The following is a 131490-nucleotide window of genomic DNA, read 5'->3' as shown; positions in this document are numbered from 1 at the left end:
TTGATGTGCTTCGTTCAGTTACGTATTGCTAGTCAAAGAAAAAAAATTATTTTCTTTAAAAAGCAGTGGTGTACGATTTATTTAAACAAAGTATCGATTTTTTAAATTTTTAACACCCTGTAGATCAGAAAGGGGAAGTACCAATGGTTATATAAAAATTGTTTAAGAACACATGAGGAATCACACCACAATTTTTAGACTAGTTAGGAAACACCCTGTATATTGTCAACTTGACAATGATTGTTGATAAATCAAAATACCTTTTCTGTGAAAAAAGACCGATTTTCGCAGGAAAAGGGTACCAGTTTCCCAGTGAAGATTTAAGACCTGCGTCTGCAAATTCCGGTATGTTTTTAATAATCCTATCTTTCTAAATTTTAAATATCATGGTCAGAAATAGTTTTATTATTTATTAACTGTAAAAATGTAGGTATACTTATAAGTTTTATCAAATATTGGCGATTTTACTTTTCTACCTTGTAGTCAAAATTTATATTTAATAAACTGTAAAATATATATATATATTCTTATGTTTTATTAAAGTTACTCCCTGATATACTAATATATCAGTGTAACTTTAAAACTAAATCCTTGAAATCAAATGTAAACATAAAAATATTTACAACCAGAAAGGCGAAGGCCTTTAGGTTAAGCAATAGTCTACTAAGAACACGGAGGGGCGCTTTGACCCAAAATTTACTATTAAGTTTCATATCTATGTTAATAGAAAGTTAATCTTTATCTATATTGATTTATATCCGCGAAATCCGAAATCCAAAAATCTTATTACTTTAAACAAATCTGTCTCCAACAACAATTTTTACTGTATAAAAATACTACCTTAAATTTTAATTACTTTAGGAATTTATCTCGATTTTTTTTCTAGTCATTTTTAAAATACTGCTGGAAAGTTGTTCAGATAATGTGTTGGCTCACTACCTTTTCCTGTTATTCTTCTGGAGTCTGTAACTTGTAGAGGTGATATGACGCTTCTTTTCAGCACTGCTTTTTTTTTTCGCTAATATTTTCGAACACTAGAGCTAGCAGAATGATCCCTCCGGTTTTCTTTTCGCGCTTCACCGATCCGACGACAGTATCCGAAATCCGACAGGTACCCGTATCTGAGACAACCGAAAAGATCCTCGAAACCGACGCACTTACGAAACGATATGGTCAAAGGTCAAAGTCAAGTCAATAGTAGTCAGTAAGTCAGAAATACGCCTGTACGGCCTAAGAACGCTGGATTAAACTCATCGCAACTTCTGATGTAATCGGGAGATTAATATATTTAACAGAAATTGATATTTAAAATGTAATTCTAACTAGCTTGACAAAACAATGTTCTCTCCGGGCCGACATCAACAAACCCTGACATTCAACTGTTTCCAAAGCCTACTACTCCGCTACTCGCCAACATCAGCGGTCACGGGGTGCAGGCACGGCGTGAAAATGACTGCCTATCATAAGGATCATAACACATGTTTTTAATGCAAAACTCTTATTTATAACTTTTAGTTTATTTTCGATTCTGCCTAAAATTCTATAACTTTTTTTTATAAATAACGTTAGTATTTGCAAAAAAAAATTATTCCTATGTTACATAATTGTCAGTTGTTTCCGAAGTTGGGCTACACAAATTTGGTAGGAGTGTTTTACAGAGGTGAAGAAAAAGATATATGTAAAAATACTTGGAGTTAGATGCTACACTGTGTTCAAACAGTTTTTTTTTACTGATCCTATATATTATCATTTTTTCTAGTGATTTTACAAAACCTTTCAACATTTGTTAAGAAAGTATATTAAGTACATCTATACTCTATACAGCTTGCAATCTGCCTCATTTACACTATAACAAGTTTTGCCATGACAAAACAAAAATTATTTATTATTGTTGCGAGCCGGTGTGGACTCGACCTAACCTCACAATATGGCCCGCCCTCGGATGACCTTAACATCGCATAGACACCGCAATGATTCATTCGTTCGAGAAGAATCGAGACCCACTAGAATGGACTCGTACATACGAGAACATTCGAAAACCTTCTCTATGCGCCTAACGATCTTTGGACTATTCTAGATTTCTTTTACCTGTCGGTATAAAAGCCGGCGGCAGTGGCCTAGAGAGGGCAGTTATAAATATACAGTTGACGCGCTAAAATTCAAAATAAATTCTTAGTTATAAATCGTTTGTAAATAGTTCTATAAGTCTTTTATCGTTATTATTTTTTGCTAATTAGTGTTAAATAAATAGTGTTTAAATAAATTGTGACTTTCTATCCACACGGAACCGACGAAAACGTAACAATTGGTGTCAAGTGTGGCGTGTGATAGACAAGAAAATAAAAGACTGACCATGGCTCTGAAAAAATTGTTGAAAGACTTGAAAGTGTCGGAATTAAAATGCATACTGGAAGAGAGAGAGTGCGAGACAGATGGAAAGAAAAGCATTTTGCAAGCCAGACTGAGAGACGTTTTGGTGGAGGAAGGTGAGGATCCTGAAACATTTTGCTTTGAGTTGGAAGGTGACCTTGACTCGTCCTTACAAAAATTAGAAGATAAAATTACGAAAAATTCCCGGGAATTGCAAGACAATTTAAACAACAATTTGAATAGTAAAATAATTGACTTGGAAGTTAATTTAGAAGATAAAATCAGTGATAAAATCACAGAGAATTCTCAAAAATTAGAAGACAGTTTGAAAGATAAAATTATGGAAAATTCCCAGGATTTAATTAATATTTTAGAGGATAAAATCATAGAAAATTCTAAAGATCTACAAGCCAGTTTCAATGACAAAATACTTAATTTAGAAGAAAGTTTAAAACAATAAGATTATAGAGAATTCTACGGAACTACAAGACAAAATAACGGAGATTGAGGAAGATGTAAATAGAAAAATCGAAATTTTAAAACAAGAAATAGAAAAGGCCAATTCACCAAAATGTCAAGAAACATCGGAGGCACCGAAACTAGTCGAAAATAAGTATATCTCAAAGTCAGTTATTAAGCTTCCACAGTTTGACGGAAAACCGCTTGGGCCAATTATTTTGCCAGTTTGAGGCCGCTGAGAGCGAACGGATGGACAATCGCTGAAAAGGCTACCGCTTTGACTGTCGCACTGCGAGGAGATGAGACTGATATCCTGCAGACATTGTCACCATCGGAACAGGGAGATTATCAGCAATTGGTACGACATTTAGAAATGAGGTACGGCCAAGCTCATTTGGAACATGTCTATCATTCCCAGCTAAAAAATCGCATTCAAAAGTCAAATGAATCTCTGCAGGAGTTTGAAGCCGACGTAGCCCGCCTCCGTTCGCCTTGCGTACCCTGCTACGCCAGAGAATGTTATGGAGCGGTTGGCAGTACAGGCATTCTCCGACGGCTTACGTGATAACGAGACAAGACAAGCACTTCTCCTAGCCCACCCAACGCACTTGGTGGATGCTTTAGCACGTGCCCTAGAATTTGAGGCCGCGAAACAAAGTTCTAGGTCTTTAGGAAGAGTACGGGCCATCGACGAATGTTCCGACGAATCCGTGGAAGGATTGTTCGGAAGGTAATGGACCAGTACATGGGCAAGAAGGGACCGATTCGTTGCTGGAACTGCGGACAGGTGGGACACGTGCGAAGCCGTTGTAAGGGAGAAGAACGAAGAACCGGCTTCGTCGAGGTCGGAAAACTACTAAGGGTCGAAATGAAGGGGCACACGTCGACCTGTACCCAACATGCCCCAACGAAAACTGCTCAAGTCGCCTCGCTACAACACAAATTCAACAGCATTTTGTGGATGGTTTTGTTGATGGAGAGTTCCGGACTATGCTGTTGGATACAGGTGCGACGAAAACTATCATCAGACCGGACATTCTTAAAACATCGAAGAAGGTTAAAACAACACAATGGCGACTACGTACTGCTACGGGGGGCTCCGCTGCTGTCCATGGAGAAGTAAATCTTAATTTTGTTATTGGGAGCACCAGTTTTGAACATCCAGTGTTAGTAGCAGATATCGAAGATGAACTTATTCTCGGAATGAACATCATGACCACTAAAGGTTTTGACCTAAACTTCAAAGAGGGAATTTTGAAAATAAATGAGGAATAAGTGGTTCTACATCGAAAATGTGAGGAGACGCTTCGCGTGGTAGTAGCAGAAGATGTTTCGATCCCTGAGCGCTGTGAGGTATTTTTGGATGGTTGCCTGGAAGGTAAAATGAATAATGGGAGTATTATTCTGTTGGAGCCAAGGAACCATGACAGCGAAATAGGACGAGGGATCGCTGTTGGAAAAGCCCTGCTACGAGCGAAGAAAACTGTACCGGTGAGAGTAATGAATACGAATTATTATTCTGTATCCTTGAAGAAGGGAACCCTGTTAGGGTACTGTTGTTCGGTCTCCTCAGTCATTCGAAGCGTGGAAGCCTCCAAAGTTTCGACTTCAAAAATTCCGGACAAAATGGTGAAGGAGTTAGTAAACGTTAAGGGATTATCTCCCGAAAATAGTAGAAAATTGGGAAACCTGATAATCAAGTATCAAGATGTGTTTGATAAAGGAGAAGCAGGACACAGAGGTCGTACCAATTTAGTACAACATAAAATTGATACCGGAGAAGCACGACCAATCAAACAAAATCCGAGAAGACTTCCGCTCGCCAAACGTGAAGAAGCTGACAAAATCCTTCGAGAAATGAAAGAAGAGGGTGTCATCGAACCATCTAACAGCCCGTGGACATCGCCGGTAGTACTAGTAAAGAAGAAAGACGGTACCACCACGTTCTGTGTTGATTATCGGCAGCTCAATAATGTTACAAAGAAGGATAGCTATCCCCTGCCGAGGATAGACGATACTCTAGACACGCTGGCGGGGTCGACGATATTCTCTACTTTGGATCTGAAGATATTGGCAAGTCGACATGGCGCCAAGACAGAGAGGAAACAGCGTTCTCGGTGGGCTCCGGACTGTGGCAATTTACTGTCATGCCTTTTGGATTGTGCAACGCGCCAGCTACCTTTAAGAGACTAATGGAGTCTGTGTTAAAGGGACTATCCTGGACTACCTGTTTCGTGTACCTGGATGACATCATAGTGGTTGGGAAATCCTTTGACGATCATCTGAAGAATTTGGAAGAAGTTTTCAAGCGACTAGGGAGCTCTGGTTTGAAACTTAGCCCCAAGAAATGTCATCTGTGTCAAGAAAAGGTACACACTACTTGGGCCATGTAGTCTCCTCCCAGGGAGTTGCGGTAGATCCACAGAAGACCAAGACAGTGGAAGAGTGGCCGATACCCAAAGACAAACATGAACTACGAAGCTTTTTGGGACTATGCACATACTATCGCCGCTATGTACAAGGTTACGCCACCATCGCAAAACCATTGACCAGACTTACCGAAGACGAAAGGCGTTTCTCTTGGGACTCAGATTCTGACGAGGCATTCCGAAGATTGAAGGCCCTGACTAGTGCGCCCATACTTAGCTATCCTCTTGGCAACGGAAACTTTATATTGGATACCGACGCTAGCAATGTTGGGTTAGGCGCTGTTCTGTCTCAGATCCAGGATGGTCAAGAAAAAGTCATTGGTTATTTTAGTAAGACCTTGTCAAAACCGGAAAGGAACTACTGTGTAACCAGACGAGAATTACTAGCAGTAGTTAAAGCAGTGGAACACTTCTACAAGTATCTCTATGGAAGAAAGTTCTTGTTAAGAACAGACCATGCTGCTTTGAAATGGCTGTTGCAGTTTAAGAATCCTGAAGGGCAGGTAGCTAGATGGATTGAACGATTACAAGAATTTGACTTCGACACAGAACATCGAGCTGGGGCAATCCATCGAAATGCCGACGCACTTTCCAGAAGACCTTGCGCTAAGGACTGTAAGCATTGTTCCCGAGCAGAAGAGAAAGAAGTGAAACTCCTAAGAACAACTGTGGTTAATGATAGTTGGCAACCCGAAGATCTTGCAAATGACCAAACCAGTGACCCAGAATTAGGTTTAGTAATTAACTGGAAAAACACAGGCCAAAGACCAACGTGGGAAGAAGTTTGCAGATATTCGCCGAACGTAAAGTCGTACTGGGCCAGTGGAATTCCTTGGTAATAGATAATGGACTACTTCGCCGTGTGATCGAGAGACCGGAGGGACAAGAAGAGAGAAGGCAGATCGTCATTCCAAAGAAGAGGGTCCCAGAAGTCTTGGAGGAAGTTCACAATGGAACCAGCGGAGGACATCTTGGTGTTACCAAGACACTTGGCAAGCTGCGTGAACGGTTCTACTGGGTGAACTGCAAAGAAGATGTGAGGGCCTGGTGTAAGAAATGTGACATTTGCGCAGCCATTAATGGGCCACAAAAGCGTGGTAAAGCCCCTATGCGCCAGTACAATGTTGGTAGTCCCTTCGAACGAATAGCGATCGACGTGGCTGGTCCTTTCCCGGAGACGAACGATGGCAACAAATACATTGTGGTAGTAATGGATTACTTCAGCAAATGGGTCGAGGCCTACGCGTTGCCAAATCAAGAAGCGTCCACGATTGCTGATGCCCTTGTTAAAGAATGGATCTGCAGGTTTGGTGTTCCCATGGAGCTTCATTCAGATCAGGGAAGAAACTTTGAGTCCAATCTGTTCCAAGGCGTCTGTGAAGTCCTGAACATCCGCAAGACCAGGACGACTGCTCTACATCCACAATCCGATGGGATGGTTGAACGCATGAACAGAACTATCAACCGTTATCTGGCCAAAGTAGTCTCTGACCACCAAAGAGACTGGGACAAATTTCTTCACCTGTTCCTGTTGGCCTACCGTTCATCCGTCCAAGAATCTACAGGGCAAACTCCAGCCAGCATCGTTATGGGACGGGAAGTGCGCCTACCCTGTGATCTGAAATTTGGTTGCCGACCGGGAGAAGAAGTCGCCGGAGAAGATTATGTCCACACACTACGTCAAAGGATGGACGACATTCATCAGAGAGTCCGCCTAAATATTCAAAGTGCTAGTGACCGAATGAAGGAACACTACGACATTCAAGCTGAGCATGGAGGATACCAACCAGGGAAGTTGGTGTGGCTATATAACCCGCAGAGACGTCGTGGGTTATCTCCGAAGCTACAATCCTCGTGGGAAGGGCCATACGAAGTCATGGATAGAATTAATGACGTCGTATACCGTATCAGAAAATTGCCAAAAGGAAAACCGAGGGTAGTCCATTTCAACCGTTTGAGCCCCTACCAAGGCGAAATAGAAGATCGTGCTGGGACCGTGAGAACCTGCAGCTTTGATCCCCCTGATTCGGAGATGTCCTTTGACGATTTCATGGCCCGATACAACAGCAGTGAGAAGGCTCGCTATGGTGTAACCAAAGAAGATCAACGAGACCTCTTTTCCGTGCCTCCTGATTATTCGCTCGCTCATTGTGTGGCTCGAGATTTGCGGATGTCCAGAGGAATCGCTGCGACGTTCAATGAGAAGTTTGGGCGTGTCGGAGAACTACGCCGACAGGATCCAGAGGTTGGAAGCGTCTTGAGGCTAACCGACAATGCACATGGTCAAGCAAGGCACATCTTCTACCTGGTCACCAAGGAATGGTCCCCGAGTAAGCCGACTTATCTCAATCTATGGAAGACCCTGATTGAACTGAGAGAAGCCCTGCTAAACAACAACATTGCACGATTAGCCATTCCGAAGCTGGCGTGTGGACTCGATGGTTTGAGTTGGCGTACAATCCGGAACATGATTGAAGTCTTGTTCAGATTTACGGGAATCGAGATCCTCGTTTGCTGCTACAACCCAAAGCTGAGATCGGGAGAGAAAACTGTAGACTGCTATTTCTACCAGACTTCGCAATGTACCAGGGGCCAGCTTTGCAAATACCTTCATTCACCGTATAATCTCGGGACGAGCATGTGCCTAAGAAGGGGCAGTGTTGCGAGCCGGTGTGGACTCGACCTAACCTCACAATATGGCCCGCCCTCGGATGACCTTAACATCGCATAGACACCACAATGATTCATTCGTTCGAGAAGAATCGAGACCCACTAGAATGGACTAGTACATACGAGAACATTCGAAAGCCTTCTCTATGCGCCTAACGATCTATGGACTATTCTAGATTTCTTTTGCTGTAGGTATAAAAGCCGGCGGCAGTGGCCTAGAGAGGGCAGTTATAAATATACCAGTGCAGTTGACGCGCTAAAATTCAAAATAAATTCTTAGTTATAAATCGTTTGTAAATAGTTCTATAAGTCTTTTATCGTTATTATTTTTGTTAATTAGTGTTAAATAAATAGTGTTTAAATAAATTGTGACTTTCTATCCACACGGAACCGACGAAAAACGTAACATTATTAAGCATTAAAGTAATTTATATAGTTATATGACATTATTAATAGAAATTGAAGAATTTTGTAAAATCTATCAGAAAAAAATATAATATACCGGGTGTTTTTCAAAAGTGGCTTGATTGACGTATTCAATTAGTTTCGGTTATTTCTTGTTTCACCGGAAATGACTACAACTTGGTTTTTAAATGGTACCGTCGGTATTTTTTTACTTTATTTGACAGAATATGGCATTGTGAATAGAATAATTTAATGTCAACTTTTGACATATTTACTTAAAAAATTGTATTTTAAATTACAATCTAGAGTGCCATGATAAAAAACAACATGTAACCGGTCGTAAAGGTAACGACAGTTTGACTCGATATACGAAGTGTGTGGTACCAAATTACCTATTTACCAGGTACCAAAAAGGAAAAGACACAAAAAATATTAGACGATCAAATCAATTTTTCCGAAGCTCCTTGATTAAAAATTAATGGTTTTAACACAGCCATGACACTAGATTGAATTTTAAAATGCTATTTTTTTTAATTGAAAATGTCAAAAGTTGACATATGATATATGTCATTCTATTCAGAATGTCATTTTCTATCAAATAAAGTATAAAAAATACCGAGGGTACCATTTAAAAATCAAATGTTGTACTCGTATACATTTCCGGTGAAACAGGAAGTGACCGAAACTAACGGAATACGAATCAATCTCGATTTATGTCATATACTTACCTACTAACATTCCGAATTTGGTAAACCCTGAATTTAATTTTTTTATCTGAAAAAATAAAAAGTTATAGGAGGTGAATCGCTTTTGAAAAAACACTCAGTATAGGCTGCGTCATTGAAAGAATCTGCAGATATTTTTCTATTTTAAATACGTAGTCGAATTTCAAAAACATATATTAAACACCCTGTAGCTCTACCTTAAATATCTACATATAAATATCTAATATTTTTTCTTCATCAACAAATTGAAATATTACAAAACTAGTTTTAGGTTACACCATTATACAAGATATATACGTAAAAAAAGTAATAGAATTTTACGCAGAATCTAAAATAAAATAGGATGTTACATTTAAAAAAAAAACATTATGTTAAATCCGTCACACTTTTTACAAAGTTACAGACGTAGGTAGGTATAGTTTCATATTATATTCTTTAATTATCCATCTAAAAATAAAATATTTTTATACCTAATATCATACTTTAGTATCCAACAAGTGGCCATGAAAATCAAAATAAATATAAATCCATGTCCAAAAATAAAAAATGTAAATAACGCTTTGAGGTATAGTCTGTGAAACGAATAACTTTGAATTTGACAGTTCCCGCGGGCTTTTATAGTGTTAATTTTATTAGGTTAGCAACTTGCGGCCATTCCAAATACATTTTAATTAAAATATACTGCGGCCTCCCCATAAGAGCAATGAGAGAATTCATGTCCCAGGATTGAAGGACAGAAGATCGAGTTTGACATAAGTCCATCCTTGTTCAGTAGATGGATGTAATGCACATGCGCCGAAATGCTACTTTTCTATTGGCCGAATGGTGTCGAGATGGGTTATCGATTTATTTTTGGACGCGTCGTCGGCGTTTTGTTTTCAGTTTGGACTTGGGGAGTCGCCAGTCGCCATTAGTGTTTTCTCTAACTTTCTGTGTTTTCCACGTGTACTGTGTTTTCGTTTGTATTTTAATCTTTGTGCGTTTATTGACAATTTTGTGATTTAGTTTTAAAGACTTTTGCTGTAGTTTAATTAATAGAACAATGGGAATGGGCTACTGCTTTTTGTGTGGTAGAAGCCAACTAACCAAATTAATAATAGAAATTTTTCTCGATGTTCGTTTGTATTATGAAAGCAAAATCAGAAATGAAAGGGATGTTAATATGAGACAAAAATATACGAAACTAATTTTATTCAAAAATCAATAATTGTTAAAAGCATTATATTTAGTCTTACTATTTTAAAATAAAAAAGACATTGTAATGTAAAGACTAAAAATAGAGACTACATAAGGCTAATTATAATGCTACACAGTTACACACAAACTGTCTTATTGTAAATTATTATTGTTTTTTTTTCATAATATAAAAGAGTATTTACAATGCAACAATGTAAATAATTATATTTTTTGTATCTAGCTTGATTTATGTATAAACTTAATATGTACATACTTTTAGTTATATTTGTTTAATAAAAAATATGTTAATAATAAAGAATTACTTTTGTTTCATTTTAAACCAGGACTGATGTTGATATTGATCATAAATACATGGGCAGTAAAAGAAACAATAGACAGTAAAAAATGTACTGTTATACTTTGTTTTGCTGCAATTTTTAAGTCGAGTGAAATAGATATGCAATTTGTAATACTAAGTTCTTAAGACAGTTCCTTAATTGAGGTTTTACTAAATTATTTTTTGAATTTTAAAAAAAGTGAAATAGATATGCAATTTGTACTACGAAGTTTTTAAGACAATTTCTTAATAATTGTGGTTTTACTAAATTATTTTTTGAATTTAAAAAAAAAATATCGTACCTGTCACTTTTTTTCATTCGTTTTATTTAATAATAATTGTCTAACACAACAAAGTCTACTTAGAACGATATGATATAAATATAAATGAGTTCATTAAAAAATGGTCTGATTAAAATTAGTACCTAAATAAGCAAAAATTATCCCCTCATAAAACAAGAAATTAAGGAGTTCAGTAAAAGGATTGCAACTATATATTTTATTCAGTAAATTTTCATAATAGTAAGTATAAAAGCACAATCTCTAAAACGACAATATGAATAATGTATATTAAGATTTAACTCGAGTTTCAGTGAAAAAACTATATTGATATTAAAATATTTTAATACCTTCAGAATACTAATTACATACCATAAAATAGGAGTTTTTACGATGCGGGAAGCCTATCTAGAAAAAGAATTTTAGAAATCAGCAATGGGATTCTGTAAGCTCTGTAGCAAGAAATTTCCTATCGAGCCTATGCTATTTGTATACGATTGATGAGTCACTAGACAGGGAAATGTTTACAGAATCGCACTGCAGATACCTATTACGCTACTAGGAGCCCCCCATTGTGAGACAGATATAAAATAATTTTTATATACCTATTCCATAGCCTATTCTTTTAAATGTCTGTAATATTTATAATAAACTTATTTTACGAGTAGAAGTATTGCACCAGCATCAAAATTAATACTACTTGTAAAAAACTGTTGCTCCTTGAGTTTGTAATAGATATAAACAAAATAAACATTCGAAAATAACTAAATCGAAGATATCTGAAAACTTTTGGTCGAAAAAGTGTTTTGCCATAACATGTTGGATACGATTAAAATATCTCGTTTGATAAATATGCGCATAATGTTACATTATCAAACTTATTTGATTTCAGAATATTTAACAAAAAGCTTCCAATTTTTCGAAAGATTTTAGAGAACGTCTTTAACCTCAACTTAAAATAAATAAAACCAAAACAAAACATATCATATGATTTGGAACTGTCCAATCAAAGTGCTTACAGATCGAGCAAGCGCAGAAAACCTCCTCCCGAACAAGGATAGACTTATGTAGGAAATGCATGGACACTCTATAGCCATCCTTCAACATCGGGACAGGAATTTAAGCGGTATGGAGGGCTTACGTTTAGACTCCATATTAAGCGGTACTCTCCGTATATTTTATTAAAACGTATTTGGGCCATTCTGACGCAATGCCGTCTCTAATAGAACAGCCTCGAAGCGAGATTTATGACGTCACGCTAGTTAAATACTACGGATTAATAAATATGTTGTAGAATACATGGAAAACATAATAATTCCTCGTATTTTTGGTTTGTATTTTAAAAATGATATAGTTTACATGAAATATACATAAAATACAGTTAATAAATACCATATATATATATATACCTATTTATAGTAATAAATAACTTTCGCAAATAAACCAAATAAACTATGAACCATACAAATGTAGCAAATGCTTTACAATATACAAATAATAAATAGGTACATAAGATAATGGGTAAAATGTAAAATATATTTTAAATTTTGGGGTTTGAAAATCGATCTAATTTAACAAACAACATTCAATATCTACTACTTACTATGGCTGAAATCGTACTCCATAGTCAATGTAGATAGTTTTAGTGTTAAGAATAATAATTTAAAAAAATACGTGGTCATCTTTTGACAAGTTTATATTAGTTTATTAATTGCAGTAAACATTATGTGGCGTGAATATTTTATATGTAATTTTTTGGATTATATTGGACACTATTTTTTTCATATGACACAACACTGAGAAGGCTATGATGTTAGCCGAAACGTTTTTTTAACCAAAAAATAATGAAAAACAAATGAAAACTTAATCAGCTGTTTTTCCTGAACCTAAATCCCAAGAAAATAAAAAATTTTAGAATAATTTTACATATAAAATGACAGCGATCTTTATTTCATAGCCATCGCTGCAGCCTTTTTTCTATGATATTGTATTATTTGCAAATATAATTTTTCGAACATTGATACTTGCAAAATATACATATACATTTTGTGAACGCAAATAATAATAATTACTATTAGTAGATATTGAATGTTTTTTGTTAAATTAGATCGATTTTCAAACCCCAAAATTTAAAATATATTTTACATTTTACCCATTATCTGATGTATCAATTCATTATTTGTATATTGTAAAACATTTGCTGCATTTGTATGGTTCATAATTTATTTGCCAAAGTTATTTATTACTATAAATAGGTATATATATTGTATTTATTAACTGTATATTATGTATATTTCATGTAAACTATATCATTTTTTAAAATACAAAACCAAAAATACGAGGAATTATTATGGTTTCCATGTATTCTACAACATATTTATTAATCCGTAGTATCTAACTAGCGTGACGTCATAAATCTCGCCTGAGGCTGTTCTATTAGAGACGGCATTGGTCTGATATTTAGAAATGTCAAAAGCTGATGACATTTTACTTTTGACAATTGTGTTGATTTTTGTAAGAAGAGGAAGAACTGTCACTTGTTTTATTATTTTCCTTTTCTATTTCACGAAAGTAAAAAGAGTTACCTATCTGATTCGTTCAGGCACTCAATTTAAAGAATATCAGTAACTTTTTTGACAGAGGAATTTTATATTTACCATGTTGGTAAAAAATAACGGTCAAAATTCAAAGTTATTCATTTTATAGACTATATAAATTCGGTTCGAATCAGATAAGATATTTTATTCTTTACCGAGAATTAAATTCGAAGAATTCCTAGTCCCTACTTCTTTGCCAAATTCAATAGTCTCCGCCCAGAGATATGGAAGTGGGAGAATGAGCTTCGACGAGTGCGCATCCAAATTTTTGTCGACGGCAAGATGGCAGACATCTTCCAGGTCTCGCTGTCACTTCCCCTCTTTAATTGACATCTGTTTGTTTTGTTTTGTTTTTCGTTTGTGTTGTTATCTAGTTAAAATTTATTATTATCTCAATTATTCTAAACACTAATTCAAAAAGGCCTGTTGTATATTCATAGTCATTCTAGAAAGCTAATACGCCGGGAATAATGATTAGTTTTCATGTGTAAGTTTATACAACATAATCGTGTTTACAGATGATTCAAAACTGTTTATTTTTAACTTTCCTAAAGGCGATTTGTAAAAATCGTGATTGTAATTGGGAATGGTCAAAAATAAGTGTATGATGTGGCCATTTAAAGAGGATGTTTTTATTACGTGTGGAGGAAGAAGATACTTGGAATCAATGTTCGTGGTTCTGTAAAACAGTGCACTCTTATAGTGTCCATGAAAGCACAAGTTCAAGTGACCAGAAATATATCAAATAAGATTGGTCCTTACTTGACAAGAAGATTATTTGGAGGAAAAGAAAACATAAGATAGGGTATTTTAATCGAACAGCGAAAATTTAACATTTTTATTGTAAAGTTTGTTGTAGGTAGTTGTAGTTTTGTGCTAAATATTTCTAACATTAGCAGCGGCTGTGTTCAGAGTGTCAAGAGGAGGAGAATTCAGTTAATTAGATTTATGCACAGTTACAGGTATGAAGGCTTTTTCAAACATAGTATCGAGTTCTATAGTCAACATTTTTAGTATTCCTACAACTGTAAAAACAAGGAACATTGGACTGGAAAAATGGCAAGATTTATATAGAAAGAAAGGGTATTATGCCAATAAGAAAATTAAATCTGTAGGCAGAAGTTTCTTATTTAAAAACTGTTATGGGGCATATATTAATTTGTATCTCTGCCACAAATCACTGAGAAAAATCATATAATATTCATAATTGTTAACGAGATGATATTTAAAGAGTGTTAAAAATGAGATTATTAGTCATGAAGCTTACAATGTTACTTTGTTTCAATATTACACTTTTATTCTTGTAAAATCTATGATGAAGTTCAAAAGCATTTTGCAATGGCCTTAAATTGTGAGCCAGGATTTATAGCAAAGGTATTTGATGCAATGAAACTTAATCAGGGGATTGTCAATCCCACGTTTTTAAATAGATAAAATACAGGCCAAAGTTGACAATATTACAGTTGAGAAGAAACTATTTTATCTTAAAAAAAAAATCTTAAAATTCTGAGATCATATAATCTAATTTTCTTAATAATAAATTAGGTATATGTATGTTGTACATACAGAATTTTGGTATGGACAAATAAGGATCAACAAGCTTCTTTTGTGCAAAAAATAAATTATTTTTTGTAGTATTAAGACAAACGATAATATGTTTTACAAACTTACCGGTAACAGTTTTTTTATAATAAAATATTTAGGAATAATTTGGGTTGTTTATCAATATATTAATGACTTGAATTTTGACAAATTGAATTTCTATCAAAATAATTTTACGAAATATAAAATTGAAGTTGTATTACAAGACTGAGTTTTTTTTGTCGACAAAAACCACGATAAATACTAATAATAATACCCATAATAAAATCAATGATGTTTATGTATTATGAAAATATTTGTTAGAGGACATGTTATGTAACAGTTTTTGTAACACAATTTGAAGGGACGAATAAAAAAAATAAAACAAAAACATATTTTTTCTAGGTTTATATTAAAAATACAAAGTAAGTAACCATCAAAAATAATTATGGACCAAATGTTTTTTATGAATATACAACTTGAACAAAAAGTTGTTTAGAACAATTTTTACCAAATTTGCAAAAATTTTAAATTGAAACCCGTAATTCTGTACAAGTAAACATGAAATAATTGTAAATACTTATTTAATGGCATTCGAGTGTTTAACGACGAAAAGGTCATCTGTCCGTAGCGTCTTTTGTCAGAATATTCGTATATTTAGTGTATTATATACCAATATTGTACGCAGTTTTGAAACTGATAATTAAATAAATCATATTAATGTTAACTAACCATAATAAATGATAGAATTTCACTAAATTTAAATTGCCCCCCGTATGGTTGAAAACAGCAAATTGGTATTTGATTACTTATAGATTACCACCTATATACAAAATGACACGGAGACCTGGAATATGGCGCCCAACTTGATTAGACCTTCTGCGCATGTTGAAGTTCATTCTCTATCCCTTCTATTTCTCTGTCTCCGCCCCTTTTTACGTTTTAATTTCTGCCACCAGTTGGCAGCATCGACTTATACAGGCACATTGACTAACTATTAATATATAAACAAGGGTAAAACTATGATGTAGGGTAGACGTGGGGTAGACTCAATAATTTGTTGTTTTATTTTACGTTGTGAGTAAATGTTGGTAGTTATTAAAATTGTTATAAAAATATATAATTCTAATAAAAATAGATAAGTTATAATAAGTATTTATTAACACAAACATCCGATACGCTACTGAAGCAGGTAAGTCAAATTAATGTATCTAAATTCTTTGACATCTAATCTTTGACAAGTAATAAATAAAAGCTAAAATGCAAGAAAAATATATAATTTAGTAAGTGAATTTCATAAATGATCGGTTTATATGTATATTATATAGTCACTTACTAGCGAAAAGTTGTTCCATTATTTCACTCAATTTTTGCCGAGATTTACCGCACGCTACACAACCAACTATTTTAGAGTCTTTTTCGATAAATCGCCATAGTGTCACTGTTAATTTAAGTTCTGCCACAATTTCCATCTAGATTTACTACCTTTATACAACTATCAGTAGTAGAATAAATAATAAATAACATAAAATAAGCTCCGTAAAGACTGACAAATCCACAAAATTTCAAATCAAATTCAAATGTGTCAAATGAATCGTCAAACAGAACTGTGAGGGTGCAGCCACACTATCCTAAAAACGGCGTATCGGCGTAACGGCGTAATGACCTTGAATACATTTCCAGTAATTCTATTGGCTGAAACATTCATCTGTCAGAAATTTTATCTGTCAAATTCATCTGTCAAAAATTTCAGCCAATAGAATTACTGGAAATCTATTCAAGGTCATTACGCCGATACGCCGTTTTTAGGATAGTGTGGCTGCACTGGGCTGCACCCTCAAGGATCCCCAAGGAGGATAGTTTACTCCCGTAACAACAACGTTGGCATGTTGAGCACTCAAGGTCGAACGGTCGTGACGTAGTCATCAGTGCAGAATTAGCAGCATTCAGCGTGTTTACGTGTAATTTTATGACTTTTTCTTCGGTGTTAGTGACGCTTTTTTTATTTTTATAGTGTTTTAACGTTTTGGATGTGATAATAAACTTCGAAAGACCTTATACAAACAGTATTTCTGTTTCTTAAACTGTATTTTGTGTGTGTTTATCGTCTATTATCCAGACTCAGCGTTTGTGATATTTATTTGACATTTGAACATTGTATATTGTACATCGTTTTTTAATTAGTTTTAAAAGTTATTGGTAGGTTTCACAATAAAACGCAGAAGAAATATGTTCTGTAATATGTATTAATTTGTGGTTTTAGATTTTATTATGCCTGGTCAGATTTGTGCTGTTGCTGTATGCAAAAGCAATAGGTTAACACTCAAGAAAGAAGGTGTTAGCTTGATATTTCATTCATTTCCTAAGGCAAAGGATTTAGTTTCGTCCACAATTAGAAAGGAATGGATAAATCGGTGTAAACGAGAAGATAAATTTAACCCGAATACTTCTACAATTTGCTCATTACATTTTACACCAAATGATTATGAAAGAGACCTACAAAATGAACTATTAGGTAGATAATAACAAATTGACTTCTATGAAAAACAAATTCTAAAAATAAAATTGATATATTATTTTAGGTTTACCCTTGCGCAGAGTTTTAAAGAAAACTGCAGTTCCCACTTTGAATCTAAATGTTGGCAATACATCCTTGAAAACAGCAAATGAGAATACGCCCCGTGCTAAAAGAGTGGAGAAAAAAAGCAGAAAGGATGTGGTGCACCATTTAGTCACAACTACAAGCAATCCTGAATCTTCCCAGATTTTAAACATTCTGAGTACATCCACAGCAGATCCAGAGGTAGTGCCTTCTTACATGGAAGTATCAAACAAGCCAAGTACTTCATCTATCCAAGGCAATTATAAACAAAAGTATGAAGATTTATTGCTGAAATATAACCAGCTTAAGTGTAATTCTAATAAAGAAATAAAAGGATTGAAAAGCATGCTCAAATACTATAAAGTAAAATGCTATAATCAGTCAATTAATAAAAATACCAAATCAGTTATGGCCGAGAAACTGTTAAATATGGTAAGTACCATATTTAAGTCACTAGTAAGTACTAAAAATCAAATTTCTTTACTTTCAAAGAAGAAAAAAGTTGTACATTGGACCCAAGAAGATATTTCAGTAGCATTTTGTTTGCGGTACTACAGTAAAAAATGTTACCTGTATCTTCGTAACACGCTAAATTACCCATTGCCTGCTCTGTCTAGCTTAAGACGATGGGCATCTCACTTGGACATAAGTCAAGGGATTTTAAAGGATGTCCTATTAATGATGAAGTTAGCTGCTGAAGACTTTACCTCCCTTGAAAAGGCTGTTGTTCTACAATTTGATGAAGTCAAAGTAAAATCAGTGGAAGAATATGATGTAGCCAAAGACCAAGTTTTAGGACCACACACTCAAATGCAAGTAGTTCAAGCCCGTGGACTTTTTTTCAAATGGAAGCAACCAGTGTACATAGCGTTTGATCAAAAAATAACCAAAGATATAGTATGCAACATTATTAGTGAACTACACAGTATTTCATACAATGTTGTGGCATGTGTTAGTGAGGGTGCAGCCACACTATCCTAAAAACAGCGTATCGGCGTAACGGCGTAATGACCTTGAATAGATTTTCTGTAATTCTATTGGCTAAAACATTCATCTGTCAGAAATTTTATCTGTCAAATTCATCTGTCAAAAATTTCAGCCAATAGAATTACTGGAAATCGATTCAAGGTCGTTACGCCGTTACGCCGATACGCCGTTTTTAGGATAGTGTGGCTGCACCCTGACTGTGGAGGTGGTAATATTGGGTTATGGAAGGAGCTCAATGTTGATATTGAAAACCCATTTTTTAAACATCCAAAAACTGACTCTAATGTATATATGTTTGCCGATGCCCCTCATCTGCTAAAACTAGTTAGAAATTGGTTGTTAGATACAGGATTTGTCTTAAAAGAAGGTACCACTATAACAAAAGAGCCCATTGAAGCATTAATAAATCTAAGTTCAGAAGTCAATCCTTGTTGGAAAATTAACCAAAACCACATTAATTGTGAAAAAAGCCAAAGACAAAATGTGAAAATGGCAGCTCAACTTTTATCACATAGTGTGTCTACAGCACTTATTCGCTATACTCCAGGATGTAACAAAAAAATGGCTACAGATTTGGGTCATTTTATTGAAGATATTAATATATGGTTTGACATATTCAACTCCTATATGAAGAAAGCAAGGATATATAGAAGAAGGATATTCAACTCCCTATAGCGGGCTATGTAGGAAAATATGCCGTATTTTGTCGAGGAAGACGATTACGTCACGACCAATGAGCGTCGAGTATTTGAAATTGAAAACATATAAATTGACGGTAACCTATGTTTTTTTGACTCATTTCACTGACAGATGTGATGAGATTATTATTGTAATTTATAGATCCAAACGTTTTTTGAAAAAATAATGTATTTTAAAGTTATTTCCTAGAGTTTGGTTTGGCCTTCTATATTTTGGTATTTGTCTACTAATAAATAATATCTTATTTTGTATTTCGATGTATGGAAATCCGCAAGTTTTGTATCTGAAGCCGCAAAAGAAATTTCGCTCTATAGTGAGAAAAATGTTATTATATCTTTTTAGACGTGTAGAATTACAAAATTTCTTATTTCAGATGTTCTAAATGTGAGTACATGTCAAAAATTTAAATATATACTTGATATATTATTTCAAGTTATATGCTTTGACATTTTTTGGAAGTAAACAAATATTGAAGAAAGTGTTGTGCCTTCACAGAATTTAAATTGGCATTAGGAATAGATTTCCTTGATTTAGTAATGATATTGCTCATAGAAATTGTTAATGTGAAGAATAACAATACAGGAACATAGAATAACAAGAAAGAAATTCTAGCAGCAAGTTAGGTTATGAGATAAATTTTATTTATATAGTTTGTTTAAAGAGTTTAGTTTGAAAAAAAGTTAAAACAATTATTATTGTCCAGGTCATATTTGATAACTGTTGTTAATTGATAACATATTACAGGGACACAGTAAAAAGACAAAACATTTAGACCCTTTGAAAGAGAAATGTTTGCAATGGATATTAATAAATTCTAGCCAATTTGTACGATGTACAATGCAGGCAATATTTCTGCCTCCTAACGCACTATTCGCTTAAAAGAAGATGTGGGTATTGTATTTATACCTAGGTAGTTAATGATACATGGAATATATTTCTATATTATTGCAATAACGATGTCTTTATGTTGTATTTTTAGAACAGATTTATTATTAGTTGGCTAGTGTGTTAGTAGGATAGCCATTGGTAGTTATAAAGTATGAAGTCGTCAGGTATTAATAATAGGAATTGATCAAAGCTTATACATTTATTGTGATATTTATATTGTGAATTTAAGTAGTTAGAGTTTTGGTTGTTTAATAAACGAATTAATGTGCTTATTGTGTATCTAATTAAAAGAACAATGAAAAGTTGAATACCATAGGGGTACGTATGTTATACAAAGAATTTGCATCAACATTTTTTTGGTTATATACTTGTACTGATATTTGTTTCTTGAACTAAAGAATTATACAGTACCTACTACACAATATAATAATCTGCAGCTACATAGGTAGGTAGCTGTTGGTAATTAAATTTTTTATCTAATATAATATCTAACATCAGAAATATTGTTAATTATCAACTATAAACAACTAAGAACTAGAATTATCAACTATAAACACAATATAATATACTGTATCTTAAGCAATATGTAATTATTTAACAATTATTTTTTTTGGGAAATAAAAACTGGTACTAAATTCTTTTTGACTATTTAATTTCTAAGTCACAAATAATGGTGGACAAATAGCAAGAAAATTATACAAGTAAAACATAATTTTAACTTATTTCTCTAATGGAATTTTGGTATTGATCTACTTAGTAGGATATGCAGTTTATCATATTTTTGAATATTTATATTCAATATTGTTCAGGAACAGCCCAATTACTCTGAAAAAAAGATATATGGTCAAATTCTTTGAAAAGAAACTTTTAAAATCAGTAATGATAAAAAAATATATAATTGTTGTATAGCAGAACCAGGGGACACAGAATTAGGGGAATTAACAATAGATTATTAAAAACTGCCTTCTCTTAAAAAAGTAGTATTATATGCACTTAGAAAGACTATAAAGGATATAAGTACACATAGAAAGAAAGTATATATATATATATATATATAACTATATATGAATACAATACCTACAGTATACAATATTACTAGTATAAAAATAACAGCACAGTCGGCACACTTTAAAATAAAAAAGCAGCATAATATTCAGGTATGTATCTAAGTAAAATTTTCTCAAAAATATTAGAATATGAAATAAATTGCAACTAAATTTTAATTAATAAACATAAACAAATAAAATTGTCAGTGTTATTAAAACTTTATGCAAATATATGTTACCTTAATACTTTGTCTTTAATCCTACTCTTCTGACATGGCTTTTCAAACTAATATTTATGAACTTTTGTTTCCATATTAATTTCAATATATTTGAATAAAACTGGAAAAATAATCAATATTGGCACTTGAAATTTTAATTTCTTATGTCCTTAAATTATTTATATCGTGTTATACATAATACTTACATAAATATTCAATTTAAAAATAGATCAGCACTTGAACGAGTGAATATAAAATAGTATATTATCAATTTCTATGAGCAATATCATTACTAAATCAAGGAAATCTATTCCTAATGCCAATTTAAATTCTGTGAAGGCACAACACTTTCTTCAATATTTGTTTACTTCCAAAGGGCAAAGGATATAACTTGAAATATTTCAAGTATATATTTTAATTTTTGACATTAAGCACTCACATTTAGAACATCTGAAATAAGAAATTTTGTTACTCTACGCGTCTAAAAAGATATAACATTTTTCTCACTATAGAGCGAAATTTCTTTGCGGCTTCAGATACAAAACTTGCGGATTTCCATACATCGAAATACAAAATAAGATATTATTTATTAGTAGACAAATACCAGAATATAGAAGGCCAAACCAAACCTCTAGGAAATAACTTTAAAATAAATTATTTATTCAAAAAACGTTTGGATTTTGGATCTATAAATTACAATATGCATCTCATCACATTTGTCAGCGAAATGAGTCAAAAAACATAGGTTACCGTCAATTTATATGTTTTCAATTTCAAATACTCGACGGCCATTGGTCGTGACGAAATCGTCTTCCTCGACAAAATACGGCACGTTTTTTTTGGGCCAGTCGAATATCCTTATTCTATATATCCTTGGAAGAAAGGTTCCGTCAATGACTAAAGAATCCAAGGACAAATAACACCCGACAGCAAATTGTGACGCTGGCATCAAACAGTGCCGTGGCACATATTTTTCTTAACCTAGCTGTTTGAAGCAATATTTATATTTTTTGATAATTGTTTTGACTACGCCTATGGTGTATCATCCTAACTAATTACGAAAAAAACGTACTAAAATGTTAACAAAAGGTACAAAACTAGTATCGACGTATAGCACATATCAAGTACATATAGATGTTAATTGAAATTGAAGAATAATTATCGAATTCAATAAGAAAACGCTAAAAAGTTGGAGTGGACTGTTTATTTACCTATGAACGTAACTCCTGGCTCTTCTTGTCGCTGTGACTTTTTACACTTGAAAGCTACACAATTCACCATTGTAACAAAGTTTATACAAAGTTCACTACACACAACAAACTATTAAAAATCGCTAAAATTGTCGCTGGTGACTGGATGATGACTCACTGTTTGGCATCAAACGAATGGCGTCTAACGTCACAAATTCTACTACAGCCCGTACAGGGGCGTTACATGTCCTTATATTCTTTAGTCATTGGGTTCCGTTCCAACCAAAGATGCTTATGGTGTAAATTTAGGGATGCAAGAAGAGCATTTGCAAAAAATGATCGGCATAATTACTTCCATGCGGGCAAGTGGTAAACAAGCTTTGCAGATATTTCAAAAAGGTATGATTATATCAACAAAAGCGCTTCAAATGTTATTTAGAGATATGAAAATTGCTTATGATATACAATATATCTGTACGCATAAACTTAATCAAGATGGACTTGAAAATTTTTTTGCTCAAATTCGCTGTCGAGGACCAAATGAACATCCCAGCCCATTAGAAGCAATATACCGGATACGCATGATAATTCTAGGGAAAAATGCAGGAATACTAGAGGCAAAAGTAAATACCGAAGAATTAACCAATGAAGAATATATAACACCCACAGTTTTGGAAAAAGTGAACCTCCAGTTAAAAAATACATCAACATTATTGGAAGAAACCATTAGTTCAAATTCTAGCAGTTCATTCTCTTCAACAGGCTCCGCTAATGTATCTGCACATCCATCAAATTCAAGCACACACCAAGAAAAAAGCTTACCAGAAACCATCGATGATGCACTGGAGTATATTGCAGGATATTTAGCTAAAAAGCATAAGGAAAATCAACCTGAATTAGGAGATTTCACATATAAAGTAAAAAGTGATCATTCTTATAATATTCCGTCTTGGGTACAGCAATTGTCATTTGGTGGGCTTATTAAACCTTCCTTAGAGTGGCTCAATAAAGTAAAAAAATGGAATTTTTATTTTGAAAAATATGCAAATGATATAATAAAACTGGGACCTGGAGTAGTGAAAAAGTTAGCGAACAAGATAAAGAGAAAGGAAGATAATATTCCATTTAAAATTATTTACCGCTTTTGTAAATTAAGAATTATAATTCGAATTAATTATAATAACTTTCAGGCCCAATCCAAGAAAAATTTAAAGAGAAAACTTATTATGACCGACAGTAACCGAAGTAAAATTCGCAAGTTAAAAAAAATAGTTAATTAATAAAACTTATGTATAATCGATTTCTTGTGATATATAAATATATAAATAAAAAATGTTTGTTTTAATCATTACCCAAAACCCACTAATAAAAGGGAATTTGTTATTCAATGAATGACACTCAGGACTCAGGAAAAGATAAATAATTATTATGTATATAATGTACATGACATTTATAATGTATGTATAATATGTACCTATTATTATGTAAACTACTTAGCACACCAAAATTCTCAGATACAGATCTAATTTTTTACAGAAATATGTAATATTAAAATCAAATCAATATAAATAATTATGACTAAACTGGAATCTCTTATTACAGCTACACTCTACTATTAAGCAGACTTTTAGGTATGGTTAACCATTAATTTTAAACATCCAAACACTTTTGGTTTATAGATGTCCTATGCTGATGCCTTGCACCGTTAGAATTTAAAAAAGGCCAGTATATTCATTGCTTAGATTAAAAAATCCTTCATATGGCCCTACATTTCAAATGGGCGGTGTTTGAAAGTGCACTGATGGTGACGTCAACGCTGTGGAACGCTTCGGCAAAAATTTCGTGGGAACTCGGCTATCCCCACCTCATAAAATAATTAACTAGAAAGAAGTGTCAACTCTGTGTTAAATCGTGGAAACACGATACGCCACCGAAAGCCTTCGTTGTTGTCTGGAGAACTAATTTTCCAATTGACAGGTTGACATGATAAGGACATGATGGCTTAATTTTCATTTCCGTTTCCGGTTATTCAATGGCGGGCCCTCTTTCAGTTCAAATGTATTTTGTATTTTTTCTTTTCATAAATAAAACGAAAAAATAATTTATTCACATATATTTATTTGAAATATGGAACAACGTGACTAAATAAATATAAAAATATAGAGGATTGTATTGTTTTAATTGGTAAAAGTAGGAAATACATAAAATTGTAGGTACTTTCAAGAAATATAGTTAACTGTAAGTGCTGTATTTTAATAATCTATCAAAAATCAAAATCATCAGGATAATATTAGGTATTGATTTTCAGACAAGAATTAGATTACAGTGATGGTCAAAAGCATTTAGATATTGCTTTGAAATCTACAGATAAGGTATGGCAGTTTCATTTTAAAGAACAAGAAATATGTAATATTAAAATCAAATCAATATAAATAATTATGACTAAACTGGAATCTCTTATTACAGCTACACTCTACTATTAAGCAGACTTTTAGGTATGGTTAACCATTAATTTTAAACATCCAAACACTTTTGGTTTATAGATGTCCTATGCTGATGCCTTGCACCGTTAGAATTTAAAAAAGGCCAGTATATTCATTGCTTAGATTAAAAAATCCTTCATATGGCCCCTACATTTCAAATGGGCGGTGTTTGAAAGTGCACTGATGGTGACGTCAACGCTGTGGAACGCTTCGGCAAAAATTTCGTGGGAACTCGGCTATCCCCACCTCATAAAATAATTAACTAGAAAGAAGTGTCAACTCTGTGTTAAATCATTGGAACACGATACGCCACCGAAAGCCTTCGTTGTCGTCTGGAGAACTAATTTTCCAATTGATAGGTTGACATGATAAGGACATGATGGCTTAATTTTCATAAAATTGTAGGTACTTTCAAGAAATATAGTTAACTGTAAGTGCTGTATTTTAATAATCTATCAAAAAATCAAAATCATCAGGATAATATTAGGTATTGATTTTCAGACAAGAATTAGATTACAGTGATGGTCAAAAGCATTTAGATATTGCTTTGAAATCTACAGATAAGGTATGGCAGTTTCATTTTAAAGAACAAGATGTTAAAGTTTGTGATAAAATTGTCATCAGAAATACTGTCCACTTCAGTATTTACATAGGAAAATATTGGAGGATGAAGCTCTACCTACTGCCTCAGGTTAATTTAAATTCTGAATTGCAACAACAGCAACAAGCAAGAAGGGCACCATTAAATGATGTTAATGTGTTAATGGAGACCCAATTCTCTATCAACATTTATTTTGATTTTTTGGACACCAATATTATACACATAAGTACCGTATGATTGAATAAAAACGGCGTCCAGTTGGCTTGGAAATGACGATCGATGGCATTTCCTATATAAATTTACATATAAAATGACAGCGATCTTCATTTCATAGCCATCGCTGACGCCGTTTTTATTCGATCATACGGTATTATTATAAACAGAAAGAGTAATGTTATACACATAAATATTAACATTTTGTAGAGCAACAACACAATAAAAAACCAAAATATGAACACCAGCAACTAAAACAGGAACCATTAAATGAATATTATACACGTAAGTACAATTTGATCGAATAAAAAACGGCGTCAGCGATGCCTATGAAATGAAGATTGCTGTCATTTTATTTGTAAATGGATATGGAGAATGTCATCGAGATGTTCATTTCCAAGCCAACTGGACGCCGTGTTTTTTCGATCATACAGTATTATTATACACATAAATAATAATATTATACACATAAACATCCCTTGATAAAGATCAACATTTTGTAGAGCAATAACAGCATCAAATAATGGAAATAATGGACCCTACTGTTCAAATCAAAAACAAAATTTCAGCATTACCACTTTATTGGTTATATCAATAAAAGAAATTTTTGAGTTTATGAGTCTAGATCCTACAAGCAAGCAGATCTATCACATAATTTAAAATGAAGATTTATCTATTATAGTATGTATAAACACTTTGCATCTTTTATTCAATGTTGTAATGAATTAACAAATTGCAGGTAATTTATTCTAATAACGAAAAGAAACTTTGGATCAAAAAATATTTTCTTCTGATGAGGTTTATGAATATTAAAGTCTGTTGAAGTTTGGCCATTATGTGTTGGTATACAATTTATTTATGATGTTACAGTAGTTAAACCATCCGAGTACAAAACATGTTTAAAATCCACTATTCTTAATGAATGGCAACTACCAACTTGAGAGGAAGCTAAGAGAGAATATACATGAGGATCTGGAAGGGCTATAACATTACGTCTCAAGCCATGGAACAATAGGAAACGAAATTCAAAGGAAAATATTACAATACGTGGGATGCAAATTATAGTGCAAAGAATTGAGAAAAAGAATTATTAAAAGTAGTTATAGTTACGATAGTTAAACCATCCGACTACCAAATATATTTAAAATCCACTATTCTGAATGAATAGCAACTATCAACTTGGGAGGAAGCTGCGAGAACGATTCTATTGGGTGAACTACAAGGAAGACATGAGCATCTGGAAGGGCTATAAAATTATATTATTATTTCACGTCCCAAGCCATGTTGGAATAGCTGGTAGTGAAAAAGAAGATAATACTGCACACGATTCTTGTCTAGAAGTAGTTGATATTAAGGTAGTTAAGCCATCCGACTATCGAACATTTAAAATCCACTGTTCTGAATGAATGTCAACTACGATGGCAAAACGTAAATAAATACTTGTACAGTATAAAATTATATTATATTGGCTTAATTTTTATACCAAATAAACGTGTTACGTTATTTTTGACCTGCATTATATTTATTTAAATCCCATATCATCAATTAAACTTTTAATAAAGTTTTCCTAATTATAATTAACATTAATTTTAAACTAAAGCTTTTTCATCTTGAATGAGATTTACGAAATAACTTATGAGAAACAATAAAAAGAGGCTCTGATATCTGAATAATCCATAATAAAACCACATATTGGCTTACTTTTATACTAAATTAATGTAGGTATGAAGTTATTTTAAAGCTGTATTATATTTATTTTAAACCCATCACCAATTATTACTTTAAATAAAATTTGTCTTAATTATAATTACCATTAATTTTAAGCTAAAACGATAAGAATATTTTTTCGTCGTCTTGAATGACATTTGCGAAATAACTTATGAGAAACAATAAAAAAAGGGCCTAGTCTATTGCTGCTGAATAAAAATCTGTAATTTATTTCATGCAACATGAAAATAAAATTATATTTTTTTTTAAACCCGCGGCTTCGCGTTTGCTTCACGTCAAATATTTATGTCTATACGGAGAGTACCGCTTAAATTCCTGTCCCGATGTTGAAGGATGGCTATAGAATGTCAATGCATTTCCTACATAAGTCTATCCTTGTTCGGGAGGAGGTTTTCTGCGCTTGCTCGATCTGTAAGCACTTTGATTGGACAGTTCCAAATCATATGATATGTTTTGTTTTGGTCTTGGTTTTGGTTTTATTTATTTTAAGTTGAGGTTAAAGACGTTCTAATAATTGAATTAAATCTTTCGAAAAATTGGAAGTTTTTTGTTAAATATTCTGAAATCAAATAAGTTTGATAATGTAACATTATGCGCATATTTATCAATTGAGATATTTTAATCGTATCCAACATGTTATGGCAAAACACTTTTTCAACCAAAAGTTTTCAGATATCTTCGATTTAGTTATTTTCGAATGTTTATTTTGTTTATATCTATTACAAACTCAAGGAGCAACAGTTTTTACAAGTAGTGTTAATTTTGATGCTGGTGCAATACTTCTACTCGTTAAAATAAGTTTATTATAAATATTACAGACATTTAAAAAATAGGCTATGGAATAGGTATATAAAATTATTTTATATCTGTCTCACAATGGGGGCTCCTAGTAGCGTAATAGGTATCTGCAGTGCGATTCTGTAAACATTTCCCTGTCTAGTGACTCATCAATCGTATACAAATAGCATAGGCTCGATAGGAAATTTCTTGCTACAGAGCTTACAGAATCCCATTGCTGATTTCTAAAATTCTTTTTCTAGATAGGCTTCCCGCATCGTAAAAACTCCTATTTTATGGTATGTAATTAGTATTCTGAAGGTATTAAAATATTTTAATATCAATATAGTTTTTTCACTGAAACTCGAGTTAAATCTTAATATACATTATTCATATTGTCGTTTTAGAGATTGTGCTTTTATACTTACTATTATGAAAATTTACTGAATAAAATATATAGTTGCAATCCTTTTACTGAACTCCTTAATTTCTTGTTTTATGAGGGGATAATTTTTGCTTATTTAGGTACTAATTTTAATCAGACCATTTTTTAATGAACTCATTTATATTTATATCATATCGTTCTAAGTAGACTTTGTTGTGTTAGACAATTATTATTAAATAAAACGAATGAAAAAAAGTGACAGGTACGATATTTTTTTTTTAAATTCAAAAAATAATTTAGTAAAACCACAATTATTAAGAAATTGTCTTAAAAACTTCGTAGTACAAATTGCATATCTATTTCACTTTTTTTAAAATTCAAAAAATAATTTAGTAAAACCTCAATTAAGGAACTGTCTTAAGAACTTAGTATTACAAATTGCATATCTATTTCACTCGACTTAAAAATTGCAGCAAAACAAAGTATAACAGTACATTTTTTACTGTCTATTGTTTCTTTTACTGCCCATGTATTTATGATCAATAATCAACATCAGTCCTGGTTTAAAATGAAACAAAAGTAATTCTTTATTATTAACATATTTTTTATTAAACAAATATAACTAAAAGTATGTACATATTAAGTTTATACATAAATCAAGCTAGATACAAAAAATATAATTATTTACATTGTTGCATTGTAAATACTCTTTTATATTATGAAAAATAAACAATAATAATTTACAATAAGACAGTTTGTGTGTAACTGTGTAAGCATTAGAATTAGCCTTATGTAGTCTCTATTTTTAGTCTTTACATTATAATGTCTTTTTTATTTTAAAATAGTAAGACTAAATATAATGCTTTTAACAATTATTGATTTTTGAATTAAATTAGTTTCGTATATTTTTGTCTTATATTAACATCCCTTTCATTTCTGATTTTGCTTTCATGATACAAACGAACATCGAGAAAAATTTCTATTATTAATTTGGTTAGTTGGCTTCTACCACACAAGAAGCAGTAGCCCATTCCCATTGTTCTATTAATTAAACTACAGCAAAAGTCTTTAAAACTAAATCACAAAATTGTCAATAAACGACAAAGATTAAAATACAAACGAAAACACAGTACACGTGGAAAACAGAAAGTTAGAGTAAACTCTAATGGCGACTGCCCAAGTCCAAACTGAAAACAAAATCCACGCCGACGACGCGTCCAAAAATAAATCGATAACCCATCTCGACACCATTCGGCCAATAGAAAAGTAGCATTTCGGCGCATGTGCATTACATCCATCTACTGAACAAGGATGGACTTATGTCAAACTCGATCTTCTGTCCTTCAATCCTGGGACATAAATTCTCTCATTGCTCTTATGGAGAGGCCGCAGTATATTTTATTTATGTTGATTTATGTCTTGAATCATCTGTTCCAAAATGTTCGGCGCATGTCTTAAATTTTAGAATCTTGCTACAGCAGCGCCATCCTAATTCTTCCCTTTTTTTGACCATTTTTTAATGCTCGGAGTTATTTCTCCTTACCTCTACACACCATACTTTGTATATTACCAAGAAAAAGTATCACTGGTTGCATAATCGGCTCCTTTGGGCTACTTTTGTTTATCCGATCGGCTATTTCTGGTTCTGAAGTTTTCTGGTGAAAAAGATCTGGCAACCCTGTCCATGTTCCATGTTTATCTTATGTGTTTATCATCTAGAAAACAATTTATATTTATCATCACCTAATCACCTGTGATTGCGATCATCACTTTTTAATTATCATGTAATTTTCTCGAAATTGTTCGTGGATAAAAATAATCTTATATATACTCATATTGACATGACGTTCGATCATGATAGGCAAAATATCCTTTGAATGAATGTGTCCAGTTATTACTGTTCATTATTATGAAAACTTAGTTCAGTGTGGTTCAGTTTATCAGTTTTAATGAAAATGAGCGAAAATTGTAACAAAAGGGGCTGGTGGACGAAATATTCTGAAGATCGGTTAATTGAAGTCGAATCGAAGATACTAACAGGTAAAATGAGTGTTGACAAGTATTAATAACAATAATTTAAATCACAAACTATGGCGCAATTTGTCTTAATATGAATTCTATATAAAATTATTTATTTATAGTATTAAAATCTGCCTACAAAACATGGTTTGTGTCTATCGGATCTACAATAGGCAAAGATGACCAAATATGGACGATAGCTTTAAATGATCAGGCTCAAAACACTCCTCTTGTTATGCTTCATGGTTTTGCTGCCGGATTAGGATTTTGGTGCTTAAATCTAGATGATATCGCTAAAGATAGACCTGTATATGCTATTGATTTAATAGGTAATTATTACAAGTATTTGGTGCTTGTCAGATATATAACACCCTTTGTAAAGTAAGATCCCAGAGCGATCTGACATAACTTACTTTCACAAGGATGAAACCTTAGGATCTCAGTAGTGCTCTCATGTGCTTTGAATACTGGCGTGTTTGGGGAGTTCGCCCTGTGACACCTTGGCAGATACAGGGTGAGAAAGGTAACTAAAATTAAGAGTTATTTAACTTAAATTTGTGTGGCTGATTTTTGTATAAATATTGTAGAATATTACTCTGAAGTAGTATCAAAAGTATCAGACACTTTCCATTTACCTCAACTTTTATCAGACGACAGCAAAACAAAAAGTGGATCTTTGATAAAGATAGACTTTATCAAAGCTCCACAAAAAATATATGAACTTTACTTATTTTTACATGTCTGATTTTTACATGTGTTATTAAGACAGCATTAAAGTTCTATATAATCAGTCAGACAGATTGTAATGACCAAACATCCTCTAAACACAAGAATTATTCAGCCGTGACTATGAGCCTGGGAGAACTATCTGCATGCGTTTCAGAGTAAAGTATTTAAACATTTTAAAAATACTTACTGCTTTCGATTATTTTTGCATCTCTGTTTAAATAAGATAAGCTTTTTTATTAAAATAATAATAATTATTGTTACGTTTTTCGTCGGTGGATAGAAAGTCTAATTTATTTAAATACAATTTATTGTACACTAAGTAACAAAACAATAACAATAAAACTACTTAAAGAACTATTTATAACTTATTTACAATTTATCTAACTATTTATCTAAAAGGAATTTATTTTGAACTTAGCGCGGCAATTGTACACGTCGAACGATCGGTTGTTTCTTTTTTTCTCGTTTGCACAGGCCTCGGGTTATATACCCACAGCTAAACAGTTCTCGAATAGTCCATTAGATCATTAGATGCATAGAGAAGTTATATTCTCCTATGTACGCCTCCATTCCAGTGGAACTCGATTATTCTCGAACGTTCGATGGATCATTACGGTGTCCCTTATTTAATGCGATTCCAGGTCATATGGGGACGGGACATATTAGTTAGGTTAGGCCGTGTCCACACGGGTCCGCAACATTATTAAAGTAAATTAATTTATTGCATATAAATTACTCAAAACAATTATCGCATATTTTATAAAAAAATATTAATTTGAAAAACAAGACACCTTGAATTCTCTGACTTACGTTTTTAAATAGTTTGGATACTGTAAAGGAAAATATTCGAAAATAAGTTTAGGGGTGACAGGCAATTCTTAATCGGCCGATTATTTAGTTGCAGATTTGTAACCAATAGAGTTCTTATGCAGCCGCGCTCACATGCAATCAAATAATATTCGGCCGATCGGTTCCAGTATGTATTGTTTTCACTTTTACAACTAAATAATTGGTCAACTAAAATTTGCATGTCATCCCTAGACTTATTTTCGAATATTTCCCTTTACAGTATCCAAACTATTTAAAAACGTAAGTCAGAGAATTCAAGTTGTCTTGTTTTTCAAATTAATATTTTTTTAGAAAATATGCGATTATTGTTCTGAGTAGTTTATATGCAATAAGTTAATTTAATTTAATAATTATTAATTATTACTTTAATAAAAAAGTACATCTTATTTAAATAGAGTTGCAAAAATAATCGAAAGCAGCAGAAATATTGTAAACGTGTATGTGGCGCTAAACTGTATTGCTGGTTGCCTACATTGCCGCAACGTGTCAAAAAACATGGCGAATTCACCAAAAAGTAAAAAACATTTTTAGGCACCATCTCTTAATCAAGTCGACAAGTAAGCGAATCAGACAATAGAATTTACTGGTAGATGGCGGAAAAGTATCGAAAATTACAGAAGGTTCGAGAAACAGTCAGTAGGGGTATATAAAGGCCCGCGCTTGGCTGTTGGACAGTTTATGAAGTTTGGCAATACCGCGTTTTAAATCGTGAATTAATTGGCGAAGGTGCCAGAACCGTTAGAGTAATAGTATTTGCATAAATTGTTATTGTAAATAGTATAAGTTGTGTGTACAGAGTGGGAAAAATTAATTCGTTAGAGTTTAAATTAGTGGACCCACGGAATATTATAACAGTATTTGTATAATAAAAATTTTAATAACAGTATTTTTATAATACTTAAATACTTTATTCGGAAACGCATGCGCATTGTTCTCCCGCGCTCATAGTCACTTCTGAATAATTTTTGTGTTTAGAGGATGTTTGGTCATTACAATTTGTCTGACTGATTAAATATAATTTTATAATAGCTGTCTTAATAACATATGTAAAAATCAGACATGTAAAAATCAGTAAAGTTCATTTATTTTTTGTGAAGCTTTGATAAAGTCTATCTTTATCAAAGATCCACTTTTTGATTTGCTATCGTCTTATAAAGGTTCAGGTCCATGGAAAGTGTCTGATACTTTTGATACTACTTCAGAGTAATATTCCTACAATATTTATACAAAAATCAGCCATACAAATTTAAGTTAAGTAACTCTTATTTTTAGTTATCTTTCTTATCCTGTATCTGCCAAGGTGTCACAGGGCGAACTCCCCAAACACGCCGATATTCAAAGCACATGAGAGCACTACTGAGAGCCTAAGGTTTCATCCTTGTGAAAATAAGTTGTCAGATCGCTCTGGGATCTCGGACTATTGAATTTTTACTACTTTTTTAAATCAGTTGAAAGCATACTCTAAAACAAAGATTTTAAGCTAAAAATAATTTTTAGAAAAAAGATTTTACTTCTAAAATAAAGATTTTAAGCAATAAAAAATTTGCAGATGGACCACCATTTATTGAAAAATAAATATATTAAAAGTACATTTTTACATTATGGCAAAGTTTTATAAGCATGTGATTATTGTAAAATATGAATGTACAGCAAAAACTAACAATATAAATTAAATCAACGAATTTATACCTGATGTAAACTCAAAAGTACATACATACTGCCATTACTCGCTGACGAGTATTTGACACGCATCAGAAGATGGTCATGCAAGGCGTTTTCTTTCATGAGCTTTTCTGTGACTGAAAAGCCCGATACGTGATGTTATCTGTCTTCCGCACTCCGAACATTCAAAAATCTCATTGCTTTGTAGCATCTTTACTTTTTGGTTGTCGCTGTTAACTGACTTTACAATTCTTCTCCATTCCGTTCTATTGTGAGCTGCTTCTTCCCACTCATTCTGCTTGTTAATTCCCTTTAAGTTTTCCTGGAAAATATCATTGTACCTTTTGAGTTGTCCACCCGGCCTCCTCTTACCGTCTACAAGCTCACCGTAAAGCAGAGATTTTGGTATGCGATTTTCTTGCATTCTGCATATGTGACCAGCCCAACTTAAGCGGGACTTTGTAATCATGACTTCAATACTTTTCTTTTGACTTGAATTCGTTCGCAGTTAGCTTTTTCAAGGACCGATACGTTTGAGACATGATGGAACCATTTTATTCTTAAGAGTTGTCTAAGATGTCTCTGTTGCAACTTGTTTAATACGTTCGTGTGTCGGCGGTACGGCACCCAGGTTTCGCTTCCATATAACATGGTGGGAATTATTATTGCTCGGTACACAGCAAGTTTCGTTTTTGTGCTCAAGTCATGATTGTAGAAAACCCTGTCTTTTAATTTCCAGAATGCTCTTGAGGCGCTGCTAATCCTGTGCTGAATTTCAGGGTCGATATTGGCCTTTTCTGAATCTTCCGGGGGAGTGCACATGATTTTAGTTTTATCGATGTTCAGCTTAAGTCCCAAAGCCTCATATGCCCATGTATATGTGTTCAACATTTCTTGCAATTACTGTACCGTATTTGCAACTAGAGCACAGTCATAAGCGTATTGAAGTTCTTTGATGAACTTTGTACGTGTTTTTGCCCTGAGTCTTTTTATGTTGAACAGACCGCCGTCGTATCTGTACCTAATGCCTAAACCTCTCTCCTGCAGTTTGCTGTCTACTATAATGGAGAGCGCTGCCATGAATATATTGAATAGGAGAGGCGCTAAGACACATCCTTGCCTAACGCCTGTGTTTGTTAGGAAGGGATCGCTCAGTGAACCATGATATGACACTCTTGATTTGTTGTTATTATGGAGGCTTTTACACACTGTAAGAAATTTGTTGGGTACTCCGAACTTTTTCATAATTGTCCAAAGTGCAACTCTGTTCACAGAGTCGACGGCTTTTGTTAGATCGATGAATGCAACGTAAAGTTTAGACTGCTGCTCTTTTACTTTTTCCTGTAGTTGGCGGATGGAGAATATGGAATCGACGGTACCGCGGTTGGTGCGAAAACCCGTTTGCGATTCTGGGAGGATTTTTTCTATATGTGGGTGCAGGTGGTTTGACATAATTTTTGCAAGAATTTTTCCTCCGATAGCCAGTAGTGAAATTCCTCGGTAGTTTCCGCAGTCTGATGCACTTCCTTTGTTCTTAAATATATTCACTATATTCGCGTTGCAAAAGTCCTGAGGTACCTCTCCGCGTTCCCATATGACATCGAAGAGAGCCTTAAGATGACCAATAAGTTCTTTACTTGCACACTTATAGATTTCCGCCGGAATCGCGTCACAGCCAGCTGATTTGTTGTTTTTAAGCTGTTTTGTGGAGTCCTTTATTTCCTGTTCTGTTATTGGAATGTCTAATACATCGAGGCTGTTATACTGAGGTATTATGTTGAGTGCTTCCATATTGGGGTTGTTTTCTTGGTTAAGGATATGGCTGTAATGCTCTTTCCAGCGGTTTCTGATTTGCTCTTCCTCTTTTAGAAGTTCGCCATCTTGTGCCATGATTGGGCATCTTGCCTTCTTAGTTGGACCGTATACTTCTTTTACAGTCTCGAAAAATTTACGATAGTCGTGGTGCGTGGCATACTCCTGAATCTGTCTAGCTTTCTGCGACCACCATTTGTGATCACCACCATTGATCTTTAGTTGGCGCAGGTTTCTTCGGAGCGTGTTGTTGGCTGCCTTAAAGTTGTCTGCTAGTCTTGGATTGTGTGGGTTTGCAGTGACGGCTTGATGTGCTCTATGCTTTTGTTCCAACAAAGCCTATGTGGTTGATTTTCGTTAAACCAGTCTGGTTATTTCTTTTTGTTGGATTTTCCCAGTACTGCTTCGCCGGTTTTATGAATCGCATCTCTTAGTTGTGTCCACCCTTGTTCAGCATCCACGATTTAGATTGAAGTTATCGGTGGAAGTGATTCTTTGATGGCTTCTCGGTGGGCGTTAGCGGTATCGTTGTTCTCTAGACCCCGTACGTTCAATCTGGTCATGTAGCTTTGCTTTTAACTGGATTGTCATTTTTGAGATTAAGAGTCGGTGGTCAGTGCCACATTTGGCATCTACTCTGGCTTTTGTGAGACTGACATCTTTTAGGTGCGTCCTTCGAACGATTACGTGGTCCAATTGGTGCCAGTGGCCTGATCTGGGATGTTTCCAGGTACCTTTAAACTTGTCCTTCAGCATGAACTACGTATTGGTGATGCAAAGATTATACTCTGTGCATGTTGTTAATAAGCGTTCACCATTGCTGTTTACGTTTCCCATTCCATGTTTTCCCAATACGTCAGGCCATATTTCCTGTTGTTTGCCGACACGGGAATTAAAGTCACCTAGCAAAATGATTCGTTCGTGCTTTGGAATTTGTTGGAGTGTATTTTGCAGAGACTGGTAAAATTTATCCTTATCCTCAATTTTAGCGTCTAGTAGGAGCGTAGGCACTTATGATGTTGACGTAAGTTTTGTCTGATATGGGGTACCTTAGGGTCATAAGACGTTTGGAGACACCAATAGGTACTTCTGTTAATTTGGTGGCGATTTCGTTTTTGATTGCTCTGCCTATGCCATGAATTCTCCTATGTGTTGCGGGGTGACCCTTCTAAAAGAAGGTATAATGCTTTTCAGTGAGACTACCCTCATCCGCAAAGCGGGTTTCGCTAAGAGCGGCAACATCTATATTCAGTAGCTGGAGTTCCTGTGAGACCAGTGCTGTTCTTCTCTCTGGTCGATTGGAGTTTGTCCTGTCCAATAGAGTGCGGACGTTCCACGCCGCAAACGTAAAACATTGACGATGTTTAGTTCTCCGATGATACGCTCGAGTAGGCACCCCCTCCCGGGGATCCGATCGAGGGGGTATTTTACCTCCGGACGATGATTTTTTCCTACTCGAATGTTCCATCTTTGATGAGCGTTAGTTGTGTAAAGAAGGTTAAACTGTGACGGTTATGCTGCCGCACAGTTTGGCTGGAACTGTAGCACGGGATGGCCATGGCACAGTGAGGACTGCGACGATAGTTCCCTTGTGCTACGTTCTCGGCCGGCTAGGAGTAGTTTACTACTCCTCTTCCCCAGAAAGGTGGTAGGTATGAGGGTTGTATTTGTATAAGGATATACCGCCTATACTCGGTCGTCAGAGCCTCGTTTCTTTAAACAGGGTGCACCACGTGAAGGTGAGGTTGACTTTTGGGTAAGCTAGGCTATATGTATCCCTTCAATACCCCTCGCACCCCAAACTCAAAAGTAAAAACCTCGGTAAAAACATTAATACTAAGGGAAACTAATATAAGTACACTTATAAGTAATATTAACACGACACCTGGGATATGGGAGGAGTGCTCAAGAGTGTGCATTTAATTTTGGATACAATGCTGTGGTACTAAATGCCTTTTGACAAATCTGGTTAGTTGTAACTTTGGAATAGGTTGCATAAAATAGATTAAACATTCCTCTGAGAGTTACTGGTTTACCTGGATTTTGTTAAGTTCCTGGTGGACAATTATGAAACAGATCATCTGTCATCCGTTTGCGTAGGAAAATAAGATCTGGAGGTACCCAAATTCTTGAAGAGCTACCAAAAACCATGAAGCGCCCATACAACATACAGCTGTAACCAACTGCCCCCTTTCTGCGGCAACTACTTTAGAAACGGTTTTTTTACCTTTAGATGCAAAAACTTTGGCACTTTATTAGGTACCGTCGACATTCCAGTTTCATCCATATTAAATATGCGATGAGGTGTTTTTTTCATATTATTATCTCAAATTATCAAAAAACCTGTGGCACTAAACTGACTTTCTCGGGCGCCTAAGAGACTATACGTTTGGCCTAGCAAAATCTCTAACCCAGTGTGTACCCGCCATTTTTTTTATTTAATTCTGCGTACTGAAATGCAAGCGATTTTACATGTTTCATGCACAATTCATAAAAATCGGTGGTCAAAGTCTTTCATATGATCCGCCAATTTCTTTTCCTGGTTAGGGGTAAAAGTAGGTTTAAAACGTCCCAGAGACTGGAGCAGTTCTTAATTCTAATCTTTTTCTTAGAGACCACTCGTTGACACTCAACGTCGTAGCAATTGAATACTCGCTTTCCCCCTCGCCTCTGGCCCATTCTACGTCTCGCTTCTTCTATGATAAATCTCAGTGTACAGGGTGGTCGAAATTGGTCTGTTTTAACAGAGAAAACCTATTTCCTGACTAGATAGAGCAAAACCGACATAGATGTCATGGGCTCGATTTCTGAGATACGTTTAATGGCGTAAACCGCCTCTTGATATTTTCACTGCCAATTGAGGTACGGGGTCTTTTTGAATTTTTTACCATTTGGAAAATTGCCCATAACTTTTGTATTTCGCGAAATAATAAAATTCTGTAAAAACGTTCTTAAGGCACTTTTTTAAGCACAATCCAGTGGCTTAGTCAGTTTTTTTCTATACTTGCTCTTTTTGTCAGAAATAATAAAAAATATAATTTTTTAAATAAAAATCATAGTTGGCTATGAACTTAAAAAAATGCTGACGTTTAACCTTTTCCAACGATATAAAGTTATGTGTATTTATTTCTAAGAATGAGAGAAATATTAGGTTTTTTATCTTTGTATCAAAGCGGGCCTTGATTTTGTGTTGACCTAGTTGTCTAATTATTTTTTATCACAATTTAATATTCTATATTATTATTTATCTGCATAATTAAAAACTTTTGAAAAGGTAAATCATCATTCTATATTAGTATTACCAATTACATTTAAAACACCAGGGTTACAACTGAACTATTAAATGGAGAATTTAGAGAGAAATGGATTGGAACAAGGGGCACATATCTTAGCCTGCTAGGTTCTGTGATTTAAGTACTTTCGACTTTTTTATGGGGGAAATTAAAAGACCTTATATATAAGGGAAGAACCATTGGGACGATAGAAGAATTACAGAAGGCTACTAGGCAAGCTTTTGGACTTATTAAACCAGTTCTCCTAATAAATCGTTGTAACTTTGTGCGCAAAAGATGTTTATTGTGTATTCAACCGAGGTGCTCAATTTGAACATCTTTGATTTTTTTAGAAAACTATATTCGTCACTCAAAAAATACGTTTTTTTAGTTTTGTTTGTTCATTGTATCGATTTCAGTTGTAATTACTAATACTAATAATTACAATTACTAATAATAATAGAATATTAATTTACCTTTTCAAAAGTCTTTAATTATGCAGATAAATAATAATATAGAATATTAAATTGTGATAAAAAATAATTAGGCAGATAGGTCAACTCAAAATCAAAGCCCGCTTCGATATAAAGATAAAACCTTAATATTTCTCTCATTCTTTGAAATAGATATCCATAACTTTATATCGTTGTAAAGGGTTAAACGCCAGCATTTTTTTAAGTTCATAACCAACTACGATTTTCGTTTAAAAAATTATATTTTTTATTATTTCTGAAAAAAAGGGCAAGCATAGAAAAAAACTGACTACACCACTGGATTGTGCTTAAAAAGGGCATTAAGAATGTTTTTACAGAATTTTATTATTCCGCAAAATAAAAAAGTTATAGGCAATTTTCAAAATGGTAAAAAATTCAAAAAGGCCCCGTCTCTCTGTTGGCAGTGAAAATATCAACAGGCGGTTTACGCCATTAAACGTATCTCAGAAATCGAGCCCATGACATTTATGTCGGTTTTGGTCTATCTAGTCAAGAAATAGGTTTTCTCTGTTAAAACAGTCTAATTCGACCACCCTGTACATTTGAATTTGTGAATTTTTAACAAATTTTTATGCAACATTTCATCCCTAATTTCACCACCTTAGCGGTCGAATTTCCAAAAATCCTTTTTTTGTGCTCATTTACATTACTCAAGGAACCTGTATGTGCCAACTATCGTACTTTTATGCTAAGCGGTTTCGGTTGTTCGTTGAGACCCAAGTCAGTCAGCATTGAGTTTTATACCGTGTGATCGAAAAAAAATGGCGACAGTTGACTTGGAAATGACGATCGATGACATCCCATATAATTTTACATATAAAATGACAGCGATCTTCATTTCATAGCCATCGCTGACACCGTTTTTATTCGATCATACGGTACATGTTACAGTGGCGGCTCGTGGGTATAAAAATAGGTGAAGAGTTTGTTTTTAAATTGCGCCGCAGGTGAAAATTTTTTGGCGCATTCACCATTTTGTCAACATTTTTTAAATTATTATTTGAAATTTTTTTGGTGTATTCACCATTTTGTCAATTTTTTTTTTGTTATTATTTATACACTAATACCTATAATATTTTCTTTTTAGTTTGGGCTAAAACGCATTAAGTAAAAACGGATACAACCAGTTTTCGATAAACACATTATTTTGCATTCCAGTGAAAATATAATTAAATTTAAATTAAATATAATAAACATTATATACAGTGTGCATCATAAAGTTGGATCAATATGGACGTTTTTTATATCAGAGTTTTAAAAAATGTTTTTGTGGCAATCACTTCTGCTTTGAAAACCACTTAAAATGCACGTCAAAGTTGGCAGGTAACATCTGGGAGCTGTGTCAAAAAATACAAAATATTATTTAAAAGAAATTTTTAAAAATTGGTTAAATTATTATTATTTTAAAAAAGGTGTCAAACAAAATTATGTTTTAACTTTGACTTGGTGCATTTTAAGTTGTTTTTAAAGCAGAATTGATTTCCACAAAAAGTTTTTTTTTAAACTCTAATACCAAAAAAAACGTCCATAGGTATGGATCCAACTTTATGGCGGACACTGTAAAACTGTTTCAAAATGGTGATTTCAGTGAAATAAGGTTGTAATTTTCATATAACGTTTTTTTCTCGGTTTTTTCACTGAAATTTCGATATTGAAAAAATTGTTGGTTACAACCGAGGAGCTATTCAATTATTATTCAATTATTACATTAATTATTATTACATTGTTTACTAAGCAATATTAACCAAAATAAATTTGACTTATTTATATTACTAACCTTATTAATTTTTGTAAATCAGCTCATTTCTTCTGTTCTTATTGATGCAAACTTATCAGTAATATCGTCATAAAACGGATTTTCACTCATAAGTTCATTTAAAAGTTCTTTGTGAAGAAAATTATCAAGGTAAATCAACAAAAACCATTAACAAACAACAATAAATAATCAACAACAACTTTAAAGTATTTACACGGTTAATTACTCGCCGAAGAAGCCGAATATATATTTATATATATTAGCATAAAGGAAGACGAAGTGAACTGCCCAAAAACTCATTCTCATCGGTCGCCGATAAAAAATTTCTGGACGTCACGTTACCATGGAAACCGTGCAGCCGCTTGGCTCACAAATATTTTCACTTCACTTGTGGCTTCGTCGAAACATAGGCGCGTGCGGGCCAATAATGCTACTTTTTCGGCCGGAATTAACGATGCGGTGGACCTATTATGCAGAGGTCCGCCCGGAAAAAAATATAAAAAATTACCATTTTATTATTTAGATACATGTAAATATATTAAACTAAATTAAGATTTTAAGCAGTAAAGTTTTTTCTTTAATTTGAGTATTTTTTTTCGGTGAAGTGCCCCTACACCTACTGCACCTGACGAGCCGCCACTGATATGTTACAGCTAAAATGGATACTTGGCTAGTTTTAAAACTAGCCAGCTATTTTGCAAACTAACTAAAAGCGCTGTTATTTTGAAAGAATCCGCCTCTTCTTGCAAAATAGCAGACAACCGCAGCTAGTTTATATTTTAACTGGTTAGTATGCAAACTATAAAATCTGGTTAGGATGGGGATTTTACTACAGTTTACTAAAATAGCTGCTAGTTTACATACTTACCAGATAGTTTACAAAATTTATTTTAATTGTTCTTGTTTGTTACTTACAGTGTTAGGATGGATAGGATAATATAATAAAATAATAAATTTAATTTTCATTTAAAAAATTTATTTATAAAAAACAAATTTTAAAGACAAACTGTATAGTCCATAACGAAATATACAGGGTTGTTCACCACATACGACACGGAGTATTGTAGCTAAACGATAAGATTTTTACAAATTGTAAGTTTGGGGTTCGTTGAAGGACTATTAGAGCTACAATTTAAAAATATTTTTACAAGATACAGAGTGTCCCAAATAAATAAAAAATATCAAAGTTGTATTTTTTTAAATGGAACACCCTGTATATTATTACATTTTTAGTTTCTACGATTAAAATAAAGGTAAATTTGATTAAGGTTTATTATACTTAAACCTTACCGTTTTTGAAATATTTTCAATTTTGTGAAATTGCAGTAAAATTTTAAAGCTTCATTTCTCCAAGGGTATCAATGTTTTTAATACTAAATATTTAATGAAGTTTATTTATTGATCAGTTATTGTGTTGCAATAATAAAAATAATACTACCTTATACAGAGTGTCTAAAAGTTTATTTTAAATAATTATTAGCTTCAAACGGCAATAACTTCTTTAATTTAAATGGAATGCCCTGTATATTTTAGGAGAATCAGATGCACAATTAAATTGTCTATCAAATTGTATTATACCATTTTTTACCTATCCCTTCAAGTTTTCGTAGAAAATGCATTTTCTTATAATTTAGACCTCATTTATCAATATATCCATGGAATACTGACATTTTAGATTGTTTTTAAAGCAACAAATGTACAAAATGTACAGACTAGTAATATTATCGTTTTTGGCAAAACGATAATATTACTAGCCCATTTGTATGCAAAAAGAAAACTAATTAAATCTTGATAAAAGAGTATACCATTAATTAAATATAACACCATTATTTTCGCCCATATACTAATTAATGACATACTTAATTGTGTTCGTTAATAAATTATTATAAATAAATGTGGATTTTTGAGTCAGAAATCAATATAATAATAAGTTATCAAATTAAAGTCTTTGTTGTTATAAATAAGCATTTATTAAAAAATGAAATATCTTTTTTAAGGTGTTACTTTTTATCACACTGTCTAATGCCCATACAAAATTCAGTTTTTTAGTATTTGGAGCAATTATTATTAATCAACACAAACAGTCAGTTAATGTAGTTTGAATACTGGAATCATATTAATTGGTCCTCTTTAACAAATATTTAAACAGTTTTTTTTATTTTTTAATGAAATAAATGAATTATATCGACAATATTAGTATCTGTACTCTTTAAAAATTTGGTACATCTTTAAAAATAATCTAAAATGTCAATAGTCCATGGGTATATTGATAAATAAGTTCTAAATTACAAGAAAATGCATTTTCTACGGAAACTTAAAGAGATAGGTAAAAAATGGTATAATATAATTTGATAGACAATTAAATTGTGCATCTGATTCTCGTAAAATATACAGGGTGTTCCATTTAAATTAAACAAGTTATTGCCGTTTGAAGCTAATAATTATTTAAAATAAATTTTTAGACACTCTGTATAAGGTAGTATTATTTTTATTATTGCAAATTTCAGGATTTGGATTTATTTTATTGCATAATTTCAATATGAAATAAGTACAGGGTGTCCCACTAAGAATAGCTCTCGGCTGTATCTCTGGAGATTACCCCATCCACCTATCTCTTACCGAGTAAATAACCCTTCTCCTACCGAATGCCTATTTTGAGAAAATATACTAACAAATTAGCTTTAATAATCATAAAACGCCAAATCACACCACTGTTTCCCGTTGCAAACTGATTGTCGGCAAGTCACGATGTGTAGAACTATGGTAGAATTATATTACAGTCTCTGCGTTAAGTTCTTATGGCGCATTCTCACGTCTCGTGTACTTGACAAACATTTGTAATTGGTATACAGGGTATCTATGGTGCGTCGGGCATGTATACTACAATTTCTAAGTTATTTATTATAGGAACTACGCCGTATTCTCGCCAGACCCTGTATGAAAATAAAAAATACTTGCCAAGTAGACGAGTCGTGGGAATGCGTCTTAAGTGCTTTCTCATGACTTGTGTACTTAACAAACATTTTTAATTGGTATACACGGTGGGTCGGGCATCTATACTGAATTTCTAAGTTATTTATTATACGAACTACGCCGCACTCCCGCCAGACCCTGTAGGGCAATAAAAAATACTTGCCAAGTACACGAGTCGTGAGAACGCGCCTTTTAATGCTGGAAGCGACATTAATGCCAAGCCTTTTAATGCTAGGCGCGACAAAAAATGAACAATATGTCCATTGTTATTGAACGGAGTAATTATGTACAGGGTGTCCCAATATTCCGTAGACATAGAACTATTACTACGTATTTATGGAATCAAAATAAGTTCATTGGATACAATTTACCTCTATACAAAAGTGCTTCGTTTGTCCGCTAGAGGGCATCAAAGTTTAAAAAAAATAACAACATACATTTTTTAAGATATTTTAAGAACTACGTATTTTTTGAATCAAAATAAGCGAATTGCACATAATTTACCTTTATACAAAAGGGCACAAGTGGAACAAGCCTATTGAATAAATTGGCAAATGTATTCTAGGTTTTGGAAGATCATCTAGACCATCTTTTGCCAAGGACTGTGATACTGCAGAGCAACAATGGATATCTGCATTAGAAGCGTGGAGGAAACAGTTAGAACTAGATAAGTTTATTTTGTTAGGTCACAGTTTTGGAGGATATTTAGCTACAAGTTACGCTATGAGTTATCCAGATAGGTGGGTAACATTTTTTCAATATTTCTAATTAATACTAATAAATTAATTTTGTATTATACAGGGTGAAACATTTAATTTTAGCTGATCCGTGGGGTTTTTCTGAAAAACCAGCCAATATTCAACCTCGAACATGGGTGAAGGTCTTAGGAGTTGTTTTATATCCTTTAACATACTTTAATCCCCTAGCAACTGTAAGAGCTGTAGGACCTTTTGGTAAATATTAACATTGAGTAATATATTTTGTTTTTGAAATCTTAGTGATTTTAGGTCCATGGTTGGTTAGGAAGCTAAGGTCAGATATATCCAACAGATATGAGGATGCTTTTGAGGACAAACATATTATTACAGAGTATATATATCACTGTAATTCACAATACCCCAGGTAAGCATTACAAAAATATGAAAATATAGTTGAATTTCCTTTTTATAGTTGAAGTTTTGAAAAGTCCAAAAAATCAAAACTCGTTTCTGTGGTAATATCATTTCGTTTTTACGTTTGATAAAGGATAATTTTGATTAATGGCATTGCTATTTTTTTCTATTTTAGTTAAAGAACCACAATTTATTATCACCTTTTCCGTAGTTTTGAATCAAATAAATTTTGTGCTACTTTAATATATTAAAACAGCAAAAATGACATTAATGAAGAATACATTTTTCTCCCAAAATTAATAATAAAAAAGTTTTTCCTCTTGTAAAGGCAATCCGGGGATATACTATACAGGGTGTCCCAGAAATAAGTGCAAATATTTTAACTGGTAGTATAGTTCAACCCCAGAAACACGCCTATGAGGTTTTTTTTGCGAAAAAAAAATGTTGAAAATTTAAAATTTTTGTTGACATTTTCCGGAAAATTTGAAAAAACTTTTTAGTGCCACTTGTTTATTCACCTCAGATTTCTCTACGGTGTATCTAAACCTTGCAGTGTTGCAACCTCCTATGTTATCCACATTCTACATAGTTCTACATTTATAAATTCGTAGAAAAATTTCTACTCAAAAATTAGGAATGTTAAATTTTTATCAGTGCTCATTATTAATAATTATTATAGAAAAAAAAACACATTAATTATTTTTAGTACTTACCCTTTCAATGAAAACTTAACAAAAACCACCGAAAATTAACTAAAACATTACGTTTATGACGTTTACGAAAATGATTCATCATATTATTCACAACCAGGTCACAAAAAAGAAATTCCAAAAATGTTTATCGTAATTTAGAATTCAATATTTGTTTTCTTTCATGTTTCTCTGTTTTATTTGAACCACTGATTTACAAAACACCTTGAAAAGCGCACATTACTTTGAATACCGTCTCTTATCGCCACTTTACGAACTAATTTCAATCTAAGACATGTTTCACTCAACAATTTTAAATACGTATTTTGTTTTTTCGCTATTTTTTCGATGTATTTTGACAGCCCAACCGTCGCGCGTCGGCCAAGAGTGCCACGTGTGAACTGGTCCTTTGAGCCGCGCCGTCGTGGCAGGCTTGCGTCAGACGACGATGTTAAGCAACGTTGCCGTAGTTACAAGAATTTCAAATTTAAGACATTCGAAGCAATCAAATTTGTATTAAATTTTAAAAATAAAACAGAGAAACATGAAAGGAAACAAACAAAACGAAAATGAATTGATTATTCGTCGGGCTGTTTTCGATATATTGAATTCTGAATTACGATAAACATTTTAGAAATTTCTTTTTTGTGACCTTATCAATAATCAATTCATTTGTGTTTTGTTTGTTTCCTTTCATGTTTTTCTGTTTTATTTTTATAATTTAATAAGAATTTGATTGCTTCGAGTGTCTTGAATTTGAAATTGTTGAAACTACGGCAACCTCGCATGACGCAACCTCGACACGCCGGCGCGACAAAGAAGCAGTGAGCAGTTACCAACCAGTGATGCGTGGCTGTCTTGGCCGACGGTTGGGCTGTTGACGGAATTGTCGAAATACATCGAAAAAATAGCGAAAAGCAAAATACGTATTTAAAATTGTTGAGTGAAACATGTATTTTCTTAGATTGAAAGTAGTTCGTAAAGTGGCGGTAAGAGACAATAATTCTCAACATTTATTCATTCAGAAAGATATTCAAAGTAATGTGTAATGTGTGCTTTTCAAGGTGTTTTGTAAATCAGTGGTTCAAATTGTGATAAAGCCTATATGAAAATAATGTGTTAAGTTAAAAATGGGGACTGTTATTTTAGCAGTTTTTATAATAGCACGTACAAGTAAAGCAGCACAATGAAGTGTATTTTGTGAAGTGTATTGTATTTGGGTTAAGTGTGTATCGAAAAAGAGAACTGTCGCAGTTACATCGATCTGTCATAAGTATCTTTTTTAATGTTGGGTAAGTTTTTTAATTTAACTTTTAATTTATTTTATGTAATAATATCACAATCTTAAAAATGTAATGCATCTCTGCAAACTCCTCAGGTGTTGTGATTTTATGACTTACTTGTAAACATATACTTTCTTGTCCATATGGCAACACAGTGCGTCGAATTAACTGAAATCCGGGCTTGATCCGGGTAATTGGATGTAGATGGCAATATCTGCCGGCGGTTCTCAAAATGCTGCGATTATTTTTTTAAATTTTCAAAGATAAATAACTCGGTTATTTTCAATTTATTTTAAAAATGGTAAAGAGAAAATATGTTTATTTTGACCAGATCAAAGACATTATAAAGATAGACCGAACATCTCATTCATAAATACTTGTTGGTAGTGTATCAAACATTCCAATGTGTCGAACAAGAACAGAAGAGACAAAGAAGTCTAAAATTTCTGACCCCGGCAACTAGGCGCATTTCGATTGTTCTAATGGCCAGTGGCGTATCGTTTTCTGGAACGCATTTAATTAGTAAAGTAAAAGTAAATTAATTAGTAAAATTTATACTCCATATTAATATACTACATTAACACTTTTTCGTCAGATGAGTTTTGTTATAAGGTCTAATATAATAATATAATTCATATCCCACATATACCTATGTTGAAACGTAGGTAGTTTTCGAAAATCGCTCCAACGTCGATTTTCAATTTAAACTTTCAGTTACTTTTGAATATTTACAGGGTGACTTAGGCTTCCGAAACAGTTCTATATTAGGTTTGTGGTTGGTGACTTCTTTCATTTTTTTTTCAGAATATGGAGGCAATGGTAAAGCACATTTTAGACATTTTTGTAAACATAGGTGGCCGGAACATATTTTCAAACTAAACTTGTAGATTTGCTATTAAATTTCCATTCCAGAAATACCTAGGGTTGCCACCTGTCCTTTTTTGGAATAACTTGTCCTTTTGACTTTTTTTGATTTAAAAAGTCATTTTTATTTTCGTATTTTCCCTGAGAAAATTACCTACAGCAAACAGAAATATTCTTTTCGTCCAAATTTAATTAGAGATGTTATAAAACTTATAAATAATTTTTTCTTGTTTAGAATAGGCAACATTATTTAGAACTTCCCGTTTAATCTGAAATGATAGTTTAGGTTTTAGTTTTACCTTTTTTGATCTTACAAAGAACTTCAAAATTAGTAATTAGTAACGATTTAGTTAGTTCGCAATCGATAGCTTCCTGTGAAGTACTGTGTAATAGTTGTTTAATCTTGTATTATTAATAACTTCCTATACCTAAAATCAATATTTAATGAGAAAATTGTTTTTTTTGAAAATATAAGACAAGATTTGACTTTCGGTCTTCTTGCATTATGATGGCTCTGATACGAGGCAATTACCTTTTAGTCTCTCAATAGAAGGCATTTATCATTAAAAGTACCAAATCTCTGTGCTACAGTATGGGATTTCTGTCGCATAATAATGAATTATTACGTTTGCTTCATCTACGTTACCGTAGATGGAGCTGAAGGCTTGGTAGGGTTTGTATAAATAAACAAAATACAAGAAGCAAAAAATTATTAAGGCCTAACCCCTACATATATGCTTATTTTCTGAATTAAGTTCATCAGACTGAAGGGAACAGCCATTCGACGACCGGTTTCGGAGATTTATCTCCATCGTCAGGCCGACTTTGCTGTAACCCTCAATCCGACAAACGAAAAGCAAAAAATAGCATTTGAGTACAAAACGTACTACTATGGCGAGTGCTAGATGGCGAGAGCAGCTAGTAGTAATAGGTAAAAAGCTTTTTTGGAGGCCTGGGTCAAGGTTATGAAAAGGTAAGGTTGTCTCGTAACTCGATCCGCCATTATTCGAAACGTCATCTACTACATCACAGGGATGCTACCGCTCATAGATAAAGGGATAAAAACTGCCGACAGTCCAACGGTGCATTTCCGAATCGATATTCATTGTGTATAATGGTTTATGGCGTCCATAGTTTTTAGTTGTTTGATGTTTGTTTTCTTTATTATTGCCCATTTATGTCCCTTTGTCCGTTGCATTCTATTTTTTATTCTTTTCATCTATGATTTTATACGTTCTGTCTACGTCACAGTGATGATATTCCGCTTCGCTCCTATTGGTCCAAAAGTTACGAGACAACCTTACCTTTTAATAACCTTGGGCCTGGGTCACTCTGTATATAGGTTACACACATATCACACAGTTTAAAGAATACATATATATTTATATTCTTTAAACTGTGATATAGGTATGTATAAAACTAGTAGCCTAAGAATTATTCGTTAAGTTTTTCCCATTCTAAAAAAAAGTAAACACATCGTACAAATAACTCTAGGAAGAGGTATTTGTACAGTGGTAAAAAATTGTCTAAACAAGGCCGAAGGGGCAGATATAATAAAGCAATAAAATGTAAAAAAGGTCGGGTAACACCTTTGTTTATTTGTTGAACAAAATTCCTTTAGAATATCGTATATAATGATCAAAAATGACGCAATTTTAAGAAAAAAATGTCACTTTCTGGCTTATAATAAAATTTCAAATGCAAATTATGATCTACAACAGTTAGGTAGTAATTGAGACGAATTATAATTCAATTACCGGCTACTACGTTCTTGTTTTAATAGATTAATTACACATATAATTAGAAATTATTGTGATTGTGAGAGGCTCCCTTGTGGGACGCCTATGTACAATGACGACGGAAATATAAAATGTCAAAACAATACCCACCTGTGAAAAGACAAATTCGGGTAATTTGAGCTTATTTTTCCACACACTTGACACTGTCGTACTATACTGAATTCGCAGATTCAAAAGTACGTTAAACAAAAACCACCGAAAAACACTGAAAAGTTCACTTTCGTCTTGATTCCGACTTCAAACACACCGCAAGCTAAACGTAGTACGCTATAACGGATCATAGGGCCGTCGCGAGGGGTGGTGGGACGGACGGCTCATTTCATTCTGGAAAGACTAGCAGCGACGTTGCCAATAGTTCTAGACGTTTCAGCACATTAAACAGTAATCATGTCCTTTAATAGTAACGCATATATCCTCTGGTTAATAACATATTATTACGCATGCTTCTTTAAAAATAAACTATTAATTTAATTAAGAAATTGAGATTTATTGATATCCGGTAAAGGTTTTAAAGTCACCTTTTCTGCAAATCAAACTGAGTAGATAGGCGCAAATTTGAGATGTGGCAATGTCGCCTTCTCTATCTCAATTGGTTTTTACAGTACGTAGTCAACCTCCGATTGTTTGATCGGGTTAAAATGTCTAATGTGATATCTGTTCTTACTAAATCTATGGACCTGATCTACCACCCCTTAAAATATCTGCACTCATTTCTGGGACACCCTGTATAACAAATTTACGTTAATTTTGTTACACTATATAACAAATTATTTTAAGATGTAACAAATTATTGCGCTAAATCGGGTTTATGGGCTCTCGACTACGTTTGGATGTCAGTTAAAAATGTGAATAAAATGTGTCTAAGTTGGTGGCAAGCAATGTGTAAAAATACTCTGTTGAAATATTTAGCTGTTGCTCTGCTGTCTTTACCAACGTCATCTGCAGCCACTGAGAGAAGTTTCAGTACTTACAGTTTTATCCATACTAAAGACAGGAATCGCTTATAACTGCACAAAGAGACGGCAAAATAATGTTCGTAGCTCATAACAATAAATTATTACTACAAAAACAAAAAGTGGATATGGAGCATGATATTCAACAACATGAAACTCCTCCAGAACCACTAGAACCTGCAGAGGTAGAGGTCCATCCTTCAGAATCAGAACCAGATACATCAAATATGATATTATTTGGAAATAGAAACTGACGAAGACAGTACTGCAACTACTATAATACCCTATGAAGATGGGACCAGCTCGGCGCCTGAAAGTATTCCGGAATAGAATAATTGAGTTATTTGTGTTTTACGTTTTTTAAATTTATATTTCGTGTTTTTTTGTTTTTTTTTAAGTTCATAGTCATATTTCATGGTTTATGTACAAACTACAAATGTTACCAAATGATTTTTGTTATGTGTTATGTTTATGACTTTTATGAGTTATGTATTGTTTATTAAAAATATAACAACTAATATTATGTTTATTGTTTTTCTTTATTTTTTATCCTCGTACATGTTGGTACCAAATGTCTATCTAATTTATTCCTTTATTGTATCAACAAAAAATATGTAGGTAAAATTGTTTTTTGAAAAACAGATTTTCTAAAATTTCATAAATTTCCGAGAGTTTCGGAAATTTCCTGCAACAAGCAAAAATTTCTGAGATATTAACATCACTATTCAGAACTAAGATCTATACCAAGGTTGTGTTTTGTCTTATGCAACGCCCTTTATTTTATTTCATTTTTGGATTCTTGGGCCCAAAAAAGGCATTTATTATAAGGGTTAAATATGTTTAAACTCTTTGGTTTTTGAGATATTTAAAGATAATAATAATTCATGTGTTGAGTTTAAAGGTAGAGAAATAAACATTACTGAAAAATCTTATTATATCTCACTCTCTTAAATTTATACAGGCGTGCCAAAAATTGCTTGTCTATTTTAAGGATTTATTTTATATAAAAACTTTTCGTTATTTCAAATGCAATACCCTGTATTTTTTAAACAAATCGAAGTAGATTCAAATGCGCTTTCAAACTATATTAGGGTTTCCTATATAATCCTATAATCTTAGATTTTGAATAAAAAACGATTTTTAAATAAAATGGGAATCAAGATGGCTGCAGTGTGTTATGGTAATTTTCTGGTGACAGTAACTATTTTCAAAATCGACATAAGTTTATGGACATTATTATTTATAATTTATAACAGTTTACTTAAATTTACCCGCAATAGTTTAATAAGTATTCATTATTTTATCAAGAAAAATAAAGCAGTATCTGCTGGCGGAACGAATGGATATGTTACTAGTGATTTTATTTTGTGATGAAAATTGCTTCTTTGTGGCCTCATGAGCTTATGCTCAAAGATATCCAAATAGGAATCTTCCTGATAAGCGTTTCTTTCTAAAACTACTTATCCTATTTCGCTGGTAGTGTGGTTTATAAAAAACCTATTAGGCAGAAACATGTCGTTGGAAGTGAAGAAAATGAATTTGCCGTAATTGGCACTTTTATAGAAAATCCATATATCTACAAGTCATCGTAAAATAAATCAAAGAACTACTTCTTCGTTTTTATTGATAGAATAATATATACATATTTAATAAATATTATTTATTAAACTATTGTAGGACTAAATTAAATAAAAGTAAACTGGTATAAATTTAATTAAGTCCATAAACTAATTTCGATTTTGAAACTAGCTACTGTCACTAGAAACTTGCCATGACGACACTAGCCCTCTTGGATGCCATTTTATTGAAAAATTGCTCTTTGTTCAAAATCTGAGCTAGATAGGTATAGGGAACCCTAATATAGTTTGAAAGAGCATTTGAAACTGCTTCGATTTGTTTTAAAAATACATGGTGTTCTATTTGAAATAACGAAGTTTTTATGTAAAATAAATATTTAAAATAGACCAACAATTTTTGATATCCCTGTATACATTTAAGGAAGCAATCAAAATTTTTAGTAAAGTTTATATCTCTAGCTTAAAAGTCAGCACAAGAATTAATTCTGAAAAACAATGTACAGGGCGTTCACACTCTTTTTTATTATAGCATGCATATTTATATATCTTTAAATACTCAAAAACCAAAGCTTGTAAACATATTTAACCCTTATAATAGAGTAATGTACAGGGTGTTACCTTTTAATTTTTAACTTTATGGTGTTGACAAACTTTTTTATTAGGGGTGTAAAGCTAGTTCGCCTCCCCGTGGTGCACCCTGGATAACGTTGTAAAACGTGAACTAATTGAACTAGCACTAACTGGCAGCCAGACAATCAGAACGATGTCCTGGCTATCAAAGGCACATCACTACTCGATGACACAGACGACACCAAATGGCCGTTCTCACGGCTAGTTGACTAGGAATCTTGGACCCTGTATCAGGATTTGCCAATTAAATGTGGAAGGAATAAGCAGGGCCAAGTGTTACATCCTGCAGAAGATCCTGACCGAAAACGACATCGACGTCGTTGCTATTCAGGAGACACATACGGAGAATGAGGAGCAGCTTACGACGAGGGGTAAGATATATGGCTACGATCTAGTCGGGGCCACATACCACCACGCTTATGGTGTGGCAACTTATGTGAGGTCCAATATCGAAAATGTTCACTTGCACTCAACATCTTCCAACAACATACATGAGGTGGTTATTCAAATGGGAGATTACACCATAAATAACACGTACAAACCTCCGGCAGTCCCATGGCCACCACAAGTTCTACTACCATTGCAACATCCATCTATCTATGTAGGTGATTTCAACAACCATCATACGCAATGGAAATACAGAGATAACGATGAAAATGGCGAGGCACTTGTAGATTGAGCGGATGAAAATAACATGTACCTTGTATTTGACTCAAAGGATAGAGATTATATATTATATACATATATCCTTTTTTTTTCTATACCAGCCCTGGTGTCTATTTTTAAAATTTATTTTAATGTGAATATATATTTAATACCTTGGAATATTTTTACTCTCTTTTTTGCGTTTACAATGTATGATTACTAATAACTAATTGAAATTAATATTTTTATATATTTATTATTATTTTACACATACATATATATTTGTCTGCGTATAGGTACCTGCAAAGGACTATAGTACTGCTGTGATTCTTTAACTATAAAATTTTCATTTTTTCTCGCTGTAGAGAATTTATTCGACAACAAATGTTAGATATTTCTTTTTTGTTTCTATTGTCTGATTGCTAAAAAAACAATATAAAGATAGAATATTTTTACTTCGTTATAAGTTCATCAGATATGTACTAATATAGAGTGATTTTTTCTCTCGTTTTATTACCTTTTTTTTATTATACCGTTGTATGCTTGATTTATTTTTATTTTTTTTAATCTAATATCTGATGGGCTCGTATTTATTCGCTGAACGAGAATTATATCTCATTATTGTAGATCTATTTCTCTTTTAACTTTTCTGTGCACATTACCTTTGTTTAGCGTCTTATATGGCTTCAGCGAGCAGTAATAAAAATAAATTTTATTTTTCTCATTTTAATATAAGATCACTATGTTCAGATTTCGACAGTTTTTCTGATTATGTGGCGGCAGAGGCGTTTGATATTTATGGTCTCTCGGAAACATGGTTGAGTGAGCCATTGAGTAGCAACAGTTCTAAAATACATAACTATAATCTCGTTCGCAAAGACAGAGATGGCCGTGGTGGCGGAGTGGCATTTTATGTTGTCAATTCTTTAAAATTTCAGGTAATCGATACACCTGCCCAGCAGAGTGCCCTGGAACAACTTTGGATACGTACTAAAATAAATGGTAAAATTATTTGCTTCGGGACATTATACCGACCCCCCATGGCCAATTTGGCATCTTCTCTGGATGATCTGGAGAACGCCATTGTTAGTTTTTTGCCTGATTGAGATGTTGTCATGTTTGGCGGTGACTTGAATGTGGATATGTTAGAAGCGGGAAGCCCTGGGGCTCTGCCATTTATCAATTCTTCAATAAATATAATTTAACGCAATTAGTGCAGTCGCCCACTCGTATTTCTCAATTCGGGGGTAAATTAATTGATGTTTTGGTCACATCTAACCCAAAACTAATATCAGATGTGCAGGTTATTAATATGGATAATATATCTGACCATCATCTAGTATTAACAGATTTAGATCTTCAAAAAAATCGTGTGCCCATTTCCTATCGCACTTATCGTGATTATTCACATTTTGTGCTTACAGATTTTGTGAATGATCTTTTTAACGTGAACTGGCAAAACATATTTAATATGACTAATATTGATCAGATGATTACTTTTTTTCAAAAAAATGTAACAGACGTATTTAATATACATGCACCACTTAAAACATCTAGGTTTTCTAAACCCCCAGCTCCTTGGATTACCGATAATATCAAATTTATGATGAAGCTGCGCCAGAAGGCTCTCACAAGATATAAAAAGTTAAAAACCGATACCTCTCTATATGAATACAAGCAGCTTCGTAATCTGGTAACAAGTGCTGTACGGAACGAAAAAAAAGCTTATCTTGAATATAAATTTAGACTAGATCCTGCTTCTTTTTGGATAACTTTAAATATCCTTAATATTACTTCTAAAAGCCCCGATGCATCTGCCTTGCTCCAGACCTCTGATGCGGCTGATCAGCTTAATTCTTTTTTCATTAGGAGCATTCCTCAAATAGGGGTGAGTGCACTGACAAATAATAATCAGTTTATAGATAAATATTCTAATAAAATTCATCCAAATGTCCACAATGCTTTTAAATTTGAAAAAGTTAATGAAGCTGAAGTTGAAAGAATCATATCTTCAATTAAAACATCTTCTGTTGGCTCTGATGGCATCGACATAAAAATGATTACTTTATTGATTCCATATTTGACACCCTACATAACCTATATCATTAATAAAGCTCTTTCTTCAAACACCTTTCCATTAAGCTGGAAAATGGCAGATGTAATACCGGTGCCAAAAAATGACGTTCCTAGTGAACTTTCTCATTATCGTCCTATAAGTATTCTACTCATTTTCTCTAAAATATTAGAACGAATTATGTTTACACAACTTAATAAATTTGTTCTAAATAATTCTATAATACCCGTGACACAATCTGGGTTTCGAGCGCGGCATGACACCACAACAGCACTCTTGCATGTTTGTGATGATATTTTTCGTTCATTAGACAGTGGAAATGTGACTGCACTTGTACTGTTGGACTACAGTAAAGCGTTTGATACCCTTGATCATAATTTACTTCTCACCAAGCTAAAATATTTTGGTCTCCATGATTCCGCTCTTATACTTCTTAATAATTATTTAAGTAATGGGAAACAACGAGTACGGCTGGCATTTACGTTTTCTGAGTACTCAGATGTCAACCAGGGTGTCCCGCAGGGTAGTATACTAGGACCTTTATTATTTCCTTTGTACACCTGCGACTTTAGTGAATTTTTAACTGTTTGTAAATCTCATCAATACGCTGACGACACCCAAATATACCACTCTTTTCAATTATTTAATGTCAATAAAGCCATAAGAAATATTAATTCAGATCTTGATACGATTGTAAAGGTGTCTAAATCTCACAAACTGGTACTCAATGGAAGCAAATCCAAATTGTTGTTATTTGGCATGCCTGATCATCAATGTATGGAAGTTATTATTGATGGCACACTAGTTGTACCTTCAAGCTGTGAAAAAAACTTAGGCATATTGTTGGATAACCAACTTAAATTTAAAAATCATGTGTCCAGCGTTCTGCAAAAAGCTTATTATAAATTAAAAGTACTTTACATGCATGCAAATATTCTATCTACTTTACTATTAAGTTAAAGTTAACTAATTATTTGGTGTTATCTATGATCTCCTATAGTGATGTTTTATTCTGGCCAGCCATTACATAAAGAAATAGATATAGCCTATAAAAGCTTCAAAATGCCTGCTTAAAGTTTAGTTTTGGCAAAAGAAAATTTGATCATGTCACCCCATTGTTAGAGGCGTCCAACTGGTTAACACCGAACGAACGATTCAGTGTCCACTTAGCTACTCTTGTTTATAAAGTTCGTCACAGTCAACTCCCTAAATATTTGTATGACAAATTAATTAGGTACTAATAATAGTATCCACGGTCGGGCAACACGTAACTCCCGAAATTTTGTTGTACCTAAACATAGAACTTCCAAGTTTCGAGGCTCATTTAGTTATTCTGCTGTAAAAGTATTTAATGGTTTACCAAATAGTGTATTATTCAGGCCCTCTGTTGGCTCATTCAGGAAAGCTGTCAAGCGTCATTATATGAATGAGAGAAGTATTTAATTTCGTCGAGAATATGATTTTAAAATAACTAATAATTATTTCAGTTTTTAGTTTGTTCATTTAATGCTCGCCTTTGCTATCATATTATTGTTTTCTATAATCTCTTAGTATCATTAGTTACTGCTCACGAACAAACTTAGACTTAGAATTTAGTTGTTAAGCTTATATTTAATAGTGCGGTTAGATGGAGTAGCATTGTGCTAGATCTCGCCGCATCTTTTATTATGATATTTTGTAATTTGTTTTTCTTGGTTACTAAATAAAGACATTTATTATTATTATTATTCTACTACCATTGCAACATCCATCTATCTATGTAGGTGATTTCAACAGCTATCATACGCAATGGAAATACAGAGATAACGATGAAAATGGCGAGGCACTTGTAGATTGGGCGGATGAAAATAACATGTACCTTGTATTTGACGCAAAGTAGAGATTCCTTTTTTTCGGCGGCCTGGAAACGTGGGTATAATCCGGATCTTTGCTTCGTGACCACAGACAAAGATAACATACCACTAAGAACATCTCGTAAAATCCTACCAGACTTTCCACATAGCCAACACCGACCTGTTTTAATAGAGATTGGAATAACCAATTAATATCTTTCCCTCGACCACGGTGGAATTTTCAGAGAGCAAACTGGGAAATGTTCTCTAATAGTCTGGATAAGTGCCTGAGGTGGATCCCTCCCACAGCAGATTCATACACGAGATTTGTAGCTGCGTTCGTAAGCTCCGCAAAGAAGGCCATACCCAGAGGATACCGCAAACAATATATCCCAGGATGGGACGAGCAATGCGAAACCCAATACCAGGCATTTCTCGCTAGCAACGACCAGGAAATTGCCAGCGAGTTGCTACACAGTCTTGACGCGGCCCGTCGAGGGCGATGAGTGGAAACCGTTCAGGCATTGGACTTCAAGACTTCTAGTAGAAAAGCATGGTCTCTTTTAAGAAAACTAAGTGACGACAACAAGAGCGCCCACAAAGACACACCAATACCTCCAAACAAGATAGCCTCCCATATAGTGTCAACCTCGAAAGCTCCGAGAGATAGAACTCACACAACTCAGATTAGGCGCGAGCTCACAGCGCTAAAATCTACTTGTGACGACCAAACGGAATGTTCCCGGCCATTCTCGTTAGACTAAATAACCATTACTCTCAAGGACGTAAAACCGGGAAAGGCACCTGGATATGACGGAATCCACCCAGAGTTCCTACTGCACTATGCAAGAAGCTGGTTAGCAAAATTCTTCACAGATATCATAACACACAGCATAATACCTCAACAAATGAAACGCTCAAAAATCATCGCCCTATTGAAGCCAGGAAAGCCGAGCGATGAATCGAAAAGCTATCGCCCAGTGACATTGCTGAGTTCAATCTATAAGCTCTTAGAAAGACTTCTGTATAACCGCATCGCCACCAAAATAATGGAGACAGTTCCCAAAGAACAGGCCGGGTTCCGCCCTGCGCGCAGCGGCACAGATCAGGTTGTGGCACTAATAACATACATAAAAGCTGGCTATCAAAGAAAATTTAAAACTGCAGCTATTTTTATAGATTTGTCTGCAGCCTGCGACACTGTCTGGAGACATGGCTTACTATACAAACTCGGCCAAACAATCCCTTGTTTGAGAACTCGCCGACCAGATAACATGCTCGCTGACAGAACATTCCGGGTGGTAATGGGAGAACAAACAAATAACGGATTACCACAGAGCTCCGTTCTGGCCCCATTGCTGTTCAGCTTGTATATCGCTGATATGCCTCACACATCCTCCAGGAAGTTTGGATACGCAGACGATTGAGTCTTGGCGACGCACCATAAGAACTTTGAGGTAATGGAGGCAACTTTGTCGTCTGACTTGGTGACCTTAAGTACATATTTCCGTAAATGGAGACTGCAACCAAACCCTACAAAAAGCGAAGCGACATGCTTCCATCTCTGTAATAAATCGGCAGGCAGACGACTTGACGTCCGTTTCGAAGGAAATCGACTCCAACATAACGAGTATCCAAAGTATCTTGGAGTCACATTGGACAGAACGCTCACCTATAAGCGGCATCTGGAAAACACTGCAGCCAAATTAAAGATGAGGAATAATATCCTTCACAAGTTGTGTGGTACTACCTGGGGATCCTCGGCTGACACGGTGTTGGATGCGCTATTCATCTAGACCGCGCCCCGGTCTGGATGAATAGCGCTCATACGAAGAAAGTCGACGTGCAGCTGAATAATACGATGCGAATTGTCAGCGGGACTAAACGAACAACCCCAACACATTTTCTGCCTATCCTGAGTCATATTCCACCTGCGCATTTGCGTCGGAGTAATGCTCTTCTCCGGGAGTACAGGAAGGCAAACAACAACCCCCAGCTCCCTATACATCGTGACATACCTGACTTGGAGATGGATAGGCTTCGATCCAGACACCCAACAATGAAAACAGCCAAGGAATTACATAACATGGGCTTTAGCCTAGTAGAGTCCTGGAAAGAACAATGGCGAGAGGCATGTCCTGAGCACTGTCAAGCCCTCCCCTGCATCACCAAAAAACCGCCTGGGTACCAGTTGCCTCGCAAAACATGGTCATTCCTCAACAGAATACGCACGAACCACGGAAGATGTACAGGGTGGGTCAAATTCGACGCTTTTAAATGGAAACACCCTTTTCTATAGGAGATAGACGAAAACTAATATTGGTGTCTGGAGCTCAATTTTCACCAAAAACATGATGGTGAAAACCGCACATCAATATCTGTTACCGTTGGCCGTCGAGGCCGCCTGACTTAGTGCCCATGAATCTAATCCTATGGATATATTGCGGAAGAATAAAAATTCTATAATCTAGACAAGAATTAGAAATACTTACCAGTTATTCACCCCCACTGAGTTAATGAATTCCGCGATGAATGTTCAAAAACGGTCCCGTCTGTCCATAGCAGAAGAGAGTCGATATGTCGAACACCTGTAGGAAAATCTCATGTCTTGGTTTGCTATTTATTTTTATTGTTATTAGATATAGTTTAAATGTGTTGATGATGGTTAAATATATTTTAAATTGTTATAAAATTCTGCATCTCTCATAGCAAATATTATTTTCGTTTTAATTGCTCACAGCTAGAATTTTTTTGCATTACAGCCGGTGCCGTTCAAAGCCTACTTATTTAAAGCGGTCGAATTTTTATATAATCTATATCTCGAAGAGGAATCAAGAAAAATATAAAGTGTGTTATATTTTTGGAAAGGTGATTTTAAATTCTTTTCAATAAATTAAAAATATACAGGGTGTCCCATATAAAAAATCAAAATTTCTGTTGATAATTCTTAAATTATTAATTTTTAAAAAATTATACTTAAACCATTAAATTCTACGTAAAAAGGTGCTTTGGAAATGTTTTCATAAAAATTCAAAATTTTCCATAGGAAAAAAGTTACAGCGATTTGTTAAAAATGTATATTTTTGAAAAACACCCCGTAACTCCGAAACGGTAACAGATATCGATATGCGGTTTTCACCATCATTTTTTTGACAAAAATTGAGCTCCAGACATCGATATTAGTTTTCGTCTATCTCCTATAGAAAAGGGTGTTTCCATTTAAAAGCGTCGAATTTGACCCACCCTGTACAGACTCTCTTCACAGATGGGTCTCACCATTACCATCACCCAGATGCGACTGTGGAGCCGACAGACAAACCGTACGCCACATAGTGGAGGAGTGCGAGATAAGAGCTTACTGTGGAAACTACTCCGATTTCCTGACTGCTGATGACGCTGATGACTAATACGTAATCTTGACGTTTGTATTTAATCTCATTGTATTTGTCTCTTGTTGCGCGTATTTTGTTTGTGATATACCGTGTTCTTTTTATATTTATATATTTTATATTTTTTTGTATTGTTTATATTTTTACGTGTATTATTTTGTAATATCTGTTAAACGATGTGCTTGCCATACGATAAATAATAAATAAATAAAACTTTTTTATTATAGTATGCATATTTAAATATCTATCTCAAAAACCAAAGCATTTAAACATATTAAACCCTTATAATAAATGTCTTAAGCTTGTTTCATATAGAGGCGAATCGCGAATTGCGATTTTGCGAAACTGCTCTCATTGGTCCAATTTTACTGATCATGGCCGCGCTGTCAGAAATTTTAAGTTTTTGGCGATTCGCAAGATTTAAAATTTGGGGGGCGGGAAAGTTAAAGTGTTTTCAACTTTTTGCGAATATTCGCGCGATTTTAAGGTTCGCGTTTGCGCAGAATGGTGTTGTGATCCGGTTATCGATTATTTTGACGACGCTGCCGCAAAGTAACTGAAAGCATTTCTCCAGTTGAAATGAGTTCTCGTGCATAATATGTTTTTGATATATATCGTGACAATTTTTCAACTTCAACCAAGTTATCAAACTCCTGTACAGACAATCTGTGAAAATTCCTAAGTTTTTTCTCATCTTTTGTCCTTATTTCTTGAATTAAATTGCGATAAGCACCTTGTTGCTTACAAAATTTGAATATTTCACATGTCCCAAATGACCCATAACCCGTTCTCTTCTACGTTTTAACAATAAGTAAATGGCAATTTTGCACCTTATTCTATTCCAATCCCAGAATCGTAATCGATATTCATAATTATTAAACAAATTTAAACACATATTGTATGCTATAAAATATAAAATAAAGATCGTAAACACGAATAAATATTATAAAACAAATTAAGTTATCTCAGGCTATGATTTTTTTTGATAACTTTCAGTGGAGCAAAAAAGAAATGTCCCTAAAAAACGCGACTGTATGAAATAGGTCCAAATTTTGCGAATATTTTTTGGCAAATCGCTTTTCGCAATTCGCGATTCGCGTCTATATGAAACAAGCCTTATTTTATGCCCAAGAATCCAAAAATGAAATAAAATACTGGGCCCGTATTCTGTAACTTTGACATAAAAACGTTACACAAGCGGCGAGCGCAAGTATTCGATCAGCGAAACGCAAGGCAGTCGATTTTGGTATTCTCGTTGTCATGCGAATCGTGTTCTGGATACGCGTTGAGCACATATCGGCAACATTACAGTTTCTAATGTAGCTAATAGTCAAAAATTGATAACTGACGGATGTAACAATGAAAAATGTCAATGTTACGTGAATTTCTTAACCTATTGTTGAGTTATGTCAAGCCATTTCTCTATGGATATGTATGTATTATACGAGGGAAGTGTTGAAGACGCTTCTCAGCATTTTCGATGTTTTGAACAATATTTATAGTTGCCAAGTCCTAAATTATCAATTACTTATTGAGGAATTTATAGAAGAAGTAGTAATTTTCACTAAAGAGCAAGAAAACGCACAAAATCACAATTTTTTCGATTTTCACTGACAGTTCGACAAGGAAAACGATCCTTTAAGGCAACCGTTTTCAAAGTTCTCAGCGCAATCAGTAAAGACGCTAAGCGCGTCAGACGAGAATACCTAAATCGTTAATTAAGTGCGCGCTCACCGAAAATTAAAGTCATATACGCTGAGCGTCTAAAAGCGCTTAGCGTTTTCGAAGTTACAGAATTCGGGCCCTGGGCCCGAATTCTGTAACTTTGACATAAAAACGTTACGCTTTCAAAGCGGTGAGCGAAAGTATGCGATAAGCGGAACGCCAAGTAGTCGATTTTGGTATTCTCGTTGCTGTGCGAATCGTTTTCTGGATACGCGTTGAGCACATATTGACAGCATCGTAATTTCGCAGGTATCTAATAGTCAAATGTGACTAAAACAATGAAAAATGTCAATGTTACGTGAATTTTATAACCTATTGTTGAGTTATGTCAACCTATTTTTCTATGGATATGTCATTATTCTTATTATACGAGGGAAATGTTGAAGACGCTTCTCAGCATTTTCGATGTTTTGAACAATATTTATAGCTACCAACTTGTAATTTGTCGATTACTTATTTAGGAATTTATAGAACAAGTAGTAGTTTTCACTAAAGAGCAAGATAACGCACGAAATCACAATTTTTTCGATTTTTACTGACAGTTCGACAAGCAAAACGATCCTTTAAGGCAACCGTTTTCAAAGCGCTTAGCGCAATCAGTAAAGACGCTAAGCGCGTCAGACGAGAATACCCAAATCGTTAGTTAAGTGCGCGCTTAGCAAAAATTAACGTCATATACGCTGAGCGTCTAAAAGCGCTTAGCGTTTTCTACGTTACAGAATTCGGGCCCTGGGTGTTCCATAAGAAAAAATATAACTTTGGTATGGATCTTAGTTCTGACACTCCCTGTATATTTGAAAATAATTTTAAATTATGCACATTCCCTCTCTACATATACCTATAAAAAATGTTGTTTCCACATCTTTCCATTTTTGTATAATAAACCGAGGCGAACGAGGGGCGCCACCCTGTATGTATGTCAAGAAAAATACTTTACTGTATTTCATATGCATCGTCGTTGGAAACATAGGAAATCGCATGCAAATGTTGAACCCAGATATTGGCTCCCCCGTTTATTATACTTCTATTGTACACGTTCTTTTGGATCACCCTGTAGTAGTACTTATCACTTGTGAGCGCGTGTTTAAAGAAAAAAAGATTTATCGCTTACCTCACCCGACCGTACGTTCGTTCGTCTTTATACTTCTTGTGCTGTCGCGAGAAGCAATTAAATAAGTGGGTGAAAACTATATATATGATATTCTTTGCTTAAGTAATACATTGAGAAACAAATAGTGTAATAAATAAGCTACATATTTTTTAATAGGACTTAATATTTTTCTGTAGAAATAGTAAACATCATATTAATTCATGGGACACAATCGTTGATCTCCTATCTGCTGAGAGCCGCGGCGCGGCAGCTCCCGGGTCGTGGGTGGCCCGCACTTATTCAACAACAAAGATGTTTTTCATAGACTTAAAATAAAATATAGACTACACTATTTACATCTAAACGCGGTCAAAATCATTTTTGTACACATGTTTACTTCTGGGTACAGTCGACCACAACCGACCGAGCCTTCCTCCATTTGAGTCTAGTCGTACCGTGCAACTCTTCACCCTCAACCCACAGTTCCGGCGCATGCGTATTTGAACGGCAGAAGAAAGTAATGCTTTAATATAGCCTGGTTTCCAAGACGCTCCGTGGTTGGGGCTGCCGATTCGGGAGCAATGGGACGGTGCGGTGCGGTGGATCGATCCTCGGTAGAGATAGAACTTTTTATTTTTTTTTACAGCTGTTTTTTTTTTTATTTATTTAGAGTTATCGGTTAAAGCGACCAAAATACGCCGTAGGTGTATTTTGATTGGGTTGGTTAGGCGTATTTTGATTGCGTGGGTTAGTCTCTGGTGTAAGTTTTTTTTTGTTTATAGATTGCACGCGAAATACCCGATCGATTTTGTAGAACTGCAGTGGTGGACTAAGTCTATCGGGGTGCCGGGGCGGCGAAGCTAATGTGGCCCCCGGTCTGTTCAGATAACGATATACTTCTAATGCACATTTTGTAAAAAATCAATGACGTATGACGTAATGGTTGACAAAATTCAAGTATTTGTACAGGTTGTCCCCTGGCTGAGCCTGCATTAGAAGTTTCTAGAGAACTACAATATCTATATCCGAGATTTTTTGCACATCATTGTTTCACAATGAGATCTAACGATTAAAAATACTTTCAATATGGCGGCACTTCCGGAAGTACCGGAAGTTGACAGCAACTTTCTTATTTTAAATGGGTGCCCCCATTTTTTATTGCATACTTAAATTCTCAGTAAAATTTTATGAATTTTGATATTAAACACTGTATACTTAACGTTAACCGTTTTAGAGAAAAAAAATATAATTTTTGGAGGATAAAAACTGCCTGTCAAAAATATGTATATAGCCTAAACGTCAAATTTGGTCATTGTCACAGCAACTGTACCATAAAGTGAAGACATGTAGCTATCTATTTCAAAGATTAAATTGTCTGAATGTCAAATAATAATGCCCGCAGCTGTCATGGAATTGAGCGATTAAAAAATTATCACAAAATATTTCTTTCAAATGAAAATCCACTTTTTTTATTTCACTAGTGAAAAGGTTTTCCAATTCGTTACTTTTTGAGTATACATGTTCCTTTATCTAAAATAAATCGTTTTTAAGTTAATAAGATTTAGTTTTAAAGCATATATTTTTCTTGATTTTAACCAGTAGCCTATGACAGTATATTATCGATCATCATTTCCAAGCCAACTATGCGCTGTTTTTTTTTCGATCATAAGGTGTATTATTAAAATATCAACTATTAGATATCACTAAACAGCGAAAATACGAGATAGATTTATATAAATACACTTTTAAAACTTTTAAGGCAGCAGTATTTATAATATAGGAAATTCAAATAATTCGTTTTCAGACAGATGGAAATAAATTGTCTGACTGTTTGACACTTAATGTCAAAGAAAGCTAGATAAAATCAAGAAAAATATACGTTTTCAAACTAAATCTAAATAACTTTAAAACGATTTATTTTAGGTATAGGAATATGTATAGTTAAAACGAATTGAAAAACCTTTTCACTAGTGAAATAAAAAAAGTGGGTTTCCATTTGAAAAAAATTATTTATGATAATTTTTTAATCGCTCAATTCCATGACAGCTACCGCCGTTAGATGGCATGTGGAATTTAATTTTTGAATTAGATAGCCACGTCTTTTCTTTATGTCACAGTGGCTGTGATAATCACTAAATTTAACTTAATTTTAACAGGTAGTTTTTTTCGTCCAAAAATTTTAAATATTGTTTTCTAACAATGTTTAACATCAATATTCATAGAATTTTACAGAGAATTTAAGTATGTAATAAAAAATGGGGACACTCGTTTAAAATAAGAACGTTGCTGTGAACTTCAGGTATTTCCGGAAGTGTCGCCATGTTGAAAATATGTTTAATCGATAGATCTTGTTGTAAAACAATGATGTGCAAAAAAAAACCTTCGATCTAGATATTGTGGTTCTCTAGAAACTTCTAAGGTACGCTCAGCCTGGGACACCTTGTATACTGTAATAATTATAATAAAAATCGATATAGATTTAAATATGTTACCTACTCATCAGCAGTGCCGTCTTGATGTAGGAACCTGATGGGCCCTGGCCCCCGGAGTATTAAGGGCCCCATTTCTAAAAAGGCCTCAAAAACGATAACATCAATTTTTTAAAACTTATAATAATATTTTTAAATCGAAAAACGAATGCAATTTGATATAATAAAACAAGCAAGTGCAAAAGTAAAATGTTTTGGTGTATTGTGGTGAATTAGTGTTTTATTTTGAACACCAAAGGTTCCAACCCCAACTGTAATAAATTAGAGGTATTAAATTATTGAACATAATTTTGCTAACGAGCCATATACTACCATTCATGGGCCATGCAGTATTACATCGGGAAATCTCAGAGCGAATGTTCGCATGTATTTAATGGCAACTTATGATGACAAAGTGATGAAAAAACCGGTTCCACAAATGAGCCGCGTTACTTTCGCGACCGTTCCAGGAAAATACCGCGACAAAATTTCGCGATTTTGTAAGTCCTCCAAGATCCGAGGGGCCCCTTCGCTGTCTCCAAGACCCGTGGCCCCCGTTATACTAAAGACGGCACTGCTCATCATCGGTAAAGAAGCTAGAATACAAGTTACGCTGTGCATTGGTTGTAATTTAAAATGTTTATTCAGTAAAAATAAATAATGAAACCATGGAAAAATAACTTAAAAGCTAAAATAAATAAATTCAGTCTCAAAATATATAAAAAAAAATAATTATTCCATATTTTAAACAAAGAAAATTACCCCTTGATTTAATTCCTAAATAGAAAATGCCATTGACAATTACTGGGGCCTGATAATTGATAATTAAATAAATATCTGCTTCCATTTATACTGTTTATAGTTTGCGTATACGTATGGTTTGCATACTCCACCTACAAACTGCTTCATAACTACTGAACACATATTGGCCTTTTTTGTCAGTTGAATAAAAAAATACTTATTAAGATTCGGAGGCCTCCTAAAAGACGGGGCCCGGGGCGGACGGCCCCTTCAGCCTCCCCGCCCCCTAGTCCGCCACTGTAGAACAGTTATATATTTTATAATTTGTACGTTTTTGAAATTTAAGTTATATTATACTACCGTATGATCGAATAAAAACGGCGTCCAGTTGGCTTGGAAATGACGATGGATGACATTTCCCATATAAATTTACATATAAAATGACAGCGATCTTCATTTCATAGCCATCGCTGACGCCGTTTTTATTCGATCATACGGTACCTATTACTTAAGAACATACTCTCGAAAGTTGCAAGTTTGTAATAAAAGACAAGAAAATAACCCACGATTTAAATTTGGCGGGAACTGTGGGTTGGAGTTGAAGAGTTGCACCGTACGGCTAGACGCAAGTCAGGGCCAGTCAACTGAGATATACGACCTTGAACGATCTTTTTTTTGGGGTAGTAAGTTCCTGGGGCGCTAGATGGCGTATTTTTATTTTAATTTTTCTAGTTGCCTAACAATTACGTACAAAATTGTTTTTATAGTTGCCTAAATAGGCCAATTAATAAGCCTGTCATTGTTCTGTATGTCAAATCAGTTTTCCCTTTCCGGCTTCCTCCTTCCTCTTCAGTTGTGTTTTGCAATTGAACGGAGATGTGCGTTTCGCTGTTTTCTGGTTGTTTGGCTGTGTTTTTTGCAATCTTCATTTTACAATCGTGATTTTGTATATTTGAATTTTTTTGAACTTTGTTTTGTGTTTGATTTTTAAGATCTTTATTAAAGGTAAGGTTTAAGTTAAAGGTCTTTGATTTATCTAACAATTTTATTTAATAATCCGAGAAAGTGAGGTGAGGTAACCTAACCAAGTCCAAATGTTCGTGAATTTTATTTTTTAACAATGTAATATTTACAACGCCATATATTTTTACAAAAAAAAATTGATCAACTCCATATTTTTGTACATAAACTCCACAATGTGATATTACACAATTGTTCAAGTCCATATGTAAAAAATACACGTAAATAAAACATTGTTTCTAATGGACGTCACTTTCTCTTGTATTCCAACGATATTTGTTATGTGTTCTTAAATCTGGTACTATAATAAATATTATACTTTTTAATCTGTTGTTTTATTTGTTTGTAAAATGTTTCATGGTATAATTTTCTGTAAATTAAAATAAATTATTTATTGTAGGTTGTTATGCACATAAAATGATATAAGCAAACCATTTAACACTTTACAATAGTTTAACCTGGTTTTACCTTTATATATAAATCCTTGTTTTTTACCATTTGACTTGTTTGCCAACTTGGGACCAATCAGATGACTACACATTATTTTGTAGAAATCTGATTGGCTCTAACTGGCGAACAAGTCAATACGTCTTGCTTAAAAATAAATTGCCTCTATTTAAATTTGCCGCCACATTTGTTACTTTCCTGGGTGGGTAGATGGCGTCACTTCAATATACAGATTACAGATTTCTTTACAAATTTGAAACCGTTTTGAAACTAAAAAATGCATGGGAGTTAGCGTTCTTCTTTAGTGTGTTCTGTGACGCAAGTGCCTTCTTCCTCCAGCTTATGTCACGTCTTTAATATTATCAATATTTTTTTCTTATTATACACATATATTGAGATATTAATACTGCATTTTAATAAAGTAGGTTTTAATATTCCATAGATGTATTAAATAGTCCTTATATTACTAAATTATAAGCCGGATACTATTTAAAAAGGATAAATTCTTTACAATATGGCTACTCCTATTAGACCATATACAATGAAGAAGTTTTCATTGGTCGGTGTTTTTAAAGGGAAGTGGTGGACTGACATTTCACTTAACCTTCAATTTTATTTATAATTTTATTATTTAACACATTATCATGGAGTTGGAAAAATATCAAAAAATAGTTGGAAACATAAACTAAACAAAATCACTATTTTACGCGCACAAATAAAAAGAACTAAAACAAAAATCAATCGGAGTTTGGCGCAATCGCAGTTCAATCCATATCCGGGTGAAATAGACTTATGCAGCATTAATATGGAGCTGAGTTATGTTGTCTTTTTCTTACGGCACGGAAACAGCACATGGGGTTAAATAGGGAACATTGAGTATATTTTAAATTATATGTATATGGATTAGACTCGAGGTCGCCTATTCATTCATTTATTATCTTGTAGTACTGAAGTACTGTAGTACTCGTCGCAAGTTTTTGTTAATGCATTGTTGCCGTTATGTCCCTGGCTTTATTATCGCATTTTCTTAGTTTGTAGTCCTTAAGTGTTTATTTTATTTACTTTTTCTATTCGAGAACTATAAAATATGGTTCGCCAGTGCCAAATTTGCAAGAAATTTGACTTAAATAGTCCATATTTAAGTGTTGAAACGACTTTCAACCGGTAGGCAACTCTCAATTTACCAATTAGGAGTCAGTCTTAGGAGTCAGTAGCGTTGTTGTAGAAAGGTGCTTATTGAGGTAATATTTTGGTAAAATGTAAAATCTGGAAAATATGAATTTTTTCTATTAGATAATCATTTATATAAAGTTTTTTGTAACAAAATCAAAATTATAACCCTGTTATTATATTATACATAATAGATATAAATTATTTTAGGCATCGGTTAATTAATAATGTTTTTATTAAAAATATATTCCGGTTTATTCTAAAACTATCTTCAGAATCTAAAATAACATACAAGAATTTTAAAATGATATTACATTATGATACATTTTTTAATATTGTCAAACTAAAAAACGTGTATTGCTGGTTGCTTGCATTGTTAACAACAAATACGTTTAAAATACCTATACCGCGGCCTCCCCATAAGAGCAATGAGAGAATTTATGTCCCAGCATTGAAGGAGGACAGAAAATCGAGTCGATGGTTTCAAGACATAGGTTCATCCTTGTTTAGTCAAACCTCCTACCACACAAGGATAGACTTATGTAGGAAATGCATTGAAATTCTATAGCCATCCTTTAACATCGGGACAGGAATTTAAGCGGTACCCTCCGTATAGGTAATTTAAACGTATTTGGTAAACAAATCAGAAGACGTTTTTGTGGAAGCTCTTAGCTAAGTGCAAAAGCGAATCGGGCAGCAGTAGAATTTTCCAGTAGGAAGTAGAACGCTCTCCGAGAATTGTAGAAGGTTCGAGAAACAGTCAGTTGAGTATATAAGCCCGCGTAATCGGCAATTGGGACAGTTTGAAGTTTGAATATACCGCGTTTTAAATTATTACGAATCGGACAATTTGGCGAAGGAATTTTATAAGTAGTTAATTGTATGTTATTAGTATAAATTGTGTGTACAGAGAGAAAAATAAATTCGTTAAGTATTTTATCGTGAGTTTAAGTGCAGATATTTTAAGGGGTGGTAGATCTGGCCAAAAGAAACATATTTTCTCTTTACCATTTTTAAAATAAATTGAAAATAACCGAGTTATTTAACTTTGAAAGTTTTAAAAAAATGCGACATTTTGAGAGCCGCCGGGGGATCTCGCGGATCCCCCGGCGCAGGAGAGAGATCTCGGCTTGTTCGCCGCCCGCTGTTGCCACATAAAAAGACTTAAAAAGTACTTGCAAAATCCCACACCACCCAAGAGGTTCTGCAGAGGTGCGTTACTTTTTTTTTAAGTGGGTGATCGCCAGTAGCCCTACTTTCCACATTCCACAAAATAAACTAAAAGAAAATAAACTTACCAAACAATAAAAAAAGATATCCCTATGGCAGGGAGATACAACTGCAGAGCTTTCTTTTTTTCCATTTTACCACTCTTAAAACTGCACATAACACTACACTTAATAACACTTCACTACAATTCTTAACAACACTATGCAAATTTTCAACTGTGGAACTATTGGCTCCCCTATTAATTTTAGAGCTAAATCATAAATGGTTTTTAAAGATACATTACAAATTTGCATAAGGGGATCCAATATCTCGACAGTTCAAAATTTGCATGGGATATCCTATATTTCCAACGATGATGCACCACCCGGTATACCCTTCGCTTCTTGACTGCATGCTATTATAATAATTGTTCAAAATGAGGACCTCCATTTCCAATACATGCTCTCCTTCTTCTGAGCATGGACTTTTTAACGTTTTGCAGCAATTCTTCGTTGCTTTTCCCGAATCCCTCAAATGCTGAACCATACTAACAAAGGTTCGAGCATTAGGGATTTGTCTATTCAGATACTCTTCGGAATAAAGCCTCCGAGCTTCTACAGCGCTTTCCCCTGCCAGGAAGTATGCTCTTAGCATATCCACCTTCTCCGGATTTGTATACTCCATCGCGATTTGCCTATACCGATACCGATTACCGACACAAAAATATGCACTAACGAACATTTCACAACACTTTAAATACAATCTCCGATCATTTTCTCGAATTTTAAAAGCTCGATACTATTAGAAATTAGATCGATTTCTAATAGTGTACATGCGATTAATAATGTCGTTAGTCGTTAATATAATACAGGAATCTGTAATTTTCTCCCCACCGCCCATTTCATTGGAAAAAACGGCGGCAAGTTTTCTGCTTTTGAAATTACGATCGATGGCATTTTACTGTGTAAAATTGGATGGTAAATGGCATCGATAGTAATTTCTCAGGCAATTTAACGTCTTAGCAAGTATACTTATTTTTTTTTATCAAAAAAGCTTTATAGAAAATAAAATAACTGAACATGTTAGTAGCTTTATTACTAATTAAACTATTCAAAACATGTTCTGATATTACTAAAAAAAATTAAGTAAAAAATATAGCAAATTTTATAGTTTGACGACGTTATAATTAACAATAGGCCAATGGAAAAAATTTCCTAACTACAAATTAGAGACATAATTCCATACCTAGAAATACCGTATGGTCGAAAAAAACGGCGTCCAGAATGGCTTGAAAATAACGGTCGGTGACATTCTCCATAAAATTTTACACATAAATTGACAGCGATCTTTATTTCATGGCCGTCGCTGACGCCGTTTTTTTTCACGATCATGTTGTATTTCCCATTAATCGCATGGTGGCAATACTAATTTATATTTAAAGAGATATATCTAAATGTGTATAAACTAGGTATTTTATTAGCAATCATATTTAAGCTATTATCACTCATATCATATTCTAATTATTTGAAACTTGAAACAAAATATTTGCTCCTATTATATTCATGTAACTTAATTTTCTAATATTAATAACTGTCTGATAATAAAAAACAAGAGTGTGTTTTTAAAAACTAAAGCATAATTACTGTGTATTGACTTTATTGTGAAAAGCAACCTATTTGAAACACATTTACGTAACTTACAGAATAGTTTAAAAAAGAACTTACACACATGTTTTTTTAGTCTATTTTCTTTATTAAGTATATTTGAAAACTACAGTCCCCCTTCCAATACATAAAAACATTTATATTCAATCTATTATTCTTTAATTTTAATTACTACAAATGGTCTTGATATTTTTTTCTTTTGAATACATATATTCTTGTTACTCTCTTTCATCTTTGTCTCTAATATACAGATGCATTGCAATTTGTTAGTATTTTTATGTAATCATTTCATAAATCCTAAAAATAAAAATGGTTATACCATGCTTTCCAGATATCCATATCCACAATATTCTGTGTGTATAGATATGTTCAATTTTTAATAACCCATTCACTGAATGGGATTGTGAGACAACATACAGGTAGCTTTTTAAATATTTTTCAATCTTTGTATGTAATAATAGATTTCACATATTATATGCATTACACAATATGCATTACCTGTAATAATAAAAGATACCGTATGATCGAGAAAAAACGGCGTCCAGTTGGCTGGGAAATGAAGATCGCTGTCATTTTATATGTAAATTTATATGGGAAATGTCATCGATCGTCATTTCCCAGCCAACTGGACGCCATTTTTTTTCGATCATACGGTATTTTCTTTAAAGTGTATAATTCTATCTAACACACTTCTAGTAAAGTATACTCTGACTCTTTGAACATTTGTTACAGCTTCTAATAATTAGGTATATCGATAACTTCCTAAGAAATTTTGTTAGCACTTTTAGTTAGTTTACCATTTTTCTCAATATATTCTGCATAAAATATGACTCGATACATTCACCTAGAATAAAATCAATAATATCATTTATGAATAGAAAACTACATGTATAACTTTTTCGTTAATATTTGCAATTTCAGACCAGAACTTGTCTGAAGAGAACTTTCTTGGTTTGTTTAAAAATATCTTACCGTATAACATAAATTTACATCTGAATTAATCTAATCAGATCAAATTTTCTTCATAGTATAAAACATCGAAACTATTTGACTGGTAATCGAGCTATCAATAAGCTGACACTAAAATTTAATGCATAATTAAATGGGATAATTATTTTCATGTAAAACAAAACTTTATACTTAATAAGACCACAGGGAGTACATAATAACAGTGTTACTAGTGATGGGTTGTTATTTAACTATCTGTTATTTTATAACAATTATTTAGAAATAACATAACGCAACCGTTACTGCTTTTAAAAAATAACAGATATAAAATAACAACACGCAGAGATCGAGTGTTCGTGAAACGAAGTCGGCGCTCTGCACCGCCACGAAATTCGATGCTGCTCGAAGCAATTCCAAAAAACAACTAGTATGGATGGAAAACCTATTATTTCGACAACCATCGATACAGGCGGCGAGCATGGTACAAAGAATACAAGGTATGATATTGCGCAGGTTGGTCGCTACGTCACAGGTGATAACAGGCGCTATTGGTCAGCACGCTCCGCGCGCCAGTTCAAATCGTCAAGATATTGTTATAAACCTGTTTTTTTGTTTATATACCGTCATTGAATTATCGCTAAGCAAGTTACTGTGGAGCAGTGCGTAAGGAGAGTTGGGCTAGGAAGCGAGGGACCCGAGTTCGAATCTCTCGGCAGGGACATAACTTTTTATTTATTTTTTTAAATACTGTTGTATTCTATAGTTTATTTTTGTAGTATAAAAAAAGAAAGAACTATTTATTCCAAGTTATTTTTTAACTCCGTTATTATTAATATAAATGGATTGTTAGTACAATACCTCATTTAATATAAAATAATATTCTACTTTTTAAAATGTATCGGGCCCCTAATTGTACCTAAAAGTAATATATTTTTAGTGATTTTTAGTGATATACCATATTGTAAACTATTTAATATTTCCAGTCACTTAAAAAGTCAATTTGCATTGAATAATTGCCTACTCATTAAAAGGAAATTTGAGCTATATATCCTTGATGGGCATGGCCTCTGGGTATGCAAATACTTCCTTTAAATTTTGGGTGTCGTTCAGCCGATTTATTCTCAAAACCAGAAACATCTACATATAAAAAAGAAGCACAGGTCACTGATTACAATAAATTTCACCCTTGGTATTACTTCCACTAATTATAATAAACTTCACCCTATAGGAATTACATCTATCACAATTACAATACGTTCATCTGCATTGGCATTTTCTACTTTCTTTTCGATGTGAAACAATAAACTTCCCAACATTTTTTTAAATGATGTAACAATTCCTCTTTGTGGTTACTTCTTCCATAGATATCCCTCAACTCTGTCCTCATGTGAATTCAGAGGCAATGAAAATGAAAATTATTTACCATAAACATCGCAAACTAAAAACCTAATAAACAATTTTATACCGAATATAGAAATAAATTTAGTATTCTTACCCATCGTCCAAATCCATGTTAATAGATAATTATTATTTTTAAATATATTTTTGGAACTGCTGGTTTTAGTAATTGTTAAATTAAACGAACTAAAAAGTCTTAAAAATAAACAATTCTTAACCATAACCCTCTTAAAAAATGCAGATCTGTGATGCAGATCTCCTGTCAACTTTCTTTATTTTTTATTTATTCATTATTTTCCTGGTGACGTCACAGGTGGTATGCGCGAACTGAACGAAATTGGAGCCGCTATCGATCATACCTTGTATTCTTTGTACCATGGGCGGTGAGGTACAACGGACAACGGAGTGGGGTATGCGCTACGGCGCGGCGCGTCGTGTTGGGCTGACAACAGCTTAAAAATAATAGGATATAAAAGAAGCAGCTTTTTTGAAACAGTTGCGGGCATAACGCCTGGCTGTCGAGATAACAGGAAGTGGGGAAAGCGAGCGCTGCTGCATCGGTCGATTGTCGATGGAGGCTCGCAACGGTCGGTGTCGATGGAGGCTCGCAGGTTGGAGAATAACGCATCAGTTGTTTTAGCTATGTTGTTTTTTTTTTTTACCTGTTACGAGCATAACAGAACGGCGTTCGAGATAATCGGAGGTTTGAAACAGGTTGGAGAATAACGCATCAGTTGTTTTAGATACATATTGTTTTTCAACCTGTTACGAGCATAACGGGCGGAGGTCGAGATATTATGGCGCTGTATGTTTCAATACTTTGTTATTAAGTTTCAATATTTGTTATTTATTTATTCTGGAAAAATTTTCAGAATAATATTTTAAGATTTTAAAAAATGTATACAGGGTGTTTTGAAAATCTGGTCATTGATTAATCACGATCCTGCTTAAAGCCCTTTTGACGTAAAAAGCTGATTTTGGAAAACGGATTGACTTTAGGGTGTAGAGGGTGCGATAAGAAAGGATTTTCGAAACTCAAATTCTAAGGGGGGTGAAACCACCCTCAAATATTAGAATATTTTTATTTAAAACTGGTGAGTTTTTCGGAAAAACTCTTAAACGCGTATATATTTTATTTTTTTTGTTTTACATATTTTGAGATTTTTACAAAATATATACAGGGTGTTTCATAAAATATGACCACTGAGTAATCACTATTCTGCTTAAACTGCTTGATGTTTAAAGCTGATTTTTGGTAAACGGATTGACTGTGGGGTGTAGAGGTGCGATAAGGAGGGGTTTCTCGAATCTCAAATTCCAAGAGGGTGAAAACGCCCTCAAATATTACAATATTTATTATTTAAAAACGGTTAGTCTTTCGGGAAAACGATTGGACACGCATAATTTATTTTGTTTTTTTTTACATATTTTGAAATTTTTTAAAAATAATACAGGGTGTTCCAAAAGTTGAGTAATTGATTAACCACGATTCTGCTTTTAAACTGCTCGACGTTTAAAGCATATTTTTGGCAAATAAATGAGAAAATTTTTATCCAGTTTGTATGTTAATGGAAATTCTTGCTTTGCTTTATCATCACCATTACAAATTAATAATTCGATGCGAACGAAGTCGCGGGTACAACTTAACAAGTATAGCTAGAGACGTGAGAAATATAAAATAAGAGACGCCCCCCGATGCGCAGTGGACATCCTACAAATTTGCTTCAAACAGTTTTTTCGTAGCGTAACTGTATCTCTCTTCCGCCGAATGCGTTCTCTCTCTATCGTGTGCGCGACCGGTGCTATCCTCAAGTCTCTTCCTATATTTGTCAAACTGTACATGCTAGTTTAAGTCTAAAATTAATTCGAACTCTAGTGTGTAGTTGGTTTACTTATGAAGAATATACTACACATTTTCTTATATTGCTATTTTTTGACCGCAAATGGTAAAATCTTAACGAAGAGCTTCTCGCCCGTCGAGTGAGATGCACCCTGTACACTGCTGCGCAATTCAGAATCTACGCGGATCGAGGGGTAGGGCGTAGGTAGATCGGAATTTATAGATATAGACGAGTGGCGGAATTTTGGCTTTTTTTTATATCGCAATTTGTAAACAGCGCTTATTTGTAAACAACCCCCGTTTTTAGAGAGGTATTTTAGATAACAATCGATATTTAGAAATGTTGACACCCTGGAAATACTACCACCGAGCACGTCATTGTTGCAACTGCGTTAATACGCCTGGCGGTGACCGCCTCATATTCTTTCAGATATTTAGCAATAAAATACAGATACCTGTTATTTTTAAGCTGTTATTTTAAGCTGTTTTTTTATAAATAACTATAACAGTTTCAACTGTTATCTAAAAATAACAGTTTTGCCCATCACTAAGTGTTACTGAGATTTTTGATTTAATGTATTGCTTGGTATTTGTAGATCTATTATTGTATTGTGATTACAATTGCCTTCTTCTCCATTGATGCATCCTAATTTAAGATTACTGATTTTCTAATACATAATTAAAGTGAAATTATTTTTCCTGTCGTGATCCTGGATTGGACCACCGTCGTCACCAATCTTGTAGTCGCTGCCACCAAATGTTGTAGTTCTCTATTTGACTCGTATCACCACTTGTTGGGAATGTTATTCTTTATTTTTTTATAATTAAATTCTTACTAAGTTGTTATTACTTTTTATTTTTAAACTTTTAATACAAAATATAAATTTAGCAGTATTACGTCTATGAAAAATTTTTATGAATGTTCCCGGTCCCTTCTGTGACCGTGTGTGTGCTTTTATGAGAATGCCCCTCTCGAAAATCCACGGGCGTACCTACTATTTCTTAATAATATTTTCAGGTAGGTTTGCAAAGGGACAAACATGACCATTTCTTAAGTAAATAGAAACCAGACATCGCGTCTGAAAGTAAACGAATTACAAAGGAAAACTAAAAATGATGCAACTTTTATGACTATTTCTTCCAAATTTCATCTTAAGGTAATGGTTCTGTTTATTTGCATCACCCATCTTTCTGAGAAGAATAATAATGTTGATGGTATTTTTCGTACCTTAAATTCTTTAGGCATAGCCGTAGAATAAGGGTAAAAATAATATTTTATACAATTTGTCGAATATACATATACATATAACCATATTAAATGTATGTTCACAACACCTCCCCCCTTAATGAGAGATTTCATGAGGTGAAAGTGATATGAAATCTCAAAACAAATGTTTATATAATTAATTAGTATAACTCAGATGGAAATGAATAAAAGTACATATATAAAAGTATTATACAAGTCTTAACTACTAATTATAACTAACTTACATTCTAACTTAACTAACATTTTTTTTTATAACTATTGCAGATTTAAAAATGTATCAAATGCGGAAATTATTTTTCTTTTAATGGTCGCCTTGATGGTACATACCCAATGGGTCTGCGCGAGGGCGCCTGTAAATTAACATTCTCTTCTTCGGAGTTTTCATAGTTACCTACATTTTCAGAGTTTTGGCTAATATTACGATTATAATGAGCAACATATCTATCACTATTTCTAGAAGATGGTTCCACAGACTGATTAACTCTAATGCATAAGTTTGGAATAATTCCGCAACAGGCTGTCTTGTTAGTACATTTTGTATACAATTTATAAATAATAAAAATAATAGCAAGAAGAGCTAAGATATAGGCAATTACAGATGCTGGAAATGTATAATTGTTTACAAGTTTCCTTTTTAGAATTTCATCACCTAACTTTTCAATATCTTCTAGCTTATGGCTCGCTACATTAAGTTCGGGGATGTGCTTTGTTAATTTCCTATAATGTTCGTTGAGAAATATTTCACTAATGTTTATTTTTTCTTCCTTTATCCTTTCGCAACAATTATCACTAATGTCGAATGGTGGAATAAAATCACTTGAAATATTGGACTGGACTGTATTTCCATGAGGGATTAGCATTGATGATGCGCTATAAGCTTTACATTGTTTACCTATAGTGACACTACCGCAATTTTTTAGTATTACATCTACGTGATTTTTTTTATTATTACATGATATCGTAAGAGTTTCTGGATGAGGAACTGCAAATAACCAAGTGTTACTGGTTTGTAGTTGAATAAAAATTGCTCTATCTGACTGAATTATACGTTTGTCACAGATATCAGGTATGATATTTGTGAATTGCAATAATTTAACTTCGCAATTATCTGCCAAATGAGCAAGAGAAACTGGTTTTTGTTGCTTGCAAATAAATTTATTTTCTATAATTTTTAAACAAGTATTAAATTCTATTTCCGACAGTGTAATAAACTGCTGTTTGCTTTCGTCAATTGCTATATATTTAGATGAGGGTTGAATTAATATAAACTGGTTATTTGACATTAATTTTGGAAAGGGTGATATTTTATAAATATAGAATAAATTTGTTTCAATTAAAGGGATGTTTATAATATATATTAATCGTTTGTTTTCGAAATAAACTTGCAACTCGATAACATTTAGAATGAGATTTGCATTGAGCGGATCTAATGGTACAGGAAATTCTAATCCATGAGGTAGAGATTCGGACACATCTTTTAATTCGTTAATTAACCTTAATGGCGTTAATATTGAGGGGTGTAAAACTCCCTTTCTTGCTACTAAAATAGCATTCGTAATCGTCATGATTTCTAATTGTAATTGATTTAGCATCATATTTAAAATAGTGACGTGTTCTTCTATGCCGGTTTTTATATATAGAAAATGAAAATTTTCTTTGACTTTGCTTAATTCATCGCTAATCTTTTTTATATTATTTTTTAATAAATTTTCGTTAAAATCTAAAGTTCCAATAGTATTATTGAAATTAATTATTGTTGATTGAACAATTTTTGTTTGTTCTTTTAAAAGTTGAAGGACTGAAGTTTCGTCTTTATTCATTTGTGAAATTTTATCATTATAGTATTTAGCATCTTCTTCATCTAAAACGCCGAATAAAACTTTAGTTGCTTTTCCTACAATATTGAACCAACCTCGTTTTTGTCTACTTTCTGATAAATGACTATGACCGATCAATTCGTGTAAGACTTCTAGTTCTTTTTCAATTTTTTCGAAAGTGTATTTAGAACTTTTCAAAAATAACTGACAAATATAATAGTGATATTGAGCATTCTCATTATTGCATAAATCTGTAGTATACTTACGGTAATTCTTTAATGATAATAACTTATTACTAATATTTTCTAATTCTACAAAAGTTACTAGTTTCCATTTGTTATTAAAAAACCTTAGTTCGCCCAGGTGCTCAAAGTGTATTCCAGGGTTCAAGTCATAAGTGGTTATATTGTATTCTGAGTGGACTACTGCTAGGATACTGGTAATTATTATAAATAAATTAACCCTAAAACAAAATATATATACTAATAATAAGCTAATTAAAATTTATTAATTCTAGTTTTTATAATCTATATATACTGATTATGTTTAGTTTTAATAATAAAAATATTTTAATCTATTTGCATGAATAGTTTGTTTATTTTTTCCTTTTTGAATTGTATAATTTACATCTGATATTTTTTTTTATAATGGTATATGGACCAATCCATAAGGCGGAAAGTTTTTTACTTCTGCCACGTCGAACTGATTCGTCGTAAAGTAACACTTTGTCACCAATTTCGAATATTCTGGTATAACTGTTTTTATCGTAATTATTTTTTGATATGTTTTTACATTTTAATAAGTTTTCTTTAGCTAATTGATTAGAATGTTGCATTTTTTGTTTAAGATTGTTTATGAAATCATCATAAGTATAATTGACTTTAGGTGGTTGTTTAACTGATGTTGGTAATGTAGGAATATGTCCGAATAAAAGTTCAAATGGAGAAAATTGTGTAGCAGTGTGAGGTGTAGTATTATATGTAAATGTTGCATAGGGAATCCAATTATCCCAGTCTGTTTGAGATGTCTTAATGAAGTGTCTTAAATATTCTTCTAGAACTTTATGAGAGCGTTCTAGTGCTCCGTTTGACTCTGGGTGATAACTTGTTGTTTGGATCTTTTTTATCTTTAAAAACTTGCAAGTACTTTTAAAAATATCACTTAAAAAATTTGACCCCTGATCTGTGACTAGCATGTCAGGTATTCCGTAAATGCATATAATATTCGTTACAAAATGATGCGCTACAGTTACAGCTTCTTGATTTCTCATAGGTATATTAATTATATATTTTGTTAAATCATCCTGAAAGGTTAATATGTATTTGTGACCATTTTCGGTTTCTGGTAGTGGTCCAACTATATCTAAAAAACATTTTTCGAACGGTTTTGATGCCGTGGTCGTAATTACCATAGGCATTTTTGTTTTTCGAGACTGTTTATTTTTTTGACAAAGTTCACATTTTTTTATAAACTCTTTTATGTCTTTTTTCATACCTTTCCATGTATATAATTGAGATAATTTTTTATATGTGCGGGATGACCCTTGATGACCTCCTAATGGACAATTGTGATTTTCATTTAATAATACAACTTTTTCAGCATCTGAGGGGTTGATAAGACTGTTGTTAAATATTGTAATTTCTGAATAGAGGTCTTTAAAAATATATCTTATCATAGGAAGAACGATTTCCCATTTGACTAATGAGTTGTAATGATATTTTATAAATGATAGTTCGGTTTTTTCGTTGGATATAATATTTCGTAAAGTTAGTAAGCAAGACCAAATATTTTCATAATTAATATCACTGAATGTATTTTCGTTGTCTGTTAATAGAAATATATTACAATTATTTTGTTGATACTGAAAAACTGACGGCATGTCTAAAGGATTTGTGTTATCGTAATGTTCTAAAAATGTATTAATTTGTTTATTTTTTTCTAGAATTTTAAAGTCGTTTTTGTTGAATAATTTTGGCAAAAATAAAACTATAGGTATAAGTTGTGGTGTTTCAAACAGATTTGTGTTTTTTTCTTTGACTTTGGAATTAATAATTATATGGCTTTCGAGATGTGTTTTAAAATTATCATAATTGGTAATAATAGAATTGACATTTGTTGTGCTAACTATTCTACTCAATGCATCAGCATTTGTATTAATCTTTCCAGCTTTATAAATTATTTCATAGTCATATTCTTCAAGTTTTATTCTAAAACGCGTCAAACGAGAACCAGGGTCTTTGATATTAAATATATAGAGTAGGGGTTTGTGATCTGTAACAATTTTAAATCTTGTGCCAAAAATATATGGACGGAAATGTTTTACTGCCCAGACGATTGCAGTTAGCTCTTTTTCTGAAGTTGAATAATTTTGTTCTGCTTTATTTAGAGTTCTACTAGCAAACGCTATTGGACGATCATGATTAACCTTACCCTGCGATAAAATTGCTCCTACTGCGAAATTACTCGCATCTGTTGTTATAATAAATTCTTTGGTAAAATCTGGGTATTGGAGAACAGGTGGAAAAGTTATACTATCTTTAAGAATTTGGAAAGAATTTTCGCATTTTATACCCCAATTAAAAACAGAATCTTTTTTTAATAATTCGGTTAAAGGTTTAGCAATTTTAGCGAAATTTTTGATAAATTTCCTATAATATCCTACAAGCCCTAAAAAAGATTTTATATCTTTAGGATTTTTAGGTTGCGGAAAGTTTGTTACACATTGAATTTTTGATGGATCTGGTTTAATGCCGTTTTCTGTAATAATGTGACCTAAGTATAAACATTCTTTTCGTAAAAACTGACACTTCGAAGGTTGAAGTTTTAAATTATGTTGTCTAAATCTTTGAAAAACTTCAATTAATCTATCGTTATGTTCATTTAAGTTGTTTGCATAAATTACTATATCATCTAAATAAATAAAGCATTTCATACCATTAAGACCGCTTAAAACTGTGTTCATGAGTCTTTGAAATGTGGCGGGAGCTCCTTTTAAACCGAAAGGCATTCTGTTATAAACGTAATGTCCTGTATTAGTGCTAAAAGCGGTTTTATTTTTATCTTTTTCGTCCATTTCTACCTGATGAAATCCACTAGTAAGATCTAAGGTAGTAAAATAATGAGATTTTCCTAACTGGTCTAAAATTTCTGCTATATTAGGTAGAGGATATGCGTTTCCAATGGTAATTTCATTTAACTTTCGAAAATCAACGCATACTCTAAATTTAGGTGATAATGGGTCGCTTTTCTTAGGAACAACTAGTAAAGGACTATTCCAAGGACTGTCCGAAGCGGAAATTACCCCGTCTTTTAACATTTGCTCAGTTTGTTCATTAATTATTTCTTTATGTTTGAAAGGCAATCTATAAGGTTTTACGTTAATAGGACCTTTATTACTTTCTGTCGGTATAGTGTGTTTTATTGTGTTGGTGCTTGTTAGTTTATCGCCTTCTAAGTAAAAAATATCGTTAAAATCTCTACAAATATCTAATACTGAATTAGTTTCTTCTTCATTTAATTGGTCTAGATTAATTTCTTTTCTTATTTTAGCAAAACGATCGATAATGTCATAATTATATGTTTCTATAAATTCGTACTCATTAAAAGAAATAGGTTCGACATTCACTCTAGGTGTATGGATAGTTTGAGCTTCATTAGAAATATTTAATATGCTAACTAAACATTTATAGTTCTGGACTTTTGTTAGGCTTGACCCTAGATATAAATGTTCGGATAATTGTTTTGAAACTACTATGCCTTCGGACGAAGATAAATTAGCTAGAGCAGGTACAATAATTTGACATCTCGCGGGAATTATTGTAGTTGCTTCTGACGGCAAAATTTTAAAAAAATTGTCTTCAAAATTAATGACTCCGTCTTCGTAATTTATTTTGGCTTTATACTTTTGCAAAAAATCGCGTCCTAATAGTCCATCACTTTTAATCGGTATACTATCTGGCACAATGTGAAAAGGATGAGTTATTGCTTTGTTATTGTTTAATTTAATTGGGATGTTACAAACACCTTTAGTAAATACAGGTTCTTTACTTATACCTTTTAATTCTATAATGCAAGTTTTATTTAATTTTAGATTATTTTGTAATAAGATACATTCTTTCAATAAAGATATATCTGCCCCTGTATCTAATAAAAGATGTAATTCTTTATCTTTTATATCTAAAGAAGGGATTTTAATTATCTCTAATTGTTGGTAACTATCGGAAAATAATACTGATTTATGCGGTATGTCAATTAAGTTTTGCTCAATTTTAATTTTATTTTTATGCTCAGGTAGTGTGTAATTCATAGAACAGCTATTATCTAATTTTAAGAAGCGCTTAATCGGCTGCTCGCGACCAAGGCTTCGCTCTCGTTTCCCGAAAAATTTTGAGATGTGCTCGGTTCTGAAAAATAATTATCTGCTGAATTGATTAACGACTGAGAATTTATAGTTTGAATTTGTTGTGGTGATCTATTATTTGAACTATTAAAATTGGTAGTACTGGATTCATTATTGTAATTAGAAAAATTTTGAGATTGTTGAGGTATCGAAACATTTTGCTGCCGTTGAGGAACTTGTGAGTTATTAAAATTTCTTGGATTCTGAGAATATCTATTATTGTAATTTGAACGAGGATTATTACTGTTATAATTGTTACCATAATTACGATTATAATTACGCACGTCGTTGTTCTGATTAAAATTTTGATTGTTGTAGTTTCGATTAGTGAAACGTCCTTGATTATATTGTACTGTATTTACGTCTTGTCTATTTGAAAAATTATTATTGCTATTAAAATTTTGCGGTGGGCGTGTCTGATTATTGCTAGGTACATTTCTATTATATGAGTTACTATTTTGTTCGTATTGCCTAAGCTGTCTACACTGTGATGTTAAATGATTATTTTTAAAACAAAATAAACAGGAATTATTAGAAGAATGATTATTTAATTGTCTATTTCCACGCTCTACAAAACCTATATTTTTAAAATGCGAGTTTTTAAACCTGTCATTATTCTCAAGTTCCATTTCAATTGCTAATGATAAAGCTTTATCTAAATATGTAGTATTTTCGGCAATAATACGCATTTGAATTTTTTCATCGTTGAGTCCTTTTCTAAAAGTATTGACTAAAATGGAGTTTAAATTTTCTATTAAAACAGTAGCTTCGTTATTTGCATAATTTAAGTGACACGTTTCTTTATATTTATTAAAGAGAATTTGTAATCTATCGCCATATTCTTTTACAGTTTCCGCAATAATACGCATTTGAATTTTTTCAATGTTGAGTCCTTTTTCTAAAAGTATTGACTAAAATGGAGTTTAAATTTTCTATTAAAACAGTAGCTTCGTTATTGCATAATTTAAGTGACACGTTTCTTTATATTTATTAAAGAGAATTTGTAATCTATCGCCATATTCTTTTTTACAGTTTCCTAAAATGTTTGCTTTATATTCATTATTTGTGTTAGAAAATGCGATGGTGGTGTTTTATCAGTAAAGTGCTCTAATAAGAAATCTTTTAGTTCTTCCCAATTTTGAAACTGTTTATATTGTGTTACCTCTTGTGCCTTCCCTTTTAATTTAGTACCAAAAATTAAATCTACTAGTAATTCTTTTTGATCCACTTTGACAATTTTTAATATTGAATCACAATTTTTTAAGAAAAATTGGAGTGAATTTGGTGTCACTCCTGACCATCAAAATGAATTTATTAAATTCAGAACATCAGTTGCGTCTTTACTCCTGCCATTATTATATTTTATTAATGATTTATTACTTTAAGTTTAAGAATTATTATTTATTTTTATAGATGTATTTTTAGTTTGGAAGAGAGAAAAAAATATTTACGAATTTTAAGCAATATTTTTTTTTTTTTTTTGTTATTTGCAGCCCAGAATTATTATTGTCTTAACTTAAATCTAACTAACTAAAAATCAGAAGAAAAACAGTAGCGTCACAATACAGTAAACAAATGAAAGACTTACCCCGTCATCATCTGGTGAAAAACAAAAGCTTCCCTGGAGACTTGCTGCTGCGTCTGGCGCTCCTTCAGTGTCCCCAATGTCTACGTCTCGTGTCGGGCTTCTTGCTGCTTCTGGTGCACCTTCAAGAACTGCCCGTTGCCTCTATCTTCTTCCAAAACTGGTAGGTTTTCTGCTGCGTCTGGCGCACCTTCAGGAAACCTTGGTAGTTTTTACCGCTGCCACCAATGTCGTGATCCTGGATTGGACCACCGTCGTCACCAATCTTGTAGTCGCTGCCACCAAATGTTGTAGTTCTCTTATTTGACTCGTATCACCACTTGTTGGGGAATGTTATTCTTTTTTTTTTATAATTAAATTCTTACTAAGTTGTTATTACTTTTTATTTTTAAACTTTTAATACAAAATATAAATTTAGCAGTATTACGTCTATGAAAAATTTTTATGAATGTTCCCGGTCCCTTCTGTGACTGTGCTTTTATGAGAATGCCCTCTCCGAAAATCCACGGGCGTACCTACTATTTCTTAATAATATTTTCAGGTAGGGTTTGCAAAGGGACAAACATGACCATTTCTTAAGTAAATAGAAACCAGACATCGCGTCTGAAAGTAAACGAATTACAAAGGAAAACTAAAAATGATGCAACTATTTATGACTATTTCTTCCAAATTTCATCTTAAGGTAATGGTTTCTGTTTATTTGCATCACCCATCTTTCTGAGAAGAATAATAATGTTGATGGTATTTTTCGTACCTTAAATTCTTTAGGCATAGCCGTAGAATAAGGGTAAAAATAATATTTTATACAATTTGTCGAATATACATATACATATAACCATATTAAATGTATGTTCACAACATTCCTACCATTACATAATTAATTTCTTCCTACCATTAGGTAGATACCTGAAAGGTTAATAAATTAAAAACGAATTTATTAAGACATTTAAACTGTTTACCTCATTTCTCACATATTTTTGACACCAAACATTATAAATAAATCAAAAAATATTCGTATACCAACTGAATTATATGATATTTCATTTTGAATAATAAAAGTACTTTTTTACAGGTTTATTTGGCATTGTTTGCATTGTTTTTTGTTGTTTTCTGTTTTGTTTTTGTGGGAGTTTAATAACCCACGATTAACCTTAAACATAACCTTAAACTACACACCATACTAGGGATGTACGATTCGAATCGATTATTATCAAATCGACGTGATTTTTATCAAACGATTTTTTGGTATAATCGATCTTTTTTTTAAATCGAAGACCGATTTTATTTATACAGTTTTACAGGTTTATTTATTTGTTAGAATTTAGAATAAGAAAAAAACACTTTAGTTTTGCTGGAATATTTGTTTGCAGTGCATCCCTAGTAAAAAGGCCATCTAGCAATGAACTGAAAAAATTATGTAAGTGCTCGCTGCCGCATGCGCCGATGTTTGTTTATCACTTTGATATCAGGTGTCAGATTTTTGTCGGGGCTTCCCATATTTTTATATTTTAGATAACGTAGAATACTCTTTTTGATTTTACCTTAATTCTTTCTTGGGTATACCCTTTCTTGTACTTTTATTTTATTTTTGGGATATCCCTACTCCATACATTAAACATTTAGAAAATTGATTTATCTATCTTTATACAACCAAACCAAAACGTTGACCCATAATAGTAATACATCAGTCCAGTAGAGGACGCTAAGGTAAAAAATTTCTAAATAAAAATTTGTAATTTGTAATTCCTTCAGTGTTTTCGAAATCGTTGTCGGGGTTGCGTCGGTTTTGAAGAAATGTCGAAGAAAACCCCGGACTGTCTACCATCAGCCTCCGGATATAAGTAGCTATTAAAACAAGTTTTTTTAACATTTTTTATTGTATTTATGAGTTTAGTGTTTGATTATTATATAGGTTTGTGATGTTCAGTTTAATAGATATTTGGTGTGTATGTGTTTGCGTATACACGTCCGGTAATGTTGAATCTAGGCATAGGAATTACATGCATTGGAATGAAACGCCTATAAAAAGTCTAAGCTTAAACAGAGATGGATAACAACTTCCCCGTTTCCACTTCCACTACGATTGTCGAGTTAGACAAACTCCAATAAGACAACAAATTTTGCAAATGCCACCGCCTCCCCATTCACTCATGATACTCATCATCCACCTGCCTTTTATCGCCATTATTTTATTTCCCTTCCCGCGCCCCCGCAAGGCACAATCTCGCAGTCCATCACAGTGTTGCCAGGTCTACCGAGTTCCGTGTAAACTACCGAACCGATCTACCGATTTAAATAAAAATCTATCGATATGATCCACTGCATCTTCAGTCTTTACAATACAAGCACTTTTAAAAATTTGACATATTTGGACTAAAAATTAAGCGACCAACGCGTTGGAATCTGTCTACTTGCAGAGTTACAGCAGATATATCCCACAAATCCTTATTACTCCCTCATTAGGGCGCGGTATTGGTGACATGCCCGAAGATGATATCTTTTAGAAAATATTTTGTTTCATTCATCTGCTAAAGTTGAACCCGCATTTCTCCCCAAAAAATGTAAACAAAACAAAATCTAAGTTAAGAAACAAACTAAATACGGACAAATATTTTAGTGCTTTTCCCTGTCTAAAAAATATATTAATATAAAAAAGAGTTGAGAGTTGCTACAGCTTTCCCATTGAAGTGAAATTAATTTTAGATATCACTGATCAAAATTTGTACAAAAGTAAAAAGTGACTGCTATCCTACTACTTATAGTTTTATATGTTTATATAAATATATAAATATTATTTAATTTAATATACCGGGTGCGGTCTGAAAAAGCGGCTCACCCCTATAACTTTGTTATTTTTTGAGATAAAATATTTGGTATGTTAGTATATGACAAAATTAGGATTGATTGACGTAGGTATTCAATTGTTTTTGGTCACTTCCTGTTTCACCGGAAATTACTACAAAATTTTGAATTTTTAATGGCACCCTCGGAATTTTTTACTTTATTCGATATAGAAAATGACATTCTTAATAGAATGACATATCATATGTCAACTTTTGACATCTCGCTTAATAAAAATCGTATTTTTAAAATTCAATCTAGAGTACCATGGCTATGTTAAAAAACACTAATTCTTAATCAAGGAGCCTTGAAAAAAATAGATTTGATCGTCTAATGTTTTTAGTGTCTTGTCCTGGCTAGTTAGAAAACGCTCAAATCGTATTTTTTAATCATATCTTAATTATTTCAAATGGAACGAGGGTGGCTGATTAGCATATTTGGAAAAAGCATTTCTTTACGAATAATTTGATACCACATACTTATTCGTATTAAGGTATTTTGAGTAAAAAATTTTTCGTTACAAACCTCAAGTTATAATTTCAAAATAAACCATATGCGAAAAATGTCAAAAGTTGACATATGATATGTCATTCTATTCAAAATGTCATTTGCTATCGAATAAAGTAAAAAATACCGAGGGTGCCATTTAAAAATCAAAAGTTGTAGTCATTTCCGGTGAAATAGGAAGTGACCAAAACAATTGAATACGTCAATCAATCCTAATTTATGTCATATACTAACATACCAAATCTCGTTTTTTAACTGAAAAAAAAAAAAGTTATAGGGGTGAGCCACTTTGAGACGCACCCGGTATATTTTTACTAATATTAGATAATACCCTCTCTAGCTATTTCTAATTCTTGTTATATTTATTTTATTTGTGTTTTATTTGAGTGCTCTATTATTACAACACATAGGAATGCTAATTTTGGACTTAAATATTATATTTTATTTTGTGTTTCTGTACTTTTGATTTTTTGTTTAAGATCTACGGAGAATTTTGTTCTCGTATAGAATTATAACCTAACAACCCGGCAACCCTGTTCGGCTACTTCCTTAGAAAGTTTTTGGGCCCATTTCTTTTGACACAGCCGCCGCCTACCGACGCGTCGATGCCGAGGCGACTGCGACTGTTCGGAAGGTCATGCGTTGGACAGTGTTGCCATTTCATAGAATTGCACTTTGCTATCATTAAGAGCGGCCACTGCGAGCGAAACCAAACTTAAGCGAAGATGTTTGTTTTCATATTCTTAGCTTGTTTAGTTACACTCGCAGTGGCCGCTCGTCTTAAAGGTAATTAAATGGGAACTCCACTGGAAACGATTTTCGCTCAGTAGTCAGCTAAGTTTTCGTATTGTATCCCTGCTATCATATAGAACTAATCGCTGCCTAAAATTCGCTGGAACCTGTCACGAACTAAAACGAGCGAAACTAAACTACCATTCGAATCTTCGTTCATATATTTTCGTTTGTTTCGGTCATGTAGCCGCTGACGCATTAAAAAGTATGTAAGCTGATTTTTACAATTCTTATCTTCGCTTAGTTTAGTTTCGCTCGCAGTGGCCGCCCGCCTTTAGTGATGTAAACTTTAGTCTTTAGTTACTTTGTATGGACTCGTAACTACTAGTTACTTTTGGTAATAGGGACTTTTTGTTACTTTGGACTCGTTAATTTAGTTACTCGTTACTTTGGTACTTAGTATCGTTACTTTATAATCGTTGTTCTGTGTACAGGTTGGAAGACTTGGCTTGACGTGGAACTTCGTTACTTATTGTGCGCCGCGATCTTCGTTGCATGCTCGGTTTAACCTATAAGGCTTCTACTTTCTTCTAGTGTAAGGGCTTAATAGGATAATTTCAATACTCGGTATTCAAGTACTGAATAATATGTTTTTAATAATATGTATAATATTTTTATAATGATGTTAAATAAAAAATGCCATGCTATTAATAAAATTAAAAAATAAAAGAAAAACAAATCAAACAAAGAAAATATGTGTATAATAAATATAAAGTATTTTTTAATTCTCTCTCTCTCTCTCTCTCTCTCTCTCTCTTTGTAATACATTAATAAATAGGCAAACATTAAAGAGTAAAAATAAAAAAAAAAATGTATATATTTTTTGTTAAAATGTAAAAATATTAAAAAATGTATATTCTTCCTGTGGCGGATTCATCTCTTCAAAAGTTCTTTGGATTAACGCAGCCCCCAGTGTTTACTAAAAATTACTATTTTTATTTTGTAGATTTTTTAGTGTAAGTGGCGAAATATCTATTCTCTTTGAAGAAGAAAAATATTTGCTCTGATTTTTCAGATGTTAACATTTTTTCATGACTAACGTGAATCCATATTTAATTAATATCTAAGACATGTTAATCTAACTAAACGATTCTATCCTATAAATAAAAAAGCGACAACAAAACGGCAAAGGGATAGACCGCCTCCTGGGTCGGCATGAGCCCATCCCCATAATAATTGTAATAAAATATCACACATTTGCCATCCAAAACATCGGCCGGCGTCAAGTCAACATTTTAAACATAAGCATATTGATAACAACTAGACCTACGTCGAAGTAAGGAATATTTCAGTATCGAGTTTCGAGTTCTCGGTTCGTGCATTTCCAGGGATTACGATTACTTGCGGCGCAAAAGTAACGAATTAGCTTAGTAACGAGTAACGAGTCCTAAATTCAAATAGTAAGCGTTACTGTGTCCTCGTAAAGTAGTAACTGTTACTTTGTAACGATTACTTAGAATTTTTACATCACTACTATCAATTGCTATTTCAGAAGTGATTTCAACATTTTGCATGTTACTTTTCGTTTTAGATAGAAGTTATGTGCCTAGAGAAAACATTCTTAAAAATTCTTTTGTACTTTATTTAATATTTTATTAAGTAGGCAAAATAAGATTTAAGATTTGGGATTTGAGATAAGCCAACATAATTCTATTTAATAGAATGGCAACACTGTCTATCGTCTTTACTGTCCCCACTAACTGGATCTCCCACTCTGGCTCTAGCTCATTCCTCTTCTCCATATTCCATGTTCATTTTCACATTCTCACATAGCCTTTTGCCTTAGAAGTATTTAATAGTTATTTTTTAAAAAATGTATTCTCGTAAGCAAAAAATAAATATTGTGATATGGTACAGCAAAGCTGAAAGTGCCGAGGAAGTTGTTGGGCAATTTATATTTGCGTACCCGGGTCAACAGGTCCCATCGCGCCAAACGATTTTTAATATTTTTAATCGTTTTAAGCAATATGGTTATTATTAACCAGTGTGGTAAATGCTACCACGAGGATCAAGAACCCCGTCCTATTCCTGAAGAAAGAGTCGAGAGGGATCAAAATGTATGTGCCTTTGTAGAAGCAAGTGAGCCATGCTCCAGCAGCCAAATTTCACAAGAAATTGACGTTCCGGACCGCACAGTTCGGTATGTTTTGAAAAAACATGGTTACAAATCGTACAAAATTAAAACTACCCAAGAAATTCTTCCCACGTGACTGTATCGCACGAATGGAGTTTGTGTGAGACCATGAGGCAGAAAAGTGATGAAAAACGAACAATTTTTAAAAACATTTTATTTACAGACGAATCATCATTTTCTCTTCATGGTCATCACAATCCTTCAGCCGTTAGATATTGGTCACGGGAAAATAAACATCTGACTGTGCCATTACGTACCCAATATCCCTAAAAATTAATATGTGGGCCGGTATTTTTGGCGACCATATTGTTGGGCCTTTTGTGATCGATGGGTATTTAAATGCTGCAAAAAATACTCTGCAGATGCTGCAGAATCAAATTATACCAGCTGTGCGGACCCTAATGTCAATTTTTGATGAAATTTGGTTTCAGCAGGATGGCTGTCCTGCTCACAATGTAAAGACCAGTTCAGGAATTCCTGACAAGGACTTTTCCTGAACGGCTTATTTGTGGAAGAGGCAACATACCATGGCCGGCAAGATCAATGGATTTGACCCCTCTGGACTTTTTTTTCTGGGGTCACTTTTAAAGCAACAAATTTATAGGTATCCACTGAGAGACCTGCAAATTTAGTTGAATTAAGGGCCAAAATATTTGATAGTACTAACTCCATAACACCGGAAGTACTATCGAATGTTAGACGGAGTTTTATAATCGGCTCGGGTACTGCGAAGCCCAACAGGGAAATGTTTTTGAACATTTGTTTAAATAAATTTTGTTCATAGTTATTTTTAATTTTGTTTATAGTTTATTTATTATAAGAAATCCTTTTTATTTATTTTTAAAAATGTTTATGAGTTTACTTTTTTTTAGAATACTTGTTTTTTATTTCAATTTTAGGCTTAAGGCTGATAAAAATTCAACTAAGTTTAAAGCACTGTTGCATTAAATACAACAGGGAGTAACATGATCGTAAAACATATTATTAACTGAAAATGCGATTAATAATCACCACACCGACATCTGACTGATACTGATTCTATTTTCTATTCTGTTCTATTACTAGAAGTCCCCACACAAACATCTTAAAGCCCCGCCCCCTCTCGCAGAGGCTCGCTCGTCGTATCACTTCCCCTAAACGATGGTAGGGAAAAGACTCTTTATCCATCTCTGTTGCACTGCAGTATATTTTGCAGCCTTAACATCTTTTTTTATCGCATTGAAAACCTCCTATTGCTAATGTTTTTTTGCCAGCGCGGTATGTGTGCTGGATAAAAAAACACTTTCATTAAAAGGGTAAGCTCTAACTAAACATTAAAGGTTATAATTGTTTATTGAAACGATTGAAAATATTTCCTAATATGGCGAAAAAAGAAGCTATGATAATTGTTAAGATTTATTTTTTTCCTTCGTGTTGCTAGACGAGAGCCATATCCCCTACACCACCAGATACCTTTACGAGAATTATATCTTTGTGGTAATAAATTATGAATTCAGCCTGCTACAATGTATACGTAAAATTTATCCTACAGGCTGCTTATACTTTGAAAATTCATCTCTTTGCAGTTCATCACAGTTGTATAATTCAAGAAGCACTAAGAAATATGGCTATCTTTGAATAATAGCCAAGTTCGGTAATCACATCCAGATGTCGACGGATTTTTTGTCACGTGATCACAGATTGGATGGAGTAACCTGAAATTACCGAACGGTTTGGAATGTTCGGATTTATGGTTCGGATCGCTAAGGGAAAAGTGACAAGTTTGAAATACCAATTCCCAATTGAAATCTTTCAACGTTCAAAGACAAAAGGACCAGTAATTTATTTTTTGAGTTTTGTACGTGGTTTTGCATTAAGCAACAAAATAAACAATTTAAAACTTGACATCAACTTGGAAATTTAACCTCACTAACAAATTAATCTGTTTGCTCCGTCAAAATTCTCCGAGCAAAAAGATCACCGTCCGATTGCTCCGATTTTATTTAGCGAACGGTTGAGATTTACTTCCCCTACATCTGGATGTCATAAACGAACGATCGAGATCGATCCGAGCGGTCGGACGTGAATACCGAACGCGCCTAATATAATATGAAAAAGTTGGAATCGGAATACAATAAAAAGCACGAGAAATACATTTTGTATTAAAAACAAAATATAGGCAGCTTAAATATAGTTTGAACCATAAATAAAGGAGTATTTGAAGTACAGCGTGGACGGAAGAGGGAAATCAATCGCAAAATTTATAATATGAATTTAAAGACCGAGCCAATCGTAACGTTTGAAGCAACCATACATACACGACAAACTGTTCTGCAACCATATATACACGACGTAAATTAGCACCATCTATAGTGGGCCGAATCGTCAATTTGTAATTTAATGCTCCATAAGAGTGACTGGGCCCTGATTTTTCTCTTCTTTACTTTTAAAGACGCATTTAGTATTAATTACGATTTACTGGATTTACCTAATATAGATTTTTTATTAATTAAAACTGGTATAGTTCAAATTATCAGAAAAAAAATATTTTTTGGATATAGATTTCTATATCCGGAAACTTACTATTGTCTTCTAGATTTTCTTCATTTAGTATTCATTTTAATTAAAATTTAATTTTTTTGAAGATCTTTAAAGTGAAAAGAAGAAGAATTTTAATTAACTAAAAAAATCAAAATAAAGTTAATTAACTTTGAGAAGAGTTCGACCTCGTCAAAAATAGCATCGATAGTCATTCCCCAGCCGCCTTTGACGCCGTTTTTTCTCGATCATCATATTATATATATATATATATATATATATATATATATATATATATATATATATATATATATATATATATATATATATATATATATATATATATATACTACAAAAATCTGAAAGTTGTAACGTTATTTAACTTTTTTTCTCCTATATTTAATCCACCTATCTGGTCTTCTTTCCTATCAGTTTAACTTCTAACATTTTGCGAATCTCTATATTTTAAAGACATTTAGAAAAATCAATAGTAGTTTTTTTTAGTAAATTTTATTTTATTATAAACTGGTCCTGATTTTTATCTCATCAACAAAAATGTAATTCTAAAATATTGATGTGACAGATTGTTTTGTAAATCGTTAGAAAAAATTAGCTGATAAGAACTATAGCTGAGTGGTATGCATCCAATAATACAGGTTGACGCAATTCGGAGCTGGTCTGAATTGATCAATTATTCAAGCGCAGCCTACGATATTTTAATACCACTGATTGTTTTGCGTGCCAAAACACGTGACTCCAGTGGTCCCCAATTTATCTGCGTATGTATACCAGATCGGCATCGGCCTTGGATGCTGATTTTCATGTATACGCAGAAGAGTACGGTCAATCCTCATCAGCCAATAAGAAGTACCACCTACTGCATAAAAGAAGAGCGCGCATCTGGCATCGGACCAAGTGGTTGCGATATACGATTCAACATGTAACAGTTTATCCAAGACTTGGCTTCGTCGATAGGGTAATAGCTATTTTATCGTACAATGTGCTAAATTCGATACGAGCATTGGTAGCCTAGGGAAACTGTAATAGGTATTTTCAAGGATTAGTATTTTTGGATTTTCACTTCTCAGAGACAAATAAAAGTTAATGTTTTTGTACGGACCTGCATTTTTATTTCTTTTTGTTTCGGCCTACTTAAACACAATTTATTACACTAACCTTATTATTGCTTAATTAGTACTTCTATTGTACTGTGCAAAGCTCTGGTTTTCTTTGAAGAAAGGCTTTTGACTTTTTTATTGGCGTTGTGATTTCTTAGGTGCAGATGTCTTAATATGTATGTAATTAATGACAGTACTTATGTATGTAATTAATTACTTCACTCTTTCTGAGTGGTAGAGCTCGGCAGTTCGCTGGTGAAGTCGCCACTTGCTGGTTACAATCGTCCAAAAATCTCCAGTTACGATTATAGCAGGTCGATGCAATCCACGTTTTGTTCACAGAAGACACCCCAGTATTTCCTGCAATAGTTACTGGGCCCAGTTTTCCCAGCGCTCCAGTTAGTTCAAAATACGGTCACAACTAGCTATTATTATTTTCAGCTGAGTACAAAATATTTCCGTAACTAGAAGTTCAAAATACCTATTTTTGTTTTTAGTATTTAACGGAATGCCGAATACTGCCTATCATTGGTTTAAACCATTTAACTTCTCGACGTTAACATGCCAGGATTTTACCTCAGCAGTCAATAACATTGGTAATGCCTACATGATATTGGTTCATTCCCCAATTCATGGTAGTTATATTCATTATTAATTTCTGTACGCTAACAACTCTCTTTGTCTGTCACGTTGTGATGCTACCCCAGTAACACACCAACATTGGTAAAATAATATATTTACATAATGTTTAATAAAGAAAAGGCGAGATTTTTTTAATGGTAAATATAGCATTCATATATTTATCCTTTGTTAAAATCGATATTGATCCAATATGGATATTTAAATATTTATCCTATATTTAGCGTATTTATAGATAATGTGTTTTTTCATTACTGGTCCAACATAATTTACCATATATTTTGTTTCGCAAATCTTGGACCAATTAGTTCAAAACATTGAATTCCAGCGTACATACAGCGAGTCTAAGATTCGAATAAAGGCTTACTGAAACATTTTATTGTCATTGATATCAAAATATCAGATAGCCTGAAAGAGTATTTTACATGCAGCACATTGTAGTATAGTGTGGAACATTATTTTCGAATGAGAATGATATATATATATATATATATATATATATATGAGCATATATATATATATATATATATATATATATATATATATACTTATATATATATATATATATTGGTAAAATGAGCTGCATGCTTATGACCTCACAAAACTGCAATGCTTCATTTAACCGACTCTCTATCTCAGCAGTGCCAGCGAGATGCCCATAGAGAACCCGTATATATATATATATATATATATATATGTATTGTAATGTATGTTGTTATTGCCACATGCTGCCACATACACATACACACACATACTGGTTGGCTACGTTGGCTATTGTTATTATTACACATTGGCCATTGGCCATTACATACATATACAGCTGGTTATTGGCTGAAGACATTATTGGCCACATTACATACATGCTGGTTGTTGAAGCTATTGCATTGCCACATACACATTACATACATTATTACATACACATATTATTATTGCTGATATTGTTACAGTTACATACATACATACATACACATTATTATTGGCCACATTATTGCTGTCAGCTGACACATTACAATTATTATTATTATTACATACAGTTAGCTAGGCTATTATTACATATACATATATATTACACATATTACATATACATACATACATATATACATACATATACATATTATTATTGGTTATTATTAGTTATTATTATTGGCTATTATTATTATACATATACATATTATTATTATTGTTACATACATACATACATATACATATTATTATTATTATTGGCTATTGTTATTATTAGTTATATATATTATTATTACATATATACATATATATATACATATACATATACATACATACGGTCCTCCCATAAGCATCCCCTTCGGCACCGGCTGGAGATAGAGAGCCTGAGCCAAATGGGGAAAGAATCAGGCCTTGTGGAGGCCCATAAACATGCGCCTCTCGGATTCTTTGTAGCATACATATACATATTACATATATTATTATGTTGAAGAGCATATATATATATATATATATATATATATATATATATATATATATCATTCCTATCTGAAAATAATGTGTTCCACTGTATATAAAACATACAATAACTTCTGCATAAAATGTATTGACTTTTTCGAACTATCTTGATATTTTGATATCAAGTGACAATAAAATGTTTCCAGGGAGTTTCCTATTCCGAATCTTGATTATGTGGTATGTACATAGATTCAATGCAGACTAAATATTGGTCCAAGATTTGCGAAACAAAATGGAAAAATATATGTAAATTATGTGTTGGACCATTATTGAAAAAAAACACATTATGTCTATAAATATAGCAAATATAGGATAAATATTAAATATCCATATTGGATCAATATCGATTTTTAACAAAGGATAAATATATGAATGCTATATTTTACCATTAAAAAAAATCTCGCCTTTTCTTTATTGGGCCAATATGTAAATATATTATTTTACCAATGTTGGTGTGCTACTGGGGTAGCATCACAACGTGACAGACAAAGAGAGTTGTTAGCGTCAGAAACACAATGATGCACTAAATGAATTAAATAGAATGAGGAATATTCGGTAGGCATTTCCGTTAAATACTAAAAACTAGAAAATAAAAAATCGGTAAAAAAACTTTTTAAGTTAAACGGTTTTATCTTATGTGCACTGAAAACTAGAAAATAATAATAACAATTAGGTATTTTGAATCAGTCAGAAATATTTTAGTACTAGGCAGAATATATAGCTTTTAGGCATATTAGACTAAAATAAAAACGTGGGGCCCATTAACTATTGCTGTAATACTTTCTTCTATACTAAGTGTGGATTGCATCGACTTACTATAATCGTAACTGGAGATTTTGACAATTAATAACCAGCCGTGGCGGCTTCACCAGCGAACGCCGAGCTCATGATCTACCACTCAGAAGAGGAATTAGTAATTAATTACATACATAATTATATTCATTAATAATTACATACATAATTAAGACATCTGCACCTAAGAAATCACAACGCCAATAAAAAAAGTCAAAGCCCTTTCTTCAAAGAAAAACCAGAGCTTTGCACAGTACAATAGAAGTATAATTAAGTAATAATAAATTAGTTAATAAATTGTGTTTAAGTGGCCGAAACAAATGAAATAAAAAATGCAGGTCCGTATTTTAAAAAACATTAACTTTACTTATTTATCTCACAAATTATGAGCTAATGTGAAAATCCAAAAATACTATCAGGTAGCCTTGACAAATTTACCTATTACGGTTTCCTAGGTACCAATGCTCGTATCCCGAATTTGTAGCACATTGTATATAAAAATAACTATTACCCTATCGGCAAGCCAAGTCTTGGGTCGCTGTTTACATGTTGAATCGTATATCATTACATAACCACTTAATTCGATGCCAGATTTCATGCGCTTGGAAAATTCTTGCTCTTCTTTTTTATGCAGTAGGTGGTACATCTTATTGTACTGAGCGGATTGACCGTACTCTTCGTATACATGAAAATCAGCATCCAAGGCCAGAAATGCCGATCCGGTATACATACAGGAGATAAATCGGGGACCACTGGAGTCACGTGTTTTTGAGGCACTTGTCAAAACAATCTAGTGGTATTAAAATATCACGTAGGCTGCGCTTGAACTAATTGATCAATTCAGTTCAACCGGGAATTGCGTCAACCTGTATTATTGGATGCATACCACTCAGCTATAGTTCTTATCAGCTAATTTTTTCTAACATTTACAAAACAATCTGTACCATCAATATTTTAAATTACATTTTTGTTGTGGGATAAAATCAAGTTAGTTTATAATAAAATAAAATTTACTAAAAAACTACTATTGATTTTTCTAAATGCTCCTAAAATGTAGAGATTCACTTAAAAGTCGTGGGGTTAGAAGTTAAATATAGGAGAAAGTTAGTTAGGTTAGTTAAATATAGGAGAAAAGTTAAATAACGTTTAAATAATAGCCTTGAATTATTTTATGTATTGTAGTGGCGAAAGTGCTTTCCATACGTTCTTAAAAGGATTTGGATATGCAAAGAATCCAATGATTACCAGATATGACAAGCTTCACGATCATATTCCAATTACTGTAGTCTATGGTGAGAAATCTTGGATTACAAAAGATCCTGGATATGTATTAAAAGACAAAAAAAAATATGTTAATATTGAGGTAAGTTCATAAAATAAAAAAAGATTGTACACATTTTAAGGAGGTGTATCGATAGCGCTGTGCTTTTCTTAGAGGCAGTTACCAACTTGAAAAAGTTTAATTTGCAAATAATAAATATTTTCTATAAATTTATACAGGGTGGTCCGAACTGTATTCCGGAAACTTCGGCAGCATATTCTGCAGATAAAAATATGTAAAAAAGTTCGTATAAATGTATGTACCAAAATGCTTAGTTTCGGAGATACTGGGTGTTGAAGTTTCATTTTTATTTTCGATGTTTTCCAAATAATTTCTGAAGTAGCGTCAATATTTGGATGAAAGTTGGTGTCTGGGGTTTTTTTTGACATGAGAAATTTGATTTTTTATGTCAAAATGATTCTTACTTGTAGAGGGCGCCACCTACATATTTTTTAACTTGTTTGAAGAGTAATAACTTTTCTTCCGTACCTGTATAAAACTACCGGGTAAAAAATATACATTTACGACGTTTTTACGTACAAAAAGTCTCTTTGTAAAAATCGATACGAGTTATGGTTCTCCAGTTATTTGGAATCGAAATTATCAATACCTGTCGTCATTGACATAAATTAAACATGTTGACTAAATAGTTATTAGACTGAAATCATAAATTTCAAATGTTTTGGTGCCAAATGTTTAACAGAAACTGTTTTATCATCATTTTTTCGAAGAAAAATTTATGATTAATTTAAAAAAATAAAAAGTTCCCAAATTTATAATTTTAGTCAAATAACTGTCTATTATACACATACTACACAACACGTTTATTTTTTGTCAACAATGACATGTATTGACTGTTCACATAGGGCACAAACATAGTGAGGCATCTCGATGCGATGCTCGCCAAGATGCTGGCAGCGCTGCTCGCCAGGATGGTAGCCGCGATGCATCCTACGCGCACTGTTTTAAAACGGCGAATAGGTGCGCGTAGGCATACTGAAACATTTACCATCGCCATTAAGCACCAGTTTATGTAATAGTAGTTATTAATTAGTATCGGCTTGGTGCATTTCAGATGATTTCAACAAATTCCTACCGCAGCGACAACAAACATCCCTACAGGCAAAAATCAGAAATTATCCCTATCTATTTCACGTCGCCGTCATGTTGATCGCATAGAATAATATTGAAATCGTGGTTTTGTTATAATATTTAAGTATTTTGTTTTTTTGCTAGTGCAGTTATTGAGACGAGATAAAACACTCAGGTACCAGGTTTGTGTAATGTAACGCTGTTTCGGGTAGTAAAAAATAAATGAAAAAGAATTCGAACTAGGCGTCGGCGTCGTGCTGTGTTGTGACAATTTAAAAAGTTAATAAAATTGCCGAAAAAATGTTAACGCATAAAGGAGAACGCAATTAGGGCGTTGTTGGGTGCAATTACATTCAATAACTCAACTTTCCCGGATATGCAACTCTCCCGAAACAAAATTTTATAGCTTCATAGTTTCTTTCATTAGTTTCTAAAAATGGTCTTAAGCAGTTCGACGAAACAAGTGAGTAAACAAAGTGCTCGTTACATAATCAAAAAATTAAAAAGACATATACTATGAGAGGATAAAATATAATTTGCAATATTAATGGTATACTTTTTTTAATCAACTAGGGATTAAAGTACTTGCTATAAATAAATAAAGTCTATAAACTAATTTCGATTTTGAAAATAGCTACTGTCACTAGAAACTTGCCATGACGACATCAGCCCTCTTTGTTGCCGTTTTATTGAAAAATTGCTCTTTATTCAAAATCTGAGCTAGATAGGTATAGAACAGTAGTTCCCAAACTTATTTTTCTCGTGGGCCACTTTCAAAATTTTACTGGTTTCGGTGGACCCCCTGCTGCTACATTTCTACCACATTCTTAAAGTCGCCAAAAAATAAAAATTGTGTCACTTCTGAGTTCTGTCCCTATATTCCGATATGTAAAATAAAAACGAAAAATGGTACATTTTATATCACTTTATTTATTAAAAGAATAGAATTACAAGAAAAATATTAAGGTAATATAGGTTCAGGTCATAATTTTAATTAATGGGAAGGATGTATCTGATGGAGTGTCAGCAAACGATCAATGTTTGGCTTTATTTTTTGTGAGCAATAACCGCAAATCCCCCGCTCTGTGATGTTTAATTTGCTCCCTTTTTTTTGTTAAGAGGTTTGTAACGGCACTAAAACTCCTTTCGACAAGGTATGACGAGGGAAAAGCTATTAAAAATTTCCTTGCGATTTCCCACAGTCCAGGATATTTTTCGGGTATTTCTGCTTGCAGCCAAAATGTTGGGTAGCCTTTTCTAAATTTCACCTTCAGCTCCTCATTAGTGCTTAGCTCGAGCAGCTCCTCTTGTAATACAACATTGGCCACTTCCGTTTCATCAAATGGATTTATGATCCATGGTGGTATATCCATCGTCAGTATATCTTCAAACCTGGTTTTGAAGTCATCATGCAGAGCACTTAAATGTTGACTGTAGGTATGGATATCCTCATCAATACATTCTACCTGCGACAAGTTTGGAAATTGAGAGAATTCGCGCCGACTAATGTTTTGCTTCATAAATTTCAATTTCCCAAGAAAAGCCGAAATTATCCCCTTTGTTTTTATTAAATTCAGGCTGTCCCCTTGTAACTGCAAGTTAATATCATTAAATTTTTTAAACAAATCTGTCAAATACGCAATGTCTGCTTTGAATTTGATCAAGTTTTCTTTTAAATCTGGATCTCTACTTTCTAAGAACTCTAATATGGAATCGAAAACAGAGTAAAATCTCGTTAAGCATGCACCTTTCGACAACCAGCGTACTTCAGTATGTAAGAGCAGTCGTTGGAAGTCTTCATCATTTTCGTCGCACAATTGAGCAAATAAACGCGTATTCAATGCATTGCTTCTGATTTTGTTGACAGCTTTTATTACAAAATGAAGAGATTGGTTCAACCTGTCACTTAAATGTTTTGCCACAAGATGTTGTCGGTGGATTACGCAATGAATAGCTGTAAGTCCTGGTATAATTCTTTTGAGATGACTTATAAACCCACGATATCGCCCGACCATTGCAGGAGCTCCGTCTGTTGCCACTGAAATAATGTTTGTAAATGGGATCGATTTTTCCGTAAAAAAATTACTCAGGACATTAAATATTGATTCGCCTTTAGTGTCAGTCTCCAAAGTTCTGGCAAATAGCAATTCTTCGTGAATTTCTTCCTCAACAATAAATCGGACATATGCCAATAGTAATGCTTCATTACTGGGTAACGTTGACTCGTCCAGTTGTATAGAAAAATGAGTTTTTTGCAGATGATTGCACAAAAAGCTTTCGATATCAGAGCTCATTTCATCAATGCGTCTTTGTACAGTATTGTTACTTAATGGAATTCTTTTTAGTACGTCAAATGGAGATTTGTGCAAAACAGTTTTTAAAACCTCTTCAACAGCGGGTAAAATTAATTGTTCTCCGATAGTGTGCGGTTTTCCAGATTTTGCTATAAGTAATGAGATATTGTAAGATGCCCGCAAGCCATCATCGTTACTTTGAGATGTTGAAGCGAACATACTGTGCATGGTGGGTCTCTTTCCATATTTTTCTTTCAATGTTTGAAAATATTTTAAATCTTTACCTATTTTATCAGTATGACACCTTTTTAGATGATCTTCGAGCTTTGATGGTTTCATAGAGTCATTGCTCAAAACTTTGTTGCATAATAGGCACATGGGCAATTGTTTGTCTGCCTCTGATGGAACAAAACCATATTTCAAATAATCGATACTATATTGTCGACATTTTTTCTTTGCTGTAGCCATGTTTCGTGTCAGTTACCTTACCTGTAAAAAAAATGTTTTAGTAACCAAGTTTTTTTCTGAATATAGGTATCACACCGCAGCCTTTGTCAGCACGCGGAAATAGAATTACGGCTTGTAAGGGACCATACAGACGTTTTCACAAAACGGTATCAATTTTAAAGTACATAATTTACCACTAATTTTTAATAGTATAAATAAAAATTGGTGTACTCAGTATCGAATACTGATCATATTTGTGTAGGAAAAAATAAAAGTCGAAATCCCAAAATTGTCCATAAAAACGATAACTAACATTTTATTAAATCAATGAGTTCACGCGCTCCGTGTATTTGCGTATTTTTTGTCTGCGGCTTCATTGTTAAAACGTGACAAACTGGCATCGAAGTCCAAGCCCCGCCCTTTTCCCGTCGCCCGCGCACTGCTCGCTCTTTCCGAAAAGGAATAGTTTTGATAAAATAGTTACTTCAAAACCAATTTAAAATGATTATGAAATTACTGTTTTATAAAATTAGTAGTTATTTGCAAGAAAAATTACAAAATTAATTGCTCTGCAATATTGCTTATTCGGCCTTTTTAGAGAGGCAGTGTTTCTCTCGTGAAAAAACAATTGAATAAAACGTGCTGTGTTTGTCTTCAAATCGAAAGAGGACAATTAAAATATCTGTAAGTTACTAAGTTACCTATCTATACAGGCCGTTGTGATCAACCGACTAGTACACGTAAACAAAATACTTAAGTACTATAACAAAAAAAGGTAGGTTACTTACTTTTCTCCGGCACTAGCAAACACAGATATAAATTTTCTCACAACTTTTTTTCCAAATTCCGCCTTTTTTTCGAAATTCCGGAAACAAATGAATGCGTTTGCCTTTGGCATCAAGTATTTATAGTGGTGATCAAGTTCATGTCTGAACAAGCATTAAGCATTGTCGGGCGGATAGCGCTTTGCAAGTCTGTACACGAAATTGTACGTAATATCGAATACCTACGCAAGTTTGGACAAGTAACAGTCGCTTGCCTTATTAAAATATTATCTGCTTAGATAGGTACTTAAAACAATGTAGGTAGGCCCTTATAAAAACTATGCTTACATTTTTGCTCTTTACTATCAAAAGCAGATAAATTTTCGTGGACCCCCATTAACATCTTATGGACCCCCATTTTTTGTTCACGCCTACGTAGACCCCCAGCAAGTCTCCCGTGGACCCCTGGGGGTCCACCTGGACCACTTTGGGAATCACTGGTATAGAACATCCTAATATATGTAGTTTGAAAGAGCATTTGAATCTGTTTCGATTTATTTAAAAAAATAGGTTGCCGTATTTGAAATAACAAAGTTTTTATGTAAAATTAATATTTAAAATAAATCATCAATTTTTGGTACCCCTGTATAAATTTAAGGCAGCAATACAATTTTTCAGTAAAGTTTATTTCTCTCTCTTTAAACTCAGCACAAGAATTAATTCTAAAAAGTAATGTACAGGGTGTTGATAATCTATTCCATTGTAGCATGCATATTTAAATATCTTTAAATATCTCAAAAACCAAAGCTTGTAAACATATTAATATATAATAACCCTTATAATACATGCCCTATTTTGTGTCCAAGGATCCAAATATGAAATAAAATACCGGGTGTTCCATAAGAAAAAATATAATTTTGGTGTAAATCTTAGTTCTGACATACCCTGTACATTTCAAAATTATTTTAAATTATGCACATGGTCTTCCCACATATGCCCATAAAATATTTTGTTTCTACATATTTCCGTTTTCGTATAATCAACCGAGGCGAATGAGTTGCGCCACCCCGTATATAGGTGTTCCATTAAAAAAATTATCGCGATCCACTCACACTTTTTTGAGCCACCCTTTAGAAGTTCAAATATTTTCCTCAAATACATCCTAATACATACTTTATGTCTGAACTACAAAATTCATAAGTTTTTTATTATTAGAACTGCAGATGCCCGACGCACTATTGCCGGACCCTGTAGAATAAAGGTTATTACATTGTTGGTGATAAATTAAATATTAGTATTGTGAACATTTTATTCCACCCGACTAGAGTCGACATATGCTCAACGAATTGTGATCCTTAACCGACCAATCAAATGTAAAGTTTCAGGCATCCGCGTCCGCTTCTCGCAAAAAAGAAAAATTTTGTTTCCTAGGAAGCATCGCGCTGAACATCTAGGTGCGTGACGAGGTGCGAGGCTCCAGTATGTTTTGACGCATAAATTTGTACATGTTTGATTCAGCATCGCCGGATGGCGAGGTGAATGGCGCGCATCGCATCCAGATGAAATGCTAACCAAACACTATGTTTGTACGATAGTCGCGATGCATCCTACGCGCACTTACTCGCCGTTTTAAAACAGTGCGCGTAGGATGCATCGCGGCTACCATCCTGGCGAGCAGCGCGGGCAGCATCTTGGCGAGCATCGCATCGAGATGCCTCACTATGTTTGTGCCTTAAATATCTTGAGAACGGTTGCTTGTAGCGATTTTTACCACATTTTTACGTCGTAAAAAGACATTTATTACGTAAAAGAACACAGAAATGTATATTTTTTCACTTAGTAGTTTTATACAGGTACGGACAAAAAGTTATTATTCTTCAAAACAGTTAAACTACATGTAGGTGGCGCCTCTACATTTGTAGAGGCTTGTAGTCATATTGACGTTAAAATCAAATTTCTCATGTCAAAAAACTCTCCGACACCAACTTTCATTCAAATATTGACTTTACGTCAGAAATTATTTAGAAAAAATCGAAATAAAAATGAAACTTCTACACCCTGTATCTCCAAAAAGTAAGCATTTTAGGACATACATTACTAAACACATTACATACGAACTTTTTGACTTATTTTTATCTGCAGAATGTGCTGCCAAAGTTTCCGGAATACAGTTCGGACCACCTTGTAGCAAAGGATGCACTGTCAAGTCCAAATAAAAAATAATTTTTCCTGTCTTTAATAAATACAACTGTACTATATTTCAAATTTACATTAATTTAACATAAAAAGAGATAGTAAACTAATTATGTAGATTTTATTTTCAGTTTTTTTTGTTGAGTTATGTGTGAAAATGGGGCCTCACGCATAGATACATTTGAAATTTATATAGATTATTTTATTATCCCCCCCCCCATAAATGGATGTAAGATGGACATTATAAGACTATTTAAAATAAACGAGGGCGACAACATCTCTCAAAAGAAATTCTCAAAAAAATCGACGTACAAGGGGGAGGGGAGCTAGAAAATCATCTATATAATTTTCAAGTGTATCTCTACATTTTGATGAATCCGATACCTTTTCAAATAAATATAGAGATTCAAACTTAATTTCACTGTAGTTCTATTAAATGAGATTTTTTTAGTTTTGTATATATTTTGTAGATTATTCCACGTGCTGGTCACCATTTGTATTCAGATGAGCCCAAAATATTCAATGAAATAGTTAGAAAAACTTGTAAACTCTCTGAGGATCCTGACACTATAGTTCAAAACTTTGGTGATAGCAATTCGTCAACAAGAATACTGAAACATATTGTTGTATCTCATGATACTTTAACCAGTGAAACTGTTCACTTCGAAGACGAAGAAATTATAGAATTTTCTGAGGACAGTAACACGCATATTACACCACAATAGTAAATTTTATTTTCAATAATTTAAATTTAATATTTTGATTTTGAAAAAAGACAGCAGTTTATACTCGTAATAAATACATCATATTAGTTTATTATTAAATCAGTATTTATTTTAATATAATTAATTAAATTAAATTATTTAAAAAAACAGTAAAACTTATTTTTGCCGTTTATGAGTTGTTATATTGTTGTTATAGTTGAACTAGAAAAAACATTTTTTTATTTGAAAAAAAAAATTGTGTTTATGTAACGTTGAATGTTTAAATAAATTAATGTTTAATGTATTATTAGTATAATACGTGAACGAAGCTATACAGGGTGCTACAAATTCGAGGTACCAGCATTGGTATCTCGGTAACCGTAATAGATACGAACATGGTTAAATTGGGGCAAAGTTGCGCTTTGGGATGTTCACACCAAGATGCCATCAAAAAAGTTTTAAAAATTTCAAGGATTGCTGAGTTTTTTGGAAAAAACGAATTTTTTGAAAATTAATTTGATTTTTTTCCTGTCGTTAGTTTTAAGAAAATCAAAAAACTAATTGCATATTTTCATAGCCACTTTATTAGGGCTATCTGATAGTATTTTTAGATTTTCAAATTAGCAGATAATTTGTGAGATACAGAGGCTAACTTAATTTTTTCAAATACCGATCTGTATTTTTTATTTCCGGTTTTGAAAGAACTCGGTCTCCTGAGTACAATGATATGCTACACTTTATACTTTTTTTTTTTGTTTTGGGTACCTTAATAACAACAAAAGTATTTCATTATAATTTAAAATAATTTCAAGACCGACTCTGATTTTTTAAATTATTTAATCTGATTATATTCATCGGAACAATATTGATCAGCGCTAATTAACATTGAATAAGGAAAATCGAGCCAATTGGAAGATTCAAGTAAATTATATCCAGGTCAGAAGTTTAAAGATATTATTTTTTACTTTTTTTTATTGTGAATTTGAAATCTCATTCAAGTGTGCCATCTAATAATAGGCGTAATATTAATCGAAGTTATTATGAATAAATCAACTTCTACAAACTAGTTTCTAATGCTCTACATGTTCGAAAGGGTTACCACCCTCCCTGTTGCACACATTTATTTTTCGTTTAATTTTATTTATAGCTCTTTGAACTTTCTTCTTATACTTCCGAATGCATTTTGTACTCTTTATTGTAAATGTTGTGATGTATTGATATCACTTTTACAAATGACGTGAAGTAAGTAATGTATTCATTTGTATATTATTTTTTATTATTTTATTGCATTTGATTTTCCATATTCAATGTTTTACCCCACGTCATTGTTAAATTTGAAAGCTTATCAATATTGTAACGATGAATAGATTAAATATTTAATTTTTGATTAAAAAAAACAGAGCCGGACTTGTAAATAAATTATGTTCAAATCTCCGAAACAAAAAAAAATATTAAGTGTGACATATCATTGTACTCAGGAGACCAAGTTCTATCAACATCTGAAATAAAAAATCCAGCTCCCTATTTAAAAAAAATTAAGTTGGCCTCTGTATCTCACAAATTATCAGTTAATTTGAAAATCTAAAAATACTATCAGATAGCCCGTATAAAGTGGCTATGAGAATGTGCAATTAGTTTTTTGATTTTCTTAAAAGTAACGACAGGAAAAAATAAAATTCAATCTCAAAAAAATCGGTTTTTCCAAAAAACTTAGCAATACTTGAAATTATTAAAACTTTTTTGATGGCATCTTGGTAAACATCCCAAAGCGTAACTTTGCCCCAATTTAACCATGTTCGTATCTATTACGGTTACCGAGATACCAATGCTCGTACCTCGAATTTGTAGCACCCTGTATACCTATTATGTGTTTTATTTTGTTAGTTATACAGGGTCGCTATTATGTATGGAAGCGGTCGATTATTAGGTAAAATATAGGAGATACCGTAAAAAGTTAAATACAAAAGTTATAGGATTTTTAAATATCTATTAGCGAGTAATACGTTTAAATATACAGGGTCGGTCATAAAGTCGTGGCACATAATAGTTTTATTTTTTTTAAATAGAACCCCTGTATATTACTGCTTATTTCAATTCTTCCTTCAATTCTAAGCAAATATCGAAATACACAATGTGCCTCAAACCAACCGTTTCCGAGTTATTGACTTAAAGTGAAGCATTTATAGATGTATAAAATGATATTATATCAAGTCTGGAAATTACAAAATCTTCGTTTAACATTTCAATTGATGTACATTGTGTATTACCATTATTGCTTAAAATTGAAGGAAGAATTGAAATATGCAATAATATGTAGGGAGTTCTATTTAAAAAAAATAAAGTTTGATGTGCCAGAACTTTATGACAGACCCTGTATACTTAAATTTACTAGTAGTTAATAAGCATTTAAAAACTCTTTACAACAGTATCACAGTTTCGGCAGAATGGCATCATTAAATGAAACTGAACATATCGAAATTAATTAATTCAAATTGTTTAAGTGATATGTTCAAAAGTCAATAACACGGACACGGTTGGTTTGAGGTACATTGTGTAATTTCGATTTTTGCTTAGAATTGAAGGAAGAATTAAAATAAGCAGGTAATATACAGGGGTTCTATTTAAAATGAAACTTTTATCTGCCACGACTTTATGACCGACCCTGTATACTTAAATTTATTACTCGCTAATAGATATTTAAAAACCCTATAACTTTTGTGTTTAACTTTTTGCAGTACCTCCTATATTTTACCTAATAATCGACCGTTTCCATACATAACAGCGACCCTGTATCTGAAATATGAATAAAGCTAAGGTAGGAAATAAAGAACATATTTTTTTCATATGAAGGGTCAGGGGAAAAAACAGGTAAGTCAATTTTTTGCTATATTTAAATATGCGTTTAGTTCAGAGTAAGTATCTTTAGAAACCGCTGAACTGGAAAAAAAGCAGCCAGGCAAATCGCTTCTGAATTCGTACGTTTTGTATATTACCTTTTTTTTTTTTTTTTTTTTTTTTTTTTTTTTTTTTTTTTTTTTTTTTTTTTTTTTTTTTGTACAGGTGTGTGACTCAATCTCTCCTTAAGTTGCCTGGAGGACACTACCCACTAAACGTCACACCCTCGCTCCTGCCACGTCTACCTGGACGCATCTCCTCAAGTAGACGCCGGACTGTTCCTTTTTTGTCATTACCCCTGCTCTTCGCTGTATTTTCCCTCTAGTATATTTCCATCTCTCTGCGTGCCTGGTTTGTACTTCACCCTTGAGAAAGAGTCGTTCTCTTTCTCTTGAGAGAAGATGCAAGGGCACCAGACCCGATATCACCAAGGCTGCCTCAGTTGAAGTTGTCCGATACGCCGAGCAGACCCTCAAAGCCATGACTCTCTGTGCACCTTCAAGTCTTTTTTTATTTACGTGCATATTGATTGCTTCGTTCCACACAGGTGCTCCATACATAATAATATTCTGGCACGCATATGCTAACACTCTTCTCTTTGCTGGTGTTGGGCCCCGAACGTTTGGCAGTATTGCGGACAACGCTTTAGCAGTTCGTTGTGATTTCAGACACACCTCCTTGATGTGCAGGCCCATCGTGAGTGCACGGTCTATGTGGAATCCAAGATAGTTGACTTGCTTTACTGGATTTATTATTATATCCTTAAAATTAAACCTTATATGGTCAACTTTTCTCTTGCGGCTCAGTAAAATCGCCTCTGTTTTTTTCCACAGCTATTTCGAGTCTGTGCTCACGCATCCATCTGGCTATGATCTTTAGTATATCATCCACAGTCTGCATTAGGTCTAGGTCGTTTATTTTTTTGTTTCTTTTAGTTTTTTTTGTTATTATCACAGCAAGATCATCGGGGTAACAGATCAACTCTGTCCCACCTGGTACAGTAAGCTCCATGACACTGTCGTATAATATGTTCCACAGAGTTGGCCCCACCACCGAGCCCTGTGGGACGCCACCGAATACCTCTCTTTCATCTTCTCTATTGAGAACTATAAATCTATTATCAAGATAGCTTCTTATGTTCATCAAATAGCCACTTATGCCCCATCTTCTAAGTTCTTTAATAATTATTTCCCATGACGCGCAATTAAATGCATTTTTAACGTCGACTAAAATCAAAGCATTATGCCAAGTGGCTTTTCTTTTCACGATATCCGATATTTTCTTTATTGCATGTGTGGTGGATTTCCCCTTTACAAATCCATACTGGTTTGGATGCATACCATTTCGTTTCTTCCTAATTTCTTCCAAGAGTCGCGTATTGATGAGTTTCTCATAGACTTTCCCGATTACATCAATGAGGCAAATCGGACGATATTTTGGTGGATCATTTAGGTGCTTCCGTGGTTTCTCTATTAGGGTTAATTTGGATCTCTTCCATTCTTTAGGGAATTCATTTCTCTGAAGAAAGTTATTGAAAAATGTTCTAAAATATTCTACATTGTCCAATATTACCGTTTTTATATGTGGTGGCAAATTATCACAGCCCGGAAATTTGTTAATTTTTATATCTTTGGCAGCATTTATTATATCTGAATCACAAAAAATATCACATTCTCTTATCACAGTTTGTATATTATTTGGTTGAGTCCAGGTTTGTCTCTCATATACAAATAGAGCCTTAAACTGTTTGATTTTTTCTTCTGGGTCCATTTGAACTCTGGGTGGCATTTTTTTTCAGCTGGGATCTTATTATCTTGTATGCTTGACCGTAAACATTTTCTTGTAAGTCATCGCACAGTTTTTCCCATGAACTTATTTTTGCAATTCTGATCTTTTGAGACAGATCCTGCTTTGCTTCTTTGTACCTACAAAGAAGCAAAAAGGTACGTTTATAGAGCTCGCGAAGATCATCGTTTCTTGTTTCTCGTTGAAACCTTCTTCTCTTTTTTTTTACTTCTAAAATGTTTGTTTGGATATCTTCGTTCCACCAGTACGGCATCTGGAAGTCTTCATCACAACGGACAGTCGGAGTACTTTTATGGTATGCTGCGCGAATTATTTTTGCCATTTTGTAAGCTGACATAGTTGGTGAGTTGCCCGGTATGCTATATTTGAATGCTTCACTAAGCAACCTTATTAATTTCTCCGTATTTATACCTGAATTTTTTTTCCTTGCAGTTATCTGATGGTATTTCGGTAAAAATAAACTTGTGCTCTGTTACATCCGGATCTTCAAGGACTTGCCATATGGGTTTCATCTGCAGTAATCCATCGCATACTATTGACAGATCAATATACGATGTGCCAGATGTTCTGACCAAGGTTGGGTAAATTCCGTCATTTAGTACGGTTAGGTTATTGATCTCGTACCATTCCAGTACTTCCCTGCCTCTTCTTTCAGTGCGATTTCCTCCCCAAACTTCATGTTTGGCGTTAAAGTCTCCGGTGATCAGTAATTTTGTACGAGGATGTTTCTGTTTCAGCTCTAAGGTGGCCTCTTGCAGTTCAAGCATTAATGCGCAGAAGCTGTCAAAAGTTATGTTTGGGCTCAGGTACGCTGATATTATACAAATCCCTAAATATCGTACACTAACATAACAGTGACCAGATTTGTATTCCAGGACATGCAAGTTCTTATTAAAGTTTATAATCATAGCGTCAGCATTGCTATTATGGTAATAATTTCTGATGCCATTTCTGCATATTTTCTTATTTGGTTCAGTAATACAAATCACGTCGCATTTTTTGGATGCCGCTACCGCTGCAGCTGTATCATGTACGGGTATGCTTCTATTAGCATTTATCTGGAGTACTCGCATTGTAGCATGGATTTACACAAAGTTACAAACAAGCAAACTATATTTATCACAAAACAAGAACAAGACAAATATGAAATTAGTAAATTAAAGCTAGTTATATCACAGATCAAATTAAACTTATCACTTTCTACTCTCCGTTTCCATATCTCTATTTCGGGCTTTTTCGACCATGGATATCCGATTTTGTGTTCCTTAAGGCATAATAAACATCTAGGAGGCTCTTTACAGGCCTTTGCATAATGTCCTTCTAAACCACAATTTGTACATAGCTGACTTCTGTCAGATCCTGTGCGGAGTTGCATGTGTGCTAAATGTTCTGCGGAAAGTATTTCTCTCAATTCTTCTTGCTCTTGAAAGTTGGGTTTTAAAAAGTTTGCATTTACCGCTACCAGCCATGTGACCTTCCGTTTGGCAAAGGGGACAGTGGTCATTGTTCTTGCAGTCTTTTTTGGTGTGTCCGTCTTCTCCACATTTGAAACATTTGCCAAGTCGGTTTGGTCCACTACATTGTGTGTGATCATGTCCATATTCCCAACACTTCCTGCATTTCATTAGGTTGATTTTTTTTCTATAGAGCATCTTACATATCCTATATTAATATATCGCTTATTCAGCAGCAGGTTTGCGTTTCTTTGAATAATGTTGAGGGTAATTGCTTGAGTATCATTTGACATGGGTCTGAGGTCACCAAGTTTATATTCGGTCATATCTAGATCTGCAATTTCCTTCCTTAGAGCGCTAATAACCTCTTCTTTGCTTGTAACGGCATCTGTCCCTCTAATAAACAATGTTTCCATTTTCTCACCCATATACTTCCTTATATGATTACCTTTATTATCTTTGTTTTCTTTAAGAGCCCTTTCTACTTCGTCGACTTTTTCTTTATTTTTTTCCATTGTAATCAGGAGCTTTCCCTGGCGCGTACTTCTGATGCCAAGTATCCCATTTCCCAGCTTCCTATCCTGTAGAGTTTTTCTTACGTCTCTAAGCGTATCCTTGTAGTGTCCAATAGAGTTCTCTACCACTATTGCATATGTTTTTTTCTCTCTAGTCTCTGTCGTTACCTTTCCGTTTGTGTATATCAGTAGTTCCCAAACTTATTTTTCTCGTGGACCACTTTCAAAATTTTACTGGTTTCGGTGGACCCCCTGCTGCTACATTTCTACCACATTCTTAAAGTCGCCAAAAAATAAAAATTGTGTCACTTCTGAGTTCTGTCCCTATATTCCGATATGTAAAATAAAAACGAAAAAATGGTACATTTTATATCACTTTATTTATTAAAAGAATAGAATTACAAGAAAAATATTAAGGTAATATAGGTTCAGGTCATAATTTTAATTAATGGGAAGGATGTATCTGATGGAGTGTCAGCAAACGATCAATGTTTGGCTTTATTTTGTGAGCAATAACCGCAAATCCCCCCGCTCTGTGATGTTTAATTTGCTCCTTTTTTTGTTGAGGTTTGTAACGGCACTAAAACTCCTTTCGACAAGGTATGACGAGGGAAAAGCTATTAAAAATTTCCTTGCGATTTCCCACAGTCCAGGATATTTTTCGGGTATTTCTGCTTGCAGCCAAAATGTTGGGTAGCCTTTTCTAAATTTCACCTTCAGCTCCTCATTAGTGCTTAGCTCGAGCAGCTCCTCTTGTAATACAACATTGGCCACTTCCGTTTCATCAAATGGATTTATGATCCATGGTGGTATATCCATCGTCAGTATATCTTCAAACCTGGTTTTGAAGTCATCATGCAGAGCACTTAAATGTTGACTGTAGGTATGGATATCCTCATCAATACATTCTACCTGCGACAAGTTTGGAAATTGAGAGAATTCGCGCCGACTAATGTTTTGCTTCATAAATTTCAATTTCCCAAGAAAAGCCGAAATTATCCCCTTTGTTTTTATTAAATTCAGGCTGTCCCCTTGTAACTGCAAGTTAATATCATTAAATTTTTTAAACAAATCTGTCAAATACGCAATGTCTGCTTTGAATTTGATCAAGTTTTCTTTTAAATCTGGATCTCTACTTTCTAAGAACTCTAATATGGAATCGAAAACAGAGTAAAATCTCGTTAAGCATGCACCTTTCGACAACCAGCGTACTTCAGTATGTAAGAGCAGTCGTTGGAAGTCTTCATCATTTTCGTCGCACAATTGAGCAAATAAACGCGTATTCAATGCATTGCTTCTGATTTTGTTGACAGCTTTTATTACAAAATGAAGAGATTGGTTCAACCTGTCACTTAAATGTTTTGCCACAAGATGTTGTCGGTGGATTACGCAATGAATAGCTGTAAGTCCTGGTATAATTCTTTTGAGATGACTTATAAACCCACGATATCGCCCGACCATTGCAGGAGCTCCGTCTGTTGCCACTGAAATAATGTTTGTAAATGGGATCGATTTTTCCGTAAAAAAATTACTCAGGACATTAAATATTGATTCGCCTTTAGTGTCAGTCTCCAAAGTTCTGGCAAATAGCAATTCTTCGTGAATTTCTTCCTCAACAATAAATCGGACATATGCCAATAGTAATGCTTCATTACTGGGTAACGTTGACTCGTCCAGTTGTATAGAAAAATGAGTTTTTTGCAGATGATTGCACAAAAAGCTTTCGATATCAGAGCTCATTTCATCAATGCGTCTTTGTACAGTATTGTTACTTAATGGAATTCTTTTTAGTACGTCAAATGGAGATTTGTGCAAAACAGTTTTTAAAACCTCTTCAACAGCGGGTAAAATTAATTGTTCTCCGATAGTGTGCGGTTTTCCAGATTTTGCTATAAGTAATGAGATATTGTAAGATGCCCGCAAGCCATCATCGTTACTTTGAGATGTTGAAGCGAACATACTGTGCATGGTGGGTCTCTTTCCATATTTTTCTTTCAATGTTTGAAAATATTTTAAATCTTTACCTATTTTATCAGTATGACACCTTTTTAGATGATCTTCGAGCTTTGATGGTTTCATAGAGTCATTGCTCAAAACTTTGTTGCATAATAGGCACATGGGCAATTGTTTGTCTGCCTCTGATGGAACAAAACCATATTTCAAATAATCGATACTATATTGTCGACATTTTTTCTTTGCTGTAGCCATGTTTCGTGTCAGTTACCTTACCTGTAAAAAAAAGTTTTAGTAACCAAGTTTTTTCTGAATATAGGTATCACACCGCAGCCTTTGTCAGCACGCGGAAATAGAATTACGGCTTGTAAAGGGACCAACTAATAAACCGCTGAGACAAATACAGACGTTTTCACAAAACGGTATCAATTTTAAAGTACATAATTTACCACTAATTTTTAATAGTATAAATAAAATTGGTGTACTCAGTATCGAATACTGATCATATTTGTGTAGGAAAAAATAAAAGTCGAAATCCCAAAATTGTCCATAAAAACGATAACTAACATTTTATTAAATCAATGAGTTCACGCGCTCCGTGTATTTGCGTATTTTTTGTCTGCGGCTTCATTGTTAAAACGTGACAAACTGGCATCGAAGTCCAAGCCCCGCCCTTTTCCCGTCGCCCGCGCACCGCTCGCTCTTTCCGAAAAGGAATAGTTTTGATAAAAATAGTTACTTCAAAACCAATTTAAAATGATTATGAAATTACTGTTTTATAAAATTAGTAGTTATTTGCAAGAAAATTACAAAATTAATTGCTCTGCAATATTGCTTATTCGGCCTTTTTAGAGAGGCAGTGTTTCTCTCGTGAAAAAACAATTGAATAAAACGTGCTGTGTTTGTCTTCAAATCGAAAGAGGACAATTAAAATATCTGTAAGTTACTAAGTTACCTATCTATACAGGCCGTTGTGATCAACCGACTAGTACACGTAAACAAAATACTTAAGTACTATAACAAAAAAAGGTAGGTTACTTACTTTTCTCCGGCACTAGCAAACACAGATATAAATTTTCTCACAACTTTTTTTCCAAATTCCGCCTTTTTTCGAAATTCCGGAAACAAATGAATGCGTTTGCCTTTGGCATCAAGTATTTATAGTGGTGATCAAGTTCATGTCTGAACAAGCATTAAGCATTGTCGGGCGGATAGCGCTTTGCAAGTCTGTACACGAAATTGTACGTAATATCGAATACGCAAGTTTGGACAAGTAACAGTCGCTTGCCTTATTAAAATATTATCTGCTTAGATAGGTACTTAAAACAATGTAGGTAGGCCCTTATAAAAACTATGCTTACATTTTTGCTCTTTACTATCAAAAGCAGATAAATTTTCGTGGACCCCATTAACATCTTATGGACCCCCATTTTTTGTTCACGCCTACGTAGACCCCCAGCAAGTCTCCCGTGGACCCCTGGGGGTCCACCTGGACCACTTTGGGAATCACTGGTGTATATCGTGAAGTTTGTATTTGACCCATGAAAGATGCTTTCTATCAGTTTCCTCATGCATTCTATTGAGATCGCTTCTGGCTTGTTGATTGATACCCACTCTGCGTCTTTAGTGTCGTTCTGTATATTACAAATTGCTTTGTGTAACTCTTCTTCCGTGTCATCAAAAGAAGCTTTAATTACTTTAAGTGTTCTTGCTTCATTGCTTGTTTTTAATTTACTAGTTTGCTCTAGAATTGCGTAGGCTTCGGATGTCTCTAGTAACTCTGGGTATCTTTGATTGATTGTTTGGATCTCTATTTTATTAAGTGCCGTGTCCTTGGGTCCCATGACTACTGCTTTTATAGTGGTGTCCTTGGTATCAAACAAGTTACCCTGCTTTACTTCACAATTTGTGAACAATTCCTCATCCCAGTTCCTTTCAGCTAGGTGAACAAATTCTGCATAGTTCTCTGATTTTTCGATTTTAATTAGTGATCCTTCTTCAACGGTTTGCGTGCCGATAGTGCAAGTCTCCGTTGGCGGACCATTTATATTCTTCTCAATTATTTTCTTATTGAACAATGTTTGCATATCAAGTTCTGTTTGCATATCAAGTTCTGTTTGCGTGCTGATGGTACAAGTTTTCTTTGGCGGGTTATTTATCTGATTTTCAATTTTGTTCTTGTTGGGCGACGTTTATACATCAACGTCGTACATCAACGTCGTACATCAACTTCTCTGTTTGCTCGTACCTTAGGCTATCCAGCAAATTCTTCACAATGTTGCTATTTAGCTGCTTCGTATATTTACATAGATTTTTTACTAGTTCCTTGATTTCCTTCCTGGTGTTTTTATCCATCTTTTCTTGTAAATCCTTATTAATATTAGTGATACAATCAATAGCCTCTTTTATCACTGCTACTTCAGTTGATTTTTTCCTGTTGTATGGGTTTTTTTGGGTTTTTGCATCTCATCGTACCCCATTGACTCTCTTCGTCTTTTACCTGCAGGCGTCTCGCCCAACGATAAACTTCTTTGAGCTTTTCGAAACATTTCAGGAAGTAAAGAATCCTGCTTTTTTCCTCCCTTAGCTCCACTAATCGGAATTTTGCCCCCCCCCCCCCAAAATCCGTGGGGCAGCCTACCAAAATGGTTGAGAGGGATTTTCGGCTACTTGCCGTACCCTCCTGGGGTATTTTAGTTTTAGGTTCCGACATTTCATACCTTCGATTTTGGAATTTTTTGGGTCCCATCCCTAGACCGGTTGCCTTCACCATGGCTTTATGAGCTCGGTCTGCCCATTTGTAGCCGCCCGCTCCGGGTCAGACGCTACTATTGTTCTATTAGTCGCCTTTTACGACAGGCAGAACATGCCGAGGGTGTATTCTTCCCCACACTCCCCACGGGGTATATGCACTCCCCATATTACCATAGTAGTTTATCTAATAACTAGGCTAATAACAAATACCTTTAAAAATACCTTACCTGACAAATCTCTATTACGATTTCCAGACCTGCTGCCAATATCCTTTTTGAACATAAATCGTGTTTTTTCTCAATTTGGAGACGAATTGACTTACCTGCTTTTTCCCCTGACCCTTCATATACCGGGTAGTGCATCGTCGTTCGAAACATAGGAAATCCCATGCAAATTTTGAACTATCCAGATATTCAGCTTCCCTATTAGTTTTACAGCCAAGTCGTAAATAGTTTTTTTGAAGGTCTGCCTATGCTGAATACACATGCAAAATTTATTGACAGTCAAAATCATTGCCTGGAAACTTATATGGTGAAATTTTGATAAAATAATTTAGTACACACTAAAAACACGGTATGTCGCTAGTGGTAGGAAAAATAATTTTTAGAGGTTACTAGTTTATTTGGTTGCCTGTGATATTTGGGGTGTCTTTTTTCTTGTATTGCCTTAGGGCTATACTTTGCACGTATAGTTGTCTTATGTCAAAAATTTTGGATTCTTCAAACAATAAATCAGTTGGATATAATCGGTTTTTGTTATATATAACTTTTAGTATCCATTTTTGAATATTCTCTAATACTTTAAGATGAACATCAAGTACACCACCCCAAACTATTATGCCATATGCTAAATGTGGCTGCACAAGCATAATAAGTATATTTATTTTTTTCTCGACAACCGTTTGATGAACAAGAAAAACTCAAAAGATCAATTTTGTTGAAAAAGGATGGCCAGTAAAGAAAAAAATACATTTTCTTTAAAAAAGAAGTGGTGTACCATTTATGTTAAGCAAAAAAATCGATTTTTTTAAATTTTTAACACCCTGTAGATCAGAAAGGAAGTACTTTAGACCCAATGGTTATATAAAAATTGTTTTAAGAACACATGAGGAATCACACCATAACTTTTTTAGACCAATTCGAAAACACCCTGTATATTGTCAACTTGACAATGACTGCTGATAAATCAAAAAATACCTTTTCAGTGAAAAAAGCCTGATTTTCGCAGGAAAAATTTTGATTTTTATTGAATTTGGGCCTGCGTTTGCAAATACTCGTTTGTTTTTTAATTTTCTATCTATCTAAATTTTAAATATCATAGTCAGAAATAGTTTTATTATTTATTAACTGTAAAAATGGTGTTTTCTTGTTGTGTTGCATCTTGCAAAGAAACTAACAAAACTGCAAAAATGTACGTGTTTCCAAAATACGATAAGGTATGTTTCTTAGATAAAAGAAAAATATATAGTATAAGGATAGTATGTATTCGTTGTTTGATTTTTTTCGTTCGCTTTAAAATCTATAAATCTCGGTCTATTCATTCCGACGGACAGTCAGTCGACTTACGATCATTTACATGAAACTATGTAAAATAAATTGTAAAATATATATATTCTTATGTTTTATTGAAGTTACTCTGATATACTAATATATCAGTGTAACTTTAAAAATAAATCCTTTGAATTCAAATATAAACATAAAAAACATTTACAGCAGAAAAGGCGAAGGCGCTGGGTTAAACCATGGTACAAAGAATACAAGGTATGATCGATAGCGGCTCCAATTTCGTTCAGTTTGCGCATACCACCTGTGACGTCACTAGGAAAACAATGAATAAATCAATGCCCTCTATAAAAGATCAGCCCACGGGCGGACTTTTGTTTACTTCATCAGCTGTACATACTTAGATATTGGGTTAGATTCTGTATTCATATTTTGTCGGTAGATTTTTGGTATTATTTGTTATTGTAGTGCAAAAAACTAATTATTTTGGTGTTTAAGTGACATAAAGTACTACCAGGTATATGGCTACTATGATGGTCAATCTGTTTCTGGCATAAAAACACGAAATATTACGTTTTGTTAAGTGCTTTAACCTAAAAGTGCCCATAAATTTTTTATTTATCGTGATTTTGTGTGTGCTTTTTAAGACTCAACAATTCATCAATAAAGCTTAAGTGGAGTGTGTTTTTGGTGCTATGCCTCATCTTTGTTGGTGGAAAGGATAGTTATACTAGGCAGCTTAAAGTATCCGGAAGAGCAAGAAAAGTGGGTACGAGTTATAAATCAAGACAATTCTATTGAAAATATCTTTAATAAATTTAAAAAATAATATTCTCCCAGGATGGTATTAAAGAAAATCTGGACAATTATGTTTATTTTATTCATATTGTGGAATCTCCACCCAAGTGTTGTTGGTTCAGCTTCGATAGATTCAAACACATAACATAAACACGTAAGTAGGTATTATGATCTAGGAAAAATAAAGAATATGTGTATTAAAGATCATAAAAGATTATTATTTTGAATTCAAAATTAAAAAAGATTTTTGTAAAGACAAGAATGATAAAGTTTAAAAAGAAGAATGTGTTTTTGTTTGATAATATAATGTATGTAAAGCATAACATATATTTGTTCAGTAATTTTTACTGATAGTAGTCGATTATTTATAATACCAAATTAATATCAAATATTTAAGTGATGGCTGAATACAATATGAATAAAATAACAATAAAATTGGTATATTTGCAATACAAAATTAAGTTAGTTTAAGAATAAAGGTGTTACTAAAAATACTAAGAAGTTCATATATTTCTTTTGTTTTAATTGGTCGAATTTTATTTACATTTTATTTAAGAATTATACCATATCATCGAAAAAAATCGGCGTCTAGTTGGTCTTGGAAATGAACATCATATTGAAGCATTCCTAAATAATTGTACACATAAAAGAATTAAATAGAATTTTACAATCTTGGAAAATTTGATATTTCTAAATAATTGTACACATAAATTAAATAGAATTTTACAATCTTGGAAAATTTGATATTCTTGAACCTTGTTTCTAAATATTCTAATTTTTTTGATTTTCTTGGGATTTAGGTTCGGGAAAAACGCTGATTAAGTTTTCATTTGGTTTTTCATTATTTTATTTGGTTTTAAAAACGTTTCGGCTAACATTATAGCCTTCATCAGTGTTGTGTCATATGAAAAAATAGTGTCGAATATAATCCAAAAATTACATATGTCTTTCATTATCCTTCTTACCTTAATTTTGGATATCAAGATAAATGTGAAATTATAAAATTAATTATAGAATTTGTATTATTATTGATTAATACTCAAAAAAAATTCAACTGCAAATAATTCGAAAATAAACTGCAATTTGGCAACATCGACGATGTGCGCTTGCGTCGTATCGATGATCAAATGCAGCAAATATGGGCTTCAAGGTCAGCCACCGGATCCACACCTTTACCATTTGTAAATATAATTTTTCGAACATTGATACTTGCAAAATATACATATAAATTTTGTGAATGCAAATAATAATACATCACTATTAGTAGATATTGAATGTTTTTTGTTAAATTAGATCGATTTTCAAACCCCAAAATTTAAAATATATTTACATTTTACCCAATATCTTATGTAATACATTATTTGTATATTGTAAAACATCTGCTGCATTTGTATGGTTCATAGTTTATTTGCCAAAGTATTTATTACTATAAATAGGTATATATGTTGTAGTTATTAACTGTATATTATGTATATTTCATGTGAACTATATAATTTTTAAAATACAAACCAAAAATCTGAGGAATAATTATGTTTTCCATGTATTCTACAACATATTTATTAATCCGTAGTATCTAACTAGCGTGACGTCATAAATCTCGCCCCAAGGCTGTTCTATTAGAGACGGCATTGAATAAATAAAAAATAAAGAAAGTTGACAGGAGATCTGTATTTTTTGGGGTTATGGTTAAGAATCATGTTAAGAATTGTTTATTTTTAAGACTTTTTAGTTCGTTTAATTTAATAATTACTAAAACCAGCAGTTCCAAAAATATATTTAAAAATAATAATTATCTATTAACATGGATTTGGACGATAATAGGTAAGAATATTTAAATTTATTTCTATATTCGGTATAAAATTGTTTATTAGGTTTTAGTTTGCGATGTTTATGGTATTAAATAATTTCATGTTCATTGCCTCTGAATTCACATGAGGACAGATATGAGGATATCTATGGGAAAAGTAACCACAAGAGGAATTGTTACATCATTTAAAAAAATGTTGGAAAGTTTATTGTTTCCCATCGAACAGTAGAAAATGCACCAATGCAGATGAATGTATTGTAATAGTGATAGAAGTAATTCAAGGGTGAAGTTTATTATAATTAGTGGAAGTAATTCCAAGGGTGAAGTTTATTATAATTAGTGACCTGTGCTTGTTTTTATATGTAGATGTTTCAGGTTATGAGAATAAATCGGTTGAATGAAACCCAAAATTTAGAGGAAGATGCGCATCAAGGATTATATAGCTCAAATTTCCTTTAATGGTAGGCAATTATTCAATGCAAATTAACTTTTTAAGTGACTGAAATACTAAATAGTTTACAATATGGTATATCACTAAAAATATATTTTACTTTTAGGTACAATTAGGGCCCGATACATTTCAAAAAGTAGAATATTATTTTATATTAAATGAGGTATTGTACCAACAATCAATTTATATTAATACCGGAGATTAAAAATCACAGAATAAATAGTTCTTTATACTACAAAATAAACTATAGAATACAACAGTATTTAAAAAAATAAATAAAAAGTTATGTCCCGGCCGAGATTCGAACTCCGGTCTCTCGCTTTCTAGCCCGACTCCTTATGCCCTGCTCCACAGTAACTTGCTTAGCGATAATTCAATGACGGTATATAAACAAAAAAACAGGTTTATAACAATATCTTGACGATTTGAACTGGCGCGCGAGGCGTGCTGACCAATAGCGCCTGTTATCACCTGTGACGTAGCAACCAACCTGCGCAATATCATACCTTGTATTCTTTGTACCATGGGTTAAACCCTTGATTATAGATGATATAGATAGACAATGATCGGATGCTTTGGGGCTCTGTTCACCAGGTGGCGAGGGCTCCTGAGAAGTTTTCGTATTCCCCTACGCTACAATCTCGAATTTTTAGGAAAAGTGGGATTTCTCACTCTCTAATTGGTCGATTACTAGAGTTTCCTTATTAGGAATGATTTTACTTTCCGTTAGTTGGGGTCATGTTAGAGTCTTTCTTAAAAACAATGAGTATCTAAAAAAAATTCTGGGCTGAATATTTAAATCAGAGTAATAACAAAATTCCCAACATTCCATTTATTACCAAAAAGAATAATTCGACTGCATAATTAAGAAAATAGAGACGATAAACAATCGAACAAATTTTGAACGAAAAAGGAGCGCGCGCAAACTGTTGTTGATGAAAGATGAAACCTAACCTCACGCGATACTTCAAAACAAACAATCAAAATCTGAAAATAAAAGGGAAATTCAGAAATTCCTAGGCCAATATTGATTTTCCAGGCATATATTGCGTTCAGAACTATTGTGGAACTACCGAAAATAATAGGACTGGTAAGTACTGTAATCTACTGTAGCAAAAATTATAACATTTCTTCGATATAAATCTATGTATGTTTTTGATCGTATTTATCGTTTTTTAATATCAATTATGTTCTGTTTTAAGGTTAACACGATTGCCATTGTCATAGAATTAGTGACCTAACAGTTAAATTAGTGCATACAATATCAAAATATATTGCTAGAAGCAGCAAGCTAGAAAATATACCAACCAGTCAACTATGAATGATTTCAAGCTGGACATGCTGATTGAATCCACTAGATGCCCCAAAAATTAGGACCACAAACCCGGATGTTCCTAAAAAGTTGCTAGTATTATGCATACAAGTGTATTAAAAGAGGATGGGGTTACGTGATACGTAACAATAGATACCAATTCCTTCAGTTGATCATCGAAGGAAAGATTAAGGGATAGAGAGGATGTCATGGCTTGGTAACATCAGAGAGTGGATGGGACTCAAGACAATGGAAGATCTACTCCATGCAATATTAAATAAAAAAGTGGACTAATGTGCTCATGCACATCCATTAGTGGATTTGCAGCCGAAGTCTTAAGAGACTGACAGCTAACATTAAATAGTGATTTGACAGTGGTTATCAGTGCAAAAAATGTGATATGTAATTGTTTTCTAGTGATAAATTAATGATTAACTAGAAACTTGGTTTGTGTTGGAACAAAGGAAGCCTTATTTTTTATTATGATAAGTTAAAGAAGCGGGTTTTTGTTCTACAAAGATATAAGGTATGCTTGATATACACAATTGGTTAGGAAAAAAAATAAAATTAAATAATAATTTAAATAATTCTAACCGACGACGGCCTAATAACCCGAAAAACCAAAATTCTTCAAACGATGGCCGCGAAAGCCTAAACTACTACATTGTTTTCTTTTGTTTATATAGATAAATATGGTCTTTTGTTCATATTTACAATAAAAATACCATTCAAAATTAAGAAAACATATTTTTTTCCATTGATTACACTTGTTAAAATATGTAGAAAAATTCTTCAGGAAAACTAAAACTATTTTCAATGCGTATAATTAAATAATTCTTATATTTTATATTTCTAATACAGATCTAATTCAATTAATACCTTGTATCCTTGTCTTGTATTCATATACAGGGATTAATAGATATAAAATAATCTTCAATATTGAAAAAAAAAATTCTGTACAATTTAATTTCATTTTATTGAAAACATTCTTTCTTGTGCATCTGTTTGGAAGTTAGCTCAAAATTTTATTTAAAGATATAATAATATTAAAATAAAATTTTCTCTGTCAAAAATTGCTTCTTTATATATTTTTTTGCATGGAAATAAAATTTGTGCCCGACCAAGGTTAAATCAAGGTTAAAAACTCGGAACTCGGATTCAGAAAAGAAAGTTAAAAATATACTGAAATATACTATTAAACCTAGATCCGCCCATCTCCCACCATTTTAATTGAGGGGTAAAATTCTTGGCGATTTTCATTCATGTTTAAGGTTCAAAAAAAGGCCGCATGGTGGCAGCAGCTCACAATACCCCTCATTGTCAGACTATATTATATATAGACAAGGGTTAAACGTAGTCTCCACTACTGTTAAGTTTCATATCTATCCAGTGCCTTCTATTAAAAGATCAGCCAACGGGCGGACTTTTGTTTACTTCATCAGCTGTACATACTTAGATATTGGGTTAGATTCCGTTTCATATTTTATCGGTTGATTTTTGGTTTTAACTCTTTGATTTTTGGTATTATTTATTATTGTACTGCAAAAAACTAATTATTTTGGTGTTGAAGCGACATAAACTACTACCAGATATATGGTCACTCTCGGTTTCGCATAAAAAAAATAGAAAAATTGAAAAATTACACGTTGTGTAAGTGATTTAACCTAAAAGTGCCCATACATTTTTTACTCATCGTGATTTTTGTGTGTGTTTTTTAAGACTCTAACAATTCATCAATAAAGCTTAAGTGGAGTGTGTTTTTGTGCTATGCCTCATCTTTGTTGTGTTCCTGGTGGAAAGGATAGTTATACTAGGCAGCCTAAAGTGTCCGGAAGAGCAAGAAAAATGGGTACGAGTTATAAATCAAGAGAATTCTATTGAAAATATCTTTAATAAATTTAAAAATAATATTCTCCCATGATAGTATTAATGAAAACTGGACAATTATGTTTATTTTATTCATATTGTGGAATCTCCATTCCAAGTGTTGTTGGTGCAGCTTTGATAGATTCAAACACGTAAGATAAACATGTCAGTAGGTATTATGATCTAGGGAAAAATAAAGAATATGTGTATTAAAGATCATGAAAAAGATTATTATTTTGAGTTCAAATTTTAAAAAAGATTTTTCTAAAGACAAGACTGATACAGTTTAAAAGAAGAATGTGTTTTTGTTTGATAATATATAATGTATGTCAAGCATAACATATATTTGTTCAGTAATTTTTAATGAATAGTGTTGATTATTTATAATACCAAATAAATATCAAATATTTTAAGTGATGGCTGAATACAATGTGAATAAAATAACAATAAAATTGGTATATTTGCATAATACAAAATTAAGTTTTAAGTATAAAGGTGTTACTAAAAATACTAAGAAATTCATATTTCTTTGTTTTAATTGGTCTAATGTTATTTACATTTTACGTAAGAATTATACCGTATCATCGAAAAAAATCGGCGTCTAGTTGGCTTGGAAATGAACATTGATGACATTCCCTAAATAACTGACACATAAAATAATTAACTAGAATTTTACAATCTTGGAAAATCTGATATTCTTGAACCTTGATTCTAAATATTCTAAATTTTTTGATTTTCTTGGAATTTAGGTTCGGGAAAAACGCTGATTGATTTTTCATTTGGTTTTCATTATTTTTATTTGGTTTAAAAAAAAAAACGGTTCGGCTAACATTATAGCCTCCATCAGTGTTGTGTCATATGAAAAAATAGTGTCGAATATAATCCAAAAATTGCATATAAAATATTATTCACGCACATAATGTTTACTGCGTACTCCATAGTCAATGTAGATAATTTTAGTGTTAAGAATAATAATTTTAAAAAATATGTGGTCATCTTTTGATAAGTTTATATTAGTTTATTAATTGCAGTAAACATTATGAGGTGTGAATTATATTGTATATGTAATTTTTGGATTATATTCGACACTATTTTTCTCATATGACACAACACTGAAGGCTATAGTTAGCCGAAACGTTTTTTTAAACCAAATAAAAAATAATGAAAACAAATGAAAACTTAATCAGCGTTTTTCCCGAACCTAAAATCCCAAGAAAATCAAAATTTTAGAATAATTTAACATATAAAATGCCAGCGATCTTCATTTCATAGCCATCGCTGACGCCTTTTTAGATAATATTGTATTATTTGTAAATATAATTTTCGAACATTGATACTTGCAAAATATACATATAAATTTTGAATGCAAATAATAATACATCACTATTAGTAGATATTAAATGTTTTTGTTAAATTAGATCGATTTTCAAACCCCAAAATTTAAAATATATTTACATTTTACCCATTATCTTATGTACCTATACATTATTTGTACATTGTAAAACATTTGCTGCATTTGTATGGTTCATAGTTTATTTGCCAAAGTATTTATTACTATAAATAGGTATATATGTTGTAGTTATTAACTGTATATTATGTATATTTCATTTAAACTATATCATTTTTAAAATACCAACCAAAAATCTGAGGAATAATTATGTTTTCCATGTATTCTACAACATATTTATTAATCCGTTATATCTAACTAGCGTGACGTCATAAATCTCGCCCGCAGGCTGATCTTTTAATAGAAGGCACCGATCTATCTTAATAGTAGATTATTTTCTTTATCTATGGTCAAAATTAAAACCAGTCAAATGTCAACGTATGATTTTATCCTTTGTTTATGATTTTATTATTGTCAAATATAATTTGTTATCTTGTCGTTACGATACCTACGGTTAGTGTCCCTGAAATGCATTTTTGTAAAACTGGTTCGAATGAGGCAAAAGCCTAAGTTGGCCTAAGTATAGAAAATACAATTTGACGTTGACAAAATTATAGGAAGACAACTTAAGGTACATTGGCATTTGCCTGGTTTCCCATTGTTACCTGTTCAGTTTTAATTTAGAAATAGATGTAGTTTTTCTTAAATTACTTAATATCGGCTTGTCCAAAATTGTTCAAATTTGGAATGTATATTCAGCATACGCAGATCTCTAAAAAATCTATTTACGATGCAGCTGTAAAATTAATATGGGAGCAATATTTGGACAGTTCAAAATTTGCATGGAATTTCCTATGTTTCGAACTACGATGTGCCACCTGGTATACTGGGTGCGTCTCAAAAGTGGCTCACCTCTTTAACTTTTTTATTTTTTCTTTCTTTTTTTATAAGAAAACGAGATTTGGTATGTTAGTATATGACATACAGGTTGTTAATTTGTTTATTACTCGCGGCAAGAGCTTTATGGTTGAAATATGGCAACCTCGGCCCGCTCGTCGAGAGACGACGCGACGCGACGAGTCGGCAGCTTAGCTTAGTACTCATTTGGAATGTAGGCAGTGTTGCCAATCTGTTCTCCAATGAGTTACCGTCCAATTAACAAGCTGTATATTAGGATTGATTGACGTATTTAATTGTTAACTTTTTATTTTTTAATTGCACTCTCGGTATATTTCTACTTTATTCAATAGAAAATCACCTGAATAGAATGACATATCATATGTCAACTTTTGACATTTTCGTATATGGTTTATTTGAAATTGTAACATGCGGTTCATATCGACAATTTGACTCGAAATACCAAATTATTCGTAAAAAATGCTTTTTCCAAATATGCCAATGAACCACCCTTGTTCCATTTGAAAAAAAATTGTGATATTATTAAAAATACGATTTGGGCATCTTTTAACCGGCTAGGAGAAGAGTCGAAAAACATTAGGGTGAGGACACACGAGGCGGCCTACGGGCGACGAGGCGCCGCTTTGGGCCGCTAGCGGAGGCTCCTCAATGGGACTTCAATGTTACAAAACACACGGTATCTCGTCGACGGCTGCTGCCTTTACCTGCACAAGGTTTTACGACTTTAAGCGGGGCGTCGGTATACCTATACAGTTTTTCGCTAAACTTTTAAATGCAATACGTCTCCGAATATAAAGTGTCTAACTAGCCACCTACTTGTATAAGATTATAAGGGCTTCGCTCGTATTTGCCTCCGACAATGTTGCCGCTTCTAACGCTCGCAGATGCAATGCAAAAAGACCGATTTGGCGACCTTGAGCTATTTTTAAATCTTTACTAGCCGATTCCTAGGAATCAACTCCAGCCGTCTTTTCAAGACATTTTTATATATTTTTGATGTGATGCTCTGGGCTCTGATTATTTACATGATTAAATATTTTGTATTAGAGTTTGTTTTGTTAAATTGATAATGAATAGGTATGAAATTTTACATTAATTCCTTTTACATAAGATTCATAAAAAATAATCAAGTTATACAGGGTTGTTCACCACATACGACACAGAGTATTGTAGCTAAACGATTAGGTTTTTACAAATTGTAAGTTTTGGGTTCGTTGAAGGAGTATTAGAGCTACAATTTAAAAATATTTTTACAAGATACAGAGTGTCCCAAATAAATAAAAAATATCAAAGATGTATTTTTTTAAATCGAACACCTTGTATATTATTACATTTTTAGTTTCTACGATTAAAATAAAGGTAAATTTGACTAAGGTTTATTACACTTAAACCTTACCGTTTTTGAAATATTTTCAATTTTGGTAAAATTGCAGTAAAAAATTTTATGCTTTATTTCTCTGAGGGTATCAAAGTTTTTAATGCTAAATATTTACTGAAGTTTATTTATTGATCAGTTATGGTGTTGCAATAATAAAAATAATACTACCTCATACAGAGTGTCTACAAATTTATTTCAAATTATTTCTAGCTTTAAACGGCAAAAACTTGTTTAATTTAAATGGAATGCCCTGTATATTTTAGGAGAATAAGAGGCACAATTTAATTGTCTATCGAATTGTATTATACTACTTTTTAGCTATCCCTTCAAGTTTTCGTAGAAAATGCATTTTCTTATAATTTAGACCTCATTTATCAATATACCCATGGAATATTGATATTTTAGATTGTTTTTAAAGCAACAAATGTACAGACTAGTAATATTCTCGTTTTTAGCAAAACGATGATATTACTAGTCCATTTGTATGCAAAAAGAAAACTATCTAAATCTTTATAAAATAGTATACCATTAATTAAATATACCACCATTATTTCCGCCCAAATACTAATTAATTACATACTTAATTGTGTTAGTTAATAAATTATTCTTAATAAATATGGATTTGAATCAGAAATTAATATAATAATAAGTTATGAAAATGAACGTCTCTGTTGTAATAAATAAACATTTGTCAAAAAAAGAAATATCATTTTTAAGGTGTTACTTTTTACCACACTGTCTAATACACATACCAAATACATTTTTTGGCGTTTGGAGCAATTATTATTAATCAACGCAAACAGTCAATTAATGCAGTTTGAATACTGGAATCACATTAATTGGTCCCCTTTAACAAATATTTAAACAGTTTTTTTATTTTTTAATGAAATTTTCTTCAAGTCTTCACTTCTTTATATTATTATACCTAGTATATAATTTTTCTGAAAGAAAAGCAATTGCTATGATAGATTATAATTAAATTAAATAATTATTTTGTCACTTAGAACACTACTTA

General features: G+C 33.1%; 2 protein-coding genes and 4 long non-coding RNA genes across 10 annotated transcripts in view; 5 read left to right on the top strand and 1 right to left on the bottom strand.

Moving 5' to 3' along the window:
- Positions 1 to 19764: 19764 nt before the first annotated feature.
- On the top strand, positions 19765 to 20472 carry LOC115884990. 4 transcript variants are annotated; one of them, XR_004050661.1, is made up of 2 exons: positions 19765 to 20202; positions 20300 to 20472. It is a non-coding gene; the product is annotated as an uncharacterized LOC115884990 (long non-coding RNA). The 4 variants fall into 4 exon arrangements; XR_004050660.1 differs by having other exon boundaries at positions 20295 to 20472; XR_004050659.1 differs by having other exon boundaries at positions 19765 to 20225.
- On the bottom strand, positions 20288 to 21777 carry LOC115884992. The gene is made up of 2 exons (XR_004050662.1): positions 21489 to 21777; positions 20288 to 21028 (listed from the first exon to the last, which is right to left on the bottom strand). It is a non-coding gene; the product is annotated as an uncharacterized LOC115884992 (long non-coding RNA).
- A 3753-nt stretch (positions 21778 to 25530) lies between these two features.
- LOC115885040 lies at positions 25531 to 25888 on the top strand. Its single transcript, XR_004050670.1, has 2 exons — positions 25531 to 25570; positions 25642 to 25888. It is a non-coding gene; the product is annotated as an uncharacterized LOC115885040 (long non-coding RNA).
- A 4597-nt stretch (positions 25889 to 30485) lies between these two features.
- Positions 30486 to 107799, top strand: LOC115884987 ((Lyso)-N-acylphosphatidylethanolamine lipase-like). The gene is made up of 7 exons (XM_030903725.1): positions 30486 to 30884; positions 30986 to 31192; positions 44976 to 45150; positions 45212 to 45363; positions 45418 to 45532; positions 100047 to 100227; positions 107446 to 107799. Exons 1-7 carry the CDS (start codon positions 30794 to 30796, stop codon positions 107698 to 107700), a joined length of 1176 nt encoding a protein of 391 aa, XP_030759585.1. The 5' UTR covers positions 30486 to 30793; the 3' UTR covers positions 107701 to 107799.
- A 16356-nt stretch (positions 107800 to 124155) lies between these two features.
- Positions 124156 to 125592, top strand: LOC115885058. The gene is made up of 2 exons (XR_004050674.1): positions 124156 to 124704; positions 124817 to 125592. It is a non-coding gene; the product is annotated as an uncharacterized LOC115885058 (long non-coding RNA).
- A 3027-nt stretch (positions 125593 to 128619) lies between these two features.
- The window catches only part of LOC115884981 ((Lyso)-N-acylphosphatidylethanolamine lipase), a gene marked incomplete at its 3' end in the record, with an annotated part of 70715 nt that continues 67844 nt past the window's right edge, over positions 128620 to 131490 (top strand). Inside the window, 1 exon segment of one of the 2 annotated variants that reach the window (XM_030903715.1) lies at positions 128620 to 128810. 2 annotated transcript variants of the gene reach the window in all.

This window comes from Sitophilus oryzae, unplaced genomic scaffold (assembly GCF_002938485.1).
Source record: "Sitophilus oryzae breed Bouriz unplaced genomic scaffold, Soryzae_2.0 scaffold_359_pilon_pilon, whole genome shotgun sequence".
In the NCBI taxonomy this organism is placed as follows: Eukaryota; Metazoa; Arthropoda; class Insecta; order Coleoptera; family Curculionidae; genus Sitophilus; species Sitophilus oryzae.
The sequence above is the reverse complement of the archived record's forward strand: the minus strand, read 5'-3'. Positions and strand labels throughout refer to the sequence as shown.

Coding starts and splice junctions, on each gene's coding strand:
- LOC115884987 (XM_030903725.1), top strand. CDS start 30,794: ATGAAAATGAGCGAAAATTGTAACAAAAGGGGCTGGTGGACGAAATAT. Junction 30,885..30,985: donor CGAATCGAAGATACTAACAG/GTAAAATGAGTG, acceptor ATTTATTTATAG/TATTAAAATCTGCCTACAAA. Junction 31,193..44,975: donor ATATGCTATTGATTTAATAG/GTAATTATTACA, acceptor AATGTATTCTAG/GTTTTGGAAGATCATCTAGA.